Source organism: Pristiophorus japonicus, chromosome 7 (assembly GCF_044704955.1).
Source record: "Pristiophorus japonicus isolate sPriJap1 chromosome 7, sPriJap1.hap1, whole genome shotgun sequence".
NCBI classification, from domain to species: Eukaryota; Metazoa; Chordata; class Chondrichthyes; family Pristiophoridae; genus Pristiophorus; species Pristiophorus japonicus.
This window is the reverse complement of record NC_091983.1, coordinates 229,330,950-229,475,128: the sequence shown is the minus strand read 5'-3', so window position 1 is coordinate 229,475,128 and position 144,179 is coordinate 229,330,950. Positions and strand designations below refer to the sequence as shown.

Below are 144,179 nucleotides of genomic sequence, written 5' to 3'. Positions count from 1 at the left end.
TCACAAGCCACACATTCTCAAGGGAAATTAGGGATGGACAATAAATGCTGGCCTTGCCAGCAATGCCCTCAACCCATGAATGAATAAAAAATATCTCCCCTTGTTTAAATATGGGTCTCTGATAATCGGCGGTTGTCTCAGTGGGTAAGTTGTCCTGTGTTGTGGAACTGAACCATACAGATCAGGAAGGACCCAATGGATTAAACTTGTCTTGGGCGGCAGAGCAAATCGGGCGATAGCAGATCGGCCGCTAACGTTTTACATTCCGCCCGGTTCCATTGAATTCAATAGAAAAGAAAATCAAGCTTCCGCCCAGGACGGGTTTCACCCCCTGGTGTAATCTGCAGTCTGTGCTGAGTTATCGGACCTCAGACAGGTAAAACGGGCGGCCGATGCAGTGACCCAGTGGTGGTGTAACAGGGGCACCCACCCTGGTGACCAGGTGGAATATGGGAACAGCTCCTTACTGGTCTATGAGGAGTGTAACAGCCTGGTGTGGCTGAAGAACTTGGTCCGTCAATGTCTTTCTGAATACTGGTCCCTCATTGGTGGGCCCAGAATTAAATGATTTCCTCGGTGGGGCCCAAAAAAGCACCTAACCAGCTTAATGCAGCGTATGTAAATACAGCTCTCTGGCGGGATATCCGGGCCGCCTGGGGAAACCCCCAGATTCAGCACAAACTAATGGCAGGATGTGGCCCGGGGGGAGGTGGGGGGTGGGGGGTGTTGGGGGGAGTGGAAAGAAGCACCCAAACCCACTGCAATGAAATGCACCATTCCTGCTTCCCTGGAATTGCATAACACGTACAGCACAGAAACAGGCCATTCGGCCTAACAGGTGTTTATGGTCCACATGAGCCTCCTCCCACCCCTATTCATCTAACCCCAGCAACATATCCTTCTATTCTTTTAACCTTGGGCCTGTCTCGCTTCCCCTTGAATGTATCGATGTTATTCACCTCAACGACTCCCTCAACTACTTGTGTTTGTGCTGTGTCCTTGCTCGAGCAATCCAAACCTAATCGCACCGTCCTGCTTTGTCCAAGAAGCTCTGTAACTTGCTGTGCTTCAAATCTGAGTCTATTATAGAGATGATGTGTGGGCAACTGATGGGCTGTTGCTTCTCCCAAGCCCCCTGTCTGAGTGATGGAAAAGAAGAGATGCTGCTGATGAGGTGGGTGTGAGGAGGACCTTTTCAAACAATTGTTGAGATTTTAGAATCACTGGCAAAGCTGTATTTATTGCTTATCCCCAGTAGCCCTCAGAAGGTGGTGGTGGGCCCTCTTCTTGAATTGCTGCTGTCCTTGTGTTGATGGTGCTCCCACAATGGTGTTATGTGGGGAAAAGCAGCCGATATAAATACTGTGGGGCACATGGCTCAATCAGAATACCAGTCCAGCCTTCGCTGCAGAACTTATGTCTTCTTCTCTTCTCTCTCACAGGAGGAAGTGTCCCATAACCACCCGGAATCTCAGGTCCTGAGTTGTGGCCCCTCTGGGAATAGACAGCTGACCCCTCATGGGGGAGGAGACTTGGTGATCCTGAGCAGCCATGCAGCCGAACCTGTTGGGGACACGGCCATTCCGGGGCCAGTGGCTGCTGCAGCTTATTCTGGATCATCTGCAGCTTGCCTGTGTAAAGGTTTGGGAGCGCAACACGATCAGGCACCTACTGAAACTACAGAGGATCGTCATGGTAACTGCCGATATACCATCTCTACCTGTGTTATTGCTTTAGATCACCTTAATTAGGTGCTGCTGTGGGGAGGAGTAAGAAAGATACAAGTGGTCTTCTACCTCTGCCCTACCAGTGACATCTTCACCCACCTGTCATTCCCCGAACAAGGGCCATAACCAATTCCTACCCCGGAATTAGCTGCTCTTCTCTTCCTCCCACTTGCTTCTGCCACATCCAGTTCAGGAATGAGGACTCTTCTCTTTGAGTGCAGGCTGCCTTTAAATGAGCTTACTCTCTGCCTTCTTCCCTCTCTCCAGCAAGTTGTTTGACAGAGCTCTCCCACTGCGCTGCACTTTCCACTTAGTCTGGCAATTTTCTCCCCTTCAGTTATTTAACCAATACTTTTTGAAAGTTACAATTGAATTTGCTTCCACCATCATTGCTGTGCATTCCAGATCATAAAAACTCGCTGCATAAAAAACATTTTCATCTCACCTCTGACTCTTTTGCCAATTTCCTTAAGTTTGTGTCCTTTGGTTCTCGACACTTCTGCAAGTGGAAACAATTGCTCCTTACTTTCTTTATCAAAACCCTTCACGATTTTGAACCTCTCTATTTAACCTCCGTAAATCTGAGTTTGTTTTGGTGCAAGTGTTTCCGGTCAATGAGAACATTTGAAAGTTTGACCCGAAACACCCTGCTCCCCCCTTTGGCCACAATAGTATCGGGAAGCCACTTGGGACCTTGTCCATAATTCAATGCAAATACAGGATCATTGATTTCAATCTCGCGTGACACATTTGTGCTATCATGTTATTGACTTTTTTGAAGCCGCCTGCTCTCTACCTGTTCATGTAGATCGGGGTGAACTAACGAGAGCCTTGCCTTAACTGCTCTTTTCATGAGCAGTTCAGCAGGTGGGATCCCAGTGAGTGAGTGGGGTCTCGTGTGGTAGCTAAGCAGGACTCGGGACAGGCGAGTCTGCAGTGAGCCTTCTGTTACCCTCTTCAAGCCCTGCTTGATGGTTTGCACTGCTCTCTCTGCCTGATCATTGGATGCTGGTTTAAACGGGGCAAATGTAACATGTTTGATCCTGTTGCGGATCATGAATTCTTTCAACTCAGCACTGGTAAGACATGGCCCGTTGTCGCTCACAAGGACGTCGGGCAGACCGTGCGTGGCAAACATGGCCCGCAGGCTTTCAGTGGTGGCAGCGGACGTGCTTGCCGATATTATCTCACATTCAATCCATTTGGAGCACGCATCTACAACCACAAGGAATATTTTGCCTAAGAATGGGCCTGCATAGTCGACATGGAGCCTAGACCATGGTTTGGAGGGCCAAGACCATAAACTTAGTGGTGCCTCCCTGGGTACATTGCCTGGCTGCGAGCATGTGTTACATCTGTGCACACAGGAGTCTAAGTCCGCATCAATACCGGGCCACCATACTTGGGATCTGTCTATCGCTTTCATCATTATGATGCCTGGGTGGGTACTGTGGAGGTCACGAATGAAGGTGTCTCTGCCCTTCTTGGGAACCACTACTCGATTACCCCACAGAAGGTAGTCTGCTTGTATAAACATTTCATCTTTGTGCCGCTGGAACGGCTTTATCTCTTCTTGCATTTCCACTGGGACACTGGACCAGCTCCCGTGAAGCACTCAGGTTTTAACTAGGGACAGTAAGGGGTCCTGGCTTGTCCAGATTTTAATCTGTCCAGCTGTGACGGGTGAAACTCACTCTCAAATGCTTCCATAACCATGATTAAATTTGCCAGCTGCGCCATTTCACCTCCATGGTGGGCAATGGCAGCCTACTGAGAGCATCGGCGCAGTTTTCTGTGCCTGGCCTGTGGCAGATGGCATAGTTGTATGCGGACAACATGAGTGCCCATCTCTGGATATGGGCCGATGCTTTAGTATTTACCCCTTTACTCCCAGAAAGCAGTGATATAAGTGGCTTATGGTCAGTTTCCAATTCGAATTTTAGCTCAAACAGATATTGATGTATTTTCTTTGCCAAGACACATGCTAACACTTCTTTTTCAGTCATGCTGTAGGCTCTCTCAGCCTTAGACAGACTCCTGGATGCATAAGCAACCGGTTGCAATTTCCCAAAATCATTAGCTTGTTGCAATACACACCCGACGCCAAATGACGACGCATCACATGCTAGTAACAAACGCTTACATGGATCATACAACACAAGCAATTTGTTTGAGCATCACAATTTTCTCGCTTTTACAAAGGCATTTTCTTGGCTTTTGCCCCATACCCATTCATCCCCTTCATGCAGTAAGGCATGCAGAGGTTCTAATAGTGTGCTGAGACCCGGTAAGAAGTTACCAAAGTAGTTCAGGAGTCCTAGAAATGACTGCAGCTCCATCATGTTCTGTGGCCTCAGTGCGTTCTCGATTGCTTCCATATTCGAATTGGTTGGCCTGATGCTGTCTGCCGCGATCCTCCTCCCCAGGAACTCCACCTCAGGCGCCAGGAAAATGCACTTCTAGCATTTTAGCCTGAGCCCCACGCGGTTGAGTTGACTCAGAACCTCCTCCAGGTTCTGCAGATGCTCGACTGTGTCCCGACCTGTGACCAAGATGTCGTCCTGGAAGACCACCGTATGCGGGACCGACTTCAGTAAGCTTTCCATGTTTCTCTGGAATATCGCCGCAGCTGATCGAATTCCAAATGGGCATCTGTAATAAATGAAGAGGCCCTTGTGCATGTTGATGCAGGTGAGGCCCTTCGATGATTCCTCCAGCTCCTGCGTCATGTAGGCTGAAGTTAGATCCAGCTTCATGAATGTCTTTCCTCCCGCCAACATTGCAAAGAGGTTGTCGGGCTTTGGTAGTGGGTATTGATCCTGCAAGGAGAAACAATTGATAGTTACTTTGTAATCACCACAGATTCTGAATATGTCATCTCCCTTGAGGACTGGGATGATCGGGCTGGCCCACTCATTGACTTCGACCGGTGAAATGATGTCCTCTCGTTGCAGCCAGTCTAGCTCAATCTCTACCCTTTCTCTCATTACGTACGGTACTGCTCTCACCTTGTGATGGATGGGTCGCGCCCCGGAATTAGGTGGCTCTGCACTTTTGCTCCTTGGAATTTCCCGATACTTGGTTCGAACAGCGAAGGGAACTTGTTTAAGACCTGGCCACACGAAGTATCGTCAGCGATGATAGAGCTCGGACGTCATCCCAGCTCCAGTGTAACTTTCCCAGCCAGCTCCTACCGAGCAGCGTGGGGCCATCGGCCGGTACCACCCAGAGTGGTAGCTTATGCACCGCTCCATCGTAGGAGACCTTTACAGTAGCACTGCCAATTACGGGAATCAGTTCCTTTGAATAAGTTCTTAGTTTCGTGCGAATTGGTGTTAAGACTGATCTTGAAGCCTTGCTGCACCACAGTTTTTCAAAAGTCTTTTTATTCATGATGGATTGGCTTGCGCCCGTGTCCAGCTCCATTGACACCGGGAGTCCATTTAGTTCAACATTCAGCATTAGCGGGGGACACTTTGTGTGAATGTGTGCACCCCATGTACCTCTGCCTCCTCGGTCTGAGGCTCTGGTTCATCGTGATCCGCCGTGGATCTATCCTCCTCTGCAACATGGTGGTTTGCCGGATTAACAGGATTTGCAGCTCACCTGCACACTCGTTGGAGGTGTCCCATTGTTCCACAGCCCTTGCAAATGTACCCTTTGAAGCAGCATGAATGGAAACTATGATCACCCCAGCAGCGCCAACAAGATGTTAATGGCCTGCATTCATCACATTTGATGGTGGACTCTGAGACATCTGTGGACATGCAGCTACAGACATGTGTGACCTGCCCTGTACGTTGCAATTTGAAAACAACGTCACTTTGTTCACAGTACTTGTAGCAGCAATTGTGTGCTGAGAAAAATTGCTTTGTATTGTCATTGGTGGCAATGAATGCCTGGGCTATTGCTATAGTCTTACTCAAGGTTGGTGTCTCTACAGTCAAAAGTTTGCTAAGTATTGTTTTGTGGCCAATGCCAAGTAAGAAAAAGTCTCTGAGCATGTGCTCCAAATGTCCTTTAAATTCGCAATGTCCTGCAAGGCGTCTTAGCTCGACGACATAACTCTCCACTTCCTGGCTTTCAGACCTTTTGTAGGTGTAGAACCAATACCTTGCCACCAGAACGCTTTCCTTCAGGTTCAAATGCTCCCGGACCAGTGTGCACACATCATCGTATGATTTCTCTGTGGGTTTTGCTGGAGCAAGCAGATTTTTCATGAGGCCATGCGATGGTACCCCGCAGACGGTGAGGAGAATTGCCCTTCTTTTGGCAGCATTCGCTTCTCCATCCAGCTCGTTGGCTACGAAGTATTGGTCGAGTCGCTCCACAAAGGATTCCCAATCATCTCCCTCTGAGAATTTCTCCAGGATGCCCATTGTTCTCTGCATCATTGGGTTCGCTGTCTGTATCTCGTCGACAGTTGTTATGTATGAAGAAAAAGTCAGACTCAATACTGTGAGCTCAAAGTAAAGTATGACCTTCCTCTTTTATTGCAGGTCTCCAGAGTGCCTCTCCAACCTGTGAGGCCTCTTAAATACCAGTGCTCACAAGGGATTATGGGATCCCTTGGGACTCCAGGGGATGAGCCCCCTGGTGGCTGTACAGTGTATATACAAGCTTACATATATAACACATACGAGGTGCATACTCGCCTGTGAAGGTTCCCACAAGTTCCGTGTTTGCGCATGTGAAGCGTATGCACCTAAACCCGGCACTTGCAATCTGTCAAAAGTTCTATTCACAGATTGCCGCATGCGAAACTAAAAGACCTCCTCAGCTGGAGAGTTGGGCGATTTGCCCAAATCCTGCCTAGCGAATGTTCTTCAAATTCTTACAAATGGAAAAAGCAAGCGTAAGGCCTGCTTTTATCAATGTAAAAATTTTAAAGTACATTAAAGTACAAATGTAAAAAATACATTTTTTACACATAATTTAAACATTTAAAATCCTGTTTATTTAAGGTAAGTTTATTTTTAGACCCTTTAAAATATGTAAATTTATTTTTCAAAGAGTTAAATTTTTGTTTTAAATAATTAATTAAATTCCATTTTTATTAATTTGAAATATATTATTTTTTTTATTTTCAAAATATACTTTATTCATGTAAAAATTTGTACAGTACATTCAAAAGCAGTTCAGTACATTTAGCTGCGGTCAGTAATCCCATACATTACATTTGGCAGTTGCTGACGGCAGTTCCGTTCGATACATTTCCTTGCTTTTCAGTCAAGTACAATTCGGTACAATACGGGATACATTGTAGTACATTCAACAAAATACATTACATGTGTCACTATACAGTACATGGAATGGGTGACCGTACATTTACATTTTTCTTTTCAACGTGCATTACGAAACAGACCTTGCATTGTACATGGCACTACATAGGTGTTTACAGATCATGGTGCTCCATGTACACAAAAAAGAAGTTATAAGTACAGGCCGAGGGGAGTTTTGTACTGATTCCAGCCCCTGGGTTTACCGTGGCAGAAGGGCTTTAAACTGTGGCCCTTCCCCACCGTGCCTTTGCGGCGAATGCACCAATTTTAAGTGCATCCCTCAGCATGTAATCCTGGATCTTGGATTGCGCCAGTCTGCAACACGCAGGCGTGGACATCTCCTTGCTCTGGAAGACCAGCAAGTTTCGGCAAGACCAAAGAGCATCTTTGACCGAGTTGATGGCCCTCCAGCAGCAGGTGATGTCTGTCTCGGTGTGTGTCCCTGGGAACAGTCCATAGAGCACAGAGTCCTGTGTTACGGAGCTGCTTGGGATGAACCTCGACAGCAACCACTGCATCTCCTTCCAAACCTGCCTTGCGAAGGCGCAATCCTGAAGGAGATGGGTGACAGTCTTGTCTGCCCCGCAGCCGACTCGGGGGCACCGTGCCGTTCTGCTGAGATGTCTGCTGTGCATGAATGCTCTGATGGGTAAGGCCCTCCTCACCACCAACCAAGCTATGTATTGGTGCTTGTGTGACAGCTCTGGCGATGAGACGTTCTGCCAAACGAGTTCGACAGTCTGCTCAGGGAACCACCCGACAGGGTCCACACTCTCCTTCTTTCGTAGGGCGTCCAGGACCTTACGTGCTGACCACTGCTTTATGGCCTTGTGGTCAAAGGGGTTTTTTGTTATAAACTTTTCCACAAAGGACAGGTGGACAGGCATGGTCCAACTGGTGGGGGCATTTCGCGGCAGCATGGACAGGCCCATCCTTTGCAACAATGGGAACAGGTAGAACCTCAGCACATAGTGACACTTGGTGTTTGCATACTGGGGGTCTGTGCACAGCTTGATGCAGCTGCACACAAAGGTGGCCATCAGGATGAGGGTCACGTTCGGAACATCGTTTCCTCCACTGTCCAGAGATTTGTACATTGTGTCTCTGCGGACACGGTCCATTTTGGACCTCCAGACAAAGTGGAAGACGGCCCGGGTGACTGCCGTGGCACAGGAGCGAGGGATGGGCCAGACCTATGCCACGTACAGCAACCCCGAGAGCACCTCACTCCTGATGACCAGGTTCTTTCACCAGCTTCCACCATCCCAGTTTTTGCTTCACTTTGGCAATACGCTCTTCCAAGTTTTCTGTGTTTTGGGGATATTCCCATTCATACTTATGGTGATTCCATAGATACCATCAGTATGGATGGGAGATGCCCCTACTCTGATCGGTTGTTCCGGCCCACGCGATATCATTGAATCGTACAAAACCCTTACGATCCTGAGATACATGTGCGTCTACGAAGGTCTTAGTGTAGAGGGCCAGGACCAGAAGTCTCCAAACCTCCGCAACCACCAGGTAGATTCATAAAAAATTTTCAGGTCAGAACCGCGGGATATATTCAAAAGGGAGTTAGATGTGGCCCTGACTGCTAAAGGGATCAAGGCGTATGGAGAGAAAGCAGGAATGGGGTCCTAAGGTTGCAAAAATAATCAGCCATGATCATATTGAATGGTGGTGCAGGCTCGAAGGACCGAATGGCCTACTCCTGCACCTATTTTCAATGTTTCTATGAAGCCTCCAACTGCAATTTGTGATAATGATCAGATAATCAGTTTTCGTGATGTTGATTGAGGAATAAATATTGGCCAGGACACCGGGGATAACTCCCCTAATCTTACACAAGAACATAAGAACATAGGAAATAGGAGTAGGAGTAGGCCATATAGCCCCTCGCACCTGCTCTGCCATTCAATACTGTTAGCGTTAGTGTTTTCTTAGAAGAATCACTCAACACTCAGGGTCGGTTCCAATGCTGAAGCAGCTTTTATTACGCTCAGCGGGAAGGAAAAACTCAGGACCGTATCCAGGTTTCTCTTCACAGAACAAAGGATTACATGCACCTTTATATGTTTCACAACAGTTACAAAACAGTTTACTACAGCTACACAGCCCATCACGGCTGGACACAAGCCAATCACAATGATTATAGATTACATATAGGTTATTTTAACCCAATAGAATTCCCCTTATGTCTCAGGAACCATGTGTTCGTCTTTTGTCAGCTTGGGCTGATTGATGGCTTTATAGGTTCTCTCCCTAGTTCTTTCATCTGGGAGAAATAATTGGTATATAGCCTTGTTTACAGCAAATGGTTTCCCTCTTATCTTTCTTCCTGAAATAATTGGTTTCATGGCCTTGTTCACAGGAGATGGTTTCCTTCTTATCTCTGTCTTCCCAGGCATTCCTACAGTGGGCCTCACAGGGTTATTGCTCGGTCAGTGAACGTTCAACAGTTCACAGTTTGACTACCTGATTTCCCATAATGCCTGGGCAGCCATTTTATGTGTGTGTCCATTTAAGCTTATGTGAGTTCTAAATATCCAGCAGGTGCCTAATGCCTAAGTCTATATATATCTTTCGACTCTCTACAACAATTCCCCCTTTCGGTAAAGGGACTAGCCCTAGTCCCCTTTTAACCGAAATACTGCCTTTATCTGATATTTGTGCACGGCCCGGTATTCCTTGCCTCAACGTGCTGGCCAGTCACGCGGTTTCAGGAGTTCCGGTTGCTCAAATCAAATTAACAAAGGCTAGCTCCTCCCGTCCCCTTATCAAACAGACTTGTTTAATATCCAGGGAACGGTGATTGGTCCGTTTCTGCCGTTTGTGGCGCCTGCATACCTGGCAGGCCATCACGCCCCATGTTATTGCTAAGATTAATTGTATTCCGACCAGTGTGTGTGAAATAATTCGAATCCATGGGTGGATGTTCACATTTATTCCCCAGTCCCAGACCTTTCTCCACCAACTCTGACTTTGTAAGTCTACCTCGGTATCTTGTTTGATTTTAGTTTGTAGCTGGTGATAGAGTTTTACAGATTGACCCACTCTGAGCCTCAACTCCCGTAATACTTCGGTTAGATGTGGGATAGGGACCTGCTCTGGCTCGTCATAATCCTGCAAATGATCATGGAGCTGATCAGTTACTTCAATAACTTCGGACTTCCGGCGCCTAACCTGGGTGATATGCGCTTGCCCGATCGCGACAGGTTGTAGTGGTGTAAAGCAAAAGTTTGGCTGCGGTATAGGGCACTGCAGGTCATTATACTGGTATGAACTCTCAGTAGTAGAGACGCAGTATCTTCCCCTCCCTCCGTAGCCTGCCCTCGCGAAGTGCATGTGTGCGGGCACTATTTCTAGTACACACCCGTTGGTTCGGTTAAACCCGCACTCGTCTAGTTCACCTCGGCCCACCGGGTGAGGGCATACTGTGATTTCCCCCCCTTTGCTTGCAATCTGCTAGGGAAATCCCAGTAAGTATGTTGTTTCGACGAACGGCAGAGGTGGTGGTCAGGTAGTAGCGTATGGAGACATTTTCCCGTATTACTCCGATATTCTCTAGTTGGTATAAGGGGAACGGCCCTGAGTCCGGCGTTGCTATAGGGATCAACAGGACTATCCCTATCCCGGTCGTCCTACCCATCTGGCAATCTGGAATTGCGGGGTATACTCGGGTCAGTCCCTTCAGAGTACAATTATCCAGTGTCCCCCTTTGGTTCGCCAACTGAGCTAAATGTGAACTGTCTATCCAATCGGGTACTTCCCCGCGTTGGATCTGGTCGAGGTTGTGGCGGATCTGTCCCACCATCCACAGACCATAAGCATGACAGAGTTGCCCCTGTCTTTGCTTTATTGTATCTTCTTGTTCTCTATCAATGAGGTGATTGATGGTTTTAGCGTGAGCTTCCAGGACTGAGATGCCATCCAACTGGATTTCGGCACCCTCCTTTCCTAGGTTGGCCTGGTCTTCCTGGTTTTGCTCCACCCTCTCCAATAACCCCTTCATCACCCCTTTAAGCTGTTCTACCCTCTCATTTAGCCCTTGTATGTCTATCGAGTTCACTACGGAGGTTCCTGTATTGAAAACGGTAGCAACATCATTTACTATTTCCCTCTTCACCCTGGGTGCTAACCCCTGTCCCCGGAACTTACTGGCACCCATGGCATCGGTAGCCTGCTGCATTACGACTTTACTTAATACATTGTACATCTTCCTTGACTGTTCGGTACAATATTCCGGCATCTGGATGCCTGAAATATTGATCAGAACAGGCACAATTTCATGTTTAACATTATCATACAATAATTCCCCTTCGTTGTACATTGCAATCCCATTTTCTGGTCCCTTAGTAGTTATGGGACAAGGCAGTTCTTCGGGCAATGTAGTGATTCTAATGGGGCGCGGTGTCGGAGGGGGTGAGAAACATACATACAATTATATTGCAGCCGCCCCCGCCTCCTCGTAATACCCACACAGCCCCATTCCCTTCTTGCGGATGACTGATTGCTGGGATTGTCCCGGAGGCGCGCAAATTATGCCGAAAGTACATTCATCAGGCCCTTTGACATCCCTCCGTTTAATGCATCTGCTCCTTATACCCGTGGAGCACTGTACACATACTCTTATTCTTATTAGGATTCTTATTAGGATTCACTTGTAACCATGCATTAAAATAAGTCCTGTCCTTGCTCCAGTCCTTGGCTGCTGGGATGCACATTCCGTCCGTTAAATTAAACAAGACTCCATAGTTCATATAGTTGTTTATTTCCAGCGTGCTCTGCTGTCCGTCGGTGTTGCCCAGGGTACGTGCATGTCGCAGGGCTATCCAGATTACGAGTAGCGCCGTTCGTATTCCCATTCCGGTAAGTATTATCTGTAATTTTAAACAGACGGCCTGGTCGTCACCAGGGGTTAAGTTTTTTGCTCTACGAGAGTCCCTGTCACCCTGCAAAATCAGAAGCACAAGGTTATAATCGAACCATTTCGAGCTGAATCTGTAGGGCGTGCGCCCGTGTCTTTACCCACTTAAATATTACCCAAACTCCTATGACCAAGGCCAAAGCTATTCCTCCAAACATCGCTGTCTGCTTTACCGTTAGGTTGGGTTTGTGGACTACACCTACCCACCGTGGGGTACATTGGCTCTATTGCCAGAGGTGATGGTGCTATGGCTGCGCACTGCACTATCCGTCTAGTCCCGTTATCTCTTCCAGCCTGTTTATCTTAGCTTTTAACTCTTCAATTTGTTTTATTGAATATCTATTTCTTTATTGTATCAGGCAAGTATTATTACATAAGCTAGTTCTGTTTTTATTTTTGTTTCCTCTGTTAGGTGAGTCTTTTTTTTTCCTTATTAAGAAATCCAAATTAATAATGTTCAGAAAAAAAGGGCTGTCAATGGAAAGGGTTAACTCCTTTCCAGGTTTGTAAGAAGACCTGATGTCATTACGTGACTTCACGTAATCATCTGGAAAAAAAAAAGTCTTTGTGCCTTCAAAACTGGCTTCGAAATTAGGAATCCGTTAAACAGCATAAATCATTAGAGTAAACTCCAATGTTTTCTTAACTTCTAATTCAAGTACTTGCCAAAGAATTTTTTTTTTTAAATTGTTTTAAAACAAGACCACACATACAATAGCAATTTTGTTTACTGAAATTCAATTCTGTTTTTTTTTTATTTCTCTCTTTCTCCTCGTTATCTTCAAAACCCTCCTGCTTGTTTAGACTGTTCGGGACATTTTGGAAATCTTTTCAAACTGCATTGAAACTTTTTCATAATTGAAAATTCGAATCCATGTAGAGTGTTTTTTTACTTATTCCAATTTTTTTTTTCTTCTAATTAAACCAATATCTTTTTCACAGCAAACATCAACTAGTATTTAGTAAGTTATGTCTTTTTCCATTTAGTCTGTTACATCTTTTTTTTTCTTTCTTCAAATTAGGTTTTGTATTTTACACGGAGGGTTCGTAACTCCATAAAGTTGTTAATTTAAAATCATTTGTTTACTTTCAAAGTGGCGTCTTTATCTTTTTCTTTTTCTCCATAACTGGAATGGAGTCCAGCTTTTGAGTGCTGCCTTTCGTTATCTCAAAATGCTCCAGTTTCAAAGTCGTTACTAAAGCTTGCTGTTTTTTAACATTTTCCAAAAGTTCCTTTTACACCTTCGCAGATAGCTCGCCACTTGCCCAGGAGTTTGACCTGATCAGATTTAATTTAATCTTTTTTTTTTAAATCCACCTCAGTATTTCCTGTGCCTTCTCTGAATATCTCAAAATCCCAATTCAAACTTTGTAATTTCAATCTTTATTTAAAACTTTTTTTTTTTAGAAGCTCTCTTTTTTTTTTAAGCATTCTTTATCTCATTCCGAGACCAAATTTATGTCTTTCAACCCAATCAATCATTGCATGTTTTCTTTCGGCAAGTAAGTGAGCATGTCAAATAAATATTTTGCTCAACAAACCTATTCTTTATTTGTTTATTTTCCTAGCTCCGTAACTTATCATCCGAATAAATCCACACCTGCGTTTCTAACTTAAATGTCTTAAAACTTCCCACATACAGGACAACATTACAAAGGGTTTAAAAAAAGACTTTCACTCTGTTTCTAAAATAAACAGACACTTGCATTCCTCTTCCAACCAGGCTTTCGGAACATGAAAACATTAAAAAATTCATTCTGCAGTCAAAAATCACACAGACACTTCTCACTCAACGATTTACAACAGTCTCTCTTCTTGTTTTGGCCGGCTCTATTTTTGGATCCATGACCTTTCAGGGAATTCGTAGTTTTATCTAAATAATTCCTCACATAACTAATTCCTGAGGATTCCACCCTGCTTTAATCATATTTTCAATAAGCTTCTTTTGTTTTTCCGCCAGGTGGCGGGTAAGCGACCCTTCTGGTCCCCACTCGAGTTTACTTGTTTTCATGGCCATTCCTGGGTAGGACTGGTATCGTTAGGAATCTACTCTCAGAGGTCCGCTTTCTTTCTAGCGCGACTTGTAGTATACTGTCTCTTGGCTACTGTCAGGTCACAAGTTCTGCTGTTACACAAACTTATACAATTCTTAAAAACGCGTTTAAGCAATTCCCGCAGTGCTCTACGTATCCTTAACGACTACCTACCACCGCTCAGCCCGTTGGTCCGACCCTGTTCACAGGTTTGGATTCCGTTAGCCGCTGTACACCGCTTGGTTCTACCCCGGGGTATTTCAAATTTCACTACTGGGTCCGGAAGATGTCTCTCGGTATCACGATCCCACGGTCTAAGTGTGTTCCCTACGCCTACTTGGTTCCTGGCCGTCACGTGGGACAAAAGTCCTCTTAATTCAGGCTCAGGCTAGGCGTTTGAGATATTAGACCGTCTCCTCATGTCGATCAACCAGCTTCCACCTTCCGCACCCTTTATACTTAAAAATTGTTTTTTATACTCACCCGGGTTTTTTCCAAGGGCGTCCAGCGACTCCGGGAAATCCCGTCGACTACGCCATTGTTAGCGTTAGTGTTTTCTTAGAAGAATCACTCAACACTCAGAGTCGGTTCCAATGCTGAAGCAGCTTTTATTACGCTCAGCGGGAAGGAAAAACTCAGGACCGTATCCAGGTTTCTCTTCACAGAACAAAGGATTACATGCACCTTTATATGTTTCACAACAGTTACAAAACAGTTTACTACAGCTACACAGCCCATCACGGCTGGACACAAGCCAATCACAATGATTATAGATTACATATAGGTTATTTTAACCCAATAGAATTCCCCTTATGTCTCAGGAACCATGTGTTCGTCTTTTGTCAGCTTGGGCTGATTGATGGCTTTATAGGTTCTCTCCCTAGTTCTTTCATCTGGGAGAAATAATTGGTATATAGCCTTGTTTACAGCAAATGGTTTCCCTCTTATCTTTCTTCCTGAAATAATTGGTTTCATGGCCTTGTTCACAGGAGATGGTTTCCTTCTTATCTCTGTCTTCCCAGGCATTCCTACAGTGGGCCTCACAGGGTTATTGCTCGGTCAGTGAACGTTCAACAGTTCACAGTTTGACTACCTGATTTCCCATAATGCCTGGGCAGCCATTTTATGTGTGTGTCCATTTAAGCTTATGTGAGTTCTAAATATCCAGCAGGTGCCTAATGCCTAAGTCTATATATATCTTTCGACTCTCTACAACAATACGTTCATGGCTGATCTGATCATGGACTCAGGTCCACTTCCCCGCCCACTCCCCATAACCCCTTATCCCCTTATCATTTAAGAAACTATCTATTTCTGTCATAATTTTATTCAATGTCCCAGCTTCCACAGCTCTCTGAGGAAGCAAATTCCACAGATTTACAACCCTCTGAGAGAAGAAATTTCTCTTCATCTCAGCTTTAAATGGGCGGCCCCTTATTCTAAGATTATGCCCTTTAGTTATAGTCTCCTACAATCAGCGGAAACATCCTCTCTACATCCAACTTGTCAAGCCCCCTCAGAATCTTATACGTTTCGATAAGATCACCTCTCATTCTTCTGAATTCCAATGAGTAGAGGCCCAACCTACTCAACTTTCCTCATAAGTCAACACCCTCATTTCTGAAATCAACCGAGTGAACCTTCTCTGAACTGTCTCCAAAGCAAGTATATCCTTTCGTAAATATGGAAACCAAAACTGCACGCAGTATTCCAGGTGTGGCCTCACCAATACCCTGATTAACTGTAGGACAACTTCCCTGCTTTTATACTCCATCCCCTTTGCAATAAAGAACAATATCCCATTGGCCTTCCTGGTCACTTGCTGTACCTGCATACTATCCTTTTGTGTTTCATGCACAAGTACCCCCAAGTCCTGCTGTACTGCAGCACTTTGCAATTTTTCTCCATTTAAATAATAACTTGCTCTTTGATTTTTTTGCTGCCAAACTGCATGATCTCACACTTTCCAATATTATACTCCATCTGCCAAACTTTTGCCCATTCACTTAGCCTATCTATGTCTTTTTGCAGATTTTTTGTGTCCTCCTCACACGTTGCTTTTCCTCCCATCTTTGTGTCGTCAGAAAATTTGGCTACATTACACTCAGTCCCTTCTTCCTAGCCGTTAATATTGATTGTAAATAGTTGGGGTCCCAGCACTGATCCCTGCGGCACCCCACGAGTTACTGATTGCCAACCCGAGAATGAACCATTTATCCCGACTCTGTTAGTTAGCCAATCCTCTAACCATGCTAATATATTACCACCAACCCCGTGAACTTTTATCTTGTGCAATAACCTTTTATGTGACATCTTGTCAAATACCTTCTGGAAGTCCAAATAGACTACATCCACTGGTTCCCCTTTATCCACCCTGCTCGTTACATCCACAAAGTATTCCAGCAAATTTGTCAAACATGACTTCCCCTTCATAAATCCCTGCTGATTCTGCCTGACCGAATTTTGCTTTTCCAAATGTCCTGCTACTGCTTCTTTAATAATGGACTCCAACATTTTCCTAATCACAGATGTTTGGCTAATTGGTCTATAGTTTCCTGCTTTTTGTCTGCCTCCTTTTTTAAATAGGGACGTTACATTTGCAGTTTTCCAATTTCCCCAGAATCCAGGGAATTTTGGTAAGTTACAACCAATGCATCCACAATCCCTGCCACTACTTCTCTTAAGACCCTAGGATGCAAGCCATCAGTTCCAGGGGACTTATCTGCCTTCAGTCCCTTTGAAATAGTGCAATGGGACCTTTTAGGTCCACCTCAGGGAGCCTCGGTTTAAGGTTTCATCTGAAAGACGGCACCTCCGACAGTGCAGCACTCCCTCAGCACCATACTGGAGTGTCAGCCTAGATTTTTGTGCTCAAGTTTCTGGAGTGAGACTTGAACCCACAACCTTCCGACTCAGAGGTGAGGGTACTACCAATTGAGCCACAGCTGACTCTTAACTAAATACATTGGTGTATCCAGGGAAGTATATGAATCTGTTCTCGGAATGTATATTGGGCAGTATATGTATGTATTATGGTATATGAATGAGTTGTAGTATTTTAATATGCTCTGGGTACATGAATGGTTTTCAGGGAATACATTGGCCTGGATATTTACTGGGACGGTTATGTAGGCGGGGGAAGCAGAGTTTCGGACAGGTAACCTGAAGTCTGGGTTTCCCAGCATGCTGTGGAGATTTAACTCACAGCGGTGTCTATTGGCCCTGACAGGTTCCCCCCCCGGAGGTTTGCCTGATTGACAGGCTTGGCTTCCAGTCGGGTGGGGAGCACTCCAGACCAGGTGGCAGGACCAGGTAGATCCGATCCATTACTCTGGCGGAGTTTGACCCTGAGGGGTCCGATCCGAAACCTGACCCCGGGCATGGGTCCGGTACTGGGGTCGTCCAACCCCTGACCCGGGGGTCTTTGTATTGTGGGGGAGTGTGATGTGTTCAGGGTGGGTATTGGAATCTGTTTTAGGAATGTATACTGGGATGTGTATTGATGTGTTATGGGAAATATATGAATGTGTTCTCGGTATATAAATACATTCTGCGACGTACATGAATATGTTCTGCGATGTATATAAATATGTTGTGGGAATTATATGAATATGTTATGGGATATATTTGAATGTGGAATGGGATGTATATGAATCTGCTCTCAGAAATATATGAATCTATTCGAGGAATATGTATTGTGAAGCATATCAATGTGTTACGATATGTGAATGTGTTCTGGCAAGTCAAAGATTCATCTCTGTTCCCCAATGGTTGATGCTCAGAAATATTGGAGGAGAATCGATTTTTGCAATTGTGTGAAATCTTGTGCGGTGAAGTATGTAGTTGGTCACTATCTACCTGTATGGACAATCCCCACCTGCTGATCACCTCACTCAGCACCAAGCGCCCTGCAGTAATTGCCCCGTCAGTTTTACATGGGAAGGTCCCAATCCACTTGGTGAATTTGTTGATAATCACCAGGCAGTATTGATGCCCTGCATTGGACCATTGCAGGGGTCCAATCAAATCGATTTGAAGGTGTGTCCACGGCACCTTAGAGGGTGGGGCAGACTGGAGAAAAGTGCGATTAGTGAGCAGAGAAAGGTTATGTTGTAAACAAACTAAACATCGTTGACGCGTTTTGTAATTTCAGCTTTTATACTGGGCCACCAAACACATTACACATGTTTTGAGACGTAACCTCGGCTGAATAGTGACCTCTGTTGGATGGGAATGAAACATGTGGAAGGAATCCTCCGCCAGCTGTGGTGGGACACACACGATTGGTACAGACTCCCCCAGTACTGCAGGGTGTGGTGTGTGGGGTCAGTTTGCCTCCCCTGACCCAGAGCAGTTGCGAGTCGCTCCCACTCCCTGGTTCTCAAGCCTGGATTTATTAATCAGGGTGTGATAAAGTGCAGAAGACAACTGTTTTGTACAAAGAAGGTATGGATTTTATTCAAGAAAGCAAAGAACACAAATATACTCCAGTAAAACTGTAAAATCTTACAAAAGGTTCTAAACAATGGGGAATACTTTGTTTCGGTAATAAACACGACAGAAATACCTCCCACCTCCCACTTACTCTCTAGCTAAGTTAGACTCTAGGGCAACAGGGATAATGCTCACCAATCCTGCCTTTGACAGTTAGGGCTGTTTCGCGGTTTCGGGGTTCTTTGGTTATAGCCGGTTTGCCTTGTCATACCCTGGACGTGGCAGAAGACCCCTGCTGCGTATTGAAGCCAGTTGGGGCGAGTTATTTTCTCCGATGTTTCTTCCTGCATTTTCTTGCCGTGTGCTCTCAATCTTGTTGTTCCAAAGTGCTTGGTCAGAAAAGTTCTTTCTGTGATGGTCAGCATAGAGATAGCTCTCTTGGTACGATAGGCCCTGAATTATACTCGGAGAGACTGTTTAATCTTCGCGCCAAATCTAACGTTTCTTTTGTTTAAGTTTTGCTGCCCAGCTAACTGAAACTTGATTAAGTTTTAATCTGGCGTTGATAGATTTTTTTGAGTTGATGAGCTCTTGTCCATTGTGATAGCACTGCTTTTTTTGCTTCCAGAAGTGTGGCCTGAGCCAGATATTTATATGTCTGTTGAAAAGGTGTTGGAATATGTATGTGATATTTGGGTCCTCTGGGTGGAGTGAATAATGTTTCTTCCGTGGTCGACTGTTTAAATGTTAATGTTTGCTAGGGGCAGATTTTGAGGATAAACAGTTCATTAGCTCCAATGTCCAAACTGGCCTTTTAGAGATTGATCCCACCCCTTTTCTTGCAGACCCAACATTCACCTTTTAAAAATCCCAAACTTGGTTAAAAACTCATAGATTTCTTCCATAAGCATTTTAGGATCCCAAACTTTCTGTTTGATAGTCCCAAATCGAATTTCCTTTCCAATGAGTCCAAACACTGAGGGAGGGGTTTCCACGAATTTTGGAATCTTACAGTTCCCCATTTGACACTCTCCGCCACAGAGTATCATCCTCAATGATCAAAATTCCTGATTCCCGAGAGCCAACCTTACCCTGTGGTTTACCTAGCTAAACCCAGACGTATGTATTACTGTTTACAGGGCAATTCAGTCATAAGTTACATTACAGCATAGAGGGTGTCCAACACCCCTCCATGACTCCAGTTTCACAAAAGTACACAGTAAAACACACCTAGTACAAACTTTTTAACACTTGACCTCTGCGTTTTACAGCAGGTGGAATCTGAACCCGACCCCACCGGGTGACTGCGATTTTCCTGCAGTGTCCTCTCATATTTTGTGTTTCCCTCCCTGATGCAACTCTCAAGTTGCTAGGGCTCGTCCAGCACCCTCTGGTGGCGGGACCGATGACCTCTGCCTCTCACCCTGCAGGTAGTACACCATAGATAAAGAGTAATCGCGAGCTATTCTGATCCCAGCTGGGACCTCTATATTTCTGAAAATATCCCACCAGGGTGGAACTGTGATCTCCGAAATCTCGCCCCCTATCTCAATTGTTTTTTGTTATAGAGTATAGAAATGTTTCTGCGATATTTCTACAGCTTTGAGTAGAGCGGTAAGATGTTCGGGGAGAGGGGGAATTTTGTAACCAAAATGTGAAACATAGTCTTGCAGGTTTGTTATGTTGTCACTTACAGTGAGATGAACAGTGGAGGGTTCAGGAATGGGGACAATCCGTTCCTGGGCCACTTGAACTTCTGCCTCGGGTTTAAAACAGAAATTGCTGTCACTTACCGGACACCAGATGTGCTGTCCATGCTGGGCGCACTTGCGGTGACACAATATGTCCCACCCCCTATGAATGCTACCTGTGGAGGAACATGGTCTTGTGCCATCACTTCCATGGCGCAATTGATAGGTTCCGCGCCTGCAGAAGCAAACTTACATTCTGATCGAGCAAAACCATTCAAGTGCTGGGGACACAGTATTACTTGTGCACCCCGGCTCTGGCATCCGGAGAGATCAATGCCTGTCATAGCATGCTCCCACTTTATGACATACGGCGGGACCGCTTTAAAACATGCACTCCTCTGCGAATGACCCCGATATTCTCAACCCTGTATACCGGTGCTGGCTGGGGTGACCTGCCCATTACCGGCATCCTTACTACAATTCCCATCATTGTATGGTTGGACCGCCCGCAATCTACAGGGACAGGGTAGGCTTCAGAGGCTAAACGAAGCTGGCACGGGCTCAATAAATTGCTATATGGGTGCAGCACAGCGAGATGCTTGTTGCTTATCCATGAAGGGACGCAACCTTGCCTCAGGTCCTCCAGGTTGCTGCGGCCCTCGTCCAGCAACCATGCTCCATACAGCAAGCACACCTCATTCCATGCGGCCTGCTCCGAGGTGCTCCTGTCCTCCTGTATCAAATTATTAACAGTTATTAGCGTGCCTCTCCAGCTCCGCAATTACCTCCTTTAAATGAACTCATGAAGCTCTGAACCCACTACTGTATTCTCTTCCCCTAAAATCTTATGCAGTTGGTTTTTTAACCCAGTGATCTGTATCTGGAGTTGCACATTATCCATGCTATTAACAATACCCGTTCCTGTACTGAACACTGGGGCTACATCGTTCCAGGTTTCTCTTCTCTGCCTCCCGGACCCCACACTATTCCCAACATTCAGACCATAAAACTGTTCTTTATCTACATTTCCATAGTCCAGTTCATAAAATTCCTGAAACATCACTTTTAACATCACTTTGTCAGTAGGGATTAACACTAACTCGTTCCCTGGACCCCTGGTGGTGGTGGGACACCTATCTACAGTCGTCTGTACCATCAGGGCCCTGGGCGGGGGCTTCCTGGTGTATGAGATGAGCTCTGTGGCGTTGATGGTGTTCGGGGGATTTGGGATCACAGACATTGGGCCTCAAACCCACACCGACAAACAATGTATTCTGGGCCTCAAACCCATGCAGACAAGACATTGGGCCTCGAACCCACACAGACAAGTCAGACATGGATCCCTTGTTTCTCCTTCCACCACTATTCCCAACACAATCTCGTATCTTTGGCTCGATTCGTTCCCATTAAGACAAAAAGAAAAGAAAAATCTTTCGCTCTGTTGGGGCTGCCCCCTCACAGGTCCTTCTCCAGTTATTCAATTTTTTCATCTTTAAATCAATTTAGCTAAGTCAAATGTCCAGCCTTTATGATCTAATTACTGGAGTTCACACAGCAATGTCCCATCCAGGTTCAAGTTCAGCTGCACCTTGAGGTCATTTCCCTATAAATGAATTATACCTCTCCGGTAATTGCCTATTTGAAAGAAACTAAAGAACATCCATTGTGGCTTTTCTGCCCGCCCAATGGGTTAATTCATCCAGCTATTTTCCCCTTACTGTTACTGAGGGAAAACATCCACTCAAAATATAACTTAAAATATAACTTCAACATTTTACAAATGCTCAGAATAATAATACACTCTTGACAAGGTGTTGCTTTCTGCTTGTGCAGAGGGTTACCTTTTTTTTCGACAAACTCACCGACTAATGCATGGTACCACACATACCAATAGCTTACACATTACAATGGTTCTCTCTTTCATGTCTAATAGCAGCACACAGCCTTTTCTCCACTGGTTACATTCTTCAATTGGTCAGAAAATTATTATTTTAAAATACCAAATATATGTGATTCCACCATGGCCATAATGAAAGTTTGGTTTTCCCAGGTTAATTAATCTCAATTCCAAATTAATTCAAACCAATTTCAAACTAACCAGTGCCAGTTGAAAAAAAACTATAGACACACACACACTTAAAGACAAGTTACAGACCATCCACATGCTTTTAATAATTATTCACACTGAAACATCAGAGATTTTTAGTCCAGTATTTCTCCACCTGAGCCCATAAGCTGCTGTAATGTGGCCACTAACATTTGTACCGGGTCGTCGGCTGCCTTCCTGTGGCTCTGTTTTGCCTCAGCACCCTCGTAACCTGGTGTCGAAATCTCGACCTCAGAAAAGAATGACTCCGACACTTACAGCTCCGATGGAAGTTTCCCTTTTAATTTACTTGCTCGCAAGGGGTAGGTTTCACTCAGTCAAGGGCCAAATGAACACCTCCGCAATGGTACAGCTTCACAAGATATTTATACAGTAAAACCCAAGTTCTGGCCTCTCCCTGTGTATTGCTCTGTCTCACAGTCAGTGAATACAGATAAAGAGTTAATTACTATATCCTGGTCCTGACACGGTGTCGAGATATTTCCTTTTGTCAGGGTTATCAGAAAGCCAAACGGCCATTACTCCATGAGTCATAGGTAATGGGCTATCACCTGTCTTGTATTGTATCAGGATTATCCAATTTCCTGGTCAGTTTACCTGTTTGCTTCAAATGGATGAGGTAAAGGAAAGAGATAATGGCTAGAAGATAAGGGTGGGGTGACATGGAACTCCTGTAGTGTAGACAATAGGAGAGCACCATGGGGGGTTACTTGTCTCAGCATGACTTGTCTCCTAGCTGTCTGATAACCATCAGCCATCTAACAGCAGGTTTGGAAGTTCATAATAAGCTGGCTGCTAAAATGCAGAAAGTTCTGGAAGGGCCAGGACTCCATTTTAATCAAAAGGCACACAAATACCGTATGGTATCAGCTTAGATAAAAATACATTTCCACACTGGCTTCCCTCCTTTCGGGAGCCTACAATTCCAGCTCCAGTGTCCCAAAATTCCACAGTTATAACACTCTTGGGATTGACCCACATTACCTCCCCCTTGTCTCCCTGTGCCCATCGTGTTCCCAGCCTGTAGGGTGTATAAATCTGCTTTGTCTACGTTGCCAAAATCGAACTCGTAAAATTTCTTGAACATTTCTCTGAGTAGGGCCTGGTATAGCTGCTCCGTTTCCTTCGGGCACCATGCAGGTAAGTGTACTTCTGTAAGGTTTAAGATAAATGAAGCTACTGTATAGTGTACCCCCTGGTATTCCTCGATGTCACCTCTGTGACCCATACTCGCCCCCATTAGGGCAAGCAGGAGCAAGGCCCCTCTCCTCATTCGGTTCTTTCTGTGTAGGGACAAAATAGATAGCCCTGTCCTTGAGAAAAACAGTTCTCTGGCTTGGCAAAGGTGATCCAGTTCTACAATTCAACTTAAACTTTAAAATTTTAAAATTTCTAAAATCTAAACTTAACTCCCAAAAATATTTAAAACACCCTTAAAATCGTACAGTAACACTACGTACATTCGCCACCCGTCTCCGGGTGGCCAGGCTAAATCCTGTTCTGCTCCTTCCTTTTGCGGCCTCTGGGCAGCTTGCATGGCTGGATGTAAGGTGGTCTATACCACAGGACCCCGAGAACTGGGGGTTTCCCTGAGTCCCAGATGATCGGGGGAATGGCCCCTCCGGTACTACAGTACACTACCCCCTTCTGTGTAACTGCTGGGTCCATGTCCTTCCCTGTGTGTTCTGTGCAGCCTGAGGCTGCAGGCTGCGGACTCTCAGTTGGTGGCTGGTCCACCACTACCTCTCCCGTCAATCCCTCACCGCTGAAGGCTGCTGGCTGGGGAGTCCCTGTCCGTAGACTGATCCCTAATTTTGGATATTCTTTTATGGATGGCAAACCTCCCGGGGCTGAACCACTGAAACTGGGGCACTTGTGATCACGGTATCTTAGGCCGTGGTGTACGGGGAGTCCTTCTTAAGGCTCTGGCTACTGGGGGTGTGTCCGAGTCCCAAATGATTGGGGGGATAGCTCCTCCAGTAATACAGTTCACCGCCCCTATCGGTGCAATCTGTGAGTCTGCAACGTCCCCTGTGGGCTTTCCACAGTCAGAGGCTGGTGGCTGAGGATCCCTGTCCCTAGAACGGTTCACTGTTCCCAATGATAGTGGGATGGAGAACAACCCAGCCTGTTCGATCCCTGTGAAACCTTCTCGACTGTACTGGACCCCATTAGATAGAGGTGAGGCGGCTGGGTTATCTGTGTATACAATGGTGCTTGAAGTTCCAGTATCTAGCAGATAGGTCCCTGTCACCTCCTCCACCTCCATCTTAATGCATGGAAAAGGGGAGGTGCAACGAGACCTGGGTGTCATGGTACATCAGTCATTGAAGGTTGGCATGCAGGTGCAGCAGGCGGTAAAGAAAGCAAATGGCATGTTGGCCTTCATAGCGAGGGGATTTGAGTACAGGGGCAGGGAGGTGTTGCTACAGTTGTACAGGGCATTGGTGAGGCCACACCTGGAGTATTGTGTACAGTTTTGGTCTCCTAACCTGAGGAAGGACATTCTTGCTATTGAGGGAGTGCAGCGAAGGTTCACCAGACTGATTCCCGGGATGGCGGGACTGACCTATCAAGAAAGACTGGATCAACTGGGCTTGTATTCACTGGAGTTCAGAAGAATGAGAGGGGACCTCATAGAAACATTTAAAATTCTGACGGGGTTAGACTGGTTAGATGCAGGAAGAATGTTCCCAATGTTGGGGAAGTCCAGAACCAGAGGTCACAGTCTAAGGATAAGGGGCAAGCCATTTAGGACCGAGATGCGGAGGAACTTCTTCACCCAGAGAGTGGTGAACCTGTGGAATTCTCTACCACAGAAAGTTGTTGAGGCCAATTCACTAAATATATTCAAAAAGGAGTTAGATGAGGTCCTTACTACTAGGGGGATCAAGGGGTATGGCGAGAAAGCAGGAATGGGGTACTGAAGTTGAATGTTCAGCCATGAACTCATTGAATGGCGGTGCAGGCTAGAAGGGCCGAGTGGCCTACTCCTGCACCTATTTTCTATGTTTCTATGTTTCTATGTCTCTTGTGTGCATTGTATTCTCGGGGACACAGGTACACAGGGGTGCCGGTTCTCGTCATGGGTCATGTAATGTCTGTTAGCTTGTAATGTTTGTAGCTCCACACTGTGGATCTGCATGTATTATGTACTGCAAGTGCATAGTTAATCATTAAACAGAACCAGGCAGTTTCCGGAGTCTTCCGAGAGAGCTGCCTCCATGTAAAGAAGCTGTGTGTGCTGTGCTCTGTGAAAATATCACAGTTGACGACTGAGATTGGATTTTTCGGATGATTTAAAGCTAAAATTTTGTTGGTGAAGGATTCAGCCAGCTGACAGAGAGACATTGGAAGTTTCTGTCTTTGGAAAAAAGCTACAAAATCCGAGGTAAAATACAGCACATGGTGAGAACAGCTAGAGATTAAAATGGCAGGTGTAATCGGATATTTGGGAGAATATAGACAAGACCGGGAACATTTTAAAGCGTATGTGGATCGGCTAGAAATGTATTTCACTGCAAAATAATATAATCGAAGTTCCAGACAATGCAGTCCAGAACCAGGCTGTGTTGGAATGTAAGATTACATATCGAAATACTCCTCATACAACTACTGGTAGAACACCAGCAGAGTTGTTTCTCAAATGACAGCCACAAACCAGATTCTCGTTGTTAAAGCCAAATTTGGCACAGTCCGTAGAAGAGTCACAATTAAGACAGAAAGAGAATCATGATAAAGGTAGAGTAAAAGAGAGAAGTGTGAAATTAAACCAGAAGGTGAGTGTGAAAAACCATCACCATAAATGGTTAAAGTTGTTACCAGGAAGAGTGGTGAAGATATGTGGTCCTCGCACATATTTGTCAAAGATGTTTGACAATGGACAGTGTTAGGTTTGTTCATATTGATCATATTTTACCTACAGACATGGAAGGAGTTGAAGGTGGGAATGATTTTAATTATTTCTGACTCATCAGACAGTTTTGATATACCAGTTGCAAATAATAAATCCAATGTACTGGAAACAAATCCAGGAGAGAATCAGAATGAAAGTCTGAGTCCGAGTCAGGAAAACAAAGAGCCTGAAGTTAGAGTGAGTTCAAATGAAAATCAAGGAAATTCCGTGGAGGAAAACGTTCCTCAGGATGAGCCTCGAATGAGTTTAGATTCGACACCATGTTTGGAAGGTACTGTTCGAGAGCGAAGGTATCCTCTTCGAAACAGAAAACAAGTGGTGAAGTTAAATTTGTAAATATAAAAAAAAATAAGTTTATATCCTGTGTTATGTAGAAACATGAAAGTTATGTATGATGTTTGTTGTGATGGCTTCTTCATTTAGGAGGGAGAAGTGTAATGTCTGTAAGCTTGTAATGTTTGTAGCTCCACACTGTGGATGTGGACGTATTGTGTACTGCAAGTGCATAGTTAATCATTAAACAGAACCAGGCAGTTTCTGGAATCTTCCGAGAGAGCCTCCTCCATGTTAAGAAGCTGTGTGTGCTGTGCTCTGTGAATATATCACAGGTCAGGATTTGTCGGGGCGGATGGGGTTCCCCTTCCGATGGCTGTAGCTACCTTCCCTGGGCCGTCCAATACGGACCAGAGCGCGGCCACGAACTCCTCGAAGGAAGAGGGAGAGTTCTGCGCTCCAGGTCCGGGTCCGGCCTTTTGGGCAGGTGCTGGGAGTTACTTAGCTACATTATCCTTCCAATGGTTCCTCCATCCCTTTCTCCAATGCCCACTTTTCTCGCATCCAAAGCAGTTATGCTTGGTGTCGGAAGTGATACCCCCTTCCTGGTGCCATTCCCTCTTTGCTTGGTGGGGCCTTAACTCATCTACCCTCCCCTTGGGTGGGTTCTCCTCTGTCCCTCGGCCGCTCCTAAAAGCCAGGGTTAGTTGCCTAATCACTGACTCCTCGGTGGCGTTGGGATCCCTAGGATCGAACCACAGCTCAGCTTTGGCCTTCACCCATGGCAAACTCTTTGCCACCAGGCTCCGGAACCAGTGAGCCTTCTCATCCCGGGTCAAGTGATCCCGGTTGAGGGTCCCACTGCAGGCACTCTTGTAGACGAGCCACAGCCTGTCTGTGAAAGCTTGTGGGGTTTCCCCTGCCTGTTGCAGTGTCCTCTCCACTCGGGAAAACGGGCTCCCATTGTTGAGGCCCATAGCCTCCAGGATTTCTTCCTGGATGGCCGCAGATATACTTTGCCCGCACTTGGTGTTTGTGGAGAGAGGCTGGTACAATCTACTTTCTCAGGAGAATAGGAGCATTTTTGCCGTTTCGGAGTCGTCGCACCCATTGATGCCTGTCGCTTGGTCTATTTCCATAAAGTGAACCGAAGGGTCCCCTTTATGGGTGAGCTTGTCCTTTATGGGTGGGTTACCATGGTTCCAGGCTGCTGGGTGCTGTGGGGGACCACGAAGTTACTTTCGAGGGGCCCTGCTGCCTCACCGAGAATGGGCGCACCGTACTTCTGCTGCCGGACCGGGCACATCGGCACCAGTCCCGGCCCTTGTCGTACTGGTGTCACTCCCACCTCACCCTGCTGCCAAGTCGAGTTACAACCCGATGTCACAGGTGGTGGTGCACCGTCCCCATCTGCCCCGCAAACTGTTCGCCCCTCCTGCTGCCAGACCGGGCTAAGCCCCAGTGCCACAGATACTGGGTGAATGTCCCTCTCCGTTCGCCCCTCCTGCTGCCAGACCGGGCTAAGCCCCAGTGCCACAGATACTGGGTGAATGTCCCTCTCCGTTCGCCCCTCCTGCTGCCAGACCGGGCTAAGCCCTGGTGCCACAGATACTGGGTGAATGGTCCTCTCCGTTCGCCCCTCCTGCTGCCAAACCGGGCTAAGCCCCGGTGCCACAGATACTGGTCGAACGGTTCCCCCTGCTCTTCCTGCCGTACTCGGGTTTATTAGGCAGAACATGTCTTTGGCCTTGGAAAGAGCAAGGCTCAGACTCTCAATTTGCTTTTGGCAGGGACCGTGGTCTCCAGTCTCGAACCCTCAGCTGCTTGCTACCTTATAAGTGGCCTGAACGTCCCTTAACTTCTCCTCCTGCGCTTTAATTATTCTGGTGAGGCGGGTGTTTACCTCCTGCAACACCAGTTCTTATCCCTTCGCTTCGGTGACCTGGTACTGAAGGTAATCCTGGCCGTTTCTATGTGTTTCCACTAACTGTACTTTTCCTTGCTTTTGCTTGCCTAACTCCTCAAATGATCACTCCCCCATGATAGCTCTGGCACTCGAGTGTTCCTCGGACTCCCTGAGGTCTGCCTCCAGAGACTCGACTTTCTTGTCCAATTGCTAGACTTGTCAGTGTAGGCAGACTAACCATATTGCTTTCTCCACAGAGCGCTTATGGTCCTTACTCTCAGTCCATTTGGCTGCAGCGTCCACAGGATGCTCAGCGCGCAATAGGTTCAGTACCATTTCTTTGTTATATTGACTTTCTTGAACATGTAAGAGGAAATCCTCTCTTCCATTTTGCTTCTTTTCTCAAAAACAGTGTCTACTGCATCACACCCTTTTGACCACGCTCCTAACTGGCTCGCCATTCTGTAGGGGGTGGTGTGCGGGGTCAGTTTGCCTCCCCTGACCCAGAGCAGTTGCGAGTCGCTCCCACTCCCTGGTTCTCAAGCCTGGATTTATTAAACAGGGTGTGATAAATTACAGCAGACAACTGTTTTGTACAAAGAAGGTATGGATTTTATTCAACAAAGCAAAGAACACAAATATACTCCAGTAAAACTGTAACATCTTACAAAAGGTTCTAAACAATGGGGAATACTTTGTTTCGGTAATAAACACAACAGAAATACCTCCCACCTCCCACTTACTCTCTAGCTAAGTTAGACTCGAGGGCAACAGAGATAATGCTCACCAATCCTTCCTTTGACAGTTAGGGCTGTTTCGATGTTTCGGGGTTCTTTGTTTATAGCCGGTTTGCCCTGCCATACCCCGGACGTGGCAGAAGACCCCTGCTGCGTATTGAAGCCAGTTGGGGCGAGTTCTTTTCTCCGATGTCGCGATGTTTCTTCCTGCGTTTTCTTGCCGTGTGCTCTCGATCTTGTTGTTCCGAAGGGCTTGGTCAGAAAAGTTCTTTCTGTGATGGTCAGAATAGAAATAGATCTCTTGGTACGATAGGCCCTTAATTATACTCTAAGAGTCTGTTTAATCTTCGCGCCAAATCTAACGTTTCTTTTGTTTAAGTTTTGCTGCCCAGCTAACTGAAACTTGATTAAGTTTTAATCTGGCATTGATAGATTTTTTTGAGTTGATGAGCTCTTGTCCATTGTGATAGCACCGCTTTTTTTGCTTCCAGAAGTCTGGCCTGAGCCAGATATTTCTATGTCTGTTGAAAAGGTGTTGGAATATGTGTGTGACATTTGGGTCCTCTGGGTGGGGTGGATAATGTTTCTTCCGTGTTTGACTGTTTAAATGCTAATGTTTTCTTGGGGCAGGTTTCTAGGGTAAACAGTTCCCAGGCAATTTGATTAGCTCTAATGTCCAAACTGGCCTTTTAGAGATTGACCCCACCCCTTTTCTTGCAGACCCAACATTCACCTTTTAAAAATCCCAAACTTGGTTAAAAACTCATAGATTTCTTCCATAAGCATTTTTGGATCCCAAACTTTCTGTTTGATAGTTCCAAATCGAATTTCCTTTCCAATGAGTCCAAACACTGAGCGGTTTCCACGAATTTTGGAATCTTGCTGTACTCGGTGGAACAGCAGAGGCTGCTCTGTCCCCATCACCTCTGTTTGCTCCACCCAGTCGGTGGGTGGAGGTGACGCAGTCCCATTTGAGGGACATTCATTGACCACTCGGTGAGGGCCAAATGTATCCTGCAGGGTCACCCAATCTAATTCATGTGGGGCCCCTGTTGTTATGTGGGTAAATTCCCAGGACCGACAAGAATAAAGAGTCAAAGAATTGCAGGAATATTTTGTGTCCCATGTTATAAAAGCTCCAATTAGTAAAATTCAGGTTTTTGGTTTGTCCAAAGGAACAGGTGCAGATGAGGTCACTTTACGAACTGTAACAATGTTTTTCTTCATCTCTCATTCGTTCAACATAAAAAGATGTAAAACCCCATGTAAATGTTACTGAGAACAGGAGCCAAGAGAGGACTTGCGTGTCTCTTATTGCAAAGTAGTAAAATCAGCTCGAAACTTCGCTCAAAAACAGGGTCATTGTAAATGTCGGAGAGATCTAGACCACCCAAAGTTCACTGAAGTAAAGCCGACCTCCAAAGGCAGATCTGAAGCCAAATCCCAATTCTTCATCCCGATATTTACAGGGTCGGCATTTCAGAGCAATACGTGGAGCTGATTTTTACATTTGTAAATTGTTAAAGTGCTCTTCGGTCACGCAGTAAAAATAAAGCTGTATAAACTTTAACCTGGGACATATTTAGCCGGATCATTGCACATTGAGCTCACTGTATTGTTTATTCCTCCTTGGGTTATGGGTGTCGCTGGCAAGGCCGGCATTTATTGCCCATCCCCAGGTGCTCTTGAGAAGATGACGGTGAGCATCAAAGTTCCTGTAATATTTTTTCGGGCCCTGCGTCTCCTTTAAGGGGCTCCGCGGCCCATTTAAAATACCGTGCATGTGTGTTTATCTATTGAAAAGCCGACTGCGTGGGACCCCTGGAGCACTGTGCAGACATGCGGCTGTGCGGCCACGGGGCTTACAGGGAACATTAGTGAGCATTCTTCTTGAACCGCTGCAGTCCGGTGGTGAAGGTATGTCCACATTGTTGTTAGGTAGGAAGTTGCAGGATCTTGACCCAGTGACGATGAAGAACAGTGAGATATGTCTTGGTGAGGAACTTGGAGGTGCTGGTGTTCACGTGCACCTGCTGCTCTTTTCCTTCTCGGTGGTGGAGGTCGTGGGTTTGGGAGGAGCTGCCGAAGAAATCCTAGGGACTTGTTGCAGTGCCCCCTGCATGTGGGAATATGCCGGTGTTACCGTGTTCAAGGTTCGGTAATCGATCGTGAGCCGCCAGCTCCCATCTGCTTTTTTAACTGACAAAATTGGTGAATTATTTGCAAAAATGTCCTGCCGTATAATGCCCTGCTGTAGCAATGTGTCCAGTGTGGTTTGTAGCGCTAACTGACTCTCAGCTGGAATGGGGCACTGTTTTACTTTAACATGGGCCGGCCCGTTAACCACCTCCTCCTGTATTGAGTGCCCACAATTGTGCTTGTGAGTAGCAAACACGGCCCGATACTGAGTTAACAGAGCTTGTGTGTTCGGGTCTGTGTGTGTGTGTAGTTATCTCGTATGTCTCAGGCTCCTCAATCACAGAAATAGTCGGGACCCCTCTGCCATGAGAATTTTGGTCTCCTAAACTGAGGAAGTTCTTGCTACTGAGGGACTGCAGTGAAGGATCATCAAACTGATTCCCAGGATGGCAGGACTGGCATATCAAGAAAGACTGGATCAACTGGGCTTGTATTCACTGGAGTTTAGAAGAATGAGAGAGGATCTCATAGAAACGTTAAAATTCTGACGGGGTTAGACAGGTTAGATGCAGGAAAAATGTTCCCAATGTTGGGGAAGTCCAGAACCAGGGGCCACAGTCTAAGGATAAGGGGTAAGCCATTTACGACCGACATGAGGAGAAACTTCTTCACCCAGAGAGTAGTGAACCTGTGGAATTCTCTACCACAGGAAGTTGTTGAGGCTAATTCACTAAATATGTTCAAAAAGGAGTTAGATGTAGTCCTTACTACTAGGGGGATCAAGGGGTATGGCGAGAAAGCAAGAATGGGGTACTGAAGTTGCATGTTCAGCCATGAACTCATTGAATGGCGGTGCAGGCTCGAAGGGCCGAATGGCCTACTCCTGCACCTATTTTCTATGCTTCTAATGTTCCCAATGTTGGAGAAATCCAGAACCAGGGGACACAGTCTAAGGATAAGGGGTAAGCCATTTAGGACTGAAATGAGGAGAAACTTCTTCACTCAGAGAGTTGTTAACCTGTGGAATTCCCTACCGCTGAGAGTATTGATGCCAGTTCATTGGATATATTCAAGAGGAAGTTAGATATGGCCATTACGGCTAAAGGGATCAAGGGGTATGGAGAGAAAGCAGGAAAGGGGTACTGAGGTGAATGATCAGCTATGATCTTATTGAATGGTGGTGCAGGCTCAAAGGACCGAATGGCCTACTCCTGCTATTTTCTATGTTTATATGTTTCTATGTTTTCTTTTCTGAACCATAGTAGATCATAATCCACAATTATACCACCCTTATCGAGTAAATCAGTAAAGACCCCATGAACCTTCCCATCACTGACTTTAAGCTAAATAGTCTTTCGCTCCTTGGACTTGTTCTATCTCCCACTTTAAATATAGGAATCACATTAATTGTGTGCCAGTCCTCTGGCACTATTCCCTTTTATACATTTATCAATATATAATAGTGCCTCTGCTTTCTCTCCCTTTGCTTGTTTTAATATTCACAGATACAATCCATCTGGACCAGGGGTTTATACTCCCAAAGTTTGATTAGTTTATCAATCATCTCCCCTCCTTCTGTCTTAAATATCTTTGTATCTTTTTTGATCCATTCTTCTAATTTCATGTCCACATTGTTAGTCTCCCTGGTAAATACTTTACACTAACTTCCTTGGTATTTTAATCAATTCCTCTGTTTATAAAGCCAAGGATCCTGTATGCTTTTTTAACATTCTTAAAAACTTGTCTTCCACCTTCGAAGATTTCCATTCATAAAACTCCAGGGCCCAGAAATTTGAGTCCGCCACGAGAGTTGCCTTAGTAATGGGGTGGCTCGGGTTAACGGCCACTGAAAATGGTCATGGCGGTCAGAGAGAAAGATTCGTGCTGGGGATGAAAGATTTTTAGCCCAGCACTAACTCACTGTGTAACACCCTCCTGGTGGAGTTAGTGCAGGCATTTGAGGCAAAGTTGGTGTCCAGAAGCGGCGTTCCATCTTCCAACCATCTCTGGAAGCAAGGCAATAAATTCACTAGGAATTGTCGGATATTAAAAGGCCAATGTCTTCTGAACTGATCAAAATAAAAATGAAGGAAGAAAATGCAGTTTTCAGCCCTGACTGCCTTTAAAAAAAAATTAGCATTAAAAAGAAATCCCAAATGGAAGTATTTAGCTCCTAAAGCTGAATTCCCTTCCACACCTCAAAAAATGGGAAAAGTGCTTCAGCACGAATACAAATGGGTGAGCAAGCCAGGGAAGGGCACCCAGGGTCTCGCACGCAGCACTCCAGCTTTGTACAGGGGGCCAACACTGCAGGAGAGGTCCTCCGCCCACAGGGGCCAGGAGGCCCTCCAGAAAGAACGATGTGGAACCACATCACCGAGGCCGTCACTGCCAGCAGTGTCGCCCCCACCACCTGGCTCCAGTGACCAAAGAAGCTTCATGGCCTCAGACCAGGGGTCAAAGTCAGTGACTCCATCTTCAAAAGCCATTTCCTACCAACTGATTCACCAGCCTCACACACTGCTCAATGCACGACTCTGGCCATGCTGATCACTCACCTGCAGCAATCTGCACCAATCACAAGGCACATCTCCCATTCCTAGCCTCACCTCACCATCTGGGAAGAGACAGTGCAGGCCATTCTTGGTAGCAGCATGGCTAAGCCATTGGCCAGCTCCTGGGAAATCAATCATCCATTCCCGTAGATCCCAAACAGAGAGGGTTGGCAACCCGAAGGGTGTGAGCTGGAATAATTGCAAAATGGTTGCCCCAAATGTTCAGACTTCCCGGGAACCGACTCTCAGAGAGTTAATATTTCTAAATCCATCACATGGATGGAACAGAGTAACATTTCCATAATCAGTCAGCGACGGTATTTCTTCAACACAACGCTCCTACCTGCAGCTAAACTGTATTCAAAACCGTCTTCATAAAACACTATAAAAAGATGTGAACTCGCTGCTCAAACACCAGAAGGGACTGAGAGTCATTCAGTGCGTTCGACAGTGATCGGAGCGGACACCAAGATGCTGAGACTCTGCTTAACTGTGTCTGTCCTCTTCGGACGTCAGATCGCTGCAAAGGAACAAGATCAAGATTTGTACGATTTCTGTGGTGACTATGGCTGCCCTCAGCCCATAGAAGTGATTCAGTTCAACGTGAGTATAGTTAGCAGTTCACTGCGTTCTATGTTTGTACCTGTGGGAATGGTTTATGGCCCGTTTTTTAGTCCATAACGAGCGATGCGCCGACAGCACGTGTCCCAACCGAGAGGCCTGAGGTCGACCCGAAATTGGTCCTCGGGCCACATTAACATTTTATGGGTTTCTGTAACCCCCTGCTGTGTCTCCACGGGCAGCTTGTTCATTTTACTAAGAAGAATATCGGGCCACTTGTCTCTCCAGCAGCGGCTGTAAGCTAAACCCTGGGAGTGGGGGGTTGGTGTGGCCACAGAGAGGGGGCATTGGGGCGATGGCAGGGACTGTGGAGTCGGGGAGCACTCCTGCTTCTCCTGGCTCCACTCAATCCAAGTCGGTTTCTGAAAGGAAGCTTGTAACAAGCATAAGGCACCTACTTTACATATGTAAGAGACCCAACGCATTTTTTGGGCAGCCCCCCAGGATGCTGGCGAAGCCATATCAATATTGTGACGCCTTTAATGCAGGCACAGATTGGGCCTGAGGCTTTGCACTCTGAAATTATGCCTTTTTGTCCCAGTCTTCTTCACAGAAATGCGGACCAATTTCTAACCCAGTGGAATTTCCCTGTATATATAAAGTGGGAAAAGACTCACAGGGAAACACGGTACCTGGACAATGGGTCATTAGCACTGATTCAGTGTGGGAGGCTTTTAATAATGTTCTCCATGTTTGCTTATTGAAAACCCATAAGGACCAAGGCCCATAGTGCAGGACATCACCAAGGGTGAAAGAGTGAGAGAGACAGGAAGCTGAGGCCAAGAGCCCATCATAAAATCCTAACTCTCTTTCTAGCCCAGTCCATCCAGGACATGAATACTGCTGCCACACCTGGGCACCTCGGACAGTCCTCTCAACACAGATTTGTTTCAGTAACTGTACAGTTGTGCCATGTGTTAATATCTTTTCTCTTAGAATTATGACGAGATGGAATATTTACCCGTTCAATGGATTGAAATAGAGGTTAATGGAATGGATATCAAGAGTGCACTCGCGACTGGCCTGGACAAACTACAGAATTATTCATGGTTTTTGAATGCTGCAGGTACATGAGATATTCCTTCAATGTAACAATAGAATATAAAACAACCCTTCGCTGTTTGAAATGTTTTCTTTGAAACTTCCTGTATAGAGAGAGACACTGACCAAATAATGCCACCATTTTCAATCCCAAGGGTTGTGCTAGGATTGTGCCCATTGTGCCCTCCATAACTGACCCAGCCTCAGTTTGTGAGATCATTGACATGTTGCTGGTGGGCAGAAGTGCCACATGGGCTACTTCTTTGGTGCTTGCAGGCCATGTGTGCCCAGAATCTGACGAGGCTGCCCACACATGGGGGTTTGGGATACCAAGCTCATGTTCCGACTCCAGCCATGGCCCTTGAATTGTCTCTGGATAATAAAGGTTCTTTGCCAGACCTGAACCAGAGTCCACATACACCCTTGTGGAAGCCCATACTCTTCATTTCTCTCAGCTCACTGGCTGCTACTGGAATGCCGGGTCCTGACTGAGGCTCAGTTCTGTTTAGAGAAGGTTAAGAGCAGATTTGATAAAGATGTTCAAAATCATGAATGGTTTTGATAGAACAAATAAGGAGAAACAGTTTTCAGTGGCAGAAGGGTCGGTAACCAGAGGAGGCAGATTTCAGGTGATTGGCAACAGAACCAGAGGCGACACGAGGAAACATTGTGTTGTACAGAGAGTTGTTGCCTGAAAGCAGAGTGAAAGCAGATTCAATAGTAATATTCAAAAGAAAATTGGATAAATAGCTGAAGGGAAAAAATGCAGGGCTGTGGTTACGAACATGGGAGTGGATTAGTTAGAAAGCTCTACAAAGAGCGAGCCACTTTCTGTGCTGTACCATTCTATCATTCTGTGATTCAGTGTATCACATGAGTGTCTTCCACACCCCAGCACTGTCCCCCTGCCCCAACCTGTAACTTCAGACTCACCATGAGCAATGCCGCAGGTGACCTTCCAGTAGAATGCTGTAACAGTGTTTTCTCTGTCTGCAGATACAATTGTTCCTGTCTCTGCACCTTGGGGACTTCAGGGATACTTGGTAAATGGCACAATACAACAGAAATTCGGGGTATTTGTTGTACTAGTTCCTGAACTCACCAGCCCACCTGAACCAACGGATCCAACCATTAAAATAGGAATGTCACATATCGGCTGGTTCTATGTCAGGTGAGTTTAGTTGGTGATATATTGTGATTGATATTTCTTTACATCAGATACTTAGCCAACATTATTTAACCTGTAGCAAGCCTGTGATTAATGGGCTGGTCCAGTCAGGTGGGTCGTTGGCCAACATTAATCGTGTAATAAGTTGGTTCGTGTCTCATAACCTTCAGTTCCTTCCTCTGAGGACACGGCTAGACCTCCACACTCACATCACTCAGGTTCATATCGAGCACTGGACATAGCCGAGCCACAATTCCTCGGGACGCGATCCCAGGATGTGAATTCTACACTTTGTAACTAAAGTAGTTGGGCTTTTCTCTGCTGGAATGTCCCAAGAGCATAGACTTCCCTATTGTAACAATAATGGGGCTGGCTCCTGTTTTCAGACATTCTCACACACACCACATTCTGGGGGTTATTTTGACCAAAGGGTGAAAACAGGCGCTAAATGGCTGCAGTGCTAATAAGACTAACCTATTTGAAAGTCTGGATTTAGCACACAATTTGGGTCCTAATTGCTGAATGCCAAAATTTGAACTTGCTGGAGATGGTACAACACAAACCTGCAGGTTTAACACTCAAGTGCTGATTAGACACCATTTTCATGGAGCAGTATATGTGGCCTTCTCGCACCCACTTCCACTGAAGGTGTGGAGTGCTCTGGCTGGTACACAGCGGCACATTGCAGGATGGCTCAGGGACCGAGGGAGAGGGTGCAAAGGTTCTCGGATGTGGTACTGGAGACTGGGGTGGAGGAGTTCCAGAGGAGGAGGGACGTCTTGTACCCTCAGGGGGGGAAGGACATCACCTCGCCCTCCTGTCCATCTCTTCTACAGCATCTGGTGCTGCTCTGCCAGGCCTCATGTCCTCCTCCCATTCCTCGTCCAACCCAAGAGGTGCCCTCGCAGATGACCATGACCAAGCACTCCCTTTCTCCTGGTGACTCCCATAAGGTGTCCAATAAGGTGGAGTAGCTCAGCACTTACTCATTTTAGGTGAAGTCCTCAGAAAAATTATGGAATAAATGTTACTCAAGTGTTGGTGAGGTCTTGACAAAGTATCCCAGAAAGTCTGCTGATGTGCCTCAAAAGTTCTCTTCACAACTGCAGCAGCAATGAATTTTTGATGAGGTAACCAGGAGAGTCGATGAGGGTAGTGCATTTGATGTAGTGCATATCAATTATAGCAAGGCTTTTGATAATGTGCCACATGGCAGACTGGTCAGGAAAGTGAAAGCACATGGGATCCAGGGCAAAGTGGCAAGTTGTATCCAAAATTGGCTGAGAGGCAGGAAGCAAAATGTAATGGTTGATGGGTGTTTTTGTGACTGGAAGGCTGTTTCCAGTGGGGTTCCGCAGGGCTCAGTACCAGGTCTCATGCTTTTTGTGATTATATAACAATGATTTACACATGAATGTAGGGGGTACGATTAAGAAGTTTGCAAATTATACTAAAATTGGCTGTGTGGTTGATAATGAAGAAGAAATCTGTAGACTAAACGGTGGAACAGTGGAGGACTTTTAAGGAGCTCTTTCATAGAGCTCAACAAAAATATATTCCAGTGAAAAAGAAGGGTGGTAAGAGAAGATATAACCAGCCGTGGATAAACAAGGAAATAAAGGAGAGTATTAAATTAAAATCCAATGCATATAAGGTGGCCAAGATTAGTGGGAAACTAAAAGATTGGGAACATTTTAAACGACAGCAAAGAATGAATAATAAAGCAATAAAGAAAGGAAAGACAGATTACGAAAGTAAACTTCCGCAAAACATAAAAACAGGTAGTAAAAGCTTTTACCGATATATAAAACGGAAAAAAGTGACTGAAGTAAATGTTGGTCCCTTAGAAGATGAGAAGGGGGATTTAATAATGGGAAATGTGGAAATGGCTGAGACCTGAAACAATTATTTTGCTTCGGTCTTCACAGTGGAAGACACAAAAACCATGCCAAAAATTGCTGGTCACGGGAATGTGGGAAAGGAGGACCTTGAGACAATCACTATCACTAGGGGGTGGTGCTGGACAGGCTAATGGGACTCAAGGTAGACAAGTCCCCTGGTCGTGATGAAATGCATCCCAGGGTATTAAAAGAGATGGCGGAAGTTATAACAGTTGCATTTGTTATAATCTACCAAAATTCTCTGGAGTCTGGGGAGGTACCAGCGGATTGGAAAGCAGCTAATGTAACGCCTCTGTTTAAAAAAGGGGGAAGACAAAAGGCAGGTAACTATAGGCCAGTTAGTTTAACATCTGTAGGGGGGAAATGCTTGAAGCTATCATTAAGGAAGAAATAGCGGGACATCTGGATAGGAATAGTGCAATCAAGCAGACGCAACATGGATTCATGAAGGGGAAATCATGTTCAACTAATTTACTGGAATTCTTTGAGGATATAACGAGCATGGTGGATAGAGGTGTACCGATGGATGTGGTGTAGTTAGATTTCCAAAAGGCATTCGATAAGGTGCCACACAAAAGTTTACTGCAGAAGATAAAGGTACGCGGAGTCAGAGGAAATGTATTAGCATGGATCGAGAATTGGCTGGCTAACAGAAAGCAGAGAGTTGGGATAAATGGGTCCTTTTCGGGTTGGAAATCGGTGGTTAGTGGTGTGCCACAGGGATCGGTGCTGGGACCACAACTGTTTACAATATACATAGATGACCTGGAAGAGGGGACAGAGTGTCGTGTAACAAAATTTGCAGCTGACACAAAGATTAGTGGGAAAGCGGGTTGTGTAGAAGACACAGAGAGGTTGCAAAGAGATTTAGATCGGTTAAGTGAATGGGCTAAGGTTTGGCAGAGGGAATACAATGTCGGAAAATGTGAGGTCATCCACCTTGGGAAAAAAACAGTAAAAGGCAATATTATTTGAATGGGGAGAAATTACAACATGCTGCGGTGCAGAGGGACCTGGGGGTCCTTGTGCATGAAACTCTTTTGAGTTTACCTGCAAAACATAAAAACATTAAACGGTGCCACCCGACCTGGGTGACACTCCAGACATTTACAAGGCCCTTTTTTTTCCCCCCCCTTTTTTTTTGTTTTTTTTTGTGTTTTTCTTTTTTGGTTTTTTTTTTTGGGCACTAAATTCACAATTTTCCCCAGTGCCCCCTATAAAAGGGAAGGGGGACACTAAAAGCACCGGCAATTAAAACAAATTAAACTTAAAAAACGTAAAATCAAATTAAAATTTGGTTGCCGGGCGTGATGATGCACTCCAGTCCCTCCGGTGCCCACCTCTCGCGGAAGGCCGCGAGCGTACCGGTGGACACCGCGTGCTCCATCTCCAAGGACACCCTGGACCGGATGTAAGAGCGGAAGAGAGGCAGGCAGTCAGGTTGAACGCCCCCCTCGACCGCCCGCTGCCTGGACCGGCTGATGGCACCCTTGGCCGTGCCCAGGAGCAGTCCTACGAGGAGGCCTTCGGACCTACCCGCTCCCCTCCGCACAGGGTGCCCAAAGATCAGGAGAGTGGGACTGAAGTGCAGCCAGAATTTCAGGAGCAGCCCCTTCAAATAGTGGAACAGGGGCTGCAACCTTGTGCACTCAATAAAAACATGGAACACGGACTCCTCCAGACCGCAGAAATTGCAGGCGGCCTGGGAGTCCGTGAACCGGCTTAAAAATTTGTTGCACGGCACTGCTCCGTGCACCACCCTCCAGGCCAAGTCCCCGATGAATAGTGGGAGGACCCCTGCGTAGAGTGCCCTCCATCGGGGACCCCCGCCTCCTCCGGACGGCAAGATGGTACGCCATGGCGTGTCCGGACGGCCGGCGAGGATGGCAAAGTTGAGGGTGTGCAGGAGCAGCCCGTACAGGAAACCCCTCCGCGCGGAACTGAAAGGCACGGAGGGGATTTCCCCGAGGCGGCTCAAGTTGTGAGGCGCCGGCCCCCGAGGGAGGTTCCGGGGTTTGGCGCCGATGAGGAATTCCGTCCGGACGGGGGTCAGTTCGGACGGGATCTCCCCACGTGCTTGAGCCTACTCGATGCACCTAACGGAGTCAGGGCCCAGAGCTGTTTTTAGCGACTCGCTGGCATCGGCCGCGTGGCGGACGTTGGCAGAATTTAGGCGCCGCGCCAGCGTGTCTGGCGCCATCCAGCCCGCACCTCCGCCATCGAGCAGGTCCCTGACCCTGGTCACCTCACCAGCCACAGCCCTCTCTTCCGACCGCCACATAAAGCCTCGGCCGTGGAGGTACGGATTCCCGAGCAGCGGTTCCTGCAGGACGGCCGCCACTCCAGCCGGCGGAGAGCTGCGCTTGGTGGAGACTTTGTTCCAGACCCTGATGAGTTCCCTGTAAAAGACAGGCAGCTCCCGGAGGGCGGTCCTGGCACCCCCCAAGTTCACAAACAGGAGCTGCATGTCATAATTGAGGTCGAGCTGCTGGCGGAAGAAATACCTCGCCAGAGCGCACCACCTAGGAGGGGGCTCGACGTAAAGGTATCTCTGCAGGGTCTGAAGACGGAAAGTCGCGAGCTGGGCGCTGACGCACACCAACGACTGACCGCCCTCCTCAAGCGGGAGACTCAAGACCGCAGCAGAGACCCAGTGCTTCCTGTTGTTCCAGAAGAAGTCCACCAGCTTCTTCTGTATCTTGGTGACAAACGCAGGGGGAGGGGTCAAAGTGACCAGCCGGTACCACAACATTGCGGCCACCAGCTGGTTTATGACTAGCGCTCGACCCCTGTAGGACAGCACTCGGAGCAGTCCTGTCCAGCGCCCTAGGCGAGCGGCGACCTTGGCCTCCAGCTCCTGCCAGTTCGCCGGCCAGGCTCCCTCGTCGGGGCTAAGGTAGACTCCCAGATAGAGGAGATGGGTCGTGCTCCAGGCAAAAGGCCTGAGCTCCTCCGGCAGGGAGTCCACCCGCCACTGACCCACCAGGAGTCCGGAACATTTCTCCCAGTTGATCCTGGCGGAGGACGCGGCCGAGTAAATCTCCTGGCACTCACGCATCCTCCGCAGGTCAGCGGGATCCTCTATCACGAGGAGCACGTCATCGGCGTAAGCCGAGAGGACGACCTCCACGCCCGGCCCTTGCAGAGCCAGTCCCGTCAACCTCGTCCGCAAGAGGCGCAGGAAAGGCTCCACGCAAACGGCGTATAACTGGCCGGACATGGGGCATCCCTGGCGCACCCCTCTCCTAAAGCGAAGGGGCGCCGTCAAGGACCCGTTAACCTTAATCAGACACTCCGCGGCGGCGTACAAAAGTCGGATCCGGGCGACGAAATGCGTCCCGAACCCGAAAGCGCGCAGAGTTCCGAGCAGATAGTCGTGATCCACCCTGTCGAACGCCTTCTCTTGGTCGAGGGATAGGAAGGCGACCGACAGACCAGCCTCCTGGGAACAATGGATGAGGTCCCGGACCAGATGGATGTTATCGTGCATTGTCCGGCCCGGGACCGTGTATGACTGGTCGGGGTGGATCATGTGGTCCAGCACGGCACCAAGGCGAGCAGACATCGCCCTGGCGAAGATTTTGTAGTCCGTGCTGAGGAGGGAGACCGGGCGCCAGTTCTTAAGGAGGCGGAGATCGCCCTTCTTAGGCAGCAGGACGATGACTGCCCTGCGCCAAGAGAGGGGCATCTCCCCGGTCGCCAGACTTTCCCCCAGGACCCGCGCGTAGTCGCTCCCCAGGACGTCCCAGAACGCCCTGTGGAACTCCACGGTCAGCCCGTCCAGCCCCGGGGATTTTCCCCTCGAGAGCCGGGCGAGGGCACCGGTCAGCTCCGCCAGGCTTAGCGGAGCTTCCAGATTTTCGGCGCCCTCCGGGCCGACCTTCGGCAGGTCCTCCCACAAAACTCTACGCGCTTCCTCGCTGGACGGATCCGGAGAGAACAGAGCCCCGTAATATTCACGGACCCTGTTGTTGACGCCCTCCGGATCCGAGACGAGAGAGCCGTCGTCGGCCAGCAGCGTCAAGAGCTGCTTACGGACACTCTGCCTTTTTTCCAGCGAGTAGAAGAAGGGGGAGCCGCGGTCCAGATCCCGCAGGAACCGGATCCGCGACCTCACAAACGCGCCTCGGGACCCGACGAGCTGCAGGTCCTTCAGCGCGGCCTTCTTCGCTTCGTACACCGTCCGCAGGGCCGGGTCCTGGACGACTTGACCGAGACGGGCTTCCAGGTCGAGCACCTCTTTTTCTAGGCGCCCGACTCTGGCCGCCCGCCTCTTGGTCGACCCCCTCGCGTACTCTTGACAGAAGACGCGGACGTGAGCCTTGCCCACGTCCCACCATAGCCTCAAGGAGGGGAAGCCCCCCTGCTTCCTTCTCCAGTCGGACCAGAATCGACGGAACGAGTCCTGGAACCGCACGTCCTCCAGCAGCCGGTTGTTAAAGTGCCAGTACGCGGACCCCGTCCTCGCGCGGAGCGAAGCGAGCTCCGCCCACACCAGGTGGTGGTCCGAACACGGCACCGGCCGCATGGAGGCCGCCGGGACGCAGGAAACGTACGCCCGAGACACGTAAAGGCGGTCGACTCTGGACCATCCAACTCCAGGCCTCACCCAAGTAAAGGCGCTGGAGTCGGGGTGGAGATTTCGCCAGACGTCCACCAAGTCGAAGGACCCGACCAGGTCCCTCAACTTCTCCATCGCCGTCATGCACTGCGGGGCACCGGAGCGGTCCCTCGCCTCGAGGGTGCAGTTAAAATCCCCCCCGAGGACAATGCAGTCGCCGACGTCGACGGAGCCAAGAAGAGCGGACACCTCTTCAAAGAAGCGCGTCTGCTGCGGGCCGGGATGAGGGGCGTACACGTTCACGAGATGGAGCGGCACGTCCCCCAGGCGAACCGTTACGTGCAGCAAGCGGCCTGGCACGGGCTCCTCGACCCCCAAGATCTCCGGCTGAAAATGCGGGCCCAGCAAGATGGCCACCCCACTAGAAATGGCGGTGAGGTGGCTCATGCGGACCTCTCCTTGCCATTCCAGGAGCCACGTGGCTTCGTCTCCCGGAACGGTGTGGGTTTCTTGCAGGAAGCACACCGCATATTTCCCCTCCCGCAGGAGCGAAAAATTGTCAAATCTACGGCGTGCCCCTCTGCCGCCGTTGATGTTGAGGCTGGCTATGGTTATCTTCATGGCAAAAGCATAGTGCAACCTCTACCTTAACCTATTGTGGGGGAGGGAGCGGAGTCTTTTGTTGAACTCCGCTCCCTCCGCAGCCCAGCGAGGAGTCCCTCGAGCTCGCGCAGCTCAAGGTGCTGCTCCTTTGTCAAGGGCCCGCCCGCGGCCAAGGTTTTAACGGCGGCGCGGACGGACCCCTTGATCAGCTCCGGCTCGGACCATTTTTCCAGGGCCAGTCGGGCTTGGTCGCGGCGACCCCGGCTCTGGGCCAAAAAGTCCCGGAGTTCCTTTGCAGGAATGAGGAGGGCCTCAGCGGCGGCCGCGAGCAGATCCACCGCCTCACTGGCGGTGGTCTCTAGGTCTTCACCCGCGTCCCCCACCGAGTCCCCGTCCTCCTCCGGGAGGTGGCCGCCAGCAGCCAGCCCATCGACCGCACAAGGTACGGCAAATGAACCGGCCGCTCCAACCGGCCCTGGCACTGCCCCGATCCCACCCCCAGGATCGTCGGCAGAGGAGTCCCCACTGGGCTCTTTTAAAAATGGTGCTGGGTCGGGAAATGACAGCGGAAGGGGTTCCCCCTCCGCCCCAGGAACCGGAGAACAAGGAGAGACCCGGCCATAGGAGATCCCCAGGCTCCCCAAGTGCACCAGCTCCAAAGTAAGGGGCGAGGGTGGGTGTTCCTCCCCCTCCCCGCTGCCACCCCCCGGCCCAGCATCTACAGTTTCATTAAAAACAGTTTGTGTTTCTGCCGGGTCGAGCGACTCCCGGGGGAAGTTGGGTATTGGCTGGGCGGGCTCAGGTTCGGCCTTTTCGGCCCCGCCCGCCTCAGTCCCCGGGACGCCCGGCCCGGCGGCTACGCATTCCTCCGCGGTCCCCACGCCCCCCACGACAGGCAGATCTTCCACTCCATCCCCAGGAGGCAGCGGCTGGGCAGCCTCGACTGCCTCACCCTCCCCGGGGACAGACTCTTCGCGCCTGCAGCGCAATTTGGGAGCGCTGGTGGGGGACGCGGGACACGCGGCGGGCACCGACTCCTCCGCGGAGGGATGTTGTTCCCCCTCCGCCTCATCGGAGCCGTGCCTCCTTTTGTTCCTGGGGGTGCGCGGAGGCAGGGAGACCCCCATGTCTGCCGAGGCCTCCCGCTCCGCCCCCCCCTTTTCCTTTCCTTTCCCGCGCCCGGGCCCCTCTGTGGTGTTATTCAAGGGCTCGGGCACGGGCTCGGGGGAACCACGCGCTCGCCGGTGACTGGGTTGGGCTGAGCGCGGTGGTCAAATTATCTGGCGCACCGAGGGGACCCGCCTCTAGATGTTTTGCCTTCTTCCGCGCCTTCTTTCCGGTCGGACGCTCTCCCTCCCCCCCGCCGGAGGCCCTGAAAACAAAGGCCTCCGACGATGCCCGCGCACCCATGGCTCCCGGCACGCGGACGCAACTAGGGGGAGGGGTGGCGGCGGCGCCAGCCTTGGCCGCCTTCGGTGCTTTGGCGGCCTTGGAGGCGGGGCAGTTCTTACGAACATGCCCCACCTCCCTGCAGGCATGGCACCGCACACCGTCCGACGTCCAGAAGACGCGGTAGGCAGTCCCCTCGTGCACCACATTAAAATTCCCCTCCGTCGTGTCCTCCCGCGCCAGCCGGACAAAGAGCTGGCGGCGGAAGGAGAACACGTGGCGCAGGCTGTTCTCCCTGAGGCCGAGCGGTATGGGGTTGATCCCTGACCTTACCTCCCCCAGTTGTTGTAGGTGAGGGAGGAGGAGCTCAGCGGGAACAAAGGGCGGGACGTTCGAAATGATGACCCTCTGCGCGGTGGCCTCGAGAGGGTCCACCGGCAGGAACGTCCCGCCCACCGTGAGCCCCTTTTCGAGGGCCAGGGACACCGCCCGCTCCGACCCCAGGAAGAACACGGCCTTCCCAGACATCTTGGAGGCTGCGACAATGGCCGAGGGGCCGACTACCCCAGCCATCGCCCGCACGCACTCCTCGATGGTCATTGTGGGGTGAGTGTAGCTCTTGACCCCGTGTTTTTTAGCAATGAGTCTGAAAGGTGGCAGGGCAGCGGGTGGCGCAGGAGGGGCCGTGGAAGCGGTTGCCACCTGCGCATATGTCTTCGCTGGCCCTGCCACCGGCGTGGATGGGGTCGCCATCACGGGGTCCCTTTAAGGGCTACACCCACCCCAAAGTCACAGGCCTTAATGGTCTTTAATGGCCTCGTATATTAACTGAGCAGAGGAGCCCTTAACGAGGCACCTCTCCCCTCGTTGACAATTGGGGAGAGGCCTTGCTCCCTCTGCTCAGTTGTCTTAATTGGGTTTTTTTTTTGTAAATTTGGAAGGGAAGAGGCCTCAGAGAGAGAGGGGAGAAACAGAGTAGCAGAGAAAGAGAGAGGGGGGTGGGAAGGGGGGGGGACTGCGAGGGCAGGTCTCCCCTCGCAGCTGTGGGTGGGTGCACTCCCCAGATCGCAAAACACAAAAGTCTTTGGGGTGGTCTTCAGGTGGGGGGAGAAGATGTCTTCACCTGGGGTAGCTGGAGCCACCAGGCACTCCCAACGATCTTTAATTGGGTGATTAAGAAAAACAACAATCTTCAGCCTGGTAGCTCCAGCTATCCCAGGCTAGGCAATTGGGGGGGGGGTGGGGGGGGTTCCAATTGTGGGGGGGGCCCAGTTGTAAGCACGGCCCCCACGCACACTACCACACACACACACACCCCCCGCGATGTTCCGGCCCTCAGTGGTCTTCTTTCCTCCCCCCACCGATACAACAAAGTCTGTTTGGGGAAATGCACCCACACCCACCTGTAGAATGTAGAGTCTCCCTCCTTCCACACTGGATGTTGTTGTTCTTTTCCCCCTCTCTCCAACTCTTTGCAGAATGGTAATAAAGATGTTAAAGTTTTCTGTTCTCCTCCTCTCCCTCTGGATAGAAGTTGGTGTTGAAGCCCCTTCCTTCCTTCTTTTCCTGGGCTGGTCTCAGGGCTCTCCAGGCAGGAGCTCAAGTTGCTAGCAGCTCCACTCACTGCTCACAGCTCCAACTGAGCAGGACACGCCTCCACAGCTCCACGATTGGTCCCTTGTGCATGAAACTCTTTTTGGAGTTCACCTGCAAAACATAAAACATTAAACGGTGCCACCCGACCTGGGTGACACTCCAGACATTTACAAGGCCCTTTTTTTCCCCCCTTTTTTGTTATTTTTTGTGTTTTTCCTTTTTTTTTTTTGTTTTTTTTTTGGGCACTAAAATCACAATTTTTCCCCAGTGCCCCCTATAAAAGGGAAGGGGACACTAAAAGCACCGGCAATTAAAAACAAATTAACTTTAAAACGTAAAATCAAATTAAAATTTGGTTGCCGGGCGTGATGATGCACTCCAGTCCCTCCGGTGCCCACCTCTCGCGGAAGGCCGCGAGCGTACCGGTGGACACCGCGTGCTCCATCTCCAAGGACACCCTGGACCGGATGTAAGAGCGGAAGAGAGGCAGGCAGTCAGGTTGAACGACCCCCTCGACCGCCCGCTGCCTGGACCGGCTGATGGCACCCTTGGCCGTGCCCAGGAGCAGTCCTACGAGGAGGCCTTCGGACCTACCCGCTCCCCTCCGCACAGGGTGCCCAAAGATCAGGAGAGTGGGACTGAAGTGCAGCCAGAATTTCAGGAGCAGCCCCTTCAAATAGTGGAACAGGGGCTGCAACCTCGTGCATTCAATAAAAACATGGAACACGGACTCCTCCAGACCGCAGAAATTGCAGGCGGCCTGGGAGTCCGTGAACCGGCTTAAAAATTTGTTGCACGGCACTGCTCCGTGCACCACCCTCCAGGCCAAGTCCCCGATGAATAGTGGGAGGACCCCTGCGTAGAGTGCCCTCCATCGGGGACCCCCGCCTCCTCCGGACGGCAAGATGGTACGCCATGGCGTGTCCGGACGGCCGGCGAGGATGGCAAAGTTGAGGGTGTGCAGGAGCAGCCCGTACAGGAAACCCCTCCGCGCGGAACTGAAAGGCACGGAGGGGATTTCCCCGAGGCGGCTCAAGTTGTGAGGCGCCGGCCCCCGAGGGAGGTTCCGGGGTTTGGCGCCGATGAGGAATTCCGTCCGGACGGGGGTCAGTTCGGACGGGATCTCCCCACGTGCTTGAGCCTCCTCGATGCACCTAATGGAGTCAGGGCCCAGAGCTGTTTTTAGCGACTCGATGGCATCGGCCGCGTGGCGGACGTTGGCAGAATTTAGGCGCCGCGCCAGCGTGTCTGGCGCCATCCAGCCCGCTCCTCCGCCATCGAGCAGGTCCCTGACCCTGGTCACCTCACTAGCCACAGCCCTCTCTTCCAACCGCCACATAAAGCCTCGGCCGTGGAGGTACGGATTCCCGAGCAGCGGCTCCTGCAGGACGGCCGCCACTCCAGCCGGCGGAGAGCTGCGCTTGGTGGAGACTTTGTTCCAGACCCTGATGAGTTCCCTGTAAAAGACAGGCAGCTCCCGGAGGGCGGTCCTGGCACCCCCCAAGTTCACAAACAGGAGCTGCGTGTCATAATTGAGGTCGAGCTGCTGGCGGAAGAAATACCTCGCCAGAGCACACCACCTAGGAGGGGGCTCGACGTAAAGGTATCTCTGCAGGGTCTGAAGACGGAAAGTCGCGAGCTGGGCGCTGACGCACACCAACGACTGACCGCCCTCCTCAAGCGGGAGACTCAAGACCGCGGCAGAGACCCAGTGCTTCCTGTTGTTCCAGAAGAAGTCCACCAGCTTCTTCTGTATCTTGGCGACAAACGCAGGGGGAGGGGTCAAAGTGACCAGCCGGTACCACAGCATTGCGGCCACCAGCTGGTTTATGACTAGCGCTCGACCCCTGTAGGACAACACTCGGAGCAGTCCTGTCCAGCGCCCTAGGCGAGCGGCGACCTTGGCCTCCAGCTCCTGCCAGTTCGCCGGCCAGGCTCCCTCGTCGGGGCTAAGGTAGACTCCCAGATAGAGGAGATGGGTCGTGCTCCAGGCAAAAGGCCTGAGCTCCTCCGGCAGGGAGTCCACCCGCCACTGACCCACCAGGAGTCCGGAACATTTCTCCCAGTTGATCCTGGCGGAGGACTCGGCCGAGTAAATCTCCTGGCACTCACGCATCCTCCGCAGGTCAGCGGGATCCTCTATCGCGAGGAGCACGTCATCGGCGTAAGCCGAGAGGACGACCTCCACGCCCGGCCCTTGCAGAGCCAGTCCCGTCAACCTCATCCGCAAGAGGCGCAGGAAAGGCTCCACGCAAACGGCGTATAACTGGCCGGACATGGGGCATCCCTGGCGCACCCCTCTCCTAAAGCGAAGGGGCGCCGTCAAGGACCCGTTAACCTTAATCAGACACTCCGCGGCGGCGTACAAAAGTCGGATCCGGGCGACGAAATGCGTCCCGAACCCGAAAGCGCGCAGAGTTCCGAGCAGATAGTCGTGATCCACCCTGTCGAACGCCTTCTCTTGGTCGAGGGATAGGAAGGCGACCGACAGACCAGCCTCCTGGGAACAATGGATGAGGTCCCGGACCAGATGGATGTTATCGTGGATTGTCCGGCCCGGGACCGTGTATGACTGGTCGGGGTGGATCATGTGGTCCAGCACGGCACCAAGGCGAGCAGACATCGCCCTGGCGAAGATTTTGTAGTCCGTGCTGAGGAGGGAGACCGGGCGCCAGTTCTTAAGGAGGCGGAGATCGCCCTTCTTAGGCAGCAGGACGATGACTGCCCTGCGCCAAGAGAGGGGCATCTCCCCGGTCGCCAGACTTTCCCCCAGGACCCGCGCGTAGTCGCTCCCCAGGACGTCCCAGAACGCCCTGTGGAACTCCACGGTCAGCCCGTCCAGCCCCGGGGATTTTCCCCTCGAGAGCCGGGCGAGGGCACCGGTCAGCTCCGCCAGGCTTAGCGGAGCTTCCAGATTTTCGGCGCCCTCCGGGCCGACCTTCGGCAGGTCCTCCCACAAAACTCTACGCGCTTCCTCGCTGGACGGATCCGGAGAGAACAGAGCCCCGTAATATTCACGGACCCTGTTGTTGACGCCCTCCGGATCCGAGACGAGAGAGCCGTCGTCGGCCAGCAGCGTCAAGAGCTGCTTACGGACACTCTGCCTTTTTTCCAGCGAGTAGAAGAAGGGGGAGCCGCGGTCCAGATCCCGCAGGAACCGGATCCGCGACCTCACAAACGCGCCTCGGGACCCGACGAGCTGCAGGTCCTTCAGCGCGGCCTTCTTCGCTTCGTACACCGTCCGCAGGGCCGGGTCCTGGACGACTTGACCGAGACGGGCTTCCAGGTCGAGCACCTCTTTTTCTAGGCGCCCGACTCTGGCCGCCCGCCTCTTGGTCGACCCCCTCGCGTACTCTTGACAGAAGACGCGGACGTGAGCCTTGCCCACGTCCCACCATAGCCTCAAGGAGGGGAAGCCCCCCTGCTTCCTTCTCCAGTCGGACCAGAATCGACGGAACGAGTCCTGGAACCGCACGTCCTCCAGCAGCCGGTTGTTAAAGTGCCAGTACGCGGACCCCGTCCTCGCGCGGAGCGAAGCGAGCTCCGCCCACACCAGGTGGTGGTCCGAACACGGCACCGGCCGCATGGAGGCCGCCGGGACGCAGGAAACGTACGCCCGAGACACGTAAAGGCGGTCGACTCTGGACCATCCAACTCCAGGCCTCACCCAAGTAAAGGCGCTGGAGTCGGGGTGGAGATTTCGCCAGACGTCCACCAAGTCGAAGGACCCGACCAGGTCCCTCAACTTCTCCATCGCCGTCATGCACTGCGGGGCACCGGAGCGGTCCCTCGCCTCGAGGGTGCAGTTAAAATCCCCCCCGAGGACAATGCAGTCGCCGACGTCGACGGAGCCAAGAAGAGCGGACACCTCTTCAAAGAAGCGCGTCTGCTGCGGGCCGGGATGAGGGGCGTACACGTTCACGAGATGGAGCGGCACGTCCCCCAGGCGAACCGTTACGTGCAGCAAGCGGCCTGGCACGGGCTCCTCGACCCCCAAGATCTCCGGCTGAAAATGCGGGCCCAGCAAGATGGCCACCCCACTAGAAATGGCGGTGAGGTGGCTCATGCGGACCTCTCCTTGCCATTCCAGGAGCCACGTGGCTTCGTCTCCCGGAACGGTGTGGGTTTCTTGCAGGAAGCACACCGCATATTTCCCCTCCCGCAGGAGCGAAAAATTGTCAAATCTACGGCGTGCCCCTCTGCCGCCGTTGATGTTGAGGCTGGCTATGGTTATCTTCATGGCAAAAGCATAGTGCAACCTCTACCTTAACCTATTGTGGGGGAGGGAGCGGAGTCTTTTGTTGAACTCCGCTCCCTCCGCAGCCCAGCGAGGAGTCCCTCGAGCTCGCGCAGCTCAAGGTGCTGCTCCTTTGTCAAGGGCCCGCCCGCGGCCAAGGTTTTAACGGCGGCGCGGACGGACCCCTTGATCAGCTCTGGCTCGGACCATTTTTCCAGGGCCAGTCGGGCTTGGTCGCGGCGACCCCGGCTCTGGGCCAAAAAGTCCCGGAGTTCCTTTGCAGGAATGAGGAGGGCCTCAGCGGCGGCCGCGAGCAGATCCACCGCCTCACTGGCGGTGGTCTCTAGGTCTTCACCCGCGTCCCCCACCGAGTCCCCGTCCTCCTCCGGGAGGTGGCCGCCAGCAGCCAGCCCATCGACCGCACAAGGTACGGCAAATGAACCGGCCGCTCCAACCGGCCCTGGCACTGCCCCGATCCCACCCCCAGGATCGTCGGCAGAGGAGTCCCCACTGGGCTCTTTTAAAAATGGTGCTGGGTCGGGAAATGACAGCGGAAGGGGTTCCCCCTCCGCCCCAGGAACCGGAGAACAAGGAGAGACCCGGCCATAGGAAATCCCCAGGCCCTCCAAGTGCTCCAGCTCCAAAGTAAGGGGCGAGGATGGGTGTTCCTCCCCCTCCCCGCTGCCACCCCCCGGCCCAGCATCTACAGTGTCATTAAAACCAATAAATTGTTTTTCTGCCGGGTCGAGCGACTCCCGGGGGAAGTTGGGTATTGGCTGGGCGGGCTCAGGTTCGGCCTTTTCGGCCTCGCCCGCCTCAGTCCCCGGGACGCCCGGCCCGGCGGCTACGCATTCCTCCACGGTCCCCACGCCCCCCACGACAGGCAGATCTTCCACTCCATCCCCAGGAGGCAGCGGCTGGGCAGCCTCGACTGCCTCACCCTCCCCGGGGACAGACTCTTCGCGCCTGCAGCGCAATTTGGGAGCGCTGATGGGGGACGCGGGACACGCGGCGGGCACCGACTCCTCCGCGGAGGGATGTTGTTCCCCCTCCGCCTCATCGGAGCCGCGCCTCCTTTTGTTCCTGGGGGTGCGCGGAGGCAGGGAGACCCCCATGTCTGCCGAGGCCTCCCGCTCCGCCCCCCCCTTTTCCTTTCCTTTCCCGCGCCCGGGCCCCTCTGTGGTGTTATTCATGGGCTCGGGCACGGGCTCTGGGCACCACGCGCTCGCCGGTGACTGGGTTGGGCTGAGCGCGGTGGTCAAATTATCTGGCGCACCGAGGGGACCCGCCTCTAGATGTTTCGCCTTCTTCCGCGCCTTCTTTCCGGTCGGACGCTCTCCCTCCCCCCCGCCGGAGGCCCTGAAAACAAAGGCCTCCGACGATGCCCGCGCACCCATGGCTCCCGGCACGCGGACGCAACTTGGGGGAGGGGTGGCGGCGGCGCCAGCCTTGGCCGCCTTCGGTGGTTTGGCGGCCTTGGAGGCGGGGCAGTTCTTACGAACATGCCCCACCTCCCTGCAGGCATGGCACCGCACGCCGTCCGACGTCCAGAAGACGCGGTAGGCAGTCCCCTCGTGCACCACATTAAAATTTCCCTCCGTCGTCTCCTCCCGCGCCAGCCGGACAAAGAGCTGGCGGCGGAAGGAGAACACGTGGCGCAGGCTGTTCTCCCTGAGGCCGAGCGGTATGGGGTTGATCCCCGACCTTACCTCCCCCAGTTGGTGTAGGTGAGGGAGGAGGAGCTCAGCGGGAACAAAGGGCGGGACGTTTGAAATGATGACCCTCTGCGCGGTGGCCTCGAGAGGGTCCACCGGCAGGAACGTCCCGCCCACCGTGAGCCCCTTTTCAAGGGCCAGGGACACCGCCCGCTCCGACCCCAGGAAGAACACGGCCTTCCCAGACATCTTGGAGGCTGCGACAATGGCCGAGGGGCCGACTACCCCAGCCATCGCCCGCACGCACTCCTCGATGGTCATTGTGGGGTGAGTGTAGCTCTTGACCCCGTGTTTTTTAGTAATGAGTCTGAAAGGTGGCAGGGCAGCGGGTGGCGCAGGAGGGGCCGTGGAAGCGGTTGCCACCTGCGCATACGTCCTTGCTGGCCCTGCCACCGGCGTGGATGGGGTCGCCATCACGGGATCCCTTTAAGGGCTACACCCACCCCAAAGTCACAGGCCTTAATGGTCTTTAATGGCCTCGTATATTAACTGAGCAGAGGAGCCCTTAACGAGGCACCTCTCCCCTCGTTGACAATTGGGGAGAGGCCTTGCTCCCTCTGCTCAGTTGTCTTAATTGGGTTTTGTTTTTTAAAAATTAGGAAGAAAAGGGGCCTCAGAGAGAGAGGGGAGAAACAGAGGGTAACGGAGAAAGAGAGAGGGGGGTGGGAAGGGGGGGGGGCTGCGAGGGCAGGTCTCCCCTCGCAGCTGTGGGTGGGTGCACTCCCCAGATGGCAAAACAAAAAGTCTTTGGGGTGGTCTTCAGGTGGGGGGAGAAGATGTCTTCACCTGGGGTAGCTGGAGCCACCAGTCACTCCCAACGATCTTTAATTGGGTGATTAAGAAAAACAACAATCTTCAGCCTGGTAGCTCCAGCTATCCCAGGCTAGGCAATTGGGGGGGGGGGTGGGGGGGGTTCCAATTGTGGGGGGGCCCAGTTGTAAGCACGGCCCCCACGCACACTACCACACACACACACACCCCCCGCGATGTTCCGGCCCTCAGTGGTCTTCTTTCCTCCCCCCACCGATACAACAAAGTCTGTTTGGGGAAATGCACCCACACCCACCTGTAGAATGTAGAGTCTCCCTCCTTCCACACTGGATGTTGTTGTTCTTTTCCCCCTCTCTCCAACTCTTTGCAGAATGGTAATAAAGATGTTAAAGTTTTCTGTTCTCCTCCTCTCCCTCTGGATAGAAGTTGGTGTTGAAGCCCCTTCCTTCCTTCTTTTCCTGGGCTGGTCTCAGGGCTCTCCAGGCAGGAGCTCAAGTTGCTAGCAGCTCCACTCACTGCTCACAGCTCCAACTGAGCAGGACACGCCTCCACAGCTCCACGATTGGTCCCTTGTGCATGAAACTCTTTTGAGTTTACCTGCAAAACATAAAGACATTAAACGGTGCCACCCGACCTGGGTGACACTCCAGACATTTACAAGGCCCTTTTTTTCCCCCCTTTTTTTTTGTTTTTTTTTGTGTTTTTCTTTTTTTGGTTTTTTTTTGGGCACTAAAATCACAATTTTTCCCCAGTGCCCCCTATAAAAGGGAAGGGGACACTAAAAGCACCGGCAATTAAAACAAATTAACTTTAAAACGTAAAATCAAATTAAAATTTGGTTGCCGGGCGTGATGATGCACTCCAGTCCCTCCGGTGCCCACCTCTCGCGGAAGGCCGCGAGCGTACCGGTGGACACCGCGTGCTCCATCTCCAAGGACACCCTGGACCGGATGTAAGAGCGGAAGAGAGGCAGGCAGTCAGGTTGAACGACCCCCTCGACCGCCCGCTGCCTGGACCGGCTGATGGCACCCTTGGCCGTGCCCAGGAGCAGTCCTACGAGGAGGCCTTCGGACCTACCCGCTCCCCTCCGCACAGGGTGCCCAAAGATCAGGAGAGTGGGACTGAAGTGCAGCCAGAATTTCAGGAGCAGCCCCTTCAAATAGTGGAACAGGGGCTGCAACCTCGTGCATTCAATAAAAACATGGAACACGGACTCCTCCAGACCGCAGAAATTGCAGGCGACCTGGGAGTCCGTGAACCGGCTTAAAAATTTGTTGCACGGCACTGCTCCGTGCACCACCCTCCAGGCCAAGTCCCCGATGAATAGTGGGAGGACCCCTGCGTAGAGTGCCCTCCATCGGGGACCCCCGCCTCCTCCGGACGGCAAGATGGTACGCCATGGCGTGTCCGGACGGCCGGCGAGGATGGCAAAGTTGAGGGTGTGCAGGAGCAGCCCGTACAGGAAACCCCTCCGCGCGGAACTGAAAGGCACGGAGGGGATTTCCCGGAGGCGGCTCAAGTTGTGAGGCGCCGGCCCCCGAGGGAGGTTCCGGGGTTTGGCGCCGATGAGGAATTCCGTCCGGACGGGGGTCAGTTCGGACGGGATCTCCCCACGTGCTTGAGCCTCCTCGATGCACCTAACGGAGTCAGGGCCCAGAGCTGTTTTTAGCGACTCGATGGCATCGGCCGCGTGGCGGACGTTGGCAGAATTTAGGCGCCGCGCCAGCGTGTCTGGCGCCATCCAGCCCGCTCCTCCGCCATCGAGCAGGTCCCTGACCCTGGTCACCTCACCAGCCACAGCCCTCTCTTCCGACCGCCACATAAAGCCTCGGCCGTGGAGGTACGGATTCCCGAGCAGCGGTTCCTGCAGGACGGCCGCCACTCCAGCCGGCGGAGAGCTGCGCTTGGTGGAGACTTTGTTCCAGACCCTGATGAGTTCCCTGTAAAAGACAGGCAGCTCCCAGAGGGCGGTCCTGGCACCCCCCAAGTTCACAAACAGGAGCTGCGTGTCATAATTGAGGTCGAGCTGCTGGCGGAAGAAATACCTCGCCAGAGCACACCACCTAGGAGGGGGCTCGACGTAAAGGTATCTCTGCAGGGTCTGAAGACGGAAAGTCGCGAGCTGGGCGCTGATGCACACCAACGACTGACCGCCCTCCTCAAGCGGGAGACTCAAGACCGCGGCAGAGACCCAGTGCTTCCTGTTGTTCCAGAAGAAGTCCACCAGCTTCTTCTGTATCTTGGCGACAAACGCAGGGGGAGGGGTCAAAGTGACCAGCCGGTACCACAGCATTGCGGCCACCAGCTGGTTTATGACTAGCGCTCGACCCCTGTAGGACAGCACTCGGAGCAGTCCTGTCCAGCGCCCTAGGCGAGCGGCGACCTTGGCCTCCAGCTCCTGCCAGTTCGCCGGCCAGGCTCCCTCGTCGGGGCTAAGGTAGACTCCCAGATAGAGGAGATGGGTCGTGCTCCAGGCAAAAGGCCTGAGCTCCTCCGGCAGGGAGTCCACCCGCCACTGACCCACCAGGAGTCCGGAACATTTCTCCCAGTTGATCCTGGCGGAGGACGCGGCCGAGTAAATCTCCTGGCACTCACGCATCCTCCGCAGGTCAGCGGGATACTCTACCGCGAGGAGCACGTCATCGGCGTAAGCCGAGAGGACGACCTCCACGCCCGGCCCTTGCAGAGCCAGTCCCGTCAACCTCGTCCGCAAGAGGCGCAGGAAAGGCTCCACGCAAACAGCATATAACTGGCCGGACATGGGGCATCCCTGGCGCACCCCTCTCCTAAAGCGAAGGGGCGCCATCAAGGACCCGTTAACCTTAATCAGACACTCTGCGGCGGCGTACAAAAGTCGGATCCGGGCGACGAAATGTGTCCCGAACCCGAAAGCGCGCAGAGTTCCGAGCAGATAGTCGTGATCCACCCTGTCGAACGCCTTCTCTTGGTCGAGGGATAGGAAGGCGACCGACAGACCAGCCTCTTGGGAACAATGGATGAGGTCCCGGACCAGATGGATGTTGTCGTGGATTGTCCGGCCCGGGACCGTGTATGACTGGTCGGGGTGGATCATGTGGTCCAGCACGGCACCAAGGCGAGCAGACATCGCCCTGGCGAAAATTTTGTAGTCCGTGCTGAGGAGGGAGACCGGGCGCCAGTTCTTAAGGAGACGGAGATCGCCCTTCTTAGGCAGCAGGACGATGACTGCCCTGCGCCAAGAGAGGGGCATCTCCCCGGTCGCCAGACTTTCCCCCAGGACCCGCGCGTAGTTGCTCCCCAGGACGTCCCAGAACGCCCTGTGGAACTCCACGGTCAGCCCGTCCAGCCCCGGGGATTTTCCCCTCGAGAGCCGGGCGAGGGCACCGGTCAGCTCCGCCAGGCTTAGCGGAGCTTCCAGATTTTCGGCGCCCTCCGGGCCGACCTTCGGCAGGTCCTCCCACAAAACTCTACGCGCTTCCTCGCTGGACGGATCCGGAGAGAACAGAGCCCCGTAATATTAACGGACCCTGTTGTTGACGCCCTCCGGATCCGAGACGAGAGAGCCGTCGTCGGCCAGCAGCGTCAAGAGCTGCTTACGGACGCTCTGCCTTTTTTCCAGCGAGTAGAAGAAGGGGGAGCCGCGGTCCAGATCCCGCAGGAACCGGATCCGCGACCTCACGAACGCGCCTCGGGACCCGACGAGCTGCAGGTCCTTCAGCGCGGCCTTCTTCGCTTCGTACAACGTCCGCAGGGCCGGGTCCTGGACGACTTGACCGAGACGGGCTTCCAGGTCGAGCACCTCTTTTTCTAGGCGCCCGACTCTGGCCGCCCGCCTCTTGGTCGACCCCCTCGCGTACTCTTGACAGAAGACGCGGACGTGAGCCTTGCCCACATCCCACCATAGCCTCAAGGAGGGGAAGCCCCCCTGCTTCCTTCTCCAGTCGGACCAGAATCGACGGAACGAGTCCTGGAACCGCACGTCCTCCAGCAGCCGGTTGTTAAAGTGCCAGTACGCGGACCCCGTCCTCGCGCGGAGCGAAGCGAGCTCCGCCCACACCAGGTGGTGGTCCGAACACGGCACCGGCCGCATGGAGGCCGCCGGGACGCAGGAAACGTACGCCCGAGACACGTAAAAGCGGTCGACTCTAGACCATCCAACTCCAGGCCTCACCCAAGTAAAGGCGCTGGAGTCGGGGTGGAGATTTCGCCAGACGTCCACCAAGTCGAAGGACCCGACCAGGTCCCTCAACTTCTCCATCGCCGTCATGCACTGCGGGGCACCGGAGCGGTCCCTCGCCTCGAGGGTGCAGTTAAAATCCCCCCCGAGGACAATGCAGTCGCCGACGTCGACGGAGCCAAGAAGAGCGGACACCTCTTCAAAGAAGCGCGTCTGCTGCGGGCCGGGATGAGGGGCGTACACGTTCACGAGATGGAGCGGCACGTCCCCCAGGCGAACCGTTACGTGCAGCAAGCGGCCTGGCACGGGCTCCTCGACCCCCAAGATCTCCGGCTGAAAATGCGGGCCCAGCAAGATGGCCACCCCACTAGAAATGGCGGTGAGGTGGCTCATGCGGACCTCTCCTTGCCATTCCAGGAGCCACGTGGCCTCGTCTCCCGGAACGGTGTGGGTTTCTTGCAGGAAGCACACCGCATATTTCCCCTCCCGCAGGAGCGAAAAATTGTCAAATCTACGGCGTGCCCCTCTGCCGCCGTTGATGTTGAGGCTGGCTATGGTTATCTTCATGGCAAAAGCATAGTGCAACCTCTACCTTAACCTATTGTGGGGGAGGGAGCGGAGTCTTTTGTTGAACTCCGCTCCCTCCGCAGCCCAGCGAGGAGTCCCTCGAGCTCGCGCAGCTCAAGGTGCTGCTCCTTTGTCAAGGGCCCGCCCGCGGCCAAGGTTTTAACGGCGGCGCGGACGGACCCCTTGATCAGCTCTGGCTCGGACCATTTTTCCAGGGCCAGTCGGGCTTGGTCGCGGCGACCCCGGCTCTGGGCCAAAAAGTCCCGGAGTTCCTTTGCAGGAATGAGGAGGGCCTCAGCGGCGGCCGCGAGCAGATCCACCGCCTCACTGGCGGTGGTCTCTAGGTCTTCACCCGCGTCCCCCACCGAGTCCCCGTCCTCCTCCGGGAGGTGGCCGCCAGCAGCCAGCCCATCGACCGCACAAGGTACGGCAAATGAACCGGCCGCTCCAACCGGCCCTGGCACTGCCCCGATCCCACCCCCAGGATCGTCGGCAGAGGAGTCCCCACTGGGCTCTTTTAAAAATGGTGCTGGGTCGGGAAATGACAGCGGAAGGGGTTCCCCCTCCGCCCCAGGAACCGGAGAACAAGGAGAGACCCGGCCATAGGAAATCCCCAGGCCCTCCAAGTGCTCCAGCTCCAAAGTAAGGGGCGAGGGTGGGTGTTCCTCCCCCTCCCCGCTGCCACCCCCCGGCCCAGCATCTACAGTGTCATTAAAACCAATAAATTGTTTTTCTGCCGGGTCGAGCGACTCCCGGGGGAAGTTGGATAATAGCTGGGCGGGCTCAGGTTCGGCCTTTTCGGCCCCGCCCGCCTCGGTCCCCGGGACGCTCGACCCGGCGGCTACGCATTCTTCCACTGGCCCCACGCCCCCCACGACAGGCAGATCTTCTATGCCCTCCCCAGGAGGCAGCGGCTGGGCAGCCTCGACTGCCTCACCCTCCCCGGGGACAGACTCCTCGCGCCTGCAGCGCAATTTGGGAGCGCTGGTGGGGGACGCGGGACACGCGGCGGGCACCGACTCCTCCAAGGAGGGATGTTGTTCCCCCTCCGTCTCATCGGAGCCGCGCCTCCTTTTGTTCCTGGGGGCGCGCGGAGGCAGGGAGACCCCCATGTCTGCCGAGGCCTCCCGCTCCGCCCCCCCCTTTTCCTTTTCTTGCCCGCGCCTGGGCCCCTCTGTGGTGTTATTCAAGGGCCCGGGCACGGGCTCGGGGCACCACGCGCTCGCCGGTGACTGGGTTGGGCTGAGCGCAGTGGTCAAATTATCTGGCGCACTGAGGGGACCCGCCTCTAGATGTTTCTTCTTGTTCCGCGCCTTCTTTCCGCTCGGACGCTCTCCCTCCCCCCCGCCGGAGGCCCTGAAAACAAAGGCCTCCGACGATGCCCGCGCACCCATGGCTCCCGGCACGCGGACGCAACTAGGGGGAGGGGTGGCGGCGGCGCCAGCCTTGGCCGCCTTCGGTGGTTTGGCGGCCTTGGAGGCGGGGCAGTTCTTACGAACATGCCCCACCTCCCTGCAGGCATGGCACCGCACGCCGTCCGACGTCCAGAAGACGCGGTAGGCAGTCCCCTCGTGCACCACATTAAAATTCCCCTCCGTCGTGTCCTCCCGCGCCAGCCGGACAAAGAGCTGGCGGCGGAAGGAGAACACGTGGCGCAGGCTGTTCTCCCTGAGGCCGAGCGGTATGGGGTTGATCCCCGACCTTACCTCCCCCAGTTGGTGTAGGTGAGGGAGGAGGAGCTCAGCGGGAACAAAGGGCGGGACGTTTGAAATGATGACCCTCTGCGCGGTGGCCTCGAGAGGGTCCACCGGCAGGAACGTCCCGCCCACCGTGAGCCCCTTTTCAAGGGCCAGGGACACCGCCCGCTCCGACCCCAGGAAGAACACGGCCTTCCCAGACATCTTGGAGGCTGCGACAATGGCCGAGGGGCCGACTACCCCAGCCATCGCCCGCACGCACTCCTCGATGGTCATTGTGGGGTGAGTGTAGCTCTTGACCCCGTGTTTTTTAGTAATGAGTCTGAAAGGTGGCAGGGCAGCGGGTGGCGCAGGAGGGGCCGTGGAAGCGGTTGCCACCTGCGCATACGTCCTCGCTGGCCCTGCCACCGGCGTGGATGGGGTCGCCATCACGGGGTCCCTTTAAGGGCTACACCCACCCCAAAGTCACAGGCCTCAATGGTCTTTAATGGCCTCGTATATTTAACTGAGCAGAGGAGCCCTTAACGAGGCACCTCTCCCCTCGTTGGCAATTGGGGAGAGGCCTTGCTCCCTCTGCTCAGTTGTCTTAATTGTTTTTTTTTAAATTAGGAAGGAAAGGGTTCTCAGAGAGAGAGGGGAGAAACAGAGGGTAACGGAGAAAGAGAGAGGGGGGTGGGAAGGGGGGGGGGCTGCGAGGGCAGGTCTCCCCTCGCAGCTGTGGGTGGGTGCACTCCCCAGATGGCAAAACACACACAAAGCACAGTCTTTGGGTTGGTCTTCAGGTGGGGGGAGAAGATGTCTTCACCTGGGGTAGCTGGAGCCACCAGGCACACAATCCTAAACGATCTTTAATAGGATGATTAATGACAATCTTCAGCCTGGTAGCTCCAGCTATCCCAGGCTAGGCAAATGTGGGGGGTGGGGGGGGGTTCCAATTGTGGGGGGGGCCTAGTTGTAAGCAAGGCCCCCACACACACTACCACACACACACACACCCCCCGCGATGTTCCGGCCCTCAGTGGTCTTCTTTCCTCCCCCCACCGATACAGCAAAGTCTGTTTGGGGAAATGCACCCACACCCACCTGTAGAATTGTAGAGTCTCCCTCCTTCCACACTGGATGTTGTTGGTTTTTCCCCCTCTCTCCAACTCCTTGCAGAATGGTAAAGTTGTTGCAAAGTTTTCTTTTCTCCTCCTCTCCCTCTGGGTTAAAGTTGTGGTGAAGCCCCTTCCTTCCTTCTCTTCCTGGGCTGGTCTCAGGGCTCTCCAGGCAGGAGCTCAAGTTGCTAGCTGCTCTCCTCACTGCTCACAGCTCCAACTGAGCAGGACACGCCTCTACTGCTCCACGATTGGTCCCTTGTGCATGAAACTCTTTTTGGAGTTCACCTGCAAAACATAAAACATTAAACGGTGCCACCCGACCTGGGTGACACTCCAGACATTTACAAGGCCCTTTTTTTTCCCCCCTTTTTTGTTTTTTTTTTGTGTTTTTTCTTTTTTTTTTTCTTTTTTTTTGGGCACTAAAATCACAATTTTTCCCCAGTGCCCCCTATAAAAGGGAAGGGGACACTAAAAGCACCGGCAATTAAAACAAATTAACTTTAAAACGTAAAATCAAATTAAAATTTGGTTGCCGGGCGTGATGATGCACTCCAGTCCCTCCGGTGCCCACCTCTCGCGGAAGGCCGCGAGCGTACCGGTGGACACCGCGTGCTCCATCTCCAAGGACACCCTGGACCGGATGTAAGAGCGGAAGAGAGGCAGGCAGTCAGGTTGAACGACCCCCTCGACCGCCCGCTGCCTGGACCGGCTGATGGCACCCTTGGCCGTGCCCAGGAGCAGTCCTACGAGGAGGCCTTCGGACCTACCCGCTCCCCTCCGCACAGGGTGCCCAAAGATCAGGAGAGTGGGACTGAAGTGCAGCCAGAATTTCAGGAGCAGCCCCTTCAAATAATGGAACAGGGGCTGCAACCTTGTGCACTCCATAAAAACATGGAACACGGACTCCTCCAGACCGCAGAAATTGCAGGCGGCCTGGGAGTCCGTGAACCGGCTTAAAAATTTGTTGCACGGCACTGCTCCGTGCACCACCCTCCAGGCCAAGTCCCCGATGAATAGTGGGAGGACCCCTGCGTAGAGTGCCCTCCATCGGGGACCCCCGCCTCCTCCGGACGGCAAGATGGTACGCCATGGCGTGTCCGGACGGCCGGCGAGGATGGCAAAGTTGAGGGTGTGCAGGAGCAGCCCGTACAGGAAACCCCTCCGCGCGGAACTGAAAGGCACGGAGGGGATTTCCCCGAGGCGGCTCAAGTTGTGAGGCGCCGGCCCCCGAGGGAGGTTCCGGGGTTTGGCGCCGATGAGGAATTCCGTCCGGACGGGGGTCCGTCCGGACGGGGGTCAGTTCGGACGGGATCTCCCCACGTGCTTGAGCCTCCTCGATGCACCTAACGGAGTCAGGGCCCAGAGCTGTTTTTAGCGACTCGATGGCATCGGCCGCGTGGCGGACGTTGGCAGAATTTAGGCGCCGCGCCAGCGTGTCTGGCGCCATCCAGCCCACTCCTCCGCCATCGAGCAGGTCCCTGACCCTGGTCACCTCACCAGCCACAGCCCTCTCTTCCGACCGCCACATAAAGCCTCGGCCGTGGAGGTACGGATTCCCGAGCAGCGGCTCCTGCAGGACGGCCGCCACTCCAGCCGGCGGAGAGCTGCGCTTGGTGGAGACTTTGTTCCAGACCCTGATGAGTTCCCTGTAAAAGACAGGCAGCTCCCGGAGGGCGGTCCTGGCACCCCCCAAGTTCACAAACAGGAGCTGCGTGTCATAATTGAGGTCGAGCTGCTGGCGGAAGAAATACCTCGCCAGAGCGCACCACCTAGGAGGGGGCTCGACGTAAAGGTATCTCTGCAGGGTCTGAAGACGGAAAGTCGCGAGCTGGGCGCTGACGCACACCAACGACTGACCGCCCTCCTCAAGCGGGAGACTCAAGACCGCAGCAGAGACCCAGTGCTTCCTGTTGTTCCAGAAGAAGTCCACCAGCTTCTTCTGTATCTTGGCGACAAACGCAGGGGGAGGGGTCAAAGTGACCAGCCGGTACCACAGCATTGCGGCCACCAGCTGGTTTATGACTAGCGCTCGACCCCTGTAGGACAGCACTCGGAGCAGTCCTGTCCAGCGCCCTAGGCGAGCGGCGACCTTGGCCTCCAGCTCCTGCCAGTTCGCCGGCCAGGCTCCCTCGTCGGGGCTAGGGTAGACTCCCAGATAGAGGAGATGGGTCGTGCTCCAGGCAAAAGGCCTGAGCTCCTCCGGCAGGGAGTCCACCCGCCACTGACCCACCAGGAGTCCGGAACATTTCTCCCAGTTGATCCTGGCAGAGGACGCGGCCGAGTAAATCTCCTGGCACTCACGCATCCTCCGCAGGTCAGCGGGATCCTCTATCGCGAGGAGCACGTCATCGGCGTAAGCCGAGAGGACGACCTCCACGCCCGGCCCTTGCAGAGCCAGTCCCGTCAACCTCGTCCGCAAGAGGCGCAGGAAAGGCTCCACGCAAACGGCGTAAACTGGCCGGACATGGGGCATCCCTGGCGCACCCCTCTCCTAAAGCGAAGGGGCGCCGTCAAGGACCCGTTAACCTTAATCAGACACTCCGCGGCGGCGTACAAAAGTCGGATCCGGGCGACGAAATGCGTCCCGAACCCGAAAGCGCGCAGAGTTCCGAGCAGATAGTCGTGATCCACCCTGTCGAACGCCTTCTCTTGGTCGAGGGATAGGAAGGCGACCGACAGACCAGCCTCCTGGGAGCAATGGATGAGGTCCCGGACCAGATGGATGTTGTCGTGGATTGTCCGGCCCGGGACCGTGTATGACTGGTCGGGGTGGATCATGTGGTCCAGCACGGCACCAAGGCGAGCAGACATCGCCCTGGCGAAGATTTTGTAGTCCGTGCTGAGGAGGGAGACCGGGCGCCAGTTCTTAAGGAGGCGGAGATCGCCCTTCTTAGGCAGCAGGACGATGACTGCCCTGCGCCAAGAGAGGGGCATCTCCCCGGTCGCCAGACTTTCCCCCAGGACCCGCGCGTAGTCGCCCCCCAGGACGTCCCAGAACGCCCTGTGGAACTCCACGGTCAGCCCGTCCAGCCCCGGGGATTTTCCCCTCGAGAGCCGGGCGAGGGCACCGGTCAGCTCCGCCAGGCTTAGCGGAGCTTCCAGATTTTCGGCGCCCTCCGGGCCGACCTTCGGCAGGTCCTCCCACAAAACTCTACGCGCTTCCTCGCTGGACGGATCCGGAGAGAACAGAGCCCCGTAATATTCACGGACCCTGTTGTTGACGCCCTCCGGATCCGAGACGAGAGAGCCGTCGTCGGCCAGCAGCGTCAAGAGCTGCTTACGGACACTCTGCCTTTTTTCCAGCGAGTAGAAGAAGGGGGAGCCGCGGTCCAGATCCCGCAGGAACCGGATCCGCGACCTCACGAACGCGCCTCGGGACCCGACGAGCTGCAGGTCCTTCAGCGCGGCCTTCTTCGCTTCGTACACCGTCCGCAGGGCCGGGTCCTGGACGACTTGACCGAGACGGGCTTCCAGGTCGAGCACCTCTTTTTCTAGGCGCCCGACTCTGGCCGCCCGCCTCTTGGTCGACCCCCTCGCGTACTCTTGACAGAAGACGCGGACGTGAGCCTTGCCCACGTCCCACCATAGCCTCAAGGAGGGGAAGCCCCCCTGCTTCCTTCTCCAGTCGGACCAGAATCGACGGAACGAGTCCTGGAACCGCACGTCCTCCAGCAGCCGGTTGTTAAAGTGCCAGTACGCGGACCCCGTCCTCGCGCGGAGCGAAGCGAGCTCCGCCCACACCAGGTGGTGGTCCGAACACGGCACCGGCCGCATGGAGGCCGCCGGGACGCAGGAAACGTACGCCCGAGACACGTAAAGGCGGTCGACTCTAGACCATCCAACTCCAGGCCTCACCCAAGTAAAGGCGCTGGAGTCGGGGTGGAGATTTCACCAGACGTCCACCAAGTCGAAGGACCCGACCAGGTCCCTCAACTTCTCCATCGCCGTCATGCACTGCGGGGCACCGGAGCGGTCCCTCGCCTCGAGGGTGCAGTTAAAATCCCCCCCGAGGACAATGCAGTCGCCGACGTCGACGGAGCCAAGAAGAGCGGACACCTCTTCAAAGAAGCGCGTCTGCTGCGGGCCGGGATGAGGGGCGTACACGTTCACGAGATGGAGCGGCACGTCCCCCAGGCGAACCGTTACGTGCAGCAAGCGGCCTGGCACGGGCTCCTCGACCCCCAAGATCTCCGGCTGAAAATGCGGGCCCAGCAAGATGGCCACCCCACTAGAAATGGCGGTGAGGTGGCTCATGCGGACCTCTCCTTGCCATTCCAGGAGCCACGTGGCTTCGTCTCCCGGAACGGTGTGGGTTTCTTGCAGGAAGCACACCGCATATTTCCCCTCCCGCAGGAGCGAAAAATTGTCAAATCTACGGCGTGCCCCTCTGCCGCCGTTGATGTTGAGGCTGGCTATGGTTATCTTCATGGCAAAAGCATAGTGCAACCTCTACCTTAACCCATTGTGGGGGAGGGAGCGGAGTCTTTTGTTGAACTCCGCTCCCTCCGCAGCCCAGCGAGGAGTCCCTCGAGCTCGCGCAGCTCAAGGTGCTGCTCCTTTGTCAAGGGCCCGCCCGCGGCCAAGGTTTTAACGGCGGCGCGGACGGACCCCTTGATCAGCTCCGGCTCGGACCATTTTTCCAGGGCCAGTCGGGCTTGGTCGCGGCGACCCCGGCTCTGGGCCAAAAAGTCCCGGAGTTCCTTTGCAGGAACGAGGAGGGCCTCAGCGGCGGCCGCGAGCAGATCCACCGCCTCACTGGCGGTGGTCTCTAGGTCTTCACCCGCGTCCCCCACCGAGTCCCCGTCCTCCTCCGGGAGGTGGCCGCCAGCAGCCGGCCCATCGACCGCACAAGGTACGGCAAATGAACCGGCCGCTCCAACCGGCCCTGGCACTGCCCCGATCCCACCCCCAGGATCGTCGGCAGAGGAGTCCCCACTGGGCTCTTTTAAAAATGGTGCTGGGTCGGGAAATGACAGCGGAAGGGGTTCCCCCTCCGCCCCAGGAACCGGAGAACAAGGAGAGACCCGGCCATAGGAAATCCCCAGGCCCTCCAAGTGCTCCAGCTCCAAAGTAAGGGGCGAGGGTGGGTGTTCCTCCCCCTCCCCGCTGCCACCCCCCGGCCCAGCATCTACAGTTTCATTAAAATCAATATATTTTGTTTCTGCCGGGTCGAGCAACTCCCGGGGGAAGTTGGGTAATAGCTGGGCGGGCTCAGGTTCGGCCTTTTCGGCCTCGCCCGCCTCAGTCCCCGGGACGCCCGGCCCGGCGGCTACGCATTCCTCCGCGGTCCCCACGCCCCCCACGACAGGCAGATCTTCCACTCCATCCCCGGGAGGCAGAGGCTGGGCAGCCTCAACTGTCTCACCCTCCCCGGGGAAAGACTCCTCGCGCCTGCAGCGCAATTTGGGGGCGCTGGTGGGGGACGCGGGACACGCGGCGGGCACCGACTCCTCCGCGGAGGGATATTGTTCCCCCTCCGCGTCATTGGGGCGGTGCCTCTTTTTGTTCCTGGGGGCGCGCGGAGTCAGGGAGACCTCCATGTCTGCCGAGGCCTCCCGCTCCGCCCCCCCCTTTTCCTTTTCTTGCCCGCGCCCGGGCCCCTCTGTGGTGTTGTTCAAGGGCTCGGGCACGGGCTCGGGGCACCCCGCGCTCGCCGGTGACGGGGTTGAGCTGAGCGCGGTGGTCAAATTATCCGGCGCACCGAGGGGACCCGCCTCTTGATGTTTTGTCTTCTTCCGCGCCTTCTTTCCGGTCGGACGCTCTCCCTCCCCCCCGCCGGAGGCCCTGAAAACAAAGGCCTCCGACGATGCCCGCGCACCCATGGATCCCGGCACGCGGACGCAACTAGGGGGAGGGGTGGCGGCAGCGCCAGCCTTGGCCGCCTTCGGTGGTTTGGCGGCCTTGGAGGCGGGGCAGTTCTTGCGAACATGCCCCACCTCCCTGCAGGCATGGCACCGCACGCCGTCCGACGTCCAGAAGACGCGGTAGGCAGTCCCCTCGTGCACCACATTAAAGTGCCCTTCTGTCACGTCCTCCCGCGCCAGCCGGACAAAGAGCTGGCGGCGGAAGGAGAACACGTGGCGCAGGCTGTTCTCCCTGAGGCCGAGCGGTATGGGGTTGATCCCTGACCTTACCTCCCCCAGTTGGTGTAGGTGAGGGAGGAGGAGCTCAGCGGAAACAAAGGGCGGGACATTTGACACGATGACCCTCTGCGCGGTGGCCTCGAGAGGGTCCACCGGCAGGAACGTCCCGCCCACCGTGAGCCCCTTTTCAAGGGCCAGGGACACCGCCCGCTCCGACCCCAGGATGAACACGGCCTTCCCAGACATCTTGGAGGCTGCGACAATGGCCGAGGGGCCGACTACCCCAGCCATCGCCCGCACGCACTCCTCGATGGTCATTGTGGGGTGAGTGTAGCTCTTGACCCCGTGTTTTCTAGTAATTAATCTAAATGGTGGCAGGGCAGCGGGTGGCGCAGGAGGTGCTGTGGAAGCGGTTGCCACCTGCGCATACGTCCTTGCTGGCCCTGCCACCGGCGTGGATGGGGTCGCCATCACGGGGTCTCTTTAAGGGCTACACCCACCCCAAAGTCACAGGCCTTAATGGTCTTTAATGGCCTCGTGTATTTAACTGAGCAGAGGAGCCCTTAACGAGGCACCTCTCCCCTCGTTGACAATTGGGGAGAGGCCTTGCTCCCTCTGCTCAGTTGTCTTAATTGTTTTTTTTTTTTTGCAAATTTGGAAGGAAGAGGCCTCAGAGAGAGAGGGGAGAAACAGAGTAGCAGAGAAAGAGAGAGGGGGGTGGGAAGGGGGGGGGGGACTGCAAGGGCAGGTCTCCCCTCGCAGCTGTGGGTGGGTGCACTCCCCAGATGGCAAAAACACAAAAGTCCTTGGGGTGGTCTTCAGGTGGGGGGAGAAGATGTCTTCACCTGGGGTAGCTGGAGCCACCAGGCACTCCTAACGATCCTTAATAGGGTGATTTATGACAATCTTCAGCCTGGTAGCTCCAGCTATCCCAGGCTAGGCAAATGTGGGGGGGGTGGGGGGGTTCCAATTGTGGGGGGGGCCCAGTTGTAAGCACGGCCCCCACGCACACTACCACACACACACACACCCCCCGCGATGTTCCGGCCCTCAGTGGTCTTCTTTCCTCCCCCCACCGATACAACAAAGTCTGTTTGGGGAAATGCACCCACACCCACCTGTAGAGTAGTTGAGTCTCCCTCCTTCCACACTGGATGGTTGTTGTGGTTTTTCCCCCTCTCTCCAACTCCTTGCAGAATGGTAATAAAGATGTTAAATGTTTTCTGTTCTCCTCCTCTCCCTCTGGATAAAAGTTGAAGGTGAAGCCCCTTCCTTCCTTCTGTTCCTGGGCTGGTCTCAGGGCTCTCCAGGCAGGAGCTCAAGTTGCTAGCTGCTTCTCTCACTGCTCTCAGCTCCTACTGTGCAGGACACGCCTCTACTGCTTCACGATTGGTCCCTTGTGCATGAAACTCTTTTAGAGTCTACCTGCGAAAACATAAACATTAAACTGTGCCACCCGACCTGGGTGACACTCCAGACATTTACAAGGCCCATTTTTTTTTTTTCCCCCCTTTTTTGTGTTTTTTTTTGTTTTTTCTTTTTTTTTTTTTTTTTTTTTTTTTTGGGCACTAAAATCACAATTTTTCCCCAGTGCCCCCTATAAAAGGGAAGGGGACACTAAAAGCACCGGCAATTAAAACAAATTAACTTTAAAACGTAAAATCAAATTAAAATTTGGTTGCCGGGCGTGATGATGCACTCCAGTCCCTCCGGTGCCCACCTCTCGCGGAAGGCCGCGAGCGTACCGGTGGACACCGCGTGCTCCATCTCCAAGGACACCCTGGACCGGATGTAAGAGCGGAAGAGAGGCAGGCAGTCAGGTTGAACGACCCCCTCGACCGCCCGCTGCCTGGACCGGCTGATGGCACCCTTGGCCGTGCCCAGGAGCAGTCCTACGAGGAGGCCTTCGGACCTACCCGCTCCCCTCCGCACAGGGTGCCCAAAGATCAGGAGAGTGGGACTGAAGTGCAGCCAGAATTTCAGGAGCAGCCCCTTCAAATAATGGAACAGGGGCTGCAACCTTGTGCACTCCATAAAAACATGGAACACGGACTCCTCCAGACCGCAGAAATTGCAGGCGGCCTGGGAGTCCGTGAACCGGCTTAAAAATTTGTTGCACGGCACTGCTCCGTGCACCACCCTCCAGGCCAAGTCCCCGATGAATAGTGGGAGGACCCCCGCGTAGAGTGCCCTCCATCGGGGACCCCCGCCTCCTCCGGACGGCAAGATGGTGCGCCATGGCGTGTCCGGACGGCCGGCGAGGATGGCAAAGTTGAGGGTGTGCAGGAGCAGCCCGTACAGGAAACCCCTCCGCGCGGAACTGAAAGGCACGGAGGGGATTTCCCCGAGGCGGCTCAAGTTGTGAGGCGCCGGCCCCCGAGGGAGGTTCCGGGGTTTGGCGCCGATGAGGAATTCCATCCGGACGGGGGTCAGTTCGGACGGGATCTCCCCACGTGCTTGAGCCTCCTCGATACACCTAACGGAGTCAGGGCCCAGAGCTGTTTTTAGCGACTCGATGGCATCGGCCGCGCGGCGGACGTTGGCAGAATTTAGGCGCCGCGCCAGCGTGACTGGCGCCATCCAGCCCGCTCCTCCGCCATCGAGCAGGTCCCTGACCCTGGTCACCTCACCAGCCACAGCCCTCTCTTCCGACCGCCACATGAAGCCTCAGCCGTGGAGGTACGGATTCCCGAGCAGCGGCTCCTGCAGGACGGCCGCCACTCCAGCCGGCGGAGAGCTGCGCTTGGTGGAGACTTTGTTCCAGACCCTGATGAGTTCCCTGTAAAAGACAGGCAGCTCCCGGAGGGCGGTCCTGGCACCCCCCAAGTTCACAAACAGGAGCTGCGTGTCATAATTGAGGTCGAGCTGCTGGCGGAAGAAATATCTCGCCAGAGCGCACCACCTAGGAGGGGGCTCGACGTAAAGGTATCTCTGCAGGGTCTGAAGACGGAAAGTCGCGAGCTGGGCGCTGACGCACACCAACGACTGACCGCCCTCCTCAAGCGGGAGACTCAAGACCGCGACAGAGACCCAGTGCTTCCTGTTGTTCCAGAAGAAGTCCACCAGCTTCTTCTGTATCTTGGCGACAAACGCAGGGGGAGGGGTCAAAGTGACGAGCCGGTACCACAGCATTGCGGCCACCAGCTGGTTTATGACTAGCGCTCGACCCCTGTAGGACAGCACTCGGAGCAGTCCTGTCCAGCGCCCTAGGCGAGCGGCGACCTTGGCCTCCAGCTCCTGCCAGTTCGCCGGCCAGGCTTCCTCGTCGGGGCTAAGGTAGACTCCCAGATAGAGGAGATGGGTCGTGCTCCAGGCAAAAGGCCTGAGCTCCTCCGGCAGGGAGTCCACCCGCCACTGACCCACCAGGAGTCCGGAACATTTCTCCCAGTTGATCCTGGCGGAGGACGCGGCCGAGTAAATCTCCTGGCACTCACGCATCCTCCGCAGGTCAGCGGGATCCTCTACCGCGAGGAGCACGTCATCGGCGTAAGCCGAGAGGACGACCTCCACGCCCGGCCCTTGCAGAGCCAGTCCCGTCAACCTCGTCCGCAAGAGGCGCAGGAAAGGCTCCACGCAAACGGCGTATAACTGGCCGGACATGGGGCATCCCTGGCGCACCCCTCTCCTAAAGCGAAGGGGCGCCGTCAAGGACCCGTTAACCTTAATCAGACACTCCGCGGCGGCGTACAAAAGTCGGATCCGGGCGACGAAATGCGTCCCGAACCCGAAAGCGCGCAGAGTTCCGAGCAGATAGTCGTGATCCACCCTGTCGAACGCCTTCTCTTGGTCGAGGGATAGGAAGGCGACCGACAGACCAGCCTCCTGGGAGCAATGGATGAGGTCCCGGACCAGATGGATGTTGTCGTGGATCGTCCGGCCCGGGACCGTGTATGACTGGTCGGGGTGAATCATGTGGTCCAGCACGGCACCAAGGCGAGCAGACATCGCCCTGGCGAAGATTTTGTAGTCCGTGCTGAGGAGGGAGACCGGGCGCCAGTTCTTAAGGAGGCGGAGATCGCCCTTCTTAGGCAGCAGGACGATGACTGCCCTGCGCCAAGAGAGGGGCATCTCCCCGGTCGCCAGACTTTCCCCCAGGACCCGCGCGTAGTCGCTCCCCAGGACGTCCCAGAACGCCCTGTGGAACTCCACGGTCAGCCCGTCCAGCCCCGGGGATTTTCCCCTCGAGAGCCGGGCGAGGGCACCGGTCAGCTCCGCCAGGCTTAGCGGAGCTTCCAGATTTTCGGCGCCCTCCGGGCCGACCTTCGGCAGGTCCTCCCACAAAACTCTACGCGCTTCCTCGCTGGACGGATCCGGAGAGAACAGAGCCCCGTAATATTCACGGACCCTGTTGTTGACGCCCTCCGGATCCGAGACGAGAGAGCCGTCGTCGGCCAGCAGCGTCAAGAGCTGCTTACGGACACTCTGCCTTTTTTCCAGCGAGTAGAAGAAGGGGGAGCCGCGGTCCAGATCCCGCAGGAACCGGATCCGCGACCTCACGAACGCGCCTCGGGACCCGACGAGCTGCAGGTCCTTCAGCGCGGCCTTCTTCGCTTCGTACACCGTCCGCAGGGCCGGGTCCTGGACGACTTGACCGAGACGGGCTTCCAGGTCGAGCACCTCTTTTTCTAGGCGCCCGACTCTGGCCGCCCGCCTCTTGGTCGACCCCCTCGCGTACTCTTGACAGAAGACGCGGACGTGAGCCTTGCCCACGTCCCACCATAGCCTCAAGGAGGGGAAGCCCCCCTGCTTCCTTCTCCAGTCGGACCAGAATCGACGGAACGAGTCCTGGAACCGCACGTCCTCCAGCAGCCGGTTGTTAAAGTGCCAGTACGCGGACCCCGTCCTCGCGCGGAGCGAAGCGAGCTCCGCCCACACCAGGTGGTGGTCCGAACACGGCACCGGCCGCATGGAGGCCGCCGGGACGCAGGAAACGTACGCCCGAGACACGTAAAGGCGGTCGACTCTAGACCATCCAACTCCAGGCCTCACCCAAGTAAAGGCGCTGGAGTCGGGGTGGAGATTTCACCAGACGTCCACCAAGTCGAAGGACCCGACCAGGTCCCTCAACTTCTCCATCGCCGTCATGCACTGCGGGGCACCGGAGCGGTCCCTCGCCTCGAGGGTGCAGTTAAAATCCCCCCCGAGGACAATGCAGTCGCCGACGTCGACGGAGCCAAGAAGAGCGGACACCTCTTCAAAGAAGCGCGTCTGCTGCGGGCCGGGATGAGGGGCGTACACGTTCACGAGATGGAGCGGCACGTCCCCCAGGCGAACCGTTACGTGCAGCAAGCGGCCTGGCACGGGCTCCTCGACCCCCAAGATCTCCGGCTGAAAATGCGGGCCCAGCAAGATGGCCACCCCACTAGAAATGGCGGTGAGGTGGCTCATGCGGACCTCTCCTTGCCATTCCAGGAGCCACGTGGCTTCGTCTCCCGGAACGGTGTGGGTTTCTTGCAGGAAGCACACCGCATATTTCCCCTCCCGCAGGAGCGAAAAATTGTCAAATCTACGGCGTGCCCCTCTGCCGCCGTTGATGTTGAGGCTGGCTATGGTTATCTTCATGGCAAAAGCATAGTGCAACCTCTACCTTAACCCATTGTGGGGGAGGGAGCGGAGTCTTTTGTTGAACTCCGCTCCCTCCGCAGCCCAGCGAGGAGTCCCTCGAGCTCGCGCAGCTCAAGGTGCTGCTCCTTTGTCAAGGGCCCGCCCGCGGCCAAGGTTTTAACGGCGGCGCGGACGGACCCCTTGATCAGCTCCGGCTCGGACCATTTTTCCAGGGCCAGTCGGGCTTGGTCGCGGCGACCCCGGCTCTGGGCCAAAAAGTCCCGGAGTTCCTTTGCAGGAACGAGGAGGGCCTCAGCGGCGGCCGCGAGCAGATCCACCGCCTCACTGGCGGTGGTCTCTAGGTCTTCACCCGCGTCCCCCACCGAGTCCCCGTCCTCCTCCGGGAGGTGGCCGCCAGCAGCCGGCCCATCGACCGCACAAGGTACGGCAAATGAACCGGCCGCTCCAACCGGCCCTGGCACTGCCCCGATCCCACCCCCAGGATCGTCGGCAGAGGAGTCCCCACTGGGCTCTTTTAAAAATGGTGCTGGGTCGGGAAATGACAGCGGAAGGGGTTCCCCCTCCGCCCCAGGAACCGGAGAACAAGGAGAGACCCGGCCATAGGAAATCCCCAGGCCCTCCAAGTGCTCCAGCTCCAAAGTAAGGGGCGAGGGTGGGTGTTCCTCCCCCTCCCCGCTGCCACCCCCCGGCCCAGCATCTACAGTTTCATTAAAATCAATATATTTTGTTTCTGCCGGGTCGAGCAACTCCCGGGGGAAGTTGGGTAATAGCTGGGCGGGCTCAGGTTCGGCCTTTTCGGCCTCGCCCGCCTCAGTCCCCGGGACGCCCGGCCCGGCGGCTACGCATTCCTCCGCGGTCCCCACGCCCCCCACGACAGGCAGATCTTCCACTCCATCCCCGGGAGGCAGAGGCTGGGCAGCCTCAACTGTCTCACCCTCCCCGGGGAAAGACTCCTCGCGCCTGCAGCGCAATTTGGGGGCGCTGGTGGGGGACGCGGGACACGCGGCGGGCACCGACTCCTCCGCGGAGGGATATTGTTCCCCCTCCGCGTCATTGGGGCGGTGCCTCTTTTTGTTCCTGGGGGCGCGCGGAGTCAGGGAGACCTCCATGTCTGCCGAGGCCTCCCGCTCCGCCCCCCCCTTTTCCTTTTCTTGCCCGCGCCCGGGCCCCTCTGTGGTGTTGTTCAAGGGCTCGGGCACGGGCTCGGGGCACCCCGCGCTCGCCGGTGACGGGGTTGAGCTGAGCGCGGTGGTCAAATTATCCGGCGCACCGAGGGGACCCGCCTCTTGATGTTTTGTCTTCTTCCGCGCCTTCTTTCCGGTCGGACGCTCTCCCTCCCCCCCGCCGGAGGCCCTGAAAACAAAGGCCTCCGACGATGCCCGCGCACCCATGGATCCCGGCACGCGGACGCAACTAGGGGGAGGGGTGGCGGCAGCGCCAGCCTTGGCCGCCTTCGGTGGTTTGGCGGCCTTGGAGGCGGGGCAGTTCTTGCGAACATGCCCCACCTCCCTGCAGGCATGGCACCGCACGCCGTCCGACGTCCAGAAGACGCGGTAGGCAGTCCCCTCGTGCACCACATTAAAGTGCCCTTCTGTCACGTCCTCCCGCGCCAGCCGGACAAAGAGCTGGCGGCGGAAGGAGAACACGTGGCGCAGGCTGTTCTCCCTGAGGCCGAGCGGTATGGGGTTGATCCCTGACCTTACCTCCCCCAGTTGGTGTAGGTGAGGGAGGAGGAGCTCAGCGGAAACAAAGGGCGGGACATTTGACACGATGACCCTCTGCGCGGTGGCCTCGAGAGGGTCCACCGGCAGGAACGTCCCGCCCACCGTGAGCCCCTTTTCAAGGGCCAGGGACACCGCCCGCTCCGACCCCAGGATGAACACGGCCTTCCCAGACATCTTGGAGGCTGCGACAATGGCCGAGGGGCCGACTACCCCAGCCATCGCCCGCACGCACTCCTCGATGGTCATTGTGGGGTGAGTGTAGCTCTTGACCCCGTGTTTTCTAGTAATTAATCTAAATGGTGGCAGGGCAGCGGGTGGCGCAGGAGGTGCTGTGGAAGCGGTTGCCACCTGCGCATACGTCCTTGCTGGCCCTGCCACCGGCGTGGATGGGGTCGCCATCACGGGGTCTCTTTAAGGGCTACACCCACCCCAAAGTCACAGGCCTTAATGGTCTTTAATGGCCTCGTGTATTTAACTGAGCAGAGGAGCCCTTAACGAGGCACCTCTCCCCTCGTTGACAATTGGGGAGAGGCCTTGCTCCCTCTGCTCAGTTGTCTTAATTGTTTTTTTTTTTTTGCAAATTTGGAAGGAAGAGGCCTCAGAGAGAGAGGGGAGAAACAGAGTAGCAGAGAAAGAGAGAGGGGGGTGGGAAGGGGGGGGGGGACTGCAAGGGCAGGTCTCCCCTCGCAGCTGTGGGTGGGTGCACTCCCCAGATGGCAAAAACACAAAAGTCCTTGGGGTGGTCTTCAGGTGGGGGGAGAAGATGTCTTCACCTGGGGTAGCTGGAGCCACCAGGCACTCCTAACGATCCTTAATAGGGTGATTTATGACAATCTTCAGCCTGGTAGCTCCAGCTATCCCAGGCTAGGCAAATGTGGGGGGGGTGGGGGGGGTTCCAATTGTGGGGGGGGCCCAGTTGTAAGCACGGCCCCCACGCACACTACCACACACACACACACCCCCCGCGATGTTCCGGCCCTCAGTGGTCTTTCCTCCCCCCACCGATACAACAAAGTCTGTTTGGGGAAATGCACCCACACCCACCTGTAGAGTAGTTGAGTCTCCCTCCTTCCACACTGGATGGTTGTTGTGGTTTTTCCCCCTCTCTCCAACTCCTTGCAGAATGGTAATAAAGATGTTAAATGTTTTCTGTTCTCCTCCTCTCCCTCTGGATAAAAGTTGAAGGTGAAGCCCCTTCCTTCCTTCTGTTCCTGGGCTGGTCTCAGGGCTCTCCAGGCAGGAGCTCAAGTTGCTAGCTGCTTCTCTCACTGCTCTCAGCTCCTACTGTGCAGGACACGCCTCTACTGCTTCACGATTGGTCCCTTGTGCATGAAACTCTTTTAGAGTCTACCTGTGAAAACATAAAACAATAACGGTGCCACCCAACCTGGGTGACACTCCAGACATTTACAAGGCCCTTTTTTTCCCCCCCTTTTTTTTTTTTTTTTTGTGTTTTTCTTTTTTTGGTTTTTTTTTTGGGCACTAAAATCACAATTTTTCCCCAGTGCCCCCTATAAAAGGGAAGGGGACACTAAAAGCACCGGCAATTAAAACAAATTAACTTTAAAACGTAAAATCAAATTAAAATTTGGTTGCCGGGCGTGATGATGCACTCCAGTCCCTCCGGTGCCCACCTCTCGCGGAAGCCCGCGAGCGTACCGGTGGACACCGCGTGCTCCATCTCCAAGGACACCCTGGACCGGATGTAAGAGCGGAAGAGAGGCAGGCAGTCAGGTTGAACGACCCCCTCGACCGCCCGCTGCCTGGACCGGCTGATGGCACCCTTGGCCGTGCCCAGGAGCAGTCCTACGAGGAGGCCTTCGGACCTACCCGCTCCCCTCCGCACAGGGTGCCCAAAGATCAGGAGGGTGGGACTGAAGTGCAGCCAGAATTTCAGGAGCAGCCCCTTCAAATAATGGAACAGGGGCTGCAACCTCGTGCACTCAATAAAAACATGGAACATGGACTCCTCCAGACCGCAGAAATTGCAGGCGGCCTGGGAGTCCGTGAACCGGCTTAAAAATTTGTTGCACGGCACTGCTCCGTGCACCACCCTCCAGGCCAAGTCCCCGATGAATAGTGGGAGGACCCCTGCGTAGAGTGCCCTCCATCGGGGACCCCCGCCTCCTCCGGACGGCAAGATGGTACGCCATGGCGTGTCCGGACGGCCGGCGAGGATGGCAAAGTTGAGGGTGTGCAGGAGCAGCCCGTACAGGAAACCCCTCCGCGCGGAACTGAAAGGCACGGAGGGGATTTCCCCGAGGCGGCTCAAGTTGTGAGGCGCCGGCCCCCGAGGGAGGTTCCGGGGTTTGGCGCCGATGAGGAATTCCGTCCGGACGGGGGTCAGTTCGGACGGGATCTCCCCACGTGCTTGAGCCTCCTCGATACACCTAACGGAGTCAGGGCCCAGAGCTGTTTTTAGCGACTCGATGGCATCGGCCGCGCGGCGGACGTTGGCAGAATTTAGGCGCCGCGCCAGCGTGACTGGCGCCATCCAGCCCGCTCCTCCGCCATCGAGCAGGTCCCTGACCCTGGTCACCTCACCAGCCACAGCCCTCTCTTCCGACCGCCACATGAAGCCTCGGCCGTGGAGGTACGGATTCCCGAGCAGCGGTTCCTGCAGGACGGCCGCCACTCCAGCCGGCGGAGAGCTGCGCTTGGTGGAGACTTTGTTCCAGACCCTGATGAGTTCCCTGTAAAAGACAGGCAGCTCCCGGAGAGCGGTCCTGGCACCCCCCAAGTTCACAAACAGGAGCTGCGTGTCATAATTGAGGTCGAGCTGCTGGCGGAAGAAATACCTCGCCAGAGCACACCACCTAGGAGGGGGCTCGACGTAAAGGTATCTCTGCAGGGTCTGAAGACGGAAAGTCGCGAGCTGGGCGCTGACGCACACCAACGACTGACCGCCCTCCTCAAGCGGGAGACTCAAGACCGCGACAGAGACCCAGTGCTTCCTGTTGTTCCAGAAGAAGTCCACCAGCTTCTTCTGTATCTTGGCGACAAACGCAGGGGGAGGGGTCAAAGTGACCAGCCGGTACCACAGCATTGCGGCCACCAGCTGGTTTATGACTAGCGCTCGACCCCTGTAGGACAGCACTCGGAGCAGTCCTGTCCAGCGCCCTAGGCGAGCGGCGACCTTGGCCTCCAGCTCCTGCCAGTTCGCCGGCCAGGCTTCCTCGTCGGGGCTAAGGTAGACTCCCAGATAGAGGAGATGGGTCGTGCTCCAGGCAAAAGGCCTGAGCTCCTCCGGCAGGGAGTCCACCCGCCACTGACCCACCAGGAGTCCGGAACATTTCTCCCAGTTGATCCTGGCGGAGGACGCGGCCGAGTAAATCTCCTGGCACTCACGCATCCTCCGCAGGTCAGCGGGATCCTCTACCGCGAGGAGCACGTCATCGGCGTAAGCCGAGAGGACGACCTCCACGCCCGGCCCTTGCAGAGCCAGTCCCGTCAACCTCGTCCGCAAGAGGCGCAGGAAAGGCTCCACGCAAACGGCGTATAACTGGCCGGACATGGGGCATCCCTGGCGCACCCCTCTCCTAAAGCGAAGGGGCGCCGTCAAGGACCCGTTAACCTTAATCAGACACTCCGCGGCGGCGTACAAAAGTCGGATCCGGGCGACGAAATGCGTCCCGAACCCGAAAGCGCGCAGGGTTCCGAGCAGATAGTCGTGATCCACCCTGTCGAACGCCTTCTCTTGGTCGAGGGATAGGAAGGCGACCGACAGACCAGCCTCCTGGGAGCAATGGATGAGGTCCCGGACCAGATGGATGTTGTCGTGGATTGTCCGGCCCGGGACCGTGTATGACTGGTCGGGGTGGATCATGTGGTCCAGCACGGCACCAAGGCGAGCAGACATCGCCCTGGCGAAGATTTTGTAGTCCGTGCTGAGGAGGGAGACCGGGCGCCAGTTCTTAAGGAGGCGGAGATCGCCCTTCTTAGGCAGCAGGACGATGACTGCCCTGCGCCAAGAGAGGGGCATCTCCCCGGTCGCCAGACTTTCCCCCAGGACCCGCGCGTAGTCGCTCCCCAGGACGTCCCAGAACGCCCTGTGGAACTCCACGGTCAGCCCGTCCAGCCCCGGGGATTTTCCCCTCGAGAGCCGGGCGAGGGCACCGGTCAGCTCCGCCAGGCTTAGCGGAGCTTCCAGATTTTCGGCGCCCTCCGGGCTGACCTTCGGCAGGTCCTCCCACAAAACTCTACGCGCTTCCTCGCTGGACGGATCCGGAGAGAACAGAGCCCCGTAATATTCACGGACCCTGTTGTTGACGCCCTCCGGATCCGAGACGAGAGAGCCGTCGTCGGCCAGCAGCGTCAAGAGCTGCTTACGGACACTCTGCCTTTTTTCCAGCGAGTAGAAGAAGGGGGAGCCGCGGTCCAGATCCCGCAGGAACCGGATCCGCGACCTCACGAACGCGCCTCGGGACCCGACGAGCTGCAGGTCCTTCAGCGCGGCCTTCTTCGCTTCGTACACCGTCCGCAGGGCCGGGCCCTGGACGACTTGACCGAGACGGGCTTCCAGGTCGAGCACCTCTTTTTCTAGGCGCCCGACTCTGGCCGCCCGCCTCTTGGTCGACCCCCTCGCGTACTCTTGACAGAAGACGCGGACGTGAGCCTTGCCCACGTCCCACCATAGCCTCAAGGAGGGGAAGCCCCCCTGCTTCCTTCTCCAGTCGGACCAGAATCGACGGAACGAGTCCTGGAACCGCACGTCCTCCAGCAGCCGGTTGTTAAAGTGCCAGTACGCGGACCCCGTCCTCGCGCGGAGCGAAGCGAGCTCCGCCCACACCAGGTGGTGGTCCGAACACGGCACCGGCCGCATGGAGGCCGCCGGGACGCAGGAAACGTACGCCCGAGACACGTAAAGGCGGTCGACTCTAGACCATCCAACTCCAGGCCTCACCCAAGTAAAGGCGCTGGAGTCGGGGTGGAGATTTCGCCAGACGTCCACCAAGTCGAAGGACCCGACCAGGTCCCTCAACTTCTCCATCGCCGTCATGCACTGCGGGGCACCGGAGCGGTCCCTCGCCTCGAGGGTGCAGTTAAAATCCCCCCCGAGGACAATGCAGTCGCCGACGTCGACGGAGCCAAGAAGAGCGGACACCTCTTCAAAGAAGCGCGTTTGCTGCGGGCCGGGATGAGGGGCGTACACGTTCACGAGATGGAGCGGCACGTCCCCCAGGCGAACCGTTACGTGCAGCAAGCGGCCTGGCACGGGCTCCTCGACCCCCAAGATCTCCGGCTGAAAATGCGGGCCCAGCAAGATGGCCACCCCACTAGAAATGGCGGTGAGGTGGCTCATGCGGACCTCTCCTTGCCATTCCAGGAGCCACGTGGCTTCGTCTCCCGGAACGGTGTGGGTTTCTTGCAGGAAGCACACCGCATATTTCCCCTCCCGCAGGAGCGAAAAATTGTCAAATCTACGGCGTGCCCCTCTGCCGCCGTTGATGTTGAGGCTGGCTATGGTTATCTTCATGGCAAAAGCATAGTGCAACCTCTACCTTAACCTATTGTGGGGGGAGGGAGCGGAGTCTTTTGTTGAACTCCGCTCCCTCCGCAGCCCAGCGAGGAGTCCCTCGAGCTCGCGCAGCTCAAGGTGCTGCTCCTTTGTCAAGGGCCCGCCCGCGGCCAAGGTTTTAACGGCGGCGCGGACGGACCCCTTGATCAGCTCCGGCTCGGACCATTTTTCCAGGGCCAGTCGGGCTTGGTCGCGGCGACCCCGGCTCTGGGCCAAAAAGTCCCGGAGTTCCTTTGCAGGAACGAGGAGGGCCTCAGCGGCGGCCGCGAGCAGATCCACCGCCTCCCTGGCGGTGGTCTCTAGGTCTTCACCCGCGTCCCCCACCGAGTCCCCGTCCTCCTCCGGGAGGTGGCCGCCAGCAGCCGGCCCATCGACCGCACAAGGTACGGCAAATGAACCGGCCGCTCCAACCGGCCCTGGCACTGCCCCGATCCCACCCCCAGGATCGTCGGCAGAGGAGTCCCCACTGGGCTCTTTTAAAAATGGTGCTGGGTCGGGAAATGACAGCGGAAGGGGTTCCCCCTCCGCCCCAGGAACCGGAGAACAAGGAGAGACCCGGCCATAGGAAATCCCCAGGCCCTCCAAGTGCTCCAGCTCCAAAGTAAGGGGCGAGGGTGGGTGTTCCTCCCCCTCCCCGCTGCCACCCCCCGGCCCAGCATCTACAGTTTCATTAAAATCAATATATTTTGTTTCTGCCGGGTCGAGCAACTCCCGGGGGAAGTTGGGTAATAGCTGGGCGGGCTCAGGTTCGGCCTTTTCGGCCTCGCCCGCCTCAGTCCCCGGGACGCCCGGCCCGGCGGCTACGCATTCCTCCGCGGTCCCCACGCCCCCCACGACAGGCAGATCTTCCACTCCATCCCCGGGAGGCAGAGGCTGGGCAGCCTCGACTGTCTCACCCTCCCCGGGGAAAGACTCCTCGCGCCTGCAGCGCAATTTGGGGGCGCTGGTGGGGGACGCGGGACACGCGGCGGGCACCGACTCCTCCGCGGAGGGATATTGTTCCCCCTCCGCGTCATTGGGGCGGTGCCTCTTTTTGTTCCTGGGGGCGCGCGGAGTCAGGGAGACCTCCATGTCTGCCGAGGCCTCCCGCTCCGCCCCCCCCTTTTCCTTTTCTTGCCCGCGCCCGGGCCCCTCTGTGGTGTTGTTCAAGGGCTCGGGCACGGGCTCGGGGCACCCCGCGCTCGCCGGTGACGGGGTTGGGCTGAGCGCGGTGGTCAAATTATCCCGGCGCACCGAGGGGACCCGCCTCTTGATGTTTTGTCTTCTTCCGCGCCTTCTTTCCGGTCGGACGCTCTCCCTCCCCCCCGCCGGAGGCCCTGAAAACAAAGGCCTCCGACGATGCCCGCGCACCCATGGCTCCCGGCACGCGGACGCAACTAGGGGGAGGGGTGGCGGCAGCGCCAGCCTTGGCCGCCTTCGGTGGTTTGGCGGCCTTGGAGGCGGGGCAGTTCTTACGAACATGCCCCACCTCCCTGCAGGCATGGCACCGCACGCCGTCCGACGTCCAGAAGACGCGGTAGGCAGTCCCCTCGTGCACCACATTAAAGTGCCCTTCTGTCACGTCCTCCCGCGCCAGCCGGACAAAGAGCTGGCGGCGGAAGGAGAACACGTGGCGCAGGCTGTTCTCCCTGAGGCCGAGCGGTATGGGGTTGATCCCTGACCTTACCTCCCCCAGTTGTTGTAGGTGAGGGAGGAGGAGCTCAGCGGGAACAAAGGGCGGGACGTTCGACACGATGACCCTCTGCGCGGTGGCCTCGAGAGGATCCACCGGCAGGAACGTCCCGCCCACCGTGAGCCCCTTTTCGAGGGCCAGGGACACCGCCCGCTCCGACCCCAGGAAGAAAACAGCCTTCCCAGACATCTTGGAGGCTGCGACAATGGCCGAGGGGCCGACTACCCCAGCCATCGCCCGCACGCACTCCTCAATGCTCATTGTGGGGTGAGTGTAGCTCTTGACCCCGTGTTTTCTAGTAATTAATCTAAATGGTGGCAGGGCAGCGGGTGGCGCAGGAGGGGCCGTGGAAGCGGTTGCCACCTGCGCATACGTCCTTGCTGGCCCTGCCACCGGCGTGGATGGGGTCGCCATCACGGGGTCCCTTTAAGGGCCACACCCACCCCAAAGTCACAGGCCTTAATGGTCTTTAATGGCCTCGTATGTTAACTGAGCAGAGGAGCCCTTAACGAGGCACCTCTCCCCTCGTTGACAATTGGGGAGAGGCCTTGCTCCCTCTGCTCAGTTGTCTTAATTGTTATTTTTTTAAAAATTTGGAAGGAAAGGGTTCTCAGAGAGAGAGGGGAGAAACAGAGTAGCAGAGAAAGAGAGAGGGGGGTGGGAAGGGGGGGGGGCTGCGAGGGCAGGTCTCCCCTCGCAGCTGTGGGTGGGTGCACTCCCCAGATGGCAAAACACAAAAGTCTTTGGGGTGGTCTTCAGGTGGGGGGAGAAGATGTCTTCACCTGGGGTAGCTGGAGCCACCAGGCACTCCTAACGATCTTTAATTGGGTGATTAATAACAATCTTCAGCCTGGTAGCTCCAGCTATCCCAGGCTAGGCAAATGTGGGGGGGGTGGGGGGGGTTCCAATTGTGGGGGGGGGCCTAGTTGTAAGCACAGCCCCCACGCACACTACCACACACACACACACACCCCCCGCGATGTTCCGGCCCTCAGTGGTCTTCTTTCCTCCCCCCACCGATACAACAAAGTCTGTTTGGGGAAATGCACCCACACCCACCTGTAGAATGTTGGGTCTCCCTCCTTCCACACTGGATGGTTGTTGTGGTTTTTCCCCCTCTCTCCAACTCCTTGCAGAATGGTAAAAGATGTTAAATGTTTTCTGTTCTCCTCCTCTCCCTCTGGATAGAAGTTGGTGTTGAAGCCCCTTCCTTCCTTCTCTTCCTGGGCTGGTCTCAGGGCTCTCCAGGCAGGAGCTCAAGTTGCTAGCTGCTTCTCTCACTGCTCTCAGCTCCTACTGTGCAGGACACGCCTCTACTGCTTCACGATTGGTCCCTTGTGCATGAAACTCTTTTAGAGTCTACCTGTGAAAACATAAAACAATAACGGTGCCACCCAACCTGGGTGACACTCCAGACATTTACAAGGCCCTTTTTTTCCCCCCCTTTTTTTGTTTTTTTTTGTGTTTTTCTTTTTTTGTTTTTTTTTTTTTTGGGCACTAAAATCACAATTTTTCCCCAGTGCCCCCTATAAAAGGGAAGGGGACACTAAAAGCACCGGCAATTAAAACAAATTAACTTTAAAACGTAAAATCAAATTAAAATTTGGTTGCCGGGCGTGATGATGCACTCCAGTCCCTCCGGTGCCCACCTCTCGCGGAAGGCCGCGAGCGTACCGGTGGACACCGCGTGCTCCATCTCCAAGGACACCCTGGACCGGATGTAAGAGCGGAAGAGAGGCAGGCAGTCAGGTTGAACGACCCCCTCGACCGCCCGCTGCCTGGACCGGCTGATGGCACCCTTGGCCGTGCCCAGGAGCAGTCCTACGAGGAGGCCTTCGGACCTACCCGCTCCCCTCCGCACAGGGTGCCCAAAGATCAGGAGGGTGGGACTGAAGTGCAGCCAGAATTTCAGGAGCAGCCCCTTCAAATAATGGAACAGGGGCTGCAACCTCGTGCACTCAATAAAAACATGGAACACGGACTCCTCCCTTGTGCATGAATGACAGAAGGATAGTTTGCAGGTGAAGCAGGTAACCAGGAAGGCGAATGGAATGTTGGCCTTCATTGCGAGAGGGATGGAGTACAAAAGCAGGGAGGTCCTGCTGCAACTGTACAGGGTATTGGTGAGGCCACACCTGGAGTACTGCGTGCAGTTTTGGTCACCTTACTTAAGGAAGGAAATACTAGCTTTGGAGGGCATACAGAGATGATTCACTAGGCTGATTCCGGAGATGAGGGGGTTACCTCATGATGATAGATTGAGTAGACTGGGTCTTTACTCGTTGGAGTTTAGAAGGATGAGGGGTGATCTTATAGAAACATTTAAAATAATGAAAGGGATCGACAAGATAGAGGCAGAGAGGTTGTTTCCACTGGTCGGGGAGACTAGAACTAGGGGGCACAGCCTCAAAATATGGGGGAGCCAATTTAAAACCGAGTTGAGAAGGAATTTCTTCTCCCAGAGGGTTGTGAATCTGTGGAATTCTCTGCCCAGGGAAGCAGTTGAGGCTAGCTCATTTAATGTATTCAAATCACAGACAGATAGATTTTTAAATAATCAGGGAATTAAGGGTTACGGGGAGCGGGCGGGTAAGTGGAGCTGAGTCCACGGCCAGATCAGCCATGATCTTTTTGAGTGGCGGAGCAGGCTCGAGGGGCTAGATGGCCTACTCCTGTTCCTAATTCTTTTGTTCTTATGTTCTTATGCCTCCAGGAAGATATCAATGTACTGGTCAGGTGGCCAGAACAGTGACAGATGGAATCCAATCTGGTTGTCGAAATCTCAACTCATACACCTTCAGCCTGGCAGATGTTCCTTTAATTTTACTTGCTAGCAAGGGAAAAGTCTCACTCAGTCAACGGCTAAGTGAATACTTTCGAAATGGTACAATTTCACAGGATATTTATACAGTAAAAACCCAAGTTGTGGCCTCATCCTGTGTATTGGCTGCATCTTGCAGTCAGTGAATACAGATAAAGAGTAATTACTGCATCCTTGTCCTGACATGGTTTCAAATATTTCCTTTTGTCAGGGTTATTAGTTGGCCATTCAGCCATTACTTGATGAGAGTGTGGTAATGAGCTATTACCGGCATTGCATTGTGTCAGGATTGTCCAGTTTCCTGGTCAGTTATCGTTTTGCATCAAATAGATGAGGTCTGTACAAGAGATAATGGCTGGTGGTTTGAGTATTTTGAAAAGGGTGGGGCAGAATGGAACTGGTGTTGTATGGACAATAGGAGAGCACCATGGGTGGTACTTGTCTCAGCAGGTCTTGTCTCCGAGCTGTCTGGTGGCCATTGATTAGTTATCAGCCGTTTCAAGCCAGGTTTAGCTGTTTATGCAAACTGACTGTCTGTTGCAGAAATTTCTGGAAGGACCAGGACTCCATTTTATTTTATATCAAAAAGGGCACAAAAATACAGTGTGATACAGCTTAGATAAAAATACATTTCCACATTCCCCCATTTTGTTCTTCACAAGGACAACTTAATCCATTCTGATCTTGCATAGTCTCTCTATTTCTATTTCCACGCAGGAACTTTCAGCTGTTGTTGCTCCCAAAACTCTAGTCGTGGCCTCGGTAGGTAACACGGTTTTTCCCAACCTGGCACAGCAACACTTAACCAAGACAAATAAAAGATATAGGGCAAAGACTATCAGCAGGAATATGATCAAACCCTGTACCACATTTCTCCCTAGGGGTCCCAACCATCCCGATGCCCAATCCCACAAGGTGGTACCGTCCTGGCCAACTGTCTGTTTATACTCCATTACCTTGTTCCTAATGTATTCAGCTAGACTGCCGATTTCTTCTGACTTATCCGGGATATACGTACAACATTCTCCACCTATTAATGCGCATGTCCCTCCTTCTTTGGCTGGAAGATAATCTAAGGCCGTACGATTTTGGAGAGCCACTGTTCGAATGGCTACCATTTCATCATTCACCCCTTCGAAGGCTTGGGAAGTTGCATTGGCTACTGATTCGACTAAATTAGCCCATTGCCGTAACTGCCATTCGGTTGATGCTATTCCATAGGGTGGCACCATTACCTTGAATATTCCATTTAGCCATGTCAAATCCCGTTTAAATCTATGACTTCCTTAGTCATCCCTTAGAGTCTTTGTTGATCTGATAAAGGGTACCACATATCCTAAGTAACAGGACTCTGTCCAGTTGGCTGGTAACCATGGGTAGGCTTTATGGCCACAAATAAATTAGGTGCAATTATAGGACGTCAGCTTCTGGTCCTTTCGTGCCATCCATACTCGAGTGGTCTCACCTGAGGCTTTGTTATGGACCATTGTCCAGCTAACGGTTGCTATCTTTCTTCCATCAGTGGGATTTGTTGTGGCTTGCCATTTAGTCATTTGGGAACACTTGCTGCGTCCCATTTCTGGTCCTTTAGTCTCATTGCTCACTAGACTTATTATACCTTCAGGATTTCCTATTCCGGGAGTAGTACTTAGGAAGGGTGGCTGATGGTTATTATTATAATTTGGCTGGTACCATCTCTGGAAGGTTGTAAGTTTATACCCTGGTGACGTCCATTCTGTTAGATCCTTCGTTTCTGACACCTTGGTTAGGTTTGTTCTATTTTGCACAATTAACCACTCTACCATTTCTGATTCGTTAAAGGGGACGGTTCTTAGTGGAATACCCCCTTCTGAGTGGACAGGTACATGGGAAAATATCCAACAACTAGACAAGTTTCTGTCCTGAGCATACTTATGACTCAGCGCCATAAATATGTTTACCTGCAGTTCCCTTCGTTTGCGTGTCTGTACCCCTGGTATAATCAATAATGCAAAGCAAAACCCTGTCAAGCCCAGCACCATCAGTCCCCATAGTCCGTACAGTTCCTTATTCAGTCTTCCTTTTCCTGTTCCTCTGGTTCCTTCTTCCCTTCCCCCTGGTCGGGTGCCCTTTTGCAATGGGACGCATGGATCCATGTTGGTCTTTCCTTTACCTTGATTGCAGTATTAGTCACCAGCAAGACCTGGTATGGTCCTTCAAATCTTGGTTGTAGACTGCTTTTTCTTTTAAAGATTTTGATGTAAATGAATTCCCCGGGCTCCAGGTTATGACACTTCCCTTCCGCTGGCTTGAGTTGAGCTTCTTTTACCTGCAAATGAAAGCTGGAAATACATTTGGTTAGTGCAATACAATAATTTAACATATTTTCCTCCATTTTGTGGATGTCCATTTGTTTTGCAGTAAATGGTGCTGTAAAAGGTAGTTGTTGGGGACATCCCATAATTATCTCATGCGGTGACAGGCCTGTTGTTCTGTTGGTTGCAGATCGCATTACCATCAAGGCTAAGGGCAGCAGTTCTATCCATTTCAGTCCAGTGTCATTACATAATTTTGCCAGCTTATTTTTAAGCATTCCATTATATCTTTCAACAAGTCCAGCAGACTGTGGATGATAACTGCAATGAAAATGTTGGTTAATCTGTAAAGCTTTACACATTTCTCTTATAACAGTTCCTGTGAAATGTGACCCGTTATCACTTGAAAGCTTAGCAGGGATTCCGAAGTGCTGTATGATTTCTTTTAACAAACATTTAGCAACAGTAGTGGCATCGGCCTTTTTACATGGAAAGGCTTCAATCCATCTAGAGAACACATCTACAATAACTAATACATACTTGAATCCCATACACATAGGTAATTCAATAAAATCCATTTATAAATGTACAAAAGGCCCCACTGGATTTGGGTGGGAGGCAGATTCTACTTTTTCCGTCTTACCCGGATTCATTGTCTGACAGGTAACAAAATTTCACAGATTTGTTTTGCAATTGCCGAAATACCTGGTGCATACCAAGTTGCCAAAATATAATCTGCCACCCCCTCTTTTCCCGCATGTGTGAATGTATGAACACATCGGGCAATCCATGGAAGTAAGGACTTGGGCGCCACCACGCGGCCGTCATGGTAAACCCATATTCCTTCTGCATTTTTATAACATTGATCCTTCGTCCAGGTCACCACCTCCTCCGTACTGGCCTGTGTCTGAAAGGCCAGCACGTCATTAATAGTGGGTGGCGGGTCTGAGCAATTATTTTTCCTTAGTGGGAACAATGACACCTGCATCCCCCCTTTTGACAGAGTTGCTGATTTAGCTGCATTATCAGCTCTGGCGTTCCCAAGTGCCACCTCATTCGACTGGTCTGTATGTGCTTGGCATTTGATAATGGCAAGTTTCAAGGGGCATTGAATGGCTCGCAGGAGATTTTCCACTTGTTCTGTATTTTTGATAGTGTTTCCTGAAGTCAGGTCCCTGCGAATTTTCCAAATTTGTCCATAGTCATGGATACCCCAAAAGCATATCTGGAGTCAGTGTAGATATTAACTGTTTGTCCTTCAGCCAGAATACAGGCTCGAGTTAACGCAAACAATTCGGCTTGTTGGGCTGAAAAGGAGTCTGGAAGAGAGGCTGTTTCGACAACATTAAACTGGGTCACAATTGCATAAGCCGCTCTAGGTTGGCCCCTATCATTTCGTAAGGCTGATCCATCAACATAGTACACTAGATCAGGGTTACACATTGGTACTTCTGTTAAATTGATACGTGGTTTAGTCACTAATTCGGTTACCATTTCACATGAATGAGGTTCGCCGTCTTCTTCCGTGGGGAATAGAGTGGCTGGGTTTAAGGTAGTACATCTTTTAATGATAAGGTTCGGATTTGATAACAGTTCAACTTCATATTTAGTGGTTCTTGCAGAAGTTAGGTGTTGGGTGGCACATTTAGCAAGTAAAATCTCGACAGAGTGTGGGATATATAAAACGGTTTGCTGATTTAGAATTATTGTCTGAGCCTGTTGTACAGGGTAATAAGCTACTGCCAATGAAGGAAGACATCCTGGTAGTCGCGTGCCACTGGGTCTAGTTGGGCACTGAAATACGCTACCGGTGGCTGCCTGTCCCCATGTAACTGAGTCCAAACAGATTGTGCAAAACCCGACTTGTGATGAACAAATAAGTTGAATGTCTTAGTGTAATCTGGTAATCCCAAGGCTGGTGCTGAAGTGAGCGACCATTCCAGGATACTTGATTCCAAATCCTTCTTTTAGCATTGTGAGAATATAGTAGATTCATTCACAGCTCGTAGGTCTTGAACAAACCTCCATTTGTCACTATTGGGCTTCTAAACCGGAAGAATCGGAGTGTTACACGAACTTCTCATTTATGCTTATAGTGATTCACAGATCACAGAATGCAAAGTACTTGTTTTATAATTTTATTAAAAGGCTTCCAAACCCAAGCTTTTTTCAATACACCCAAAATGTTGATCAAGGAGAATCACCTGAAATATCTCAAAATCCCATTTCAAATTTTATACTGCCAATCTTTTATTTAAAAATCTTCTTACTGAGCTAGAAGCTTTCGCGTCAAGGTTTTACACAAAGGACAATGGGAGCGTACTCCCCCAGCCTGCAACCTCGAGAGACCCACAAAGGCTTTTTTTAAAAAAGGCATTGAAACTTTCCTTCCCCGTTCTTAAACTCACTCCTAGACTAAATTTATGTCTTTCAACCCAATGTAATCAATGATTGCGTGTCTTCTTTCGACAATTAAGTGGGCGTGTCAAATAAATTCTCTTTCTTTTTAACCACCGGGACCATATCTCAACAAACCTATCCTTTGTGCATTTCCTAGCTCTGTAACTCCTCATCCGAATAAATCCACACCTGCGTTTCTAACTTAAAATGTCTTAAACTTCCCACATACAGGACAACACCACGAAAGGTTAAAAAAAAACCTTCACTCTGTTTGAAAAAGTGGGTGGAGCTAAAACAAACAGGCAGTTCCACCACCTTTCCAAACAGGCTTCCAGACACATGAAAAATTCCGCAGTCAAAAAAAAACACACACAAGCACTCTCATTCAAAGACAGACATTCACAAAAGTCTCTCTTCATTCAACAAAGCTTTTTGTTGGCCAGCTCTATTTTGGATCCATAAGTCACTATCACGTTCTCTTTTTTTCTTACATATTGATTTGCTTTCTCTGTTAATTTTACGTGGGCTTGAAGAATCGGAACCCAGGCCTTTTCTATTACTTTCCTTTTTTTTTTCTTTACCTCTTCTGGGTCTCTGTTTATAAGACACTCCTCGAGACATGTTGTTCTCTCTAAATTAAATGAACCATCAGGTGGAAATGGCCTGTTTTCATCCTTAGTCCACTTTACCCATTTTTTTTTTTTAGGTGTTCAATTGAAGACTGACCACAATTCTGGAGCATAAAATAGGCTGGTGTGCCCTTTTGTGGTGTTTTACTTGCTCCAGCATTCATTCTGAATGATTAAGATTTTCCACAGTTTCTGATCTCACAATCCTCTTGGCCAACCGAGTTCTCTACGCCCATTTCTCCTGGCTGTTACGTGGCCTGAAAAGGCTCTTAATTCGGGCTCAGTCTGGGTTGTGAGAGATGTTGGCACGAACCAACCGCAGTTGATCAATCAGTTACTGTTTCTTTTCTCAATCAATCCTTGTTTTCCTGAATCACAATTTTCCCGAGTGACTCTTCCCGTTTCTCTAATTGCAATGTCGCACAAAGGTTTTAAACACAACAGTATAACAAGGACAACTAGGACAAATAATATTCACGCGAGTATACAAATCATAACCTTAAACTCTATCTAAATAAATAATCAATTCTCAGTCTGCGTTGTACACCACTACAGACCGAGTCCATAACTTATCCTAATAAAACTTATAAAACTTATGGTCCCATTACCTTAACTCATATCACATAAGAACTGTCGATCGATTAGCGCTTTTTTCCCCCCGAATCTTATCACATAAGAACCGTTTCCTAATCTTATCACATAAGAACCATTTTAGAAAAATTAAAACATAGAAAATAGGTGCAGGAGTAGGCCATTCGGCCCTTCGAGCCTGCACTGCCATTCAATGAGTTCATGGCTGAATATGCAACTTCAGTACCCCATTCCTGCTTTCTCGCCATACCCCTTGATCCCCCTAGTAGTAAGGACTACATCTAACTCCTAATGAAAATCTCCCCGGGCTGTTTCAAAATATTTCCAGGACCAGATCCCTTCTGCTTGCAAGCTGAGAAAGAAATGATCACAAAAACAACTTTAGCTTTCAAATGTCGAGTCTTGTAGATCGTATTACGTCCCCTGTAGTCAACAGATTACATATGCGATTCAACAGTGAAGAAACCTCTTGTGAGAAAAAGGCTCACCTTATTCTGGCCAGTGAAACCCTTCACTGAAGAGGCACTATGCCCACATCCATTTAACTCACAGATTAGAGAGTAAGCAATCTCGGTGGAACCTCCAAGATGTAACTGTCGAAATCTCGACTCACAATATACAACTCAGACACCTTCAGCCCGGCAGATGTTCCTTTAATTTTACTTGCTAGCAAGGGAAAGGTCTCACTCATCAATGGCTAAGTGAACACCTTCGAAATGGTACAACTTCACGAGATATTTATACAATAAAAACCCAAGTTATGGCCTCATCCTGTGTATTGGCTCCGTCTTACAGTCAGTGAATACAGATAAAGAGTTAATTACGACATCCTTGTCCTGACATGGTCTCCAAATATTTCCTTTTGTCAGGGTTATTAGTTGGCCAGTCAGCCATTACTCGATAAGAGTGTGGTAATGAGCTATTACCGGCATTGAATTGTGTCAGGATTGTCCAGTTTCCTGGTCAGTTATCTTTGTGCATCAAATGGATGAGGTCTGTACAAGAGATAATGGCTGGTGGTTTGAGTATTTCAAAAAGGGTGGGGCGGAGTGGAACTGGTGTTGTATGGACAATAGGAGAGCACCATGGGTGGTACTTGTCTCAGCAGGACTTGTCTCCTAACTGTCTGGTGACCATTGATTAGTTATCAGCCGTTTCAAGCCAGGTTTAGCTGTTTATGCAAACCGACTGTCTGTTGCAGAAATTTCTGGAAGGACCAGGACTCCATTTTGTTTTATATCAAAAAGGGCACAAAAATACAGTGTGATACAGCTTAGATAAAAATACATTTCCACATGGTGAAGTGTGAGGTAAAGCGTTTGGGGAAGGCTAACAAGGCAAGGGAATACTCATTAAATGGTAGGACACTGAGAAGTGCAGAGGGACCTTGGTGTGCATATCCACAGATCCCTGAAGGTAGCAGCCCAGGTAGATAAGGTGATTAAGAAGGCAATAGGAATACTTGCCTTTATTAGCTGAGGCATAGAATAGAAGAGCAGGGAGGTTATGCTTCAACTGTATAAAACACTATATTAAGTCAGGCAATAGCTAGAGTACTGCGTGCAGTACTCATCACCACATTACAGGAATGATGTGATTGCATAAGAGAGGGTACAGACGAGATTTACGAGAATGTTGCCTGGACTGGAGGATTATAGCTATGTGGAAAGATTGAATAGCCTGGGTTTGTTTTCTTTGGATCAGAGGAGCCTGAGGAAAGACCTTATTGAGCTGTATAAAATTATGAGGGACCTAGAGTGGATAGAAAGGACCTATTTCCCTTAGCAGAGAGGTCAACAACCAGGGGACATAGATATAAAGTTATTGCTTGGAGGTTTAGAGGTTAGTTGAGGGGTGCATACTTAGCCAGAGGGTGGTGGGGGTCTGGAACTCACTGCCTGAAAGGATGGTAGAGGCAGAAAACCTCACCACATTTAAAAAGTACTTGGATGTGCACTTAAAGTGCCATAACCGACAGGACTATGGACAAAGAGCTGGAAAGTGGGATTAGGCTGGATAGTTATTTGTCAGCCAGCGCAGACACGATGGGCCGAAATAGCCTCCTTCCACGCTGTAAATTTCTATGATTATATATCTCTAAATCCTTGGAGTGAGACTTGAACCCATTACCTTCTCACTCAGAGGTGAGCATGCTATCCACTGAGCCACAGCTGACTAAAACAATTTGGACCAAAGAAAGATAAATCGGAGTATTTTCTAAATGGTGAGAAACTGGAAACTGTCGAGGAGCAAAGAGATCTGGGAATCCAAGCGCACCAATCATTTAAAGTGAGCCAACAAACAGAAAAAGCAATGAAAATGACCAATGGAATGTCGGCCTTTATCTCGAGGGGAGTGGAGTACAAAGGGGAAGAAGTGATAATTCAGTTGAACAGAGACTTGTCAGACTGTATCTGGAGTACTGCGTTCATTTATAGGCACCGCACCTCACAAAGGATAAATTGGCATTGGAGTGGCTTCAGGGCAGATTCACCAGAATTATACCGCGGGTTAGAGGGTTAAATTCTGAAGCCAGGTTGCCTCAACTTGTCTTCTCCTGAGTATAGGAGATTGAGGGGTGACCAGAATGAGGTGTTTGCAATGTTAAAAGGATTCAATCAGGTAGATACAGAGAAACTATTCCCTCTGATGGGAGAATCTAGAACAAGGCGACATCATGTTAAAATTAGAGCTCGGCCATTCAGCAACAAAATGAGGAAGCACTTTTTCACACAAAATGTGGAACTCTCTCCCCCCTAAAAGGCTGTGGATGCTGGGTCAATTGGATGGTTCAAGACTGAGATCGAGAGATTGTTGTTGGGTAACGGTATCAAGGGATATGGAGCTAAGGCGGGTAAATGGAGCTGAGGTGCAGATCAGCCAGGATCTAACTGAATGGCAGAGGATGCTCGAGGGGCTGAATGGCCTACTCCTGTTCCTATCTTCCTTTCAATCTGATTGGTTTCCAGACTGGATCTGCCAGGAAGAAAAAAGTAATCATTCTGAATTCTGTTGCAGGACTTTCGACACCAAAGTTGACGACCAACAATACGAAGGACGTGTCATTGAATTCCTCAATGACTTGGAAAAAGACAAGCAATCCTTCGATAGGAGTTTCTTTCACCTAGTTTTCTTTAACACAAATGGGCTGATGGAAGTAGCCTTTAACAAGATAGGAGAATGAAACTTTTCTGAAGGTTCTGTTACCTTTACAGACATCAAACAGTGAGATGTGCTTAACTCTATTCATAACCTCCTTTGACCTCCCACCTAGTACACATTGGATTTAACCCTGAGCATGTGCCAGTATTGGGATATTGAACGATTCCCCCCATGCCCCATCTCCAGAGCCCTGTGCATGGTGACCCTGTTTATAAATACTGCCCCCTACTGGCAGTTGCCAGTGTTTGTCTCCCACCCACAATGCTGCATTGTGAGGTGGAGCTTCTTTACTCAGAATTATTCAGCTACATTAACTCCAACACTGAGCTTTTCTTTGCCAGTTCCTGGTTTGTATTTTACATTCAGTGTTCACATTATTTGGTTTTGTGCGCTGAGTCTAAACAACAGCTCTTTCCAGGTGCCCAGTTCAATGTACCACCACTTATCGTCCTGTGGCAGAGAGTCCCGGGTTATCACCAGGGGGCCGACCTCCTTGTCATTCCCAGATGTAATATGTTGGGGAGCCACGTGGTCTTCCACCCACACGTTAACCAGACATTGGGCTCTGGCCCTGGCAGATCTGACTGTCCCTGGCAGAGGGGTCCTGGCTGCTGTTGTTCCTTTTAATATTGTTTATAATTAGGTGCCCCCTTCAATTCCAAGTTATTTGCCAATGTCCCAGATTCATTGCTGACTGACCACCTCTGAGGGGCAGCTTTGGTGATCGAGCAGTTGTGTAAGTGCGGAGAAACCGCACTGAAAGATAAAGGAGAATTACTCAGCCAGGAATAGGAAGATCCACATTTAAACATTTCTGGTTAGAAACCTGGGGTTTAGAAACAGAGCCATCAAGTCACAAAGATATTAGTTTAAAGTCCCCATACTGCACAGACACAGGGTAAACCCAGTTGTACATGGGTGGTGGGCCCTCCTTGGGGCAACAGGGATTAATCACTGCAGTAATTTCCCTTTTCTGTAAACTTTCTTTAAATGAATGGTGCACAGACTGAGATTGAGATGGTTCTGTTACCAGATATAGTTCCAGGATGTTCAATCTTCACACAGCGATGGATTATGTTTATGTTTATCCCAGTCATGCTGACCCGAACATTGAAAGGTGATGTGAAAAGAGCCAATAGAAAATGGGAAGTGTTGCCGAGCACAGAGCGTTGAAGTTGTTACATGTGAAATCATGGAGTGGTCAGATGTGGGATCGTACCTGGGCTCTCACACTCTGAGTTAGTTCCACATTGAATCATTTCATTACAAGGGAATGTTTAAACTGTAAGACCCAGTGTGTTCACCATTTGTAAAATGTTGAGCCTTTCATCACATCACCTTGAAGAATGTCCTCTGTGTTTAAATTGTTCTGTCCCCTGTACCCTGAAATATACTGGGAATGGACTGTATAACAGACTGTGTCGACTGCACGCTGTGCACTGTAGGAAGAGCAACACATTCACTGGAGAAACCTGCTAATGGGGACACTCTCTGTGGGAAGTAAAGTATTCCCTTTTCCTGCCATTCCTGATAATCAAACACTGGACATTGTGGTGGGGATGAGCAGAAAGGTTGTTTCTCAATCCAGTTTGGCCTCACTCAGATCAGCACAGGTTCAGAAAACAGATGGGCCCAGGTGAGGAGAGTGAAGCGGAAGGTTTTGGGAGCACAGGTGTTCATAGAATCATCGGAATTACAGCACGGACAGGCCATTTCGGCCCATCGTGTCCGCACCGGCCGACCAAGAGCTATCCAGCCTAATCCCACTTTCCAGATCTTGGTCCGGAGCCCTGTAGGTTACGGCACTTTAAGTGCACATCCAAGTATATTTTAAATGTGGTGAGGGTTTCTGTCTCGACCATCCTTTCAGGCAGTGAGTTCCAGACCCCCACCACCCTCTGGGTGAAGAAATTTCCCCTCATATCTCCTCGACACCTCCCCCCAATTACTTTAAATCTATGCCTCCTGGTTGTTGACACTTCTGCCAAGGGAAACAGGTCCTTCCTATCCACTCTATCCAGGCCCCTCATAACTTTATGCACCTCAATCATGTCTCCCCTCAGCCTCCTCTGTTCCAAAGATCTCCAATCTTTCCTCACAGCCAAGGTTAAAACTGCTCCTTAAAATAGAGAATGAATCCCAATCCAAAATTAGGATCCAGGGACTGAAGATGGACTAAAGTTCAGATTCTGATCTCCTCACACCTATACTGGGCACTCACACTTGGAATATACACGGACTGAATCTGTGATTGAGAAAATGATCTATTCAGATATTGCTCCTGTTAACAGGCGGCCCATTCACAGGCTTCTCTTGTTCAGAAAATAAGCCGTTGTCTTCTAGCCTTTGATTGTCTTTTGTTTTTCAAACTGCTGGGAATGTATTCTCACTGTGAAATAAAGAGGGTGATGCATCAAACACTTGGTCTCATGTTAGATTCTTACTCAGAAACAGAACTGGTTACTGATCACATCACTAGTTTCATATTAGTCCTCCCGGACTCCCCTCATACTCAGAACAACTGGAGAAGGTATGGGGTTCACCTTGGACACACCTCTCTGTGCTGTCCTATGGAGGAGGAGGAACAGCAGAATTTTCACACAATAAACCCTTGCTGCAGTCCCATCAGTGGATGTTCCATATGCCAATAGGAGGCCTCATGCCTGTAGTAAATTGTACCGGACGCCTCTGGTGTCGGGCCGGCTAAATTCTCTGGAACCTGCGGCCTAGCTGGCGGTCCTTAAAGGGACCACTGGAGGCTGCCAACAAAAAGGTTCATTTAAAAAACACTTACCTGAATGTGGAACCACAAGGTGCAGGAGATCCCCTCCCAGCCCCACTGCAGTGTCGAAGACCGTTACCAGTCTCCGATAAGCTCCCTCCCTCCCGTCCAATCATCTCCCTCCTCCTTTCCACTCGGTCTCCTCCCTCACGGTCATTTCCCCCTCACCTGGTCGTTCCCCCTCCCAACCGGTTCCTACCCCTCTCCAGGCCACCCCCTCCCTCCTGGTCAAAACAGAAGGCTGTGAGTTGAATTTCTCCTCCAATACAGAGTGTGGTCAGAATGTGGAATTCTCTGCCACAACACGGTGTTGAAGCAAAGTCCATGAATGCTTTTATTACAGAGTTACTCTCTGGAATAAAGAGGAATATTAAAGTGTGGGGAAATAGCCGGAGTGTGGGATAAAACTAGGGGCACGGTTTTCACTCAAACGGGAGTGAAGTTGGCGGTGTGTCCCCTCAATAGATTGAGTGAGAGGCCCCAAACCAGTGTTGGGTTCGGGCCTCATTAACATACAGTCAGCAAGCTGCCCTGTGCTCAATGTGTGCTAACGGGTCGCTCACCGAACTGGGAGGGCCAAAAATCCAGTGGCCCCATGGGTGGGCCGAGCCAGAGGTCAGCGGGAAACGGGAGGAAATTGCCCAGGCCCCAGATAATATATTTCAGGGCTCCATTGAGGGTGGATGAGGGCCGGAGGACTGGAGATTGGGCCGTGTAGGACTCATTTTTTAAATGGAGGCACCTGTGAAAGGAAGGGCAATAAGTTTACAGACCTCAAACCGTCTCACACACCCCCCCACCCCCACTATACCCTCCCACACACCCCCCACCCCCACTATACCCTCCCACACACCCCCCACCCCCACTATCCCCTCCCACACACCCCTCACCCTCACTATACACTCCACACACCCCCCACCCTCACTATACCCTCCCACACACACCCCACCCCCACTATCCCCTCCCACACACCCCTCACCCTCACTATACACTCCACACACCCCCCACCCTCACTATACCCTCCCACACACCCCCCACCCCCACTATACCCTCCCACACACCCCCCACCCCCACTATACCCACCCACACACCCCCCACCCCCGCTATACCCTCCCACACACCCCGCACCCCCACTATACCCTCCCACACACCCCCCACCCCAACAATATCCTCCCACACACCTCCCACCCCCACTATACCCTCCCACACACCCCCCACCGCCACTATACCCTCCCACACCACCCCCACCCCCACGATACCCTCCCACATATGGTCCACCCCCACTATATACCGTCCCAGCAATATCATCAACACATCAGTGGTGAAGACATCGGATAGGATGGTGTCATTGCTTCACGTCTAAGATAAGTTCAGGGAGTCTCCCATTTTACAGGGATTGAGGAGCTGCAGTTCATTCCCAAGATTTAACCTGCACTCCAACAGTTTCCAAGGCAACGGCTCCCTCTAGTGTTGGACTGTTGAATATAAAAATCAATCCAACAACCAGCCATTGACCACAGCATGTATTAATCATACTCAGAAACTAGAAACCCCGATACACAGCAAGTCTATTCGTGTGTTAACCATGAATCAGCTAAGAGAACATGCCTGAGAAGTTTGGTGGTGCGTTTCACCCAACCAATAACAATAACCGCAGGTAAAGGGTACACGGCCAGATAGGGGGGTCATCCCCCTGCAAAACAGATATACCGCTTTGGGTACTGTTGAGGGGGATGACTCATCAGGGGAGAGCAGCAGAAGCCTAATCCATGGCACCATGGGTGGCTCTGCTGCACAGTAGGGCAGGAAAAAGTGTGGGAGAGCAATAGTGATAGTGGATTCTATTGTAAGGGGAATATAGACGTTTCTGCGGCCGCAACCGAGACTCCAGGATGGTATGTTGCCTCCCTGGTGCAAGGGTCAAGGATGTTTCGGAGCGGGTGCAGGACATTTTGAAGGGGGTGGGTAAACAGCCAGTTGTCATGGTGCATATAGGTACCAACGACATAGGTAAAAAATGGGATCAGGTCCTACAAGACGAATTTAGGGAGCTAGGAGCTAAATTAAAAAGTAGGACCTCAAAAGTAGTAATCTCAGGATTGCTACCAGTGCCATGTGCTAGTCAGACTAGGAATCGCAGGATAGCTCAGATGACTATGTGGCTTGAGGAGTTGTGCAGAAGGGAGGGACTCAAATTCCTGGGACATTGGAACCGGTTCTGGGGGAGGAGGGACCAGTACTAACCAGATGGTCTGCACCTGTGCAGGACTGGAACCAATGTCCGAGGGGGAGTGTTTGCTCTTGCTGTTGGGGAAGGGTTAAACTAAAATGGCAGGGGGATGGGAACCTATGCAGGGAGACAGAGAGAAGTAGAATGGGGGCAGAAGCAAAAGATAGAAAGATGAAAAGTAAAAGTGGAGGGCAGAGAAACCCAAGGCAAAAAGCAAAAAGGGCCACATTGCAGCAAATATCTTAAAGGGTCAAAGACTGTTAAAAAGACAAGCCTGAAGGCTCTGTGCCTCAATGCGAGGAGTATTCGGAATAAGGTGGACGAATTAACTGCGCAGATAGGTGGATAGGCAAACATTTAAGGATCACATGGATGAACTTCAACAATTGTACATCCCTGTCTGGAGTAAAAATAAAACTGAGAAGGTGGCTCAACCGTGGCTAACAAGGGAAATTAAGGATTGTGTTAAATCCAAGGAAGAGGCATATAAATTGGTTAGAAAAAGCAGCAAACCTGAGGACTGGGAGAAATTTAGAATTCAGCAGAGGGGGACAAAGGGTTTAATTAAGAGAGGGAAAATAGAGCATGAGAGGAAGCTTGCAGGGAACATAAAAACTGACTGCAAAAGCTTCTATAGATATGTGAAGAGAAAAAGATTAGTGAAGACAAACGTAGATCCCTTGCAGTTGGATTCAGGTGAATTTTTAATGGGGAACAATGAAATGGCAGACCAATTGAACAAATACTTTGATTCTGTCTTCACGAAGGAAGACACAAATACCCTTCCGGATGTATTAGGGGACCGAGGGTCTAGTGAGAAGGAGGAACTGAAGGATGTCCTTATTAGACGTGAAGTTGTGTTCGGGAAATTGATGGGATTGAAGGCCAATAAATCCCCGGGGCCTAATAGTCTGCATCGCAAAGTACTTAAGGAAGTAGCCCTAGAAATAGTGGATACATTGGTGATCATTTCCCAACAGTCTATCGAATCTGGATCAGTTCCCATGGACTGGAGGGTAGCTAATGTAACACCACTGTTTAAAAAAGGAGGGAGAGAGAAAACGGGTAATTATAGACCGGTTAGCCTGACATCAGTAGTGGGGAAAATGTTGGACTCAATCATTAAGGATGAAATAGCAGCGCATTTTGAAAGCAGTGACAGGATCGGTCCAATTCAGCGTGGATTTATGAAAGGGAATTCATGCTTGACAAATCTGCTGAAATTTTTTCAGGATGTAACTAGCAGAGTAGACAAGGGAGAACCAGTGGATGTGGTGTATTTGGACTTTCAAAAGGCTTTTGACAAGGTCCCACATAAGAGGTTAGTGTGCAAAATCAAAGCACATGGTATTGGGGGTAATGTATTGACGTGGATAGAGAACTGGTTGGCAGACAGGAAGCAGAGAGTCAGGACAAACGGGTCCTTTTCAGAATGGCAGGCAGTGACTAGTGGGGTGCCGCAGGCCTCAGTGCTAGGACTCCAGCTCTTTACAATATACATTAATGATTTAGATGAAGGAATTGAGTGTAACATCTCGAAGTTCGCAGATGACACTAAACGGTGTGAGCCATGTGGAGGATGCGAAGAGGCTGCAGGGTGACTTGGACAGGGTAGGTGAGAGGGCAAATGCATGGCAGATGCAGTATAATGTGGATAAATGTGTGAAGTTATCTACTTTGTGGGCAAAAACACAAAGGCAGAATATTATCTGAATGGCGGCAGATTAGGAAAAGGGGAGGTGAAAGTTGGCATGCAGGTACAGCAGGCATTGAAGAAGGAAAATGGTATGTTGGCATTCCTAGCTAGGGGATTTGAGTATAGGAGCAGGGAGGTCTTATTGCAGTTGTACAGGGCCTTGGTGATACCTCACCTGGATTATTGTGTTCAGTTTTGGTCTCCTAATCTGAGGCAAGACCTTCTTGCTATTGAGGGAGTGCAGCGAAGGTTCACCAGACTGATTCCAGGGAAGGTTGGACTGACATATGAGGAGAGCCTGGATCAACTGAGCCTTTATACACTGGAGTTTAGAAGGATGAGAGGGGATCTCATAGAAACATATAATATTCTGACGGGACTGGACAGGTTAGATGCGGAAAGAATGTTCCTGATGTTGGGAAAGTCCAGAATCAGGGGACACAGTCTTAGGATAAGGGGTAGGCCATTTAGGACTGAAATGAGGAGAAACTTCTTCACTCGGAGAGTTGTTAACCTGTGGAATTTCCTGCCACAGAGAGTTGTTGATGCCAGTTCATTGGATATATTCAAGAGGGAGTTAGATATGGCCCTTATGGCTAAAGGGATCAAGGGGTATGGAGAGAAAGCAGGAAATGGGTACTGAGGGAATGACCATCATGATCTTATTGAATGGTGGTGCAGGCTAGAAGGGCCGAATGGCCTACTCCTGCACCTATTTTCCATGTTTCTATGTTTCTAACGGATATGATGTAATTGACATCACGGAGACATGGCTCCAGGGTGACCAAGGCTGGGAACTCAACATCCAGGGGTATTCAACATTTAGGAAGGAGAGACAGAAAGAAAAAGGAGGTGGGGTGGCGTTGCTGGTTAAAGAGGAAATTAATGCAATAGTAAGGAAGGACATTATCTTAGATGATGTGGAATCTGTATGGATGGAGCTACGGAATACCAAAGGGCAGAAAACGCTAGTGGGAGTTGTGTACAGACCACCAAACAGTAGTAATGAGGTTGGGGACAGCATCAAACAAGAAATTAGGGATGCGTGTAATAAAGGTACAGCTGTTATCATGGGTGACTTTAATCTACATATTGACTGGGCTAACCAAACTGGTAGCAATGCAGTGGAGGAGGATTTCCTGGAGTGTATTAGGAATGGTTTTCGAGACCAATATGTCAAGGAACCAACTAGAGGGCTGGCCATCCTCGACTGGGTGATGTGTAATAAGAAAGGACTAATTAGCAATCTTGTTGTGCGAGGCCCCTTGGGGAAGAGTGACCATAATATGGTAGAATTCTTTATTAAGATGGAGAGTGACACAGTTAATTCAGAGACTCGAATCCTGAACTTGTGGAAAGGTAACTTCGATGGTATGAGACGTGAATTGGCTAGAATAGACTGGCGAGTGATACTTAAAGGGTTGATGGTGGATAGGCAGTGGCAAACATTTAAAGATCACATGGATGAACTTCAACAATTGTACATCACTGTCTGGAGTAAAAATAAAACGGGGAAGGTGGCTCAACCATGGCTAAAACGGGAATAGTGTTAAATCCAAGGAAGAGGCATATAAATTGAGAAAAAGCAGCAAACCTGAGGACTGGGAGAAATTTGTAATATAGCAGAGGAGGACAAAGGGTTTAATTAGGAGGGGGAATATAGAGTATGAGAGGAAGCTTGCTGAGAACATAAAAACTGACTGCAAAAGCTTCTATATTTATAAGAAGAGAAAAAGATTAGGGAAAACAAACATAGGTTCCTTGCAGGCAGATTCAGGTGAATTTATAATGGGAAACAAAGAAATGGCGGACCAGTTAAACAAATACTTTTGTGCTGTTTTCACGAAGGAAGACACAAATAACCTTCTGGAAATATTAGGGAACCGAGGCTGTAGTGAGAAGGAGGAACTGAAGGATATCCTTATAAAGTGGGAAATTGTGTTCGGGAAATTGATGAGATTGAAGGCCGATAAATCGCTGGGGCCTGATAGGCTGCATCCCAGAGTACGTAAGGAAGTGGCCATAGAAATAGTGGATGCATTGGTGATCATTTTCCAACAGTCTGTGCACTGGAGGGCAGCTAATGTAACACCACTGTTTAAAAAAGGAGGGAGAGAGAAAACGGGTAATTATAGACCGGTTAGCCTGACATCAGTAGTGTGGAAAATGTTGGAATCAATCATTAACGATGAAATAGCAGCGTATTTGGAAAGCAGTGACAGGATCGGTCCAAGTCAGCATGGATTTATGCAAGGGAAATCATGCTTGACAGATCTTATAGAATTTTTTGAGGATGAAACTCGCAGAGTATGACAAGGGCAAACCAGTGGATGTGGTGTATTTCGACTTTCAAAAGGCTTTTGACAATGTCCCACACAAGAGATTGGTGTGCAAAATTAAAGCACATGGTATTGGGGGTAATGTGCTGACGTGGATAGAGAACTGGTTGGCAGACAGGAAGCAGAGAGTCGGGATAAATGGGTCCTTTTCAGAATGGCAGGCAGTGATTAGTGTAGTACCGCAAGGCTCAGTGCTGGGACCCCAGCTCTTTACAATATACATTCATGATTTAGATGAAAGAATTGAGTGTAATATCTCCAAGTTTGCAGACGACACTAAGCTGGGTGGCGGTGTGAGCTGTGAGGAGGATGCTAAAAGGCTGCAGGGTGATTTGGACAGGTTAGGTGAGTGGGCAAATGCAAATTTCTCCCTCCAACTCCTTTAGAAGTTGGTTTACTTCCGTTTCTCTATCTTCTATCTTCTTTCGTAACTTAATGTTTGCACATTCCATGAACTTAACCTGGCTTCGATTGGCCAACAACCAGATGGCTATCTTCAACCTCAGCCGACAAGTGGACCCTTGGGTCCATAAATCAGCCTCCACCACCGATCACCATCTATAATGATCAACACCCACCCCTCTCTGGTGGGGCAACTTCTTCATCACATTCTTTGTAACTGACTCTTCTATGGTCCTTGACATTTTTTGTTTGTCTATCACAAGTCCCTGATCAGGTACCAAAACTGTAAGACTTATTTTAATTAAGACTTATTTTAGCCTGTAAGATTTATCTACACTTTACAGAGTTCAGATTTGTGAGATAAAAAAACCAACACACACAGATTCAGGATGTTTCTTTTCTCACCCCTATCCAGGGGTTATCTTTACTTAGAATAATCAAAAGAAGTACAATCAATTTACGACAGAATCAAATGCACAAGAATTTATAATCATTAGCCCGCACCAATCTATCCCATAATGGTTAAAATTGACTGTCCACTAAGTGATGAATAGAAAGCAAAGTCACTCACACAGGGTTCATTCCAGATGTGGTCAACGATCAGAAATTAACTCCCTGATTCCCTTTGTAACTGACCAGGTTACCAATTCTCTTGACTGCCACCCCTGACCTCATGTGTTACAGCAATTTTATGTTGTTTTCCTGGATGTCTGTCTACTGTGTACGCAATTGTCTAGGTTCAAAACAAAGGGACACTCTCTCACAATGAATAGGTCTTTCATTCTCTTTTATCCTGGACAGTGTTTTTCCACAGTTCTCAGATAAGTGTTTTGCAGCTGTGAGGTGTTTAAAACTCATGAGAAAGTCTTTGAATTCGCAAAGTCTTGTGGGTCACTAAAACATGGCAAAGCCAGGTTCAGCCATCTTGGAGCAGTTTTCAAGCACAGATATTAGCTGAAAATAACACAAAAAAAAGCTGTATTCTTCCACCCACCATCGAAGATGCCAGTGTCCAATAAATTCACTTCACTCCACGTGATATAAAGAACGGTGGAGCAAACTGGATACAGCAAAGCCCCAACAACATGCCGGTTCCAGAACTATCCGTATCTCTAGCCAAGTTGTTCCTGTACTGGAATTTACCCGACAAATGGAAAATTTGACAGGTATTTCCTGCTGGAAAAAAGCCGGACTAATCTAACAGCCAATGACCACCCACGTACTTATGCACAAATAACATGCGTACCGATGCTCAATTTGGTTTCTGCCAGGACCACATTGCTCCTGACCTGATTACAGCCGTGGTCCAAACATGGCCAAAGGAGCTGAATTCCAGAGGTGAGGTGAAAGTGACTGCCCTTGACATCAAGGCAGCATTTGACCGAGTGTGGCACCAAGGAGCCCGAGCAAAACTGATGTTAATGAGGCTAAGGGGAGAAATTCTCCACTGGATGGTGTCATATCTGGCACAAAGGAAGATTGTTGTGGTTGTTGGAGAAATCATCTCAGCCCCCACTCAAGAAGCTCGACACCATCCAGGACAATGCAGCCCACTTGTTTGGCACACCATTCATCATCTTAAGTATTCACTCCCTCCACCACCGGTGCACTGTGGCTGCTAGGGCACACAATCTACTCTGGTTGGGGTGTTCAATGTCCATCAACAAGAGTGACTCGGTAGTACCACATTGAATGAGCAGCCGATTCCTGAAGGACATAGCTGCCAGACTGGGCTCACAGCAGGTGGTGAGAGAACAAACACGAGGGAAAACTTACTTGATCTCGTCCTCACCAATCTACCTGTTGCAGATGTATCTGTCCATGATAAGACTGTCATCCATCTCCTTTGGGACTGCCCCTTTGCAAGGCAGGTCTGGAAGGAGATGCAGTGGTTGCTGTCGAGGTTCATCCCAAGCAGCTCCGTAACACAGGACTCTGTGTTCTATGGGCTGTTCCCAGGGACACACACCGAGACAGACATCATCTGCTGCTGGAGGGCCATCAACTCGGTGAAAGACGCACTTTGGTCTTGCCGAAACTTGCTGGTCTTCCAGAGCAAGGACATGTCCACGTCTGCGTGTTGTAGACTGGTGCAATCCAAGATCCAGGAGTATGTGCTGAGGGATGCACTAAAAATTGGTGCATTCGCCGCAAAGGCACGGTGGTGAAGAGCCACAGTTTAAAGCCCTTCTGCCACGGTAAACCCAGGGGCTGGAATCAGTATAAAACTCCCCTCGGGCTGTACTTGTAAACCTTTGTATACATAGAGCACATGATCTGAAAACACCTATGTAGTGCCAAGTATAATGCAAGTTCTGTTTAGTAATGTATGTTGCAAAGAATTGTAACTGTACCCTCACCCATTCCGTGTACCATATAGTGCCACATGTAACGTAATTTGATGACTATATTACAATGTATCCTGGATTGTACTGAATTGTACTTTGAAATGTAAAGCAAGCAAATGTATTGAACGGAACTGCCGTCAGCATCCAAATGTATTGTATGGAATTTCTGAGCGTATCCAAATATATTGAACTGCCTTCCAGTGTATCGTGCAAATTTTTATATGAATAAAGTATATATTTTGAAATTTTAAAAAAAATCTGTCCATGACAGTGTTGGTAGCAGTGATCACTGCACAGACCTTGTGCAGAAGAAGCCCTATCTTCACACTGACGACACCCCATCATTGTGTTGTGTGGCACTAACACCGTGCCAAATGGTGATACTACCGAGTCACTGAGGACACCCCTTCAACGTGTTGTGTGCATTACCACCGTGCTAAATGGGATAGATTAAGAACATAACTAGAAGCTCACAACTGGGCACCATGAGGCACTGTTGGCAATCAGCAGAAACAGAATTGTATTCCACCATAATCTGTAACCTCCTGGGCTGGCATATCCCTCACCTTTTGTTTCGATTAAACCGACCCTTGTTCAATGAGGAGTGTTGAAGAGCATGCCAGAAGCTGCACCATGTGTACCTGAAAATCAAGATACCAACTCGGAGAAGCTACAACACAGGACTCGAGGCATGTTAACCAGTGGAGGCAGCATGCTACAGACAGAGCTAAGTGATCCCATACCCAATGGATCAGATCAAAGCTCTGCAGTCCTGCCACATCCAGTCATGAATAGTGATGGACACTGAAACAATAACAGGAGGAAGAGGCTCCAAGAATATTCCCATCCTCAACGATTACGGAGAACAGCACGTGAGTGTAAAAGACAAGGCTGAAGCCTTCGCTACTCTCTTCAGCCAGAAGTACCGAGTGGATGACCGATCTCTGCCTCCTCCTGAGGTCCACACCATCGAAGTTGGCAGTCTTCAGTCAAATCAGTTCACTCCATGTGATATAAAGAATGGTAGAGTGAACTGGATACAGCAAAGGCAATGGACCCCGACAACATGCCAGCTGTAGACCTCAAGACCTGAGTTCCAGAACTAGCCACATCTCTAGCCAACCTGTTCCTCTACTGGCAGTTACCCCACAAATGGAAAATTTGCCAGGCATTTCCTATCCACAAAATGCCAAACTGATCCAACAGCCAACTATCATCCAATCAGCCTTCTCTCAATCGTTAGTAAAGTGATGTTAGTTGTCAGCGGCAGTGCTATCAAGCGACAATTACACACAAATAACCTGCTCACCGATGCTCAGTTTGGTTTCTGACAGGACCACTTGATTCCTGACCTCATTACAGCTGTGGTCCAAACATGGATAAAAGAGCTGAATTCCAGAGGTGAGGTGAGAGTGACTGCCCTTGACATCAAGGCAGCATTTGACCGAATGTGGCATCAAGGAGCGCCAGTAAAACTGAAGTCATTGGGGATCAGGGTGAAAACTCTCCACTGGATGGTGTCATATCTAGCACAAAGGAAGATTGTTGTGGTTGTTGGAGGGCATTCATCTCAGCCCCCACTCAAGAAGCTCGACACCATCCACGACAAAGCAGCCCACCTGATTGGCACACGATCCACCATCTTAAACATTGATTCCCTCCACCACCGGCACACCGTGGCTGCTAGGACACACATTCTACTCTGGTTGGGGTGTTCAATTTCCATCACCAAGAGTATCTCGGTAGTACCAACATTAACTGACCAACGATTCCTGAAGGACATAGCTGCCAGACTGGGCTCACGGCAGCTGGTGAGAGAACAAACACAAGGGAAAAACCTTCTTGATCTCGTCCTCACCAATCTACCCGATGCAGATGCATCTGTCCATGACAGTACTGGTAGCAGTGATCACCACACAGAACTTATGGAGACAAAGCCCTGTCTTCACACTGAGAACACCCCTTCATCGTGTTGTATAGCACTACCACCGTGCTAAATGGGATAGATTAATAACTCATCTAGAAGCTCAAAACTGAGCATCCATGAGGCGCTTGGGCCATCAGCAGAAACAGAATTGTATTCCACCACAATCTGTAACCTCATGGGCTGGTATATCCCTCACTCTTCTGATCCATCAAACCAAACCTGGTTCAAAGAGCAGGTTTGAAGAGCATGCCAGGAGCTGCATCATGAAGATCAGATACCAACTTGGTGACAACACAGAACTCTAGACATGTAAAACAGTGAAAGCAGCATGCTGCAGACAGAGCTAAGTGATCCCAACCCAATGGATCATAGAAACATAGAAACATAGAAAATAGGTGCAGGAGTAGGCCATTCGGCCCTTCGAGCCTGCACCACCATTCAATATGATCATGGCTGATCATTCCCTCAGTACCCCACTCCTGCCTTCTCTCCATACCCCCTGATTCCTTTAGCTGTAAGGGCCACATCTAACTCCCTTTTGAATATATCCAACGAACCGGACTCAACAACTTTCTGTGGCAGAGAATACCATTGGTTCCCAACTCTCTGGGTGAAAAAGTTTCTCCTCATCTCGGTCCTATATGGCTTACCCCTTATCCTTAGACTGGGACCCCTGGTTCTGGACTTCCCCAACATCAGGAACATTTTTCCTGCATCTAACCTGTCCAATCCCGTCAGTATTTTACATGCTTCTATGAGATCCACTCTCATTTTTCTAAATTCCAGTGAATATAAGCCTAATTGATCCAGTCTTTCTTCATACGTCAGTCCTGCCATCCCGGGAATCAGTCTGGTGAACCTTCGCTGCACTCACTCAATAGCAAGAATGTCCTTCCTCAGATTAGGAGACCAAAACTGCACACAATACTCAAGGTGTGGTCTCACCAAGGCCCTGTATAATTGCAGCAAGACCTCCCTGCTCCTATACTCAAATCCTCTCGCCTTGAAGGCCAACATGCCATTTGCTTTCTTAACGGCCTGCTGCACCTGCATGCCTACTTTCAATGACTGATGTACCATGAGACCCAGGTCTCGTTGCACCTCCCCTTTTACTAATCTGTCACCTTTCAGATAATTATCTGCCTTCCTGTTTTTGCCACCACAGTGGATAAGCTCACACTTATCCACATTATACTGCATCTGCCATGCATTTGCCCACTCACCTAACCTGCCCAAGTCACCCTTCAGCCTCTTAGCTTCCTCCTCACAGCTCACACCGCCACCCAGCTTAGTGTCATCTGTAAACTTGGAGATATTGCATTCAATTCCTTCGTCTAAATCATTAATATATATTGTAAATAGCTGGTATCCCAGCACTGAACCTTGCGGTACCCCACTAGTCACTGCCTGCCATTCTGAAAAGGACCTGTTTATTCCCACTCTTGGCTTCCTGTCTGCCAAGCAGTTCTCTGTCCACATCAATACATTACCCCCAATCCCATGTGCATTAATTTTGCACACTAACCTCTTGTGTGGGACCTTGTCAAAAGCCTTTAGAAATCCAATACACCACATCCACTGGTGCTCCCTTATCTACTCTACTAGTCACATCCTCAAAAAATGTAAGAAGATTTGTCAAGCATGATTTCCCTTTCATAAATCCATGCTGACTTGGACCGATCCTGTCACTGCTTTCCATATGCGCTGCTATTACATCTTCATTAATTGATTCCATCATTTTCCCCACGACCGATATCAGGCTAACCAGTCTATAATTCCCTGTTTTCTCTCTCCCTCCTTTTTTAAAAAGTGGTTTTACTTTAGCTACCCTCCAATCCATAGGTAATGATCCAGGGTCCATGGAATGTTAGAAAATGACCACCAATGCATCTACTATTGCTCAGGCCACTCCCTTGATTACTCTGGGATGCAGACTATCAGGCCTTCGGGATTTATCGGCCTTCAATTTCATCAATTTTTCGAACACCATTCCTGACTCATAAGTATTTCCCTCAGTTCCCTCAGTTCCTCCTTCTCAATAGATCCTCGGTCCCCTAGTATTTTCGGATGGTTATTTCTGTCTGCCTTAGTGAAGGCAGAACCAATGTATTTGTTCAATTGGTCTGCCATTTCCTTGTTCCCCATTATGAATTCACCTGATGCTGACTGCAAGGGATCTACATTAGTCTTCATCAATCTTTTTCGCTTCATATATCTATAGACGCTTTTGCAGTCAGTTTTTATGTTCCCTGAAGACTTGTGCAACATATCAAGCTGTACCTTTATCCAAGCTATTCTCTTGTAGCTACAATACCGGCATCTACCCGAAAAAATGGAAAGTTGCCCAGGTATGCCTTGCCTACAAAAAGCTGGACTAATCCAAAAACAAATTACCGCCTGATCAGCCATCTCTCAAACATCAGCAATAGGATGGAATATTTCATCGACAATGCTCTCAAGCAGCACAACATGCTCATCGATGCCCAGTTTGGTTTCCGTCAGGACCATTCAACTCCTGACCTCATTACAGTCTTGGTCCAAACCTTGGACAAAGGAGCTGAATTCCAGCGGTGAGGAAAGAGTGACTGTCCTCAAAGTCAAGGCAGCATTTAACCGAGTGTGGCACCAAGGAGCGCTAGTAAAACTGAACTCAGTGGGGATCAGGGGAAAACTCTCTATTGAATGGTGTCATATATAGGACAAAGAAGACAGTTGTGGTTTTTGGAGGCCAATTATTTCAGCCCTAGGTCATTGCTGCAGCAGTTAGTCAGGACAGTGTCCTCGGGACAACACTTTCAATTGTTTCATTAAAGACCTTCAGAATTGTGCAAGTTTGCTGCTGATTGCACAGTGTTAAGTTACATTCACATTTCTTCAGATAATGAGGTAGTCTGTGATGGCATACAGCAACACATTTATTGATCACATGGATGAACTTCAGCAATTGTACATCCCTGTCTGAAGTAAAAATAAAATGGGGAAGGTGGCTCAATCGTGGCTAACAAGGGAAATTAAGGATAGTGTTAGATCCAAGGAAGAGGCAGATAAATTGGCTAAAAAAAGCAGCAAACCTGAGGACTGGAAGAAATTTAGAATTCAGCAGAGGAGGACAAAGGGTTTGATTAGGAGGTGGAAAGTTGAGTACGAGAGGAAGCTTGCCGGGAACATAAACACTGCCTGCAAAAGCTTCGATAGATACGTGAAGACAAAAAGATTAGTGAAGACAAATGTAGGTCCCTTGCAGTCGGACTCAGGTGAATTTATAATGGGGAACAAAGAAATGGCAGACCAATTGAACAAATACTTTGGTTCTGTCTTCACGAAGGAAGATACAAATAACCTTCCGGATGCACTAGGGGACCGAGGGTCAAGTGAGAAGGAGGAACTGAAGAATATCCTTATTCGGCGGGAAATTCTGTTGGGGAAATTGATCGGATTGAAGGCCGATAAATCCCTGGAGCCTGATTGTCTGCATCCCAGAGTATTTAAGGAAGTGGCCCTAGAAATAGTGGATGCATTGGTGATCATTTTCCAACAGTCTATCAACTCGGGATCAGTTTATATGGACTGGAGGGTAACTAATGTAACACCACTTTTTAAAAAAGGAGGGAGAGAAAAAACGGGTAATTATAGACTGGTTAGCCTGACATCAGTAGTGGGGAAAATGTTGGAATCAATTATTAAGGATGAAATAGCAGCACATTTGGAAAGCAGTGACAGGATCGGTCCAAGTCAGCATGGATTTATGAAGGGGAAATCATGCTTGACAAATCTTCTGGAACTTTTTGAGGATGTAACTAGTAGAGTGGACAAGGGAGAACCAGTGGATGTAGTGTATTTGGACTTTCTAACGGCCTTTGACCAGGTCGCACATAAGAGACTGGTGTGCAAAATCTAAGCACATTGTATTGGGGGTCATGTACTGGCGTGGATAGAGAATTGGTTGGCAGACAGGAAGCAGAGAGTTGGGCTAAACGGGTCCTTTTCGGAATGGGAGGCAGTGACAAGTGGAGTGCCGCAGGGCTCAGTGCTGGGACCCCAGCTCTTTACAATATACATTAATGATTTGGATGAAGGAATTGAATGTAATATCTCCAAGTTTGCAGATGACACTAAACTGGGTGGTGGTTTTGAGCTGTGAGGAGGATGCTAAGAGGCTGAAGGGTGATTTGGAATGGTTAGGTGAGTGGGCAAATGCATGGCACGTGCAGTATAATGTGGATAAATGTGAGGTTATCCACTTTGGAGGCAATAACACGAACGCAGAATATTTTCTGAATGGCGGCAGATTAGGAAAAGGGGAGGTGCAACGAGACCTGGGTATCATGGTTCATCAGTCATTAAAAGTTGGCATACAGATACAGCAAGTGGTGAAGAAGGCAAATGGCATGTTGGCCTTCATAGCTAGGGGATTTGAATATAGGAGCAGGGAGGTCTTACTGCAATTGTACAGAGCCTTGGTGAGGCCTCATCTGGAATATTGTGTTCAGTTTTGGTCTCCTAATCTGAGGAAGGACATTCTTGCTATTGAGGGAGTGCAGCGAAGGTTCACCAGACTGATTCCAGGGATGGCTGGACTGACGTATGAGGAGAGACTGGATCAACTGGGCCTATATACACTGGAGTTTAGAAGGATGAGAGGGGATCTCATAGAAACATGTAAGATTCTGACGGGATGGGACAGGTTAGATACGAGAAGAATGTTCCCGATGTTGGGGAAGTCCAGAACCAGGGGACACAATCTTACGAATAAGGGGTAGGCCATTTATGACTGAGTTGAGGAGAAACTTCTTCACTCAGAGAGTTGTTAACCTGTGGAATTCCCTGCCGCAGAGAGTTGTTGATGCCAGTTCATTGGATATATTCAAGAGGGAGTTAGATATGGCCCTTACGGCTAAAGGGATCGAGCGGGGTATGGAGAGAAAGCAGGAAAGGGGTACTGAGGTGAATGATCAGCCATGATCTTATTGAATGGTGGTGCAGGCTCGAAGGGCTGAATGGCCTACTCCTGCATCTATTTTCTATGTTTCTATGTTTCTAAGACCTGGACAACATTCAGGTTGGGGGATGATACGAAACATTTGTACCACACATGTGCCAGCCAATCACAATCTCCAACAAGAGTCTAACCACCTCCCCTGACATTCAATGACATTACCATCATTGAACACCCCCTCCCCATCCCCACTGTCAACATCCTGAGGGTCACCATTGACTAGAAATCTAACAAGACTGGGCAAATAAATACTATGGCTATCAGGGCTAGTCAGACACTGAGTATTCTGCAGCAAGTGACTCATCTCCTGACTCCCTAAAATCTTGGCACCATCTACAAGGCACTAGATAGGAGTGTGATGGAATATTCTCCCTTGCCTGTATGGTTGTAGCTCGAACAATACTCAAGAAGCTTGACACAATCCAGATGAATGCAGTCCGCATGATCAGCTCCCCATCCTCCATCTTAAACATTTTCTCCCTCCACCACCAGCACACTGTGGCTGCTAAGGCACAGGATGTACTCTGGGTGGGGGACTTCAATGTCCATCATCAAAAGTGGCTCAGTAATGGTTTGTGTTTGTTTTCTCACCATCTGACATGAACCCAGTCTGGCAGATCTGTCCTTCAGGACTCGGCCAGATCAGTCAATGGTGCTACTCCCGAGCGACTGAGAACATGCCTCAACGTGTTATGTACACTAGCACCGTGCTAAATGGGATAGATTAGAACACATCTAGTAGCACAAAACTGGGCATCCATGAGGTGCTGTTCGCTATCAGCAGCAGCAGAATTGTATTCCAGCACAATCTGTAACCTGGCATATCCCTCACTCTTCCGTTTCCATCAAAGCAAACCTGGTTCACTGAGGAGTGTTGAAGAGCATGCCAGGAACCACACCATGTGTACCTGAAAATCAGATACCAACTTGGTGAAGCTACAATACAGGACTCTAGGCATGTTAACCAGCAGAGACAGCATGCTGCAGACAGAGCTAAGTGATCCCACACCCAATGGATCAGTTCAAAGCTCTGCAGTCTGCCACATCTTACCCATTCTTACCCAGTCTCTCACTCTAACCCATTCTTACCCAGTCTCTCACTCTAACCCATTCTTATCCAGTCTCTCACTCTAACCCATTCTTACCCAGTCTCTCACTCTAACCCATGAATGGTGATGGACAATAAAACAACAAATGAGAGGGGGTGGCTCCTTGAATATCCCATCCTCAATGATGGTGGAGAACAGCATGTGAGTGACCTCATTACAGCTTCATGACAGCCTTGATCCAAACATGGATAAAGAGCTGAATTCCAGAGGTGAGGTGAGAGTGACTGCGCTCAAATTAAAGGCAGCCTTTGAACAAGTGTGGCACCCAGGAGCCCTATTAAAACTGAAGCGAATGGGGGCTCAGGGGGAAACTCTCCAGTGGATGGTGTTATATCGAGCACAAAGGAAGATTGCTGTGGTTGTTGGAGGGCAATCATCTCAACCCCCACTCAAGAAGCTCGACACCATCCAGAATAAAGCAGGCCACCTGATTGCCACCCCATACACCACCTTAAACATTCACTCCCTCCACCATCGGCGCACTGTGGCTGCAGTTTGTTCAATCTACAAGATGCACTGCAGCAACTCGCCAAGGCTTCCTCGACATCACCTCCCAAACCCGCGACCTCTACCACCTAAACGGACAAGGGCAGCAGGTGCATAGGAACACCGCCACCACCAAGTTCCCCTCCAAGTCTCACAGAATTCTGGAACTCCCCACCTAACAGCATGTTGGGAGTACCTTCATGACAAGGATTGCAGCGGTTCAAGAAGGTGGCTCACCACCTTCCCAAGGGCAACTAGGGATGGGCAATAAATGCTGGCCTTGCGAGTGATGCCCACATCTCGAGAATGAATAAGTGAAAAATAAAAACGTATTTTTTTATATGTTGCGCTCCTTGTTTTTCTTAATTATAATTTAATTTTGCTTCAACTTTTTCCTGCTCTCTTGTCCTCATTTCCTGTTTATTTTTTAGCCTCCACAGTCATTCCATGTCCAGGTCCCAGAGATTTCTTCCAACAAATCACACTCTGCTTCTACTGGGTCTGGACTGACACCTGGGTTCACAATTACAGAAAATAGACGGCAGGAAAGTCTGTAAAATAAGGAAAGGAATCAGAGGAAGACCAGTAAGGTCAACCCGAGTGTTTGATGCAGGAGATGGTAAAGGCAGGTTGTGCTGCTGATGGGAGAAAAAGACCCAGGGACAGTGTTGGTGCCATTCGAGGGGATCCTCCTCCCACTCATGAAGGGCACAGACTGGATTCTACATCAGTCAGATGAAGCTTTCCATGGCTATGGGGATGTCATAAGTTCTTCAGAGGGACAGGGCCTTGTGTCCCCAATCTGGCCCAGCATGAACAGGAATGGTGACTAAGGGAGCCAGAAGTTCCCACCCAAAGAGTTATGGGTGAGATAAAAGATGAGAAAATGATCTCTATAATTTCCCCTGTGATTCAGCGTTGGCCAGAGTCTGTACATTGGTCAGCTCTGTACCATCAGCCTCTGGACAGGAAGCATAATAATAAACTGAATTGAAACAAATTGGATGTTAGAAACAAATGTTGAGATTGACTGTAAGCCCATCTAATGGGGCCGACCCAGTCCACAATCAGCAGTGGGAAAGTGTATGAAAGGGGAAATGTTGGTCCTCCTATTCAGTCCATGGCACAGCACGTCAGTGCTTCAATGTCCCGGTTATTACAGATTAACACCTTCCTTCATTCTGTTCCCCTGCCTTCCTGCAGGGTCACATTTAATCTGTCTCTAATTCAGATCGTCCCATTGATCAATACTTCAGTGCTATTTATCTTTGTCCTGTTTGGTTTCCGATCCCTGTGTAACAGGCCTCATATTGACTGTTACTCCTCTTGAGCTGCAGCATTCAGGAGGAATTGTGGACAACAAACATTTTTGACACATGTATCTGGAATGAATATTCCGCCATGATCTGGCGAACCTCATTTTGTTCAGAATCCCGTTCCTCAAAGCTTTATATTTCCTGATTCTTTCTGTCACCATCTCTTGTGTCGAGTGACTGAATGTCTTTTGCAGCAGAGCTGCCGATGCCTTTCTCCACAGGGGATCTCCAGCATTTCTCGATCTGCCACAGCACAACACCAGGTCTGGGCAAGGTGGATGTTGCTGAGTGTGACTGTACATGTCCTACCTCTTCAGTGACACTCTCTTGTCATTTGTCCAGCCAACCACAAGAAAATGATAAATTAGGCTGGGCACGGACAGGGGTTCCTCTCTAGAGGTTGCTGATTTATCTGCAGAGGTAGTGTCACACCATCCCAGGGTCAGCTCCTGTGACTGGGATCTTTTCTGCTCTCGTGCTGATCTCTGTGAGTATACGGAATGTATCAGGCCAGTACTGGGTATATGAATGAAATAGTCAATGAAGGTATCAGCCAGTCTCAGTTAAATGCAGAGAAAAACTCCCTCTAAACTGTCTCATCAAACACTCCCAGGCCCGGTAGAGCAAGGATTAGGTATAGAGTAAAGTTCCTTCTGCACTGTCCTATCAAACACTCCGAGGGTAGGTACAGCACGAGTTAGATGGAGTGTAAAGCTCTCCTTAAATTGTTTCATCAAACACAGCCAACTGAGATACACAGCATGTGTTAATTCAGCGTACAGCTCCTCTGACGCTATCCAATGAAGCACACCAGCTCAGGTACAGCATGGGATGAATAGAGAATAAAAATCCATCAACATATAAATGTCATGCAGTCCCAGGTATGGGCCAGCTTTACATATGAGTTAAGCTCTGTTGGACTTGCTGCATCAAAGGCGGACTCTTATGGCATCGATCGAAGAAGTTCCCACTAGATGGTTAGACTCTCACCTTGGCAATATCCTGGACTGATGGGATCCTCAATAAAGTTCCTCACCTTTACAATCATTGTTGAGGCTTCTTATTTCATCCCATCTTTGACATTGAGGGTCTTGGTCCCACCAGATCTGCTCTGTGAATCCAGCAACATTTCTCCAGTCCCAGTTAGTGTGATGATGATTCAAATCCTCTCTCTCCACCTTCTTGAGATACTGTTCACTCCATGAACATTTTAATATAAAAATTAATATTCATGCTAGAATCTGTAATTGGAATACAGTCGGACTATTTTTGTGACAATGATTATATTTAACGTGAATATATTGGTAATTAATGATATTTGGTTGACCTTACCTTAATATTAAATTGTTCTTTCCTTTCCCCTATTTATATGGACTAAACTCACTCGCAGTGTCAGCTGCCAAGTGCAGCTCCTCCCACAGTGACTCCCACTGATGCTGTGTAACCAGGGGCGGAAACCTGTCTCCAGGTGACATCACAAAGGATCCAGGACCCATGTCACAAAGCAGCCCAAGCCCCTCCCACTCTAGGTATTACAGGGTCACATGACCAGGCTCTGGTGGACATGACATTAGACAAAAAGATCAATAAAGAGGTTCCAGAAGTTGGGGCAAAATCTGTTTCCGCCCCATGGAAGCAGGAACAGCAAATTCCAGTGGGGCTCGGGTGCTTCTTCCTCCTCCGCCTCCCAACCTGACGTTAGTTTTCCCAGGCAGCCTGAAAACCCCATCAGATAGCTGTATTTACTTACACTGCAGAAAGCTGGTGAGGCACCTTCCTGTCTTCCTTTGGGTTCCACTGATATAATCATTTTATTCTGGGACCACCATTGAGGGACCAGCATTCAGAAAGGCATTGACATACCAAGGTCGTCAGGTACACGAGTCTGTTATACATAGGCCAGCAAGGAGCTGTTCCAATGTGTCAGAATAAAAGTGTATGTTAGTGATAGAATTATGATGTGTGATGGACTCGAGACTATTGATGTAATCGAGATGAATATGGTGTGTATCTATGACCTTACAAACACAAAATGGATACAAAATGGCTCTGAACAGAGAAAAGACATCAAGTTCACTGCTCCTGTGACTTAAGGAACAAAAGATAGCCTGACTTTCGGGGTAAACAAACCCACCAAATCTCACCATACGATCAGAACCATTAGAAGGTGTTAATACGGAAACGATGAAACTGATCAAGAAACGGCACCAGTTTCTGCAGACAGTCACATGTGTGAGGAAAGCCAATTAAAGAACTGCCATGAAACTAAGACCAATCCTGGGGCTTTACCGACTTATGCCAAGAGACAATGGACTAAAAAGATATAAAAAAGGAACCCAAAGCCAGCTCACTTTCTCTTGATGACCACACGGAAAAACAGGAAGCCTTCCTCTACAGAGCAGACCAAGGAGCAAGGAAGAAGACCACGAGCTTTGCTTGACTCAGAGCGAAGTATAAGTTCTGTTCAAATCTGTAACTCATTACGTCACCTGTTGTAATTAAGTCGAACCAATAGGATACAAGTAGGTTTTTGTTTTGTCCAATAGGCTGAGTGCATCTGTGTGTGTTTCATAAATTTCTTCCAAATTGTTTTAATAGAATTGGTCTTGCTGTCAATTTAATGCCAAAGAGAGAAAATATAACACATATTCCACCTGGTCATCAGGGTGGGTGCCCTGTAACACCACCACTGGGGGGGTTACCCACCCCTAATGGCATACAAATTGGCCAGAAATAGCAGCAAACCCGGGGACTGGGAGAAATTTAGAACTCAGCAGAGGAGGACAAAGGGTTTGATTAGGGCAGGTAAAATGGAGTACGAGAAGAAGCTTGCAGGGAACATTAAGACGGAATGCAAAAGTTTCTATAGGTATGTAAAGAGAAAAAGGTTAGTAAAGACAAACGTAGGTCCCCTGCAGTCAGAATCAGGGGAAGTCATAACGGGGAACAAAGAAATGGCGGACCAATTGAATAAGTACTTTGGTTCGGTATTCACTAAGGAGGAGACAAACAACCTTCCGGATATAAAAGGGGTCAGAGGGTCTAGTAAGGAGGAGGAACTGAGGGAAATCTTTATTAGTCGGGAAATTGTGCTGGGGAAATTGATGGGATTGAAGGCCGATAAATCCCCAGGGGTCTGATGGACTGCATCCCAGAGTACTTAAGGAGGTGGCCTTGGAAATAGTGGATGCATTGACAGTCATTTTCCAACATTCCATTGACTCTGGATCAGTTCCTATCGCGCGGAGGGTAGCCAATGTAACCCCACTTTTTAAAAAAGGAGGGAGAGAGAAAACAGGGAATTATAGACCGGTCAGCCTGACATCGGTAGTGGGTAAAATGATGGAATCAATTATTAAGGATGTCATAGCAGTGCATTTGGAAAGAGGTGACATGATAGGTTCAAGTCAGCATGGATTTGTGAAAGGGTAATCATGCTTGACAAATCTTCTGGAATTTTTTGAGGATGTTTCCAGTAGAGTGGACAAAGGAGAACCAGTTGATGTGGTGTATTTGGACTTTCAGAAGGCTTTCGACAAGGTCCCACACAAGAGATTAATGTGCAAAGTTAAAGCACATGGGATTGGGGGTAGTGTGCTGACATGGATTGAGAACTGGTTGTCAGACAGGAAGCAAAGAATAGGAGTAAATGGGTACTTTTCAGAATGGCAGGCGGTGACTAGTGGGGTACCGCAAGGTTCTGTGCTGGGGCCCCAGCAGTTTATACTGTACATTAATGATTTAGACGAGGGGATTAAATGTAGTATCTCCAAATTTGCGCATGACACTATGTTGGGTGGCAGTGAGAGCTGCGAGGAGGATGCTATGAGGCTGCAGAGCGACTTGGATAGGTTAGGTGAGTGGGCAAATGCATGGCAGATGAAGTATAATGTGGATAAATGTGAGGTTATCCACTTTGGTGGTAAAAACAGAGAGACAGACTATTATCTGAATGGTGACAGATTAGGAAAAGGGGAGGTGCAACGCGACCTGGGTGTCATGGTACATCAGTCATTGAAGGTTAGCATGCAGGTACAGCAGGCGGTTAAGAAAGCAAATGGCATGTTGGCCTTCATAGCGAGGGGATTTGAGTACAGGGGCAGGGAAGTGTTGCTACAGTTGTACAGGGCCTTGGTGAGGCCACACCTGGAGTATTGTGTACAGTTTTGGTCTCCTAACCTGAGGAAGGACATTCTTGCTATTGAGGGAGTGCAGCGAAGGTTCAACAGACTGATTCCCGGGATGGCGGGACTGACCTCAAGAAAGACTGGATCAACTGGGCTTGTATTCACTGGAGTTCAGAAGAATGAGAGGGGACCTCATAGAAATGTTTAAAATTCTGATGGGTTTAGACAGGTTAGGTGCAGGAAGAATGTTCCCAATGTTGGGGAAGTCCAGAACCAGGGGACACAGTCTAAGGATAAGGGATAAGCCATTTAGGACCGAGATGAGGAGAAACGTCTTCACCCAGAGAGTGGTGAACCTGTGAAATTCTCTACTACAGAAAGTTGTTGAGGCCAATTCACTAAATATATTTAAAAAGGAGTTAGATGAAGTCCTTACTACTAGGGGGATCAAGGGGTATGGTGAGAAAGCAGGAATGGGGTACTGAAGTTGCATGTTCAGCCATGAACTCATTGAATGGCGGTGCAGGCTAGAAGGGCCGAATGGCCTACTCCTGCACCTATTTTCTATGTCTATGTTTCGAATGTGGTAATGACCCCATGAAATTCAGCGAGTTGTTTGACCACAGACAACATCACAACTGAACCAGTCCTGTCCTCCCCCAACACCCACATACGTACATTTATCAGCAGGGCTCGCTGGGTAATCCCCTCAGCTGGAACAATGCTGATTTTTATCCCTTCCCAGACAAGGGAGGTGAGACTACCTGTTGTGCCCCGACTGCCACCTGGCTGAGATTGGAGAACTCAGCACAGACTGCAGGTTACACCAGGGGTATAAATCCATCTTGGGCGGCAGCACAAAACGTGCGATGGTGCATCGGCCGCCCGTTTTACCTGTCTGAGATCCGATAACTCAGCACAGACTGCAGATTACACCAGGGGGTGAAACCCGTCCTGGGCGGGAGCTCGATTTTCTTTTCTATTGACTTCAATGGAACCGGGCGGAGTGTAAAACGTTAGCGGCTGATCTGCTATCGCCCGATTTGCTCTGCCGCCCAAGGCCAGTTTCACCCATTGGGTCCTTCCTGGTCTGTATGGTTTAGTTCCACAACACAGGACAGCTTACTACACAGTAAAACTTCATCTTTTGTTCTGTCTGAGGCCGAACCAGACCGTTTGTAACCTTGGCGTCCTATTTGACCGTGAGATGATATTCTGACTCTTGTCCACCCCATTACACAGACAGCCGACTTCCACCTCCATGACATCACCCGTCTCCACCCCTGCTTCACCTTAGCTGCTGCAGACACCCTCATCCAAAGCCTTGTTACATCTAGACTTGACTATTGCAATGTGCTCCTGGCCGGCCTCCCATCTTCCACCCTCCATAAACTTGAGCTCAAACAAAACTCTGCTGCCCCTATCCTCACTCACACTGAGTCCCGTTCACCCATCACCCCTGTGCTCACTGAACCGATCCCAACTCGTACCGAGTCCCGTTCACCCATCACCCCTGTGCTCACTGACCCTATCCCAACTCGTACCGAGTCCCATTCACCCATCACCCTGTGCTCACTGCCCCTATCCTAACTCGTACCGAGTCCCATTTACCCATCACCCCTGTGCTCACTGCCCCTATCCTAACTTGCACCGAGTCCCATTTACCCATCACCCCTGTGCTCACTGCCCCTATCCTAACTCACACTGAGTCCCGTTCACCCTTCACCTCTGTACTCGCTGACCTACATTGACTTCCAGTCCAGCAAATTCGCCATTTTAAAATTGTCATACTTGTTTTCAAATCCCTCCATGGCCTCGCCCCTCGCTATCTCTGTAACCTCCTGCAGCCCCTTGAATGCCTGTTGTTGAAGTACATGAATGCATTTTGGGAAATATGTGAATGTGTTATAGAATCATTGAATCGTGCAGAACAGTAGGATTTGACCAGTGCCATCATCAGTGTGTGTATGGGCCGGATGGGTTTTTGGACTTTTAAAATGGATCTGTACCCTTTTAAAATGGAGACACACTTGGGCTGCATTTCAAAATGGAGTTGGGACTTTTGGACTTTAAAAGGACTGATTTTTGGCTTCTGTGAAGTAGAGCAGGAGCTGTCTGTCTTTCGAGTTGTCATGGGACCAGTCTCAACGCTGACGTCATGAAAGGCAGAGGCCTTTTCATTTCGAACTTTGTGTGATTTATGGAAATATACCTTTTGTCCACGGGACCGGGATGTCTGGGTGGACCATGAGGTTTGCAAGCCAAATGTAACACCTATGGACTCTTTCAATGAAGGAGCAGTCAAGAACTCAACAAACAGTTAGCACTTCGAGAACTGCTCATCTACAGAAATGGCCTACCATTGTTTTCATCAAGTTGACCAATCCAGGACAGAGACGTCACCAGGAAGACCAACTAGCATCTCTGTGACCATGGTAACCAGGAACTGCCCAGTCAGTTTTGTGTACTATACGGGGTATAAAGATACTGAACTTTGGGGGATTCAGTGCTTACTTTTCCCCGCGTAGCTACGCATCCGTCAACTCTCCAGGAACGCCCGAAGTGAGTGCCTCGCCGTACCTCTCTAGTCCTCATCGCATGCCTCTGTTAGGCACGGTTTTGTCTTTATAGTCAAATGGACCCGGGACCACATGAATCAACGACAAGGGCTGGTAATTATATTCAGCATGCACCTCTGGAATTCCCCAAGACAAGCAGCATGTTTAGATGCTGAGGAACTGCAAGTATCCAAGATGCAGGCTAACATGCGTGTGTGTGTGAGGAGGCTTCCAAGTGTGGGTCCTGACCAAACCGGGAGAGGGCTTTAGTTCAAAGGGTTTCCATTATCTCGACTTAAATTCGAGGAAGAGGGTTGGTTTGGCGTTACCGACAGGCTGGGTGTTTAGTCTTAGGTTTTAAGCTCGTGTCCACAGTCACCTGCTCTTTAAGCCGTAAGCGAGAGGAGTAGGGGGTTGTCGTTTTGTGAGTGTATTAAAAGGAATCGATCTTTGACCAACCCGAACTGTTTCATTTTGTCTGAGTCAATTATAATCTATTCATAGTAACTCCTTGGGTGCAAACTTGGGGGTTGTGGGGCTTGTGGTTCGCGGTATAATTCGGAAGACCAACCGGGTGGCATCCGCTCACGGCCGGGTTACACAGTAATACCGCTGGGGATGCTGCGCATCAGGCATAGGAGAAGACCTATCTGACCTTGGTCTCTCTCTGTGTGGGATTACCCGCTAATCAACGGGCTAGGCAGGAACTATTGGCAAAAGCTCCTGCTGTCCAAAGGGAAACAACATGAACTGGGGAGTTTTAAAGCACGGGTCGACTCAAGGGAGAGTCATAGAGACACAGGGCACACAAAACACCCTACAGAGGCCAGCTGGCCCATCGAGCCGGTGCAGCCTCTGAAAAATCTACCAATTTGTACCACTCTCCGCTCTGTGCCCATAGCCCAGCAAATGTTTCCTTTTTAACTCGAGATCCTGTATCCAATTTGAAAGTTACTATTGAATCTGCTTCACCATCCTTTCAGGCAATGCATTCCAGATCATAACAACTCTCAGAGTAAAAATAATTCTCCCCATCTCTCCAGGCTTTTTTTGACAATTATTTAAAACATGTGTCCTTTGGCTCCTGACTGTCCTACCAGTGGAAACAGTTTTGTCCTCTCTATTCTATCAAATCCCCTCATAAACACCTTCATTTAATCTCCATTTAACATTCTCTTATCTAAGAAGAACAATCCCAGCTTCTCCAGTCTATCCAGGTAACTGAAACCCCTCATCCCTGGAACCATTCACGTTAATCTCCTCCAGACCCTCTCCAAGGCCTTGACCCCTTTCTACACCGTGGTGCCCAGATTTGTGAACAATACTCTCGCTGAGATCCAAACGTTTTGGGAAGTATATGAATCAGTTCTGTGAACATAACATGGAAGGCCCTGGGATTCCAGGGCCAGCGGCAGTGTGGATATAAAATTGGCTGCGGGACAGAAAGCAGAGAGCAGTGGTGAACGGGTGTTTTCCAGTGATGTCCCCAGGGGTCAGTATTCAGACCACTGCTCATTTTGATAGATATCAAGGAGCTGGAATTGGATATAAAGGATATAATTTCATATTGTGCAGATGGCATAAAACTCCTGTACACTGAGGAGGAACTCCCTCCTGAACAGCACTGAGGGAGTTCCATCACCACAAGGACTGCAGCGGTTAAAGAAGGCGGTTCACCACCACCTTCTCAAGGGCGATTAGGGATGGGCAATAAATGCTGGCCTTGCCAGCGACGCCCACATCCCGGAACAAATAAAACAGCAGCAGACTTCAGGAGGAATGACACAGACTGGTGAAGTGGGCCGACACACGGCAGGTGTTAGAGTAGAGACGTGGGAAGTGATATATTGTGGAAGGAAGAATGAGGTGAGGCATTATAAACTCAATGGTGCAATTGGAAAAGGGAGTTCAGGTGCAGAGAGACCTGAGGGTTTATGAACAAAAATCTTTGTAGGTGGCCGATCAAGTTAATCAAACTGCTGGAAAATCAAACGGATCCTTGGCTTTATAAAACGAGGCAGAGAGTAAATCACTCCTCCACCAGTGGGACACTTCCATTTCCCTCACCACTTGATCTTTCCCCACCCTGAGTCACATTATCAATGTGTGCTCAGTTAGAGCCATCCTTTGAGAGGAAAGGATAGTTTGCTGACCACTTTACCACTCGTTCCACAGCTGAGCTCACTCGTCTCAGGCAAGTCAAAGCTTCAACACTGGTCCCCAGAGCTGATGCTCAGAAATATTGGGGTGAGAATTATTTACAGCCCATTTTTGGGTCCATAACCAGTGATGCACCGACAGCACGTGTCCGAAGCCCAAGGCCTGCCTGAAATTGGTCCTCAGTCCTCATTAACATTTTATACATGAGCTGCCATTGTCTGTTTGGTTTCTACAGGCAGTGGCACATTTTAGTGAGAGGGATATCGGGAATCTTGTCTCACCGACAGCGGCCTGAATCGAAGACCTGGAAGGGGTGTTGGAGCGGTGACATGGGAGCGATCGCAGGGACTGTGGAGTCGGGGAACACTCCTGCTTCTCCTGACTCTGTTCAATCCCAGACAATTTCTGCAAGGAGGCAGAAAACAAGTAATAGATCCCTCAATTACATCGTAAGAGACCTAACTCCTGTTTTAGATGCTGCTCGGGATGACGGCAAAACCGCCTTTATTAATATGGCAGAGCCCTTAAAACAGGCACTCATCTGGTGCGGGATGTGCTCTGGAATTTTTCCTTTTTGTCCCAATTACTTGCCCGGAAACAACGAGGACCAAATTCTACCCATTTGAAATTTCTCTGTTTCGATAACGTGGTACAGGACTCACAGAGAAACACAGTACCTGGTCATGGGGTCATTGGGTTCATTCAGTGTGGGAGGCTTTTATTAATGTTCTCCATATTTTTATTAAAAACTCAAGGGGAAGAACAAAGGCCCATAGTGCAGGACACCACCAAGGGTGAAAACATGAGAGAGAAAGTAAGATGAACCAGAAAGTGCTGATGCTAAGAGTCCCATCAAAACCTCCTAACTTTCTTCAAATCCCAGTCCAGGACATGAATACTGCCGCCACACCTGGCCACCTAGGACAGTCCCCTCAACACAGATGTGTGTCAGTGACTGTACAGATGTGCCATGTTGTAATATAGTTTCACTTGTTACCTGAGAATTATGAAGTGATAGAATATCCAGCCCTCAGTTGGATGGAAAGGGAAGTTAATGGAATGGATATGAAGATTGCAGTAACGACTGGCCTGGACAATCTTTTGAAACTTGCACATTTTTCGAATGCTCTGGGTGAATTATTTGTTCCTTCAATGTAACAACGGAATATAAAACAAACTTTCACTGTTTGACCCGTCACATTTGAACCTGTATAAAGAGACACACTGGTCAAATAATTTCACCATTGTCAATCCCAGCGGTTGTGCCAGGATTGTGCCCATTGTGCTCTCCATAACTTACCCAGATAAAGTTTTTACATCGGATTACATCGAATATACGGCACAGAAACAGGCCATTCGGCCCAACCAGTCTATGCCGGCGTTTTTACACCACTGGAGCCTCCTCCTGTCTTTCCTCATCTAAATCTATCAGCATCACCCTCTATTCCCTTCTCCCCCATTTGCTTGTCGAGCCCCTCACCTTAAATGAATCTGTATTGTTCGCTTCAACCACTCCGTGTGGTAGTGGGTTCCACATTCTCACCACTCTTTGGGGAAAGAAGTTTCTTCTGAATTCCCTGTTCGGTTTCTTGGTGCTGCTTATATTGATGGCCTATAGTTACACGCTTCCCCACAAATGTTAACAGCGCATTTAGCACTGGGCTGTTGCAACTATCATTTAAAATAGTAGGCAGCACAAAGTTTGCATGCTGCCTGCATTAATTTAAACGGGTGCTGGTTAATGCGATCCCCCACCTGCGTTTTTAGGTGCTTTCAAATTTTTAGCCCAGTGATTTAACGGGAGCTTTAATTATTCAACCAATTAGAGCTGTGCTGATTAGGCCTGCGTTTCCATCGATGTGTGGAAGTAAATTACCTGCGACAACCTGGGCCTCCCCTCCTCCATCAACAACCTGGGCCTCTCCCCCTCCATCGACAACCTGGGCCTCCCCTCCTCCATCGACAACCTGGGCCTCTCCTCCTCCATCGACAACCTGGGCCTCCCCTCCTCCATCGAAAACCTGGGCCTCCCCTCCTCCATCGACAACCTGGGCCTCCCCTCCTCCATCGACAACCTGGGCCTCCCCTCCTCCATCGACAACCTGGGCCTCTCCTCCTCCATCGACAACCTGGGCCTCTCCCCCTCCATCGACAACCTGGGCCTCTCCTCCTCCATCGACAACCTGGGCCTCTCCTCCTCCATCGACAACCTGGGCCTCTCCTCCTCCATCAACAAACTGGGCCTCTCCTCCTCCATCGACAACCTGGGCCTCTCCTCCTCCATCGACAACCTGGGCCTTCCCTTCTCCATCGACAACCTGGGCCTCCCCTCCTCCATCGACAACCTGGGCCTCCCCTCCTCCATCGACAACCTGGGCCTCCCCTCCTCCATCGACAACCTGGGCCTCTCCTCCTCCATCGACAACCTGGGCCTTCCCTTCTCCATCAACAACCTGGGCCTCTCCCCCTCCATCGACAACCTGGGCCTCCCCTCCTCCATCGACAACCTGGGCCTCTCCTCTTCCATCGACAACCTGGGCCTCTCCTCCTCCATCGACAACCTGGGCCTCTCCTCCTCCATCGACAACCTGGGCCTCCCCTCCTCCATCGACAACCTGGGCCTCTCCTCCTCCATCGACAACCTGGGCCTCTCCTCCTCCATCGACAACCTGGGCCTCTCCTCCTCCTGCGGGGACTGGGCCTCTCCTCCTCCTGCGGGGACCGGGCCTCTTCTTTCTCAATATCCGTTCTATCAAAACTTTCATAATTTTAAAGACCTCTATTAGGTCCAGTTTGTGAGATCAGTGGGAGGGCTCCTCATTCACATGTTGCTGGTGGGCTAAAGTGCCACATGGGCTATTTCTTTGGTGCTCACAGGCCCTGTGTGCCCAGAATCTGGAGAGGCTGCCCACACATGGGGGAGTTGGGATGTCAAGCTCACGCCCCCAACTCCAAGACCAGCCATGGCTCCAATCGACCCTTGAGTTGTCTTTGGTGCTATAGACTAGGCCTGGAGCCCACTGTCGGAGTCCAGGTGCACCCTTGTGTAGGCCGATACACTTCATGTCTCTCGGTGTCCTGGCTACCACTGGAATGCTGGATCCTGACTGAGGCTTGTTTGTTGCCCGGGGTGTGAGTGAGGATGAGCGAATGGCGAGCCCGCTGATGACCATTTTCTACCGAGCTTGCACAGGTTATATTCCCCACCATGGACTCGGACTCCGAACTCTGCCCTTTAACATCTACGGTTAGAAGCAAGAAAGTCTGCCATTCTTTTTAGAATAACAAACTTCCTGACATGAAAGTTAATTTGCCCTTTTCCACTTTGACCCAGAGACCCCATTTCCCTCACTTACCCAACCCGTACACTTTAGTTTTCCGGATTTATCTTTTCTAGACCATTTACTATTTTAAGGATCTCTAAACGCTTCCTTTCCCAGGTAGAAAGCCCACGTTTCTGCTGTGTTTGCTCATAATTCAGTCCCTTTCCCCAGGGATCAGTCTCATGCAGTGCCTCAATGGTACTGAAATTTATTCAATGACCGATCCCCCACAGCTTTCTGGGGCAGAGAATTCCACAGATTTACAACCTCTGAGAGAAAAAATTCATCCTCATCTCAGTTTTAAATGGGCGGCTCCTTATTCTGAGACTATGTCCCCTAGTTTTAGTTTCCCCTATGAGTGGAAATATCCTCTCTGCGTCCACCTTGTCGAGCCCCCTTATTATCTTACATGTTTCGATAAGATCACTTCTCATTCTTCTGAAGTCTAATGTGTATAATCCCAAACTACTCAACCTATCTTCATAAGTCAATCCCCTCATCTCCAGGATCAACCTAGTGAACCTTCTCTGAAGCTATATGTGAGATGACCCATTGACAATGACATTTAGCATCGATCCTGTCATGTGGGAATGTTTGAGAATGTAATGTCACCGGGGCTTGCAGGCCCCAATGAAATCACGCACTTTTTAACAATATTTCATTGTTATTATTACTGTTGGTATTGGTTAGGTGAAACGCACCATCAAACTTCTCAGGCTTGTGCACTTAGCTGATTCATGGTTAACACACGAATAGACTTGCTGTATATCGGGGTTTCTGGTTTCTGAACATGATTAACATCATCATCATCACAGGCAGTCCCTCAAAATGAGGATGACTTGCTTCCACACCAAAAAGGGATGAGTTCCCAGGAGTTTCAATGAAGAACCTAATATTCCAGGTACCGAACTACATCTTGAAAGGTGGAAGATGCCTGTGCGTGGATTTTTTTAACGTGTGGTGGCCATTGTACACCAGCCACCACACGGGCTTGACAGAGCTAGGTCTTGGTCCACTGGCAAGAATTAACCAAGATGACTGGAGACCAGCTCTGCTGCATGGACCAAGTGTGCACACATATCGCAGTGTGGGCTAGCCCGTGCTGCCCCTGAGCCCTTGCCTCTTCTGGACCCCGAACTCTCACCTCTCCTGGGCCCCGATCATGTCCCTCTACGATCTCTTACCGCTCCTTCGCCCTGACCTCGCCGTTTCTTCACCCCGACCTCGCCCCGACCTCGCGCTCCTTCGCCCCGACCTCGCCCCGACCTCGCCGCTCCTTCGCCCCGACCTCGCGCTCCTTCGCCCCGACCTCGCCCCGAACTCACCGCTCCTTCGCCCCGACCTCGCGCTCCTTCACCCCGACCTCGCCACTCCTTCGCCCCGACCTCGCCCTGACCTCGCCGCTCCTTCGCCCCGACCTCGCCCTGACCGCGCCGCTCCTTCGCCCCGACCTCGCCCTGACCTCGCCGCTCCTTCGCCCTGACCTCTCTACTCCTTCTCCCCGACCTCGCCGCTCCTTCGCCCTGACCTCGCTCCGACCTCGCCCTGACCTCGCCGCTCCTTCGCCCTGACCTCGCTCTGACCTCGCCCTGACCTCGCCGCTCCTTCGCCCCGACCTCGCCGCTCCTTCGCCCCGACCTCGCCGCTCCTTCACCCCGACCTTGCCACTCCTTCGCCCCGACCTTGCCGCTCCTTCGCCCCGACCTTGCCACTCCTTCGCCCCGACCTTGCCACTCCTTCGCCCCGACCTCGCCGCTCCTTCACCCCGACCTTGCCACTCCTTCGCCCCGACCTCGCCGCTCCTTCGCCCCGACCTCGCCGCTCCTTCACCCCGACCTTGCCACTCCTTCGCCCCGACCTCGCTCCTCTTCTGCTGTCATCTGAAAGATGCTTAGTTTTCCTCCAGCAGATGGGATATAATCAGTATATAAGCAGACACTCTTTGCATATTATATTGCTCGTAAATGGATTTGTATGTGGTTAGGGACTACCTCCAAGTGTGAACAGATTATGAGAATGACCATACCTGTCAGATCAGAAGTAGGGACAAATTATTGGAAACCTAATGAACGGCTCTTGTACCCATTCTAATGGTTGGCTGCCCAGTAGTTTTGGTAGCATCTGCCACAAATCCATTCAGACATTTTTCATTTTCCAGATTGAGTAACGGGAGAATGTTATAATTGTCTCCAAATATGACTTTCATCACTATTTGAAGAAAGTTTCATTTTATGATTGTACATTCATTAATGCTTTTCTTCTTTCTTTAAATGGTCCCTCTCTCAATTATATCGCCACCTCCTCCATTTACAGAAAGGCATTTATTTCAATGGTGCATTCATTCACATGCCATTTCCACACAGAAAAACTGGGTAGTGTTTCAACTTGTTTCCATGTGTGGCTTGCAAGTACATTGAAAGAATAATGTAACAATTGAAGATTCATTTATTGTTTGTTTGCCGTTATAGAATCAAAGAAATTGAAGCACAGATAGAAGCCTTTCATTCCACTGTATTTAGCTATTAAACCGGAGTAATCTACTCTAATCCCAATTCCATGTCCTGTCTATATATATAACTTTTTACATTCTTTTTCTGTGTAAAAAATTCTATCCTGTATATAAGCATAATACCTATATTTAAGGGGATAGAACATGTCCAGGGAATTTTAGACCAGTCACTTAACATCGGTGGTCGGAAAAGTAATGGAACCCCTATTAAAGGAGAAAATAGAAGAACATCTAGAAACCAAAAATATAATAATGAATAGTCAGCATGGATTTCAAAAGGGAAAGTCATACTTGACCAACTTCATTGAATTTTTTGAAGAGGTAACAGAGAGAGTAGACAAGGGTAATGCAATAGATGTCATTTATCTGGATTTTCAAAAGGCCTTCGATAAGGTATCTCATAATAGACTGATGAACAAGGTCAGAGAATGTGGAGTCAGGGCACAAGCAGCAGAATGATTAATACAAGCTGTGGTTAATGTCTGGTTATTGCATTGATTTTTATATTCAACAATCCAACACTAGAGGGTGCCATTGCCTTGGGAACTATGGAAGTGCGGGTTCGATCCTCAGAGTGAGTATTTGCACTCGGTTTTTCTGTGTCCTTCTGAGCATGCGCATTGGACTCCGCCCGCTTTTTTGAGCATGGGCCCTCAACTCGGTTGCGCATGCGCAGTGCAATGTACGAGGAAGTCGGAAGTGGGGCGCAAGGCAGAGAGACAGCCGTTGGAGTTGGAGCTGGAACTGCTTCGAGCTTTTGGATTATTTGGAATATTTTCACAGCCTTCTGTGGGAGAGAAAACATCGGAAGTAGTGGGAGAGAGAGAGAGAGATACAGACTGGGGAGGGAGAGAGAGAGAGAGAGAGACTGGGCAGGGTGAGAGAGAGAGAGACTGGGGAGGGAGAGAGACTGGGGATGGAGGGAGAGAGAGAGAGAGCGAGACTGGGGAGGGAGGGAGAGAGAGAGACTGGGGAGGGAGGGAGAGAGAGAGACTGGGGAGGGAGGGAGAGAGACTGGAGAGGGAGGGAGAGAGAGAGCGAGAGAGAGACTGGGGAGGGAGAGCGAGAGAGAGACTGGGGAGGGAGAGAGAGAGGGAGAGAGATTGGGGAGGGAGAGAGAGCGAGAGACTGGGGAGGGAAAGAAGGAGAGAGAGACTAGGGAGAGAGAGAGAGAGAGAGACTGGGGAGGGAGAGAGAGCGAGAGAGACTGGGGAGGGAGGGAGAACGAGAGAGACTGGGGAGGGAGGGAGAGAGAGAGAGAGAGAGAGACTGAAGGAGGGTGGAAGAGAGCGACTGGGGAGGGAGAGGGATACTGGGGAGGGAGAGGGAGACTGGGGGAGGGAGAAAGAGCTGCGGTAGAGAGAGGGAAAGTGGGAGACTGGATCGCAGAGGAGAGAGAATTCAGGGAAGATGGATCACATTCTTCCATCCCCCTTTACACCCACACCCAATTTCTCAGAAAGCTCGGTACGTGTGTGACAAGGGACATCACTGGAACGGATAAAATCCGGAAGTCACGACACTGTCACTATTCACTTCAGACCTAATAAACCTGTTAACAATCCGTGACCCACGTACAATGCCCCATCTATGGTGGGAATGGGGCAGGAACTTGGGCTGGGATGGAGCAGGAAGTTGGGCTGGGATGGAGCAGGAAATTGGGCTGGGATGAGGAAGCTTTATCCTGTCTGGGCTCTGAAGTCAGAATGGTTCGAATTACATTTTTCAAAGTCACTCAGAGCTTGGGCTGGGCAGTTCCAATTACACTTTCCAGAGAAACGTCTAGGTGTGTCTTACCCTCCAAGGGGACCAATCAGCAATCAGATCATGTGATCAAGGAAAGCCAATCAGAGCATTTTGTAGTGCAAATATCTGCGTCGCGGCTTAATTATACACTCGAGGTAATAATTATACAGAGAGCTGTGAGATCCGATATATCAATGTGTTTTCACTGAGGTGGGGAGGGGGAGTGATATATCAATGTGTTTACTCTGAGGTGGGGAGGGGGGTGATATATCAATGTGTTTACTCTGAGGTGGGGAGGGGGAGTGATATATCAATGTGTTTACTATTCTATTTTAACAGTGAGCTGTTTGATATCAATTAGCGAGGCTGATTGACAGATTGCTGGCCCCAATTGTGTCCTTGGTATCCTGACCTGCCCTGGGGTTAATCACATCGATTGATCACCAGAAATATCAGGCAGAGGGAGAAGACCAGAAGGAGGCAGTAATAAGGGGTTGGATTTCTGTACAGTTGAATATTCTCTCTGATATTCCCGTTCACACACTGAGCTGTGTTTGAGGATCGGAGATATGGGCGAGTGTTGCACTAAATCCCATGGACTGTGTGACCCGGGTTAACATAATGAGACATTAATTAGAGCGATGAACAGAGTCAAATGTGGCCCAGAATCAGAACTGAGCATCAAAGCGAGAGAGCGGAGCCCCTGGATTATGGGCTGTTTGGGATGTCAGCTTTCATTCGCTGCCAAAGGCAGAAATCTTTGTGAAAGATCGCACTTAAAGACAATGTTCAGATGTTCAGTGTTGTTGCGTTTAACCAGAATCTTTAAACAGATTATTGAGGCTCAGCGGGTCTCAGATGAAACAATCTAATAACATTGAAGTGTGTGGGAGCTGTGATATATCAGCTGGTGAACACGGGGCGTTTCATTTCACTGGAGGGGCGGATACAGCGGAAGCAGTAGATCGCATCGTGACCAGAAATGGAGGTGAACGGATTTAACCACCGATCTCCCTGCAGCCGGCTCCTCACTGCTGCTCTTCTCTACCTTAGTGTCTGCAGCAACTCGCCAAGGCTTCTTCAACAGCACCTCCCAAACCCACTCCCTCCACCCACACCGCCCCGTGGCTGCAGTGTGTACCATCCACAGGATGCACTGCAGCAACTCGCCAAGGTTTCTTCAACAGCACCTCCCAACCCACCAACTCCACCATCGAGAAAGACAAGGGCAGCGGGCCCATGGGAACATCACCACCTGCAAGTTCTCCTTTGAGTCACATACATCATCCTGACTTGGAAATATATCGGCCATTCCTTCATCATTGCTGGGTCAAAATCCTGCAACACCGTCCCGAACAGCTCCCTCAATACCACCCCTGTGACAGTGCAGCACTCCCTCAGTACTGCCCCTCTGACAGTGCAGCGCTCCCTCAGTACTGCCCCTCCGATTGTGCAGCACTCCCTCATTACTGCTCCTCTGACAATGCAGCACTCCCTCAGTACTGCGCCTCCGACAGTGCAGCACTCCCTCAGGAATGCCCCTCTAATAGTGCAGCAGTCCCTGATGACTGTGACATATCCTCCTGTGAATTTTGCTAATCTCTGTCACGAGTTTTCAGTTCATTTTAAAATGCCATTCATCTCACCTCTTCCCAATGTCCTTGGGATTGGAATCCGAGAGCACATGGTTTCTGGTCGCCAGTAAATCCCAACCCTTTGAACGGAGACAAGGCTCCAGTGTTCCCACACTGCGCCTGCAATGGGAGCCTGCCCCTGTGTCCTGTTTTACATCGGCCTTTACTCCCATATTACTCCAGTATTCCCACACTGTGCCTGCACTGGGAGCCTGCCCCTGTGTCCTGTTTTACATCGGCCTTTACTCCCATTTTACTCCAGTATTCCCACACTGTGCCTGCACTGGGAGCTTGTTCCTATGTCCTGTTTTACATCGGCCTTTACTCCCATATTACTCCAGTTTCCCACACTGTGCCTGCACTGGGAGCCTGCCCCTGTGTCCTGTTTTACATCGGCCTTTACTCCCATATTACTCCAGTGTGCCCACACTGTGCCTGCACTGTGAGCCTGTCCCTGTGTCCTGTTTTACATCGGCCTTTACTCCCACATTACTCCAGTATTCCCACACTGTGCCTGCACTGGGAGCCTGTCCCTGTGCCCTGTTTTACATCGGCCTTTATTCCCATATTACTCCAGTATTCCCACACTGTGCCTACACTGGGAGCCTGCCCCTGTGTCCTGTTTTACATCGGCCTTTACTCCCATATTACTCCAGTATTCCGACACTGTGCCTGCACTGGGAGCCTGTCCTTGTGTCCTGTTTTACATCGGCCTTTACTCCCATATTACTGCAGTATTCCCACACTGTGCTTGCACTGGGAGCCTGTCCCTGTGTCCTGTTTTACATCGGCCTTTACTCCCATATTACTCCAGTATTCCCACACTGTGCCTGCACTGGGAGCCTGTCCCTGTGTCCTGTTTTACATCGGCCTTTACTCCTATATTACTCCAGTATTCCCACACTGTGCCTGCACTGGGAGCCTGTCCCTGTGTCCTGTTCTACATCGGCCTTTACTCCCATATTACTGCAGTATTCCCACACTGTGCCTGCACTGGGAGCCTGTCCCTGTGTCCTGTTTTACATCGGCCTTTACTCCCATATTTGCCTCCAGGATCTCAGTCAGAATTTCATTGAACTGAAACTGCTCCTCCGAGGAATCTCTCCCTATTCTGTGCTTTATAACATCATCTTCAGACTGTCTCTCCCGAGACTCTTTAAAGACTGAGATTCAGTCCTCGATTGGCTCACATCAGCCCTCCTCCCCAAGCTTTAAACTTCAATGCTCATTCCCAGAGAGAGAGTCACGGCTCAGAGTGTTGGTGCCAGATTCTACCAAACATTCCTGGGCTGATCCAGTCCCATTTCTAATTGATTCTACCACATTCTCCTTCCAGAAAATCTCTCCCCCAGAATCCCAAAGGAAGTGTCTGGGCCCACTGCTGCTCCCTGTGTAACCGTAACCCTGAACAGGACCAAGATTCTGAGAGGGGACAACCAGCCTGGGAGACATTCCAACCATTCCCATTATCAATGACCAGCTTTATTTGAAATAAGTTTGCTTTATCTCCTGATGATCCTTTTGTTTTTTGTGCTTTACACATTTGTTCATTTCAGAAACAAGGTTGGGATTTATACAGATCATTATTGTGAACAATGTGATAATTTGCAGGAACAGACTCACAGCCCAGGGACCGTCTGTCTCGGGATCCCCACTGTGAACAGGGAAAGAGTTAAAGGTCTTGCTCAGAAACTGGCAGAGTGCCGGCAAATATTCTCATGGTTTGTGAAGGATAATTTCTGTTGAATATCCATTGGGATTCTTCCGATTGTTATTCTGTGTGAATGGTAAATATACCAGCACCAGGTCCCTTGTTTCAGTGTAAATTCTGTTCTCCAACAAGACCTTTACATATTGACATATTGGGAAGCCCAGTGTCATTGTCTTCAGTCCCCACCACAAACTCTGTTCCCTGACCCCCGACCCCATCGCTGACCACTGTCTAAGGCCGAACCAGACCGTCCACACCCTTGGAATCCTATTTAACCCTGAGCTGAGCTTCCCACCCCAAATCCTCCCCATCACCAAGACCGTCTATTTCCATCCCCGTAACATCACCCGACTCCGCACCTGACTCAGCTCATCTGCTGAAACCCTCATCCATGCCTTTGTTATCTCTGGACTTCACTCTTTCAAAGCTCCCCAGGTCAGCCTTCCATCTTTCACCCTCCGTAAACTACAGCTCATCAAAAACTCTGCTGCCCGAGTCCTAACTCGCACCAAGTCCCGCTCACCCATCACCCCTGTGCTCGCTGACTTACATTGGCAACACCTCGATGTTAACTTCTCATCTTTGTTTTCACATCCCTCCATGGCATTGCCCCTCCCTATCTCTGTAACCTCCTCCCACCCTCCAACCCTCTGAGCTCTCTGTGCTCCACCAATTCTGGCCTCTTGCGAATCTCTAAATTATATCACCCTGCCATTGGTGGTCGTGCCTTCAGCTGCCTGGGCCCTAAGCTCTGGAATTCCCTCCCGAAACCAATCCATCTCTCTATCTCTCTCCTCCTTTAAGATGCTCCTTAAAACCTATCTCTTTGACCAAGCTTTTGGTCACCTGCCCTAATATATCCTTATGTGGCTCGGTGTCATATTTTGTCAGATTTACGCTCCTGTGAAGTGCCTTGAGATGTTTTACTACATTAAAGGTGCTATATAAATGCAAATTGATGATGTTATAGGATGGCCACTACACTAACCATACCCCTCTGATACATCCCATGATACTGTTACCATAGTGATGAATGAAGAATGATTGTGAGAGAGCGCAGTGTTAATTAACGATGGCCTGAATTGAGCCCAAACTCTCCAGGAATCAGTGAGTGCCTCCTGGCCCCATGGATTGAGGCAGTGTGTTGAGGGCGGGCTCTCTGTGACTCTTCCTGTGATTATATTGATACTCAGATCTCCTGGTATTACTGGGAGCGCTAATAGTATCAATAACCTGACCCATAACCCTGACAGATTGTGTTAACACAATATCAATACTGAGAACATCTGTACATTTAACAGGCAGTAAAATTACTGGAATAAGACAAGGTTAAGTCTCACTCAATGGTATAGTCCCATCTCTCGCAGTAATGGCCTTGTGCTGATCGAGAATTTCCAGCGGTAACATTCAGTTATAGTGTGTGTTGGCCTCGATTTATTACAATCATTAACCATCGGATCATCCTCACGGTTTCCCAGAATTCCATGACAAATCTTTCATTTATATTATTCCAAGTACCAGACAATTATTCCCAACCACAGCATATCCCACACTGTGCTGTATAATGAGCAATATAAACCATGCAAAGCTTCCTCAGTACTGCGCCTCCGACAGTGCAGCACTCCCTCAGTACTGCACCTCCGACAGTGCAGCACTCCCTCAGTACTGCATCTCCGACAGCACAGCACTCACTTGGTACTGCACTGGGAGTGTCAGCCTGGATTCTGTGCTTGAGTCTCTGGAGTGAGATTTGAACCCATGACCTTCTGACCCAGAGGCAAGAGTGCTGCCCACTGAGCCATGCCTGACTCTGAGTTGTTGGTTGAAATTGTTTTTTCGCTGATGCATCGAATGAGAAAACGAGTCAGTGTGGAGATTGAAGAATGAAATGTGGCCGGACTGGGACAATGTCAGTTTAATTCCTCTAAACCCTGGGATTATTCTATAAAGAGCTTTCTACACACAAAGGATCAGAGATTTCAGTGTTTGCAATTTGACGGGTTATTGAGATTCTCATCCTGCTTCTAGTCTCTGGATTTCAATTTTATTTCACTCCCGTTATTAAACTGTGATATAACAACTTTCTTTTCAACAAGTCCCCGTCCAATCAACTTGGCCGACCCTGGTGTCCATCAGATTGACACTTGACCCCTGAGCCAAGTGGTGTCCATCAGACTGACCCTTGACCCCTGGACTGAGTGGTGTCCATCAGACTGACCCTTGACCCCTGGACTGAGTGGTGTCCATCAGACTGACCCTTGAACCGAGCGGTGACCATCAGACTGACTCTTGGCCTGAGTGGTGTCCATCAGATTGACCCTTGAACTAATGAGTCTTGACCTTGCAGGGATTATATGATATTATTATTGGGGTTTGGGGTCTGGTTGGGGTTGAGATTGGGATTATTGCTGCTTATTATTCTGTGCCAGCAATGTCCTGATTTATACTTTGCTCACATTGACCCTGGATACTGAACCCATGAATAGAATCTGATTTCTTTTCACATTTCGAGAGGGGCGGAATCCTGAGCTCTACTCCCTGCAGTTACAGAAATCAATGTGACCATTTTCTAATGACGGGAGATTGGTGGAAGGAGGTCACAAGCTGCAAAACCCAAGGAGTAAAGTGAGAAAGTGTGGGAGCCGCTGTGATGTGAGGTGGATATGGGGGAAAGGTTGCTGGGTTTGAATGCTGGAGCTGTCTGATCTCAGGTTCATCATTAGTTTAGTGAAGGGAAAAATCTTTCTTTGACAAATACCAGGAGAAATGAAACCGAAATCAAATTGCAGCATCTGAGCTCAGACAGGAGAAAGAAGGAGCAAAGATTGGGGCCTTTGAGACTGAACTTATTCCTGAGATTTCATATTTGTGGAAAGAGGATCAGGTTTTTATAATGGTGATATCAGAAAGCATTACATATTGGAGGGGGATTAGATCAATTTTCAAAAGGAATTTGAAATTAATTTGCAGAAAATGATGGATATTTATTAAGAGTGAATAAGATTTAATTATTTGAGGATTAATATTCTCAGCCTATGTCCCTTGTATTGTACAGACAGACAGATTGCCCTTTCATAAATCCATGTTGACTCTGCCCAATCTTATTATTTTCTATGTGCCCTTAATAATAGATTTGAGAATTCTCCCTGCAACTGACGCCAGGCTAACTGGACTGTAGTTCCCCGTTTTCTCTCTCCCTCCTTTCTTAAATAGTGGGGTTACATTTGCTATCTTACAATCCACGGGAACCATCCTATAATCTATAGAATTTTGGAAGATGATAACCAATGCATCCACTATTTCTATAGCCACCTCTTTCAAAACCCTAGGCTGTAGGTCATCAGGTCCAGGGGATTTATAGGCTTTCAATGCCATTTATTTCTCCAGTACCATTTTTTTACTAATATTAATTTCTTTTAGTTCCTCATTCTCGCCAGACACTTGGTTCTCCACTATTTCCACTAAGTTGTTTGTGTCTTCTTCAGTGAAGACAGACAGACACAAAATATCTGTTTAATTTCCCTGCTATTTCTGTATTCCCCATTATAATTTCTCCTAATTCAGCCTGTAAAGGACCCACATTTACTTTCACTAATCTTTTCCTGTTTATATACCTATACCTCTTTACATACCTACAGAAGCTTTTAGTCTGTTTGTACTCTCATATTCTATTTTCTCTTTCTTTTTCAATTTCTTGGTCCTCCTTTGCTGAATTCTAAAATTCTCCCAATCCTCTGGTTTGCTACTTTTTATGGCAACATTATAAGCCTCTTCCTTTGATCTAATACTATTTTTAACTTCTCGTTAGCCACGGTTGAACCACATTTCATGTGGGATTTTGGTACTTAAAGGAATGTATTTTTGTTATAAATTTATGTATTAATTCTTTAAATGCTATAATTGCCTGTCCACCATCATACCTTTTAATGTAATTTCCAATCTACCTTAGCCAACTCACCCCACATACCTACGTAGTTTGCTTTGTTTAGATTTAAGACCCTAGTTTCGGATTTAACTAAATCACTTTCAAACTTATGTAAAATTCTATCATATTATCGTCACTCTTCCCTGAATGCCTATTTACTACAGCTTATTAATCAACCTTTCCTCATTGCACAATAATATATCTAAAATAGCCTGTTCCCCAGTAGGTTCCTCAACATGTTGATTTAGAAAACTATTTTATACACATTCCATGAATTCGTCCTCTACACTACTACTGAAAATTTCATTTGCCCAGTCGATATGTAGATTGAAGTTCCCCATGATTACTGTATTACCCTTATTACATGAGTTTCCAAATTCCCATGATTTATACTCTGCCCTACATTACAACTCCTGTTCGGGGGCCTATAAACAACTCCCACCAAAGTTTTCAGCCCCGTGCTATTTCTTAGCTCCACCCAAACTGATTCTATTTCTGGATTTTCAGAGCTAAGGTCCTTTCTCTACTGTCTTTATCCCATCCTTTATTATCAGGGCTACCTCTCCTCCTTTTCCATGTTGCCCATCTCTTCTAAAATATCCCTGTAATCCCAACCTTCGCCACTTTGCAACCACGTCGCTGTAATGGCTCTTCGATCAAACCTATTAATTTCTATCTGCGCTATTAATTCATCTATTTTATGGTGAATGCTTCGCGCATTCAGATGTAGTGCATTTAGCTTTGACTTATTTATATTCTTCCCTGATGTCACCTTAGTCACTGATGCCTTATTAACTTTGTTATTTTCTCCGTCTCTTCCTGATCCATTCTGCTTATTTTTACCCAAAACTTTACTCTGCTCCAGTGCCTTGACATTTCTCTTGCTGCTTTTAAATTTACTCTTTCCTGAAACCTCCTACCCACCCTTCATTAGTTTAAAGCCCAATTCAAAAAATAATGGAGGTTAGAGAAATATTTCTATATTCAAGGACTTTCTATCTCCTGAGCACCATTTATATCAAGACAAGGTCTTTCTTTAAAGGATGTTGTTGTTTGAGTCTAAGGCCCTTCCCCAGATGTTGCAGCAGCTGTGTCAGAGGCCTAGGAGGGAGTTACAAGCCCACCCTCCCATCCAGTCAATGTTGGACAGTGAGAGGGAGGAAACGCGAAGATGGAATGGTTGTAACAATGAAGGAGGAAGAAGGGAGAAGTTTACAAATAAACATCGACACTGATAAAAAGGTCACTGGAAAGTGAACACACAGAAACCCAAATACTTTCCACAGGCTCTCCCTGTCCCGTGTGTCTGGGCCTGAGATTTATATTTCAGCTGACTTCAGTCAGAAATAAGAAACACATCTTTGAATTATTGATCTTTCCGACCTGTTTATTTCAAGCTCTTTTAACTCTCATTCGACATCCTGTCAAAAGAGGCAGCAAATATTTCATTGAGGAAATCTGTTGGTATCATTCTTTGCTCAGATTTCAGTCTGACAGTCGATGAGAAACAGGTTCGGAGAAATTTCAGAGTTTTTTAACGGAAAGTTGAACTTTAGGTGTGAGCTGTGGTTCATTGGCAGCATTTCACCTCTGAGTCAGAAGGTCGTGGGTTCAAGTTGGCCCCTAAAGACTTGAGCCCATAATCCAGGAACATACTCCCAGTGCAGTACCGAGGGAGTGATGTCATCTCATCTATGCACTGTCGGAAGGGGCAGTACTGAGGGAGTGATGTCATCTCATCCATGCACTGTCAGAGGGGCAGTACTGAGGGAGTGATGTCATCTCATCTATGCACTGTCGGAGGGGCAGTACTGAGGGAGGGCTGCACTGTCAGAGGGGGCAGTACTGAGGGAGGGCTGCACTGTCAGAGGGGCAGTACTGAGGGAGGGCTGCACTGTCAGAGGGGCAGTACTGAGGGAGTGCTGCACTGTCAGAGGGAGCAGTACTGAGGGAGGGCTGCCCTGTCAGAGGGGCAGTACTGAGGGAGGGCTGCACTGTCAGAGGGGCAGTACTGAGGGAGTGCTGCACTGTCAGAGGGAGCAGTACTGAGGGAGGGCTGCCCTGTCAGAGGGGCAGTACTGAGGGAGGGCTGCACTGTCAGAGGGGCTGTACTGAGCAAGTGCTGCACTATCAGAGGGGGCAGTACGTCACTTGTGACTTTGATGAGAGTTGTTTCGATACTTTGGCAGGGGAGGAAACCTGGTGCTTCACAGGAGCGTAAATTATTTGACACCAAGTCACGTAAGGAGATATTCGGATAGGTGAGGTTTAAGGAGCATCTTTGAGGAGGGAGAGACGGAGAGGTTTAGAGAGGAAATTCCAGAGTTTGGGGCCCAGGGAGCTGAATGCATGGCCGTCAATGTTGGAGTGATTAAAATCGGTGATGTACAAAAGTGCACAGATCTCGGAGGGTGGTAGGGCTGGAGGAGGTTACAGAGATAGGAAGGGGTACAGGGCTGGAGGAGGTTACAGAGATAGGGAGTGGTGTAGGGCTGGAGGAGGTTACAGAGATAGGAAGGGGTGCAGGGCTAGAGGAGGTTACAGAGATAGGGAGGGGTGTAGGGCTGGAGGAGGTTACAAAGATAGGGAGGGGTGTAGGGCTGGAGGAGGTTATAGAGATTAGGGAGGGGTGTAGGGCTGGAGGAGGTTACAAAGATAGGGAGGGGTGTAGGGCTGGAGGAGGTTATAGAGATTAGGGAGGGGTGCAGGGCTGGAGGGAGTTACTGAGATAGGGAGGGGTGCAGGGCTGGAGGAAGTTACAGGGATAGGGAGGGGGTGTATGGCTGTAGTGGGGTTACAGAGATAGGGAGGGGTGTAGGGCTGGAGGGGGGTTACAGAGATAGGGAGGGGGTGTATGACTGTAGTGGGGTTACAGAGATAGGGAGGGGTGTAGGGCTGGAGGAGGTTACAGAGATAGGGAGGGGTGCAGGGCTGGAGGGGGGTTACAGAGATAGGGAGGGGTGCAGGGCTGGAGGAGGTAACAGAGATAGGGAGGGGTGCAGGGCTGGAGGGGGGTTACAGAGATAGGGAGGGGTGCAGGGCTGGCGGAGGTTACAGAGATAGGGAGGGGTGCAGGGCTGGAGGAAGTTACAGGGATAGGGAGGGGGTGTATGGCTGTAGTGGGGTTACAGAGATAGGGAGGGGTGCAGGGCTGGAGGGGTTACAGAGATAGGGAGGGGGTGTATGTCTGGAGAGGGGTTACAGAGATAGGGAGGGGTGTAGGGCTGGAGGGGTTACAGAGATAGGGAGGGGGTGTATGGCTGGAGAGGGGTTACAGAGATAGGGAGGGGTGTAGGGCTGGAGGGGGGTTACAGAGATAGGGAGGTGTGTAGGGCTGGAGGAAGTTACAGAGATAGGGAGGGGTGTAGGGCTGGAGGGGGGTTACAGAGATAGGGAGGGGGTGTATGGCTGGAGAGGGGTTACAGAGATAGGGAGGGGTGTAGGGCTGGAGTGGGGTTACAGAGATAGGGAGGGGTGTAGGGCTGGAGTGGGGTTACAGAGATAGGGAGGGGGTGTATGGCTGGAGAGGGGTTACAGAGATAGGGAGGGGCGAGGCCATGGATGGAGTTGAACACAAGGGTGAGAATTTAAAATCGAGGTGTGGCCGGACTGGGAACAATGTCGGTCAGTGAACGGCGGGGTGGTGGGTGAACGGGACTTGGTGCGAGTTAGAACACAAAGGGGCCGCAATTGCTCTCCGACCAAAACGGGACACACTCACCGTTTCCTTTGCTGATTTACCGCCCCAATCGTTGTGTCTGGATCGATTTTGGACCTTTGTTAAATGTTTCTCTGGCGGGACGGTGAAGCCGGGCTGCGGCGGGGCGGAAGTCGGTGGGGAGCGGGGCGGAAGGTGGGCGGATTCAGGGGCGTCGCTCTGACGTGTCACAACGTCCCTCCCCTTCAGTTAAAGGGGAGGGCCGCTGCCAGCTCTGCATCAACTTTAGTGGTGCCCACTGGGCCACCAGGGAGGGTTTTGGCCGGGCCAGCGACCGACAATTAAAATAAAATGGCGGCCGCGGCAGTGCGCCCTCCTCTTTAAGGGCAGACGCCCCACGCAGCCACAAGCAGCTTCCCACCGGGGAAAGCTGTCAGTGACACCGACCGCCGGCCGATCTGCTCTCGCGGGACAATTTCCCATGGGGCAATTTCCCTTGCGGGGCGGAAAGGGGGTCAATGCTGCAAGGTAAGGGGTTGGCGTGCGCCCGACGGGATGGGAACACGGGCAGGGTGGTAGCTTACACCGCCATAAAAATGCACCAGGGCAATTTCTAAAATGGCGGCACCTCCGTCCCGACTGAGCGGTAGCTAATTGGTAACTGCTCTTAAAAAAAGGGGCAATTTCAGCCCCAAAACCATTTGATACAAAGGCACCCAACAGAGACAGCTCTTCAAAACCATAAACTAAAGGGAAATAATTTCCCCAAACACTGGGCTCCAGTTCCAGTCCGTGTGGAATGGCTCGAATCTAAAGAGCAAATCATCGTCTGTTATCAGCAACAAGCAAGTTGTAAATCTGCCGATAAATCTTCACACAACCTGTTGAGAGCAAGTGCAGAGCGTTAAACTGAGATGAAAGGGCCCAGTGGAGCCATTCTGACCCCGGCTGTCATGTATCTCACATTACTCTATATAACTGTATCTTACCATGCTATACATGACTGTAACTGGATATGGCCTGTAACAATAGGCATACCTTATCACCAGGGGTGCACTTGCAGGAGACACTCCATACCTGTCCCACTGAGGTATATAAAGGGAGGTCTCAGGCAAGTGCAGCACTGGAGAGCTGGAATGAAAGGTGCAGGTCCTGAGTGACCTTGACTTCAGCATGTGTCTTGTGTAAGTCAGTACATTAGAGTCAGGACTTAACACCGGCGAGTGACTTTTCAACATTTAATATCTGAAATGTCAGATAAATTAGCTTTGATGATAATTCCTTGGAACCAGGAAATATTCTACAAGAGTTCCCGAGACAGGTCAGGAAAAGATTCTCCAGAACAAGAAATAAATGATGATTAATGTCCCTGTCTAGAGCACCATCGAATGAAATATTTTCAGGACACAATCTCTCTTCTATTTTGTTGTAAAAGCTTCGAATCCTCTGTGTAAGATAAACTCAGAGCAAAGTGAATCATTTCTCAGCCGTGGTCAGTCAAGGTCTCAGGTCAGAGTTTATCTGCACTGTCTGAGGGGCAAAACTGTGGGAGTGCTGCACTGTCGGAGGGGCAATACTGAGATAGTGCTGCACTGTCGGAGGGACAATACTGAGATAGTGCTGCATTGTCGGAGGGGCAGTACTGAAGGAGAGGGGCACTGTAGGAGGGACAATACTGAGGGAGCGCTGCAATGTCAGAGGGACAATACTGAGCGAGCGCTGCACAGTCGGAGGGGCAGTACTGAGGGAGTGCTGCACGGTCGGAGGGGCAGTTCTGAGGGGACACTGCACTGTCGGAGGGGCAGTACTGAGGAAGCACTGCACTGTAGGAGGAGCAGTACAGAAGGAGTGCTGCACTGTCAGAGGGTCAGTACTGAGGGAGTGCTG

At 50.8% G+C, this 144,179-nt stretch overlaps 1 protein-coding gene across 1 annotated transcript; it reads left to right on the top strand.

Moving 5' to 3' along the window:
- The first annotated feature begins 34,199 nt into the window (after positions 1-34,199).
- LOC139266686 (heme-binding protein 2-like) lies at positions 34,200-93,332 on the top strand. The gene is made up of 4 exons (XM_070884276.1): positions 34,200-34,331; positions 35,286-35,415; positions 36,387-36,561; positions 93,167-93,332. Exons 1-4 carry the CDS (start codon positions 34,200-34,202, stop codon positions 93,330-93,332), a joined length of 603 nt encoding a protein of 200 aa, XP_070740377.1.
- The last annotated feature ends 50,847 nt before the right edge of the window (positions 93,333-144,179 follow it).

What these genes read in the sequence shown, in the direction of transcription:
- LOC139266686 (XM_070884276.1), top strand. Translation starts at nt 34,200, where the DNA reads ATGCTGAGACTCTGCTTAACTGTGTCTGTCCTCTTCGGACGTCAGATC. An exon ending in TAGAAGTGATTCAGTTCAAC is followed by an intron (nt 34,332 to 35,285) that starts GTGAGTATAGTT and finishes CTTTTCTCTTAG; the next exon opens with AATTATGACGAGATGGAATA. An exon ending in ATCGGCTGGTTCTATGTCAG is followed by an intron (nt 36,562 to 93,166) that starts GTGAGTTTAGTT and finishes ATTCTGTTGCAG; the next exon opens with GACTTTCGACACCAAAGTTG.